This window comes from Numida meleagris, unplaced genomic scaffold (assembly GCF_002078875.1).
Source record: "Numida meleagris isolate 19003 breed g44 Domestic line unplaced genomic scaffold, NumMel1.0 unplaced_Scaffold165, whole genome shotgun sequence".
NCBI classification, from domain to species: domain Eukaryota; kingdom Metazoa; phylum Chordata; class Aves; order Galliformes; family Numididae; genus Numida; species Numida meleagris.
The window spans coordinates 1,230,977-1,340,398 of NW_018363448.1; the positions used below are offsets into that span (position 1 = coordinate 1,230,977).

Genomic DNA, 109,422 nt, shown 5'->3' on the forward strand with positions numbered 1-109,422 from the left:
TGCAGAGCTGGACAGTGGCTTCAGTGCCTGAGCCCTGATGGCCACTCATTGGTTTCTAGCACACGAAGGAAACTGGTCAGTGTGACCCCATTTGCCACAAATCAAAGTTTTTTAAAGTATTTTTTAAAATATTAAATTACAGTTCTTCCTCTCCCAGACAAACGATCCTCTTGAAGTCCTAGTAGTCCACCTCTACAGATCACCCAAAAGAAAGCTGGCTCAAGCTCCTCAGTCTTCTCATTGGGTGCAAATTTTCATTGGGGTAGGGGCTGTTTTCCCATGAAGAAACCATCTCCATGGTGTTAAAGCATATACTGAGCTCATATTTACCTGATCTATTAAAGGCAAAAGCAGTTCTGACAAGAACAGTAATTAGAAGAATGTAACGTTCATTTCTACAGAAAGCACGCTGTCTACATGCCTGGGAAGGGCCCAAGATGCTTACAGCATTTCTATTTTCCATGCTGTGGTGAATTTGGAACCTTTACACAGCTTAAGACAGAATAAATTTCACTCCAGCACAAATCTCTTGATCATTTCTCCTTCAAATGTGGGAAAACAACACTGAGAATGTGGAAAGTGTAGAGCACATCATAAATCCATGGACACAGGAACTCAGAAAACTGCATAAGGCACATAAGGTCTGCTATAAAGGAAGCACTGTGCTTTCATATTATTTTCTGTTTAAAATCGACATGTGTGGTTTGGGACAAAGGTCTTTTAGTGTGGAAGAAAGAAGGTTCAGTGTTTTCTTCTTTTTTTTCCTTTTTTTTTTTTTTTTTTCCTAAAGAGAGGTACGTCTCTGGGGAGACAGTGAAGAGAGGTGCTCCAAACTGTAGCTCACACTGCTGCGGGAAAGGTGAAATGTTTGAAACCACAGAAATAATATAGAGAAGAACTCAGCACCCAGGATATAGTTCATGTTTGAATAACCAACAGGTGTTTATGCAAAGAATGCTGGCTTTAGTTTGAATGCTGGCTGTTATTTGTTGCGTTTCACTATAGATTTCTGATCCTAAAATTAGGGTGCCTTGAGGAAGTATTCTTCAACCACTTGATCCTACCACCAACCACAGACTTCATTTGTTCTCTTTTCTAGGGAAGGCAGATAAACTCCAATGTGCTAACTGTGTAGCTGCTGCAGTATCAGAAAGGCCACCTGCATGTTCCTATCACTGCTTAATAAAACAGAAGACTTTAGGAAACAGAATATGAAGAAGAGTTTATATATATGTATATATCTGCATTGTCTGGCTTCTTGGGGCATGTAACCCTTTCACAGAATCTGAGAAACCTTTGTTTCCTTTTTGCCTCTTCATATGTTCAACACACCTACTGTTTTCCTTGTCACAGATGGAATTTAGTATTAAAATCCCCAAAGGACTTTAAATACACATAATCTAGACCATCTAAAAACAAACTGCAGGTGAATCATCTATTAAATAGAAGAAGTCAAATCATCAGCATCAGCTGTCATAATAAATGCTATCGAGTCTATTTCCACTAGTATGTGTTCTATATTAGAAATTTGCTGTGTTTACCAAGTGCAACAGAGTTTAGGTGAGGCTCATCTACCCTCTCTTTCAGTCTTTACACAGTAAATGTCACTTGATAGTTTAAAGAGTCACTTTGAGCTCCCATGATAATTAGTGAACAGAAAGTGGCAGTTATAGAGACCCATACTAGTTGTCTACCTTTCAGATGGAGTAGATGATGCGCTAGGCACCACTAATCATACTGATTTGATCCTGACTACAAACACAGCCCAGTCTGACCAGTTCAGATATGGTCTTCAATTTGATGCAAAAAAGATGTGGCTCTGACAGCACTGCTAGTAGCAGAATTACATCACTTCTACTCCCTGTTGTAAAGTTGAATGTCAGGTAGCCAGAGTTTCATGCATGACAAAGCCCAAGATTTGTCCTTATTCAAACATCAGAGATGGTTCACAACACGTCTGTGGAACAGCAGAACAATTGCACTAATGGGAAAAAAAAGTGCATTTACCACAAATAGAGTGGGACATTCTGCTAATGGGTTTCTAGTTCTTTTCTTGAAAGCATACTTCAGGATTTATTCTTATCTTTCTTGTGAAACTGTCAAAGGGGTATCATTAGGGCTGTTACAACTACAGCGTGGGATGACTGAGCTGAAACATATGAGAACTTTCAGAGCTGCACAAGGACAAAACAGCCTAAGTTCTGGATGTTTCAGGAGCAACATTGTTTGAATTCTTTGAAAGAAATCATAAGTTTCATATTATCTGTGGAATCTTAAAACATTCTTTCTTAATTCTGCCTAAACTTCCTTGTATAAATGCACTTCTTACTCATTCAAAACATTCTCAAAACTATGTCTACTATTTAGTTTCTAATAAACAAGACTTCTAATCAAAATAAATCTGTATAGTATACATACTTTTTTGTAAATCTTTGTTAGATTGTGTGGTGGAAAGGAAAAGTAATATAATGTTTTCCTCAAGGGAGCCTTGCTGAGACACAATGAATTTCAAGAGTTTTTATTATTGCTTTGGGAAAGAATGATTTTTGCTTGTGGCACAAACATATTAAAATGCTAGACTGCAGCTAGAACTGAAACTACATGAAATATTAATCAAATTCATGGGAATCAAAAAGACTGTTTCAGTGCACTTTATGGAGATATTCTATATCACTGCAAACAGCAGAGCAGTGAGGAAGCTTGCATGTGACTACTGCTGCTCCTTTAGACTGCCATGGGGGTACAATTGCTCTTCTCTGCTCCATAAATGTAGGTTTTGACAAACTGTGAGACTGCTGAAAAGAATGGTTTGTTATTCAAAGAAGTTTGTTTGTGCTGTCTTTCATGGCTGACCATTTACGGTTTGGCATCATAATCACTCAATAACATTTCCCTTTTTGAGAAGCAAAGTCCTTAGTAAGCTCCATGGAGGACCTCCTGTGAGAAGCCCCCTGTCATACAGGATTTTGACAGCCATTATGCTACATGATCCCATACACTCAATCTTGCTAGAATCTTTCTGCAGGTGCTGCTAGAAGAAGTTTTGTTGCCCGCCCCTAACTTCCTTTTCTGCATCAGCCTTTGGAGAATCTTGTCACGCAGAATACCTATATAAAAAGTCCAGGGACACAGCTAACTTAACCATATCAACTCAGTACCTAAAACTAGATTCTCCTAAAACTGGATTCTCACCTTTGACTTTTTAGCAAAGAAATGAATAAAAGCCACTGCATAGCAGTGAAGGAGTCAACAATTTTCTGGACATCTAGAATCAACTGACTGTTCTCCATAGTGCCATTTAATCTCTGTTTCAACAGGTTTGTAATTGAGTGATCCAGTAAAGCAATATCTCATCCCAAATTTTTACACATATCTGGATTCCCAGGAAAAAAAATATTTACAGTAAGAGTGGTAAGGCACAGGAACAGGTTGCTCAGAGATGTGGTGGATGCCTCGTCCTTCGAGACACTCAAGGTCAGGATGGATGGGGCTCTGAGCAACCTGATCTAACTGTAGATGTTCCTGTTCATTGCAGGGGATTTGTACTAGATGACCTTTAAGATCCCTTCCAACTCAATTTTATGATTCTATAATTCTATGATTTTGAAAAAAGCACAGTGCTGTGATGCAGCTGTCAGGATTAAAAAGATTTATTCATCCTTGCTGATACTGGATTGGAAAACACTTTCAGAATCTTGATGATGATATTTACTTACAAGTAAAAAGCCATCATAACAAGGTAGATAATGAGAGCAATAAGATTGAATACTTGGGATATCAGTCTTTTTATACCACAATGCATATGTATGTTCACTTAAACATGTATAGGACCTACCATGACAAAGTGTTGTTAATGCTGTGGGAAATTAACACAGAAGTAAAACAAATGTCATGGTCTCTCACACATGCAGATTTTTCTAAATGTTAATGCAAGCTTTTATTGCATTGTGAGTAAAGAGAGAAACAAAAAAAAGTAGTGTATTTAAAATTCTGCCTTAAAATTCAGGCAGATTCCAGCAGGCACCACAAACCCGTGTTAGCACTACAAGCTACTGGAGACAGGGAGTTGTACTGAAAAATTTTGTTCTATCATACCGTGTAATAAACAGCTCTTCAAAAAACCTCTTCTGGTTACTGGCAGTGTAGGTAGGAGAGCTAACCTCCCACCTACTGGAACTCTCTCAAGTCCATGGAAAGAATATCAGGGATTTTACTTTGGAACTGGTTTTTAAAGTGTGTGTATTTAACATAAAATGAAAGGAGTTGCTTTTCTATGAAACAAGATTGCATGTATTGTCAAACTGTTCTGAACAGAACTGGCTTATTTTTCACCGAAATCATGCTCATGAAATATCTGAAGGCATTTGTTCCCATGATGGACTTTGTTATTCCTAGAATCCACTGTTAACTCCCAATACAAATTATTGTATTTCCTATAAATTCTCAAAAGTAAATATATTTTTTGCCTAATACAGTCACTATGCTATCACAGTCTACTGTGCTTTGCATTTTTCCGGGGAATCTTTGGGATTCTGTATGGAAAAGTACAATGAATTATGCATGAAAACATGCTTGCAGTACATACTGGGCTTGGAAACTTCCATGATTTGGAAACTTAATGACACTGAAGGATTTATTCTATCATCAATAGAAATATTAGATCCTTCTGAGAATCTATCGTCAGTCTATGCCCTGAAATAAGCATTGATGTAGGCTCTTTGGATCTATAAAGGGAGTGAATTTTCAGCTCAAACAAGTGTCCAGCATTGAAATTTTCATCTTGAAAAAACAGGGTGAGTTTTAATAGGCATTTCAGTGCCAAGACATGTCAGTCAAATTATTATTGGCTCTAGCTGCACTCTCACAAGCTGTTACATTCTTTACCTGCAGCAGAGAGACACTCAAAGAGGTGTAAAATTCTTTTTTGCTTTTGAAAACACCAATGAAAGTTAAAAAAAAACCTTCCAATCTAATTCATGCAACTGAAAACCTCTAAACTATAGTCAAGAAGGGCAGACACACAAACTTCAGTTGGAACTGAACTATTAGATCTAGAAATAAGTCCACAAAGCCAAAATGTTTAATAATTAATGTGATAACCCTTAAAAATATGAGTCCTAACACAAGGTGACGTGAATTTTAGCTTTATTAACCCAGTTACCACATATGCATGTGTGTGCATATACGTACATTAACAACATTGCACAAGCCACAAGAGTCTCAGCCTTGCTCTTATCCATATTCCTAATTTTTTTAAACCACAACTGTGCCCTGTAAATAAAATTAATCTCACTGAAGTATATATTCATATATTCCTAAGATGCAAATTTTCTTTAAAGGAAATGAATTGCATTGGAAGGGGAAAAGGAGAGAGAGAAAAGGGGAAATCAGAATTGTTATTTTCAGATTACAATGTTTTGAAATGTGCTCTATCATCTAGTTTAAGGTTTCCCAGCTGCCCCATCATTTTTGTTTTTTTTTCTTTATATATTTTTTTCTTTTGGGGGAGAAACAGTTGAAATGGGAGGAAAAATTCATATATATACAAAACAGCTTTGTCTAGAAGCCCCAAGAGTATTTGGTCTTGCAGAAAAGCAGTCCGATATGAATATGGAGACTGAAAGCTAGGGGGTGCTTTGTGGAGAATCACACTGCTGTGTAATTATAAAGATCTTGTGTACCAGAAACAAACTCCACCTTATGACCAGCAGAGAAAAGGCTTGCTTACTTGTCTGATGGCCAAGAAAAGAGCAGACTGTAAATAGAATGAAGAAAAAAAAAATGAGAAAAAAGCCCTGATGTTTGAGATAAAATGCTCTTCCTTGCAAAAAGTTAGAGTTTTTCTTGTAAACTATGCTACATGTGGTATAAGCCTCTTTTTCTTTGGAATTCATAAGAGTTGCCGTGATCCAGATCTTTCCTGTTGAGTTTTCAGTCAGTCCCTTTGGATATGCCTCTAAATGAATATCAAAAAATTCAATTTCAAGATAACACTCAATGTGCATTTTAGACATCATAAAAAGACAAAAGCAACTTTTTTCTTCCACAAAGACAGGAAAAAATTCCTTGCCTGTGTCCTCTTATCTACGACAGAAAAATACAGCCTGTAGTAGCCACCTTGTTCCCTATCCTCCAGAGATCTCACTGCAAGAGTCTCCAAGGGTTGACCTGTAACTGAGAACTTCCAGATGCAACCACGTCATCTGCTCACTGCCTCCTAACAACAAACTGGAGTCAGGCAGCAGGAACCACTTGTGAGTACTTTATGTCCATGAGGGAAAACTCCTTACCAGCTTGCAAATTTCTCATCTGGCCCAACACAGCTGAGGACTTACCCCTTCCTCTCAGGTAGCCAGAACCTTGGCCAGGGTGCTTGGAAGCAGCCACAGCTCATTAGATGAAGGTATTTCCTTTCTATCATAAAACTCATCATTTATCGTTAAAGTCTTTTTCTCCATAGGGTATGGCTAGCAATGGATATTCACTCCTCTCACCCTTCCTCTACTTCCTCTTTTCCACCATCACCAGACATACTGAGCCCCAGGAGATTTTGCAGGAAGGAAGGAGATTGTTGTACATAGTCTAAGAATTGTTTATGAGCTGCCCTTCTGGCATAGAGCTAGAATCAGGACCTTGTTTAGCTACATGACTGGACTAGAGGAATAGGCACAATTAAGTTAGATACCGCTTGGTGGTTTATGATGAGTAAATTAGTTTACAGTACATCAAGCAACATACAGTACATAATCTCAGTTGCAGTTCTCTCTCCCTTCCTCTCTGACTTTTGACAGTGCTACGTTATCATTACATGTACTTTGGTTTATTCCACGTTTCCTGTGTAACACAACAATCTCTGGAAACTGAGCTGCAGACAGAAGTGCAGACAAGGCTCCCTACATGGGATGAGGTCCATCCAGGAAGTCAAGTCATCTAGTAAGGATCGGAGGAGACAGAGCCAGAGGCAAGACTACCAAAAGAGTACCTCAGGCTGGAGACAGGATTAGAAACAGGACTACAATACAAGCCTGGTGATCATCCAGGAAATTCAGTCAGCACCTCAGATAGCAAGATACAGGCACATCTGCAGAATCACTCGGGTGCTCTGGGGGTCAAGGATTGAGTTTAATGGAGCCTGTGGGCCCACAGGCTGAGGCTGCATGGGTGGAGGCACTGGTAAGGTTGGTTAGGGCAACAAAGGGCTTTTGATGCCCTCAAGGCTGTGACTTCTATAACAGGGCAAATACAGCTTGTAACATGAGGGAATTACTGTCCTTTAGTAGTAGTCTGTCCAGTTGCTCAACTCACCTCAGCACACAGAGACTAAAACGGAAGATCACTTGAAGGATTGGTAAGATCTGTAGACCCATATTAAATTTTTAGGCAGTAGTCACCATGAAGATAGCTAATGACTGTCCAGCTACCTCCATTCACTAATCCAGTAGTGCACATGACAAAACTCAGCCACACAGACTCCCACCTCAATAGGAGAGATACATACACAGCATCTGCAATACCCTGCCCTCTTTAAAGCTGCAGATGGAGTATGGAAATTTGGAGAAGTTTGGAAATTCAAGAAGATTTAGATTAGGTTCCCCAGTCCTTTACCCTGAGCTTTGAGAGCAGGATATCTAACACCTTGACTGACTCCCTGGAGTCAACTGGAAGAAAAGCGTTACTTTCTATTGCTGGGGTTCAGCTAGAGCTTTAGTTAACACTCATAGCTATATTAATCATTCAAAGCCATCACAACATTCTCCTTTTTTAAAGAACTCTATGAAATAACGCCACCAGATGCTCCTGCAAAGCCTATCTGAAGACACTGTAACTATACCTGAAGAAAGCCACTCAGCCGTTTCCTGATGTAGTGTCTTTACCAATAGTACCACCTCTCTGCTCTCCTGCAGCCTAAACATAGCTTTGAAATCTAAATGTAAATATCTGCTTCAGTACAATCAAATGCTTGAAGTTTTAATCTTAGACTTCAAGTCTGAAAACAAATCAAAAAACCTTGTGTACCATTTTGAGCCAGAGCCGCCCTTGCTACAATGTGTTCCATATTATAAATCCCAGACCTTGAGGGCAAACAGCTAACTGTTTAAATAGCGTTGTGCAAATATTCTATGAGTGACCTATCCACTAAACACCTGCTGCCCTAGTTAATGCCTAGGCATTTACTTCTAGCCATAACATACATATGAATAATCTCTATTTGTGAAGAAACATTATGGTTTTTTGTTTGTTTTCAAAAAGCAGGAATATTCAAGCTACTTTTTTCTATCTTTACCAAAAAGGTAAAAGGATAACATGCAGATAATCACAATCTTAGAGTAAATGGTGATAGGATATTTTATTCATTTTAGTATACTCATGTGGCAGAAGACACATGCATAATCAGGGGGTTATATTTTGTATGGAAAAGTGGCCATACAGTGACAGAACAATAAATCACTTGCAGCCTTGACAAAGAAGGCAAAGAAGACTCAATATGAGACAGCCCACTGGCTGTGCTGTTCACCTCCCACATGGTCTGTGGAATCCTTTAGAGCCATGGGGATGAAAATGAGCTGGGCAGTGCCTGTTCAACAATAGTGCAGATGGCCATCTGTTTTCCTGCCCTCCCCTTCCAGCTTGCTCGAGTGTTTCCTTTAAAAACATCCCACAAGCAGCTTGGAGCAATAAGCAGGAGCAGAAACAAGTTCTTCCCCAAGCCGAGATGGCAATTTATGCCCAGAAGCAAAAGAACTGACAAACCTCATAAAACTTTAACCTCACAAGTGAACTGCAGGTATTATTCCTATTCAAGTTCTTAATTCAATGCTGATTCTCAAACAGTTTGCCTCCACGTTCCACACAGCAAATTCGACTGGCTGATTAGATGCCACTTCAAAGTGTATTGCCTTTCAAGTGCTCTAAACACAATCTACATTTTGCCATGTTAAGATAACATGTTAAGATGTTAAGATAAAAAGAAATTTCCAGTTAAATACAACCTAGTCAGTTCTCATCCTACAGAAGGAAAACCGGCCTAGTAACCATGAACTCCTAATCACCAAGGTGTTCTTTAGTTTACGGCTCTAGATCTGAAACTATAGAGATTAAGGTTGAAGTTCCAACCATCTTAGACGGATGTGAGAAAGAACAAGAAATGTGAACTGGCCTACCTGTCTTGCCAGGGAAGAGGGAAAGTTAGTGGGAGTACAATGCTATATTGGAGGGCTCACCTCTTTAAATAAGATCTGAAATCCAGAACTATCTCCATATATAAAAAACAAAACAGGATACTATCATAAATACACTTTTATTTCAGAGGCAAACCAGCTCCCAGTATAATTAGTATAGCTAGATCTATTTGGTTGAGAAGGAGCATTTCACTGGTGGTTTCAAAATTTAGAATCTGCAATTCTAAAGTAAGTCAAAGTACAACTCCTGCTCCTTCTTTGCTCAGCTTAGGATGTCTACCTCTTGTGCGTCTGCAGAAAAACAAAACCATTCATAAATCTTCTTTTTACCATACGTTTAATGTCAAAAATACAAGTTCCTTGAAAACAGAATTCTTAATAGAAACTTGTTAATTTAAAATGAGCTTGTACCAGGAAATCACTCCTAAAGTTTGAATGGAATTTTATGGAAAGTTTAGAAGCTGGGAGTAGTCTGAAAAAGGTTAAAACTACTCTGCTTTAAAGCTTAGTAGAATTTTTTTTCTCTGTGTGGAAAAAAGAATTGAACATGGAAATCCTTTAACTGTGTGTCAGATGTTAGAGAGCTTGGGAAGCAGGAAAACTAAGGATTGTGCTGATGTGAGACAGGAGAGAGACACACAAGATGCTGATCAAATAAATTCAGTGTAGATGACAGCCTACTGATTAAGATTGTCAGCTAGAATATAAAAAAGTACACTTAAACCTCCACTAAACCATTCTCTGCTAACCCACAAGAGTGCCCTAAGTAGACTTAGCAGTCCCAAGGTGTCTTTGCACATGTATGTGGAAATATTTTACAAGGTCTTTCAGTTCTCCTTGGCCTCACCACTAAGAAAGTAAAGAATCTTTCCTGAACCTCAAGCACTTTCATTGGATGAAGCACTCATCTTTCCACTGTTGAAAGCTGTGCCCTTTTAAAGCTCAAACTTCTGAAAATTTTGACACAAAGGAATGGCCTGCCTTAGTTCTGTGGAGGATTCTGGGAACAAATGGGAACTGAAGTAACAAAATCATCAAAGCAATGTTAGCTATTCAACAATGAGCTGCCATTTGTAGCCAAAGAAATACTATGTTGAATGAAACGCATTTAGAAAAACATTACTACAAAGATAAAATATGAGTAATCAACCTAAAGCAATGAGCCATGGAAGCTTGTTTTATGGAATGTCTTCCAAACTGTCTCAAAACACTAGACATGCTGACAGAGATAACAGAGATGTTTTCTGTTATTTCTTATGTAGATGTTTTCAACTGTAGATTTATCACTCCAAAACTATAACATCTTGGTCTACCTGTCATGTTAAGTTTTTGAATGGAAGAGACTAAAAGTCCAAATGTCAAGAGAGAACCTGAAGGAACGTCATTCCAACCAATATGTTCATGGTTATCCATTTTTTTCTCATTTTGTGAAGGTCCTTCTCTAGTTATTCCATATGACTTACCCTTCCTTGAAGACAGAGCACCAAATCCATTCCTTGATAAAAATAGTGTATGAAAAGAAGTTCTCATATGAAAAGAGAAGGAAATTATGTTTTAGAAGCTTAAGGTGAGATCTCCAGAATGACCTCCAGCCTTGAAGTCTCTTGTTTTATTAAATCCATGGGCTTGAAATGTAACAAAGCTTAATTGACTGATGATGAATCAAAAATTCAGTCTGCATGTAATCACCTTTCTGCACAGACTCTGCACAGAAGATTGCAGAGTAATCTTCTCGTCATGCAGGCTAGTACAAAAGTAACACTTTCTTCATCAGAAGCAGTAAGACTGAACTCAAAAGGAACCTTGGTTCTTCAAAGCATACCTTTCTCCTTTAGGTTCTCCTAGAGTTATACAACTTTGGTTTTGCTTAGGCTGAGAAAATTATCAAGAAATCACATAAAAACACACTGTAGGCCTCATTAACATCCTGGATGATTTTAATAACCTGAAAACAGCAAATTAGGAAAAAAAATCACTTAAGAATGAAATTAAGAAGTTATACATTAAGTATGGTCATATTGGCATTCCATATAAGGATGCAATTGCAATTTTAGCTATCTGCACATAATAAATAATATATTGGCAAATTCTCCAGACACAGATAAGCAAGGCCTACAATATAAACACCAAGAGTTTACAAGACATGGAAGCTTGAATCTGTTGAATCTAACTTTTTTGTTTTCAAGGTTATAGGATGGGCTGTGAGCTTAACAAAGTACATTTTCAGGTTTTTGGGGAGGCAAAGAGAAATTAAAAGTGAATATTAGCTTGAACCTGGGCTTGGAGCTTTTTTGATTAGCTAGTCAACAGAGCAGGAAGGTAGAAGAAAACAAATAAGATCCAATTCCCTTAGAAGCTTATTTAGATGTGAAAATATCATAGAATTCTAAAAACTCTGAATCACAGCAAATTTTTTTCTTTCCATTTGGTTTTTGTCTGTCTCGTTTTAAACCATATTAGCTAATTTATATGACAACCTACTTTGTTGAAATTCTGTCAACTTTATGATATTGTTTCCATTAGGGTGCACTTTTCTATTTTGCCTACTCTTTTTAACAAGAAGTATTATTAGAGTTAAAACACATGGGGGTAGGATTATGCCTAAGCAGTATCCACTACTTTTGCTTGAGGAAAATAAACTTATGTTGTCACTTGATAAGTACTTAATGTATTACAAGAGGATCTTTTCTGTAATTCTGCTTTTACTCACTGATACATATTCTCCTATCCTGAACAGTCTTTCCTCTGGCTTTACATACTGGTCATCAACTAAGAAAACAATATTCTAGGCATGTGGCTGGTTAAAACACATTGTAGGCACAATGTCACAGTCCCTACCAAGCAATAATATCTGTTCTATACTGCCATCATACGCTGAGGACATGTTCTGCCTCCTCTGAAGCAACCCAGATGCTAATCCAGATAGAACTGAGGAAAGATGTGTAGCCTCTTATAACTAAGTGAAATGGAAAGACACATTCACCTCACTAAAATATACTGCACAAATATTCCTGGTAGAGAACATGCCAAAAGTCAAGCAATTTTAGACCTAATCTCTCTCCTGTACTTGGAATGCTTCTGAAAAAAAAAGGCATTATTATGGACTTGCTGTTACTGCCTACCTACTTGAGTGCTATAGCCCAGTAAAACATTGTTGATAATCAAGATGTATGTGGAAAGATCCAGAGAAGGGTAGTGCTTCAGATCACAGAACAAAGGACAGAAGCGGGACTAGATGGATATCCACTGTTCAGATCTTTCATTGCTTTTATCGCACTCTCCAAAAGTCCTCATTTTAGTTACCTTCATACTTCGCAATGTCACAGGAAGTTTGCTGATATCCTGGCAGTCCACTGAAAGCACTCCATTCCTTTTTTCCTAGGTAAAGGGAAGCCCAGCCCAAAATTCAGTTAGACCAAATGAAGAATTGTCTCCGAAGTGTCCCTGAATGGAGTAAGGTAGCTGAGGAAGAGTGTTTATTCCAATATTGTCATTACTCGCATGCATTCTTAGTGCCTCATGGTAAGCTTCAGGCATTCAAGAACTATGAGCAAGCACTCCACTGCCACACAATAAAGGCAAGATTTAGTTTCTTCGAAAAGGGAAAACAATAACAGCTGGTTTTGTGCACGCTCAGTCTTTAGCTCTCACTAGCTCACTTATGACATTTAGTTTTCCCAACTCCTGCAAATTCATAGCAAGTGATCTTTGGTCCCAGGACCCCCACAGGAATTAACTACGCATTCCTTTGACTCCATGTTAATTCTTCTGCATTCAGAGAATTTTGTCCGTTGCCAGCCTACACTTCTGCTTCTTCTGCATCTGCAACAGATCTTCACCTTCTGATCAAACTCGGGAATGACAGTTTCCAGATTTCTCTACACTGCTCTCCTTATACCAAGTCAGAAGTAATAGCTCAAGAGGTCTTTTTACTCCTATTCCTATTCCTGCCCTGGAATGAAAATTTAAGGACGATACTGAGGAGACAAGAGGGAACAAAAGTGTAAGCTGATTCATTTTTTTGTACAGTAATGGAGCCAGTTCAGCTGTCCTAAAATGATGGATAGTTTCTGTTTCACTCCCCTCCAAGGAAAATAACATCAGATGCTGTTTCTCCCTCATATTCTCTGGTAGCCTGAGCAAAATTAATAGGGAAATGGATGGCATAACCTCCTACAGAAAAGCCTCACTACCTGCTCTTCCTCACAAGACAGTCTGAAGTGGAAAGCCAGCTGCAGCTTGGCACAGCTACTTGACTGCTAGCAGCAGGGGTCAAAAATATGATTAAGGTGAGAGGTTTACCTCTGAGCTGGCACTGAGCTCAGAGACCAGGGTGGCTTCAGATGTAAATGGTTGCTGATTGTTTAAATAAATCCTGTACTTTCTGTCCAACTCTCCTGCTCCATTCTGCTCTCCAAATATCGAACTAGACTGGAAAGTAGACTTGGGCTTCTTCACACAACTCCAGCAACATAAAATGTTAGGAGCCAACCCTGCAGAGTATTCTTAGCCTAAGGAACTTTCCTGGGTGGCCAACAGAAGGCATTATGACCCACAGCTCTCCTAGCGTTGGCATGGCTGAGGAAGAAGCAAGTGTCTTGAGTTGAGGCAAACTAATTCAGCCTTGTGACTGTTCCAGTTCACCCTTTGCCAAGACTGAGATCTGGCTTAGCCGATAGTATTAGCGCTTGGCATAAAGCGCCATCCCCTTCTGAAGGGTTCCAATGCTCCAATTTAGATTTTATTTGGCTGGGTTGCTGTGTTCCTGCTTTGCTAGGCCAGACATCTTTTTTAGATATTAAATTTTACATGTATGTTTTAAATAAATAGCTTATATTTTAGGAGCACTTAGCCATAAGTATATAAACTGCTCTGAGGTTTACCCCATTGGAATTAGAATGAACCTAATTCATAATTCAGACATCAGGATAGAAACAGTTCAGCTTCGCTCCATGGACCTATAACTTGATGTCTGAACTAACACGAGACGCCCTCTAATCCCAATAGCTGTAACCTAACCTCAGAGTGGTTTCTAAACTTACTAAATAAATACACTTTTAAAGAGGAATGCACCATATTTATTAGGGTTTTTTCTCCATTCAGGCAGACTATCATTTTAAAGATGTTCTTGTGAGAGAGGCTGTGGAGAGATACTATATTCAAGATTAAGAGCATGCTTTTTTTTTTTTTTTTTTTTTTGAAAAAGGCCTACTCACTTAAACACAGAGTACACCTGAAGATACAAATACTTGAGCTACCTCCCATAAGCACTTATCCATTCAAGAGCCTTCTTGTATGGGTAGCCACAGTAAACCCAGTGTGATGGCTGAAGAATGGGTCCAAGCTGCCTCCTCTTGTATTCGTTCTTCAGTTAACATTTTTTCTTATGATCACTTGCAGTACTCAGGTAAATAAAAAATTATCTTCCCAGTTAAAATGGAGCGGGCACATTTCATTTTCCACTAAAGTCTGCATTCCACCTTCATTCCCACTTTGTATCAAAATCTTGTTAATTACCAAGAACTAAGTTATAAGTATCAATGTGAGAGGACAGAAAAGCTGAATTTACAAAGTAGTGTTTTTGCAAGTGGAAGGAATACAGTAATAGCATGAAAGTGGACCTGTCTGAACAGACCATGGTTTTCAGATTTGATCTTCATGGATAATTTTTCAACTTCACTCAACACTTCATATACTGGAAAAGGGTTGTGCAGCAGGGACTTTTCTGAATGCCTTAATACCACAAACTGTATCTGGTCAGTCTGACTGCTCTCCACGTGTGTCTGGCTTCACAGCAAATAAATGCCAGAAACAGCATTCCTACAGGATTTCCAGTTCAAAAGCCACAAGAATGCTCTTTCTCATGGTATGGCACCATGCAATAAAATGGTGTCATCTGGAAAACTGCAGTCTTGGAAACAAATGTTTTTCTTTCTTCGCTGATTTAAACCATCTAAAAATAGATGGCTTGTCACATGGCTTACATATTTGTCAGGGGAGCCCCTCATTTCTTTCTGTGACAATACAAGAAATATACCCCATAACAAAATAGACAGATCTTCCTAGGGAATCCCCTAAGAATATCTTTTTTTTTTCTTCAGCTGTGCAAACTCCTCAGAAATATAACCTGAAAGCAATTCATCAAAGGTTGAGAACCTGTCCATGGCCACTCCAAACAATAATTTCAGGGAGTACTTATGTAATACAAATTCAGTGGGAGAAGGAAGGTAATGTCATAGACTAAAATTTGCTTTGGTTCTTTTTTCTGTTTTCTTAAGACTTCCTAAATTTGACTCTGTATAAATACAGATTGTCATATCTGTAGGGATGAGAGAAACATCCTCTAATCCATCTGCCTAATCATCACATTTGAGATAGTCTTGACTTACATTTATCTCTTAACTTCAAAATCAGGAAAACTTTGCAGGTGAGAAGTCATGGAAGTATTTAACTTAAGAAATCAAGCCTCTTATACGTTCATCTCATCAAGAAAAAATCTTTTTGTTGTTTGACTAAGATAAAAGTTCAGAATTATTAGGATGGATTATTTATTCCTTATTATTTAAGGATGGTCACCAAAGCATCAAGCCCACCAGAATGTTCTTCTCTATCAATTATTTCTGACTTTCCTCCTCAATTCTCTCATAATAACAGTTTCTCAAAATTTTGCAATTATTTGAAGCCAGCATAAGCACAGATATTTTTGAAGGAGTTTTAAAATATCATCTGTTCTACCTAAACCAACCAGTCATAGACAAGATGCATGCAGTTCCAGTTTCCACCTACTTGGGAAATTACAGAATCTCAGAGAAGTATATTCCTCATTATAAGATTTTTATTCCTATCTTCTTCTGACCATTTTTGCATGCTCAGCAAAAGGTTTGAAACATAAACTGCCCCATTACAAGTCTAGCTCATTATTTCAGTCTGACAGGATTCATGCTTTCACTATTAGAAGTACAAGGGTTCAGGCCACACTGATGATCTGAATATGCACAGACGCAGAAACTCTGGCAGTCACTTGAATAATAAATTTGCAACTTTATTTATAATCTGTATCACAACAAGCATCAGAGATTTCTGATAAGCAAAATAAGCAATAAATTGCAGTGTCTGAACACATCTTTGCAGATCTCAATGACTCACTTCTGAGAAACGTTGATGGAAAAAAGAACATGTTTACAGGTATGATGTAGAACGTTAATTATCATGACTGGCATGCTAAATTCCTTTTCAGATAATGAAAGGGTACTACAATAGTTAAAAACAGTGTACATGAATTAAGAGCTGAATTGTTCTTCTTCTGGTGACGACCTTGTTATTATTTCTTACTACCCTACCTAGTAGATATATGCAAGCAAAATACCAGTACACTTCATAAAACTTTTACCCTCCTCTTCTCTAAGAAAAATAAAGTTTTCTTGTTGGCATTCAGCTTTCTGATAGCAGCTCAGTATAAATTTGTAATAATATACACTACAAATTGCCCTATAAATTCTAGAACAAAAAGACATATTACAAAGTAATTTTTCTAAGTGGAAAAACCTGCCATTCCTCAGAGAAAAAGTTCTTTGTCATGCTCCAGTAATTTGCATCTCCTGGGCTGAAAACAGCCCTGTTAGGCACACATAAAAGAAATTTGCATGCTAGCTTTCTTCTACATACTTTTGTTCAACAGACTCACAAGATCAGCCAGGACAGGCACATGACATGCTTTCACATGAAATGCACATATGAGCCATAAGCCTGCTAGAAATTCCCATAACCACATTTCACTTGTCATATTTCTTGGCTTCATTCCTACACTGATGGAGTTTCAGCTTTAGATCCTCACTAGTTAAAAAAAGGCATCTTATATATTACTTTCAGGCACTTGGTCACTCACATTAACAGCACTATTATGTCCATGTTTCAACCACGTCATTATTATTCTTCATCTTTCCTTATATTTTCTGAAAGTTTATCGGGCAGTTTTGCGCAATTGATGTGTCCTTCTGTTGTGGGTGACAGCATAACAACAGCTGATAACAGTTCCAGTGCTGGAAAAAATACCTCAGAATTCGTATGGAAAGAAGAATCTGATGATCAGATTTGTAAAAGTGATTAAGCACCTGAATAAGCAGGTACAGACCTACTATGGTTTTTAAATGACTAGATTTATAATCTTCTAAAAACCTTTAGAAATTTGGCCCCTTTCAATAAATGTAAGATACAATTAAGCAAGTGTTGTGTTACATTTTGTGAATATTCTTTCTAAAATTCATGGCAATTTGCTTTCTAGTTGACTGTGTTCCTTCTCTGTAGACCATCAGTGATTGTGCCTTGGGGCATACCCACTCATCTGGGAAAGATTGAGGACAATGAAGGAATGAGTAAAAACTGTGTCACTGTAAGCTTGTGAAGGTCAAATTTCCTTCACCATGACTTCCCACTCTCCCAAGCCAAAACTCAGGAGTGTTTGTGAGAGGATAACACTATTTGCAAAAGCAACAGACGGAGCTATTTTCATCACAAGAAGGAAACATCTGCAGCGGAATAACTGTATCAAGTTGTATAAGTCAGCACCAAAGAAGTTGTGCGTCCAGGTGGGCCTCAAAGTGAGTGGAATAACTTTGTGAGGGGTTCTTCCATGAATACTAAAACTTGAATTCAGTTGGGACTTTTTGGTCAGAGTATTAAAATATCTCAAACGTAGATGAGTATATAGTGCCAGTCACAGAATGATATGCAAACTGGCATCTATGACTCTTTCTTAGAGCAGCCACACATCATGTTTCTCCCAGCTGTAAAATGCTACAAAAGAAAGTTCATGTGGAGGTCTCAAGTCGAGAAAAGGGTACATAAGGTCTGCATGAGGATCAGGATGGGAGTTGTTGCCCACCTAAGTGTCTAAGCACTAGATCATTCACGTAAGCCCGTGTCTTTATTAATATCCCAAGTCCACATTAATCAGTGCATGTCCCACAGAACGTTTGCACTGCCGTTTAATTTCCTAGTACAGGTTACATTAATCATCATGACCATACTGACCATGCTCAAGCAGTGACCATTTCATGAGAAAAATATATACCAAAAATGTATTTTAATTAGTTTTTGTTTGCCCCTTCCTCACAAGAATGATAATATTTTTATTTGGATTTGTATAGAAACTATGTGTTCATAACAGAACTATTGCTAATTCAAAAAGTGCTGGACTCGTTAATTGAAAGCAAGATGGAGTCTGTACAGGAAACTCAGAAAACATCATAAATCTGTCATGGTGTTATCTAAGGATCTGCATCTGTGACAAGGTGGACAGGCCCAGAAAAAAAAAAAGGAAGAGAAAAAGAAGGAAAAGAAAAAAAAACTGTTGGTGGGTAGGGGCCGGCCCCGAGCGGTCTGGTGGCTAAAGCGGCAGGGAAGCCACGGACCCACACCCTGGGGAAAACAAAGGGAAGAGGGGAAAGGTAGGGAACTTGTAGGCGGATCTAAAACAAAACAGCAGCACCAATCTGAGGAGGAACAACTAATTTTACTAAATATATCAAAATTGAGGCCAGTAAGATCAGAACAAAGAGAGTTTACAAACTGAGATTCTTACACCGTAAACTGCAGGAGGACCACATGCTTCTCTGCCGGGCAGGAAGGAAGAGACCGCACGTCTGCCAGCGGGCTTCACCACCCCCTCAAACGCAAAGACCCCTGGGGAGCGCATCTCCTCCCCTCCCCCTCGGAGGACCACACACCAAAAAAGGCAGTTTGCAGTAACCAGGGAATTAACTCTTTAACTGCCAGTGCTTTACATGATGTTATGATGTGGAATACCAACAAAAAATCACAAAACCATGACAAAATCAGTATGGGGTGGCATAATTTTGTCTTAATGTAGGAATCATTATTCAATATCTCAGTGCTTGCTATCAAAATGAAGATTAAATATATATTCAGCACATGCCCACACGCGTCCTGCCAATGAGAAAAACTGTGCTCTCTAGAAATAGCAGAAGGAGAGAGCATTAGGAAGCAGGAAGAATCCTGGACAAAAATAAATGTTTTGCTCATTAGATTGTATTTTTGTCCCTGTTACTGACAAATGGAAATAGCAAAATATAGTTTGTTACAACAGTTTTAAACTTTCTGCATAATGACATCACCTTGAAGAGAAGTATGCTAGTGAAGAAATCACTGAAATTTTCAGAGCATTTTCAGAAATCTAGAAATATGTTTAACCAATCTATAAGAGGTTATATGTCTAGAGAATCTGAATTCATCTGAAATGCTAATCAAAAGATAACAATTTTGTAAATTGTCCTTTATAATAGCTGTTCCTATGGGCAGATCAGAGACCGTTCCAGTTTTCAGTGACGGCTTTAATGTAATAGTTAAATATCAGTGAGAACACAAGTTCCTGAGGATCACATTCAGACAATCTATAACCTACTTAAGTCCTCTTGCTTACTCGGTAAAGAGAGCCAAGGATTTCTGAAGACCTCTAAAGTAAGTTTGAGAGGACTGAAGTAAGCTGAGGTTGGAGATGTTGGAAACCAGCCACTGGGAAATGCCAGGCAGAGGCACTCATGGGATTTAGTCTGTCTGATTATGGCCTTAGTGTGTAAGCATACTGACATTAGCTTCTATGCATGTTTCTGTCATCTGTCAGTACTATCCAGAAGTCTTATTTTATTTCAAGCAGCAAGGAGCTCTGTTTCAGAGATGCAGTTTTAGAGTTCTAGCCCCATTCTTTCAGGTGTCTGGGATGTCAGATTCTTTGTCACTGTTACATTAATCATTTTCATAATTTAAAAATCAGCATGCATTCACACATACAGCTTCATCAACTCCTTGTATGTTTCATGAATATTTGCAATAGGCACTTTTAAAATTAAGACTTCTTATACAAGTGCTGCTCTGGAAAATAATGCTTCCTATTTTATTATATTGGCCCACAACATCAGAGGCGGATGTTGGTGGTATGGCAGTATAGACTGAACCTTCTCACCAGTATTCCGCTACGCTTTGTTGCCATGCAACAGATAGCAGCAGAGGGGCAGTTTGACAAAAAGTATGCCACAGAAGTGCCTATGTAGCAAAGGTATGGAACTGAATTCCTCTGCATGGAAGAATTCATCAAAGCTTGCTGAATGTTTATGGGGACCAAACAGTGGATGTCAGCACAGTGAGGTGGGAGGTGATACATTTCAGCAGTGGTGACAGAGACAGTGGGCCACCTCCACTGGTGCAGATTTTGACGAGCACAGCATGCAAGCTCTTGTTCATCACTGGTAAAACAATAGCTAATGGTGGTAACTATATTGAAAAATAATGTTTTGTAGCTGGAAATTAGTTCTGTCAAATAATGTTACTGTGATCTTTGTGCTTATTGTAGTTTCCATGGAAATAAATTGGAGGCATTACTTTTGGAGCGAATGACAAAATAGACCAATCAGGAAGATTATTAAAAGCAGAAAGCATAAAATAGAAACAAAATTTACATTGCTGGAAAACAAGATAATTATCTTAAGAACTGCAGCAGAGTCAATCATCAGTCTCAGAACAGGGCTGGTGAGTCTTCAAGATGTAAAAGAGATTTAAAATCTGGTAAAGTGACTCCTCATCCTCCATTCCCCAACAAAATGCCATCCTGAATTCAGAGAACTTTTCCAAAGGAAGTAGCAGAGGAAGAGGATATTTGCCAGAGGTTACATCGGGAATTTGCAGCAAAGCCAGGAACAGAATCATGCTTGCTAAGGAGTTAGATGCAGGTCCTATCCATTAGACCACAGCAATATGCAGATTTAGTTAGATCAGGAGAAAAGCTGTAAAATAATATCCATCTTCTAGCTTTACTGAATGCTCTGAGATTTCCAGATGAAAAGTATGACTTGTGCTCAAAACATTACCAGTCATCATTTTCAGACATGAAATTAAGCAGGTTTCTACCACAGCTGAAGCTTAAAAACACAGTACTCCACTGTTACTGCTACATTGTATTTTACAGAGTTTTATGCATATCTTCTCACAAACTTTCAGTGTTAATTAGAACCCCTCTCTTCTTCAACTGCCACAGATATGAAATGGAAACCAGAAACCATAATCTGACAATTTAAGGCCTTCCTTATCCTAATGATCTCTACTGGCTTGTGCCACTACATGTAATTTAGAGCTGACCGACAGTAAATACTAGACAGAGGGATTTAGTTGGAATTAAAGGCTGTGTGAACATGATTTCAAGCAATGATCTGAAAGACAATGTTAGAAAGTATATCTCCTGCTGTGGTGAAAATAGCTACTGAGCCCTGAAACCATGATATCACTTTGAAACACAACTAAGTCAGTGACAGTATTAAAAAGAGGTTAAAAAGAGTTAAGCTCTTCCAAACCTGTATGTAACCTTAAACTAAATATTAACAGAAAAAACCTGGCATTGAATTTGGCACTTAGCTCTAGTTAATGAGGAGTTCAGATTTCCATTCTAACCCTCTTTTTCTGTTGCTATAATTTTCTCAAACTCCATTTTAGGCTGAAATTTTCCATGCTTGAGATTTTTGGGGGGAAAGTTTATATAAAATTGGTTAAGAAGTTTATTTATGTTAGCATTGAAAATTTAAAAAAAGCCAGCAAAAAAAAAAAATTCAATATATGTTCTGATTGTACATTTTCTACTCAATGAACTCAAAATCAGCCGCAGTAAAGAACTCCAAATTTTCCTTGTATGCATCACTGATCTCAGTGACTTTAGAAAAACAAACAAAACAAAATAAAAACCTCAAGCCAGATCTGGACATTGAAAAATTTAGTGTTATAAGTTTTAAATTTCAACTTCAATGTGCAATTTAAATACTTTATGTCTTTGAAGATGCAGTTCAAAAATCTATAAATATTTAGAGTGGAATCATCAGCATTAACATAACAATTTTCGTAGGATATGTTCATACACCTCTAAAAAGCATTTTAAATAGCATCTATTACCATAACATGCCTTATATGGATCGCACATTTTTTTCAACCAGTTTGCTTAAACTCATCTGAGAGTGCACCAACTAGCTTTGTTGACCTAGACAAATGGATTTCCACTTTTAGGGGGTGTGCATCACTCTCTGAGCTGTTTTCTAAGCCCATAAATCTACTTTCAATTATTTTAAAGTCATAGATTTAAGTGGAAAAAGACATGGTCCAGTAATGGAAGTTCTCCATAGCTCTACTCACAGAAGCAGCAAAGTCTTCCCATATGTCAATAATTTCTCCTTGGTAAGAAATTGTAAGAAAAGTTAATGTATATACACCTCAGTGTGGTCCTGTTTGGAGAAAAAAATAAGATTTTATTTGCTTAATATATTCATCAAAATACCTAAACATGTGCATAATTACATATATATATGTAAAATATATATACTTATATATAATATATATACTTGTATTATATATAAGTAAAACAGCTAATGTAACTCATTAGAAGCAGTTTTTTTTCCTCACTGAAATGAGGAAAAGGATGCCAAGATATAGTCTAGCATAGATTTTTGTACAGTAAACACAAGACAGTAGCTATGCGAAGCACTTCAAATATGTGTGACATTTCTTAATGTGAACAAGCAACCAAAGCAAGATAAATCAATTTCTCCACTGGAAATGTGTAATACCCTTTGTTTTATTCACTATTGACATTTATTTTTATTAATGGCTGGGCATGTTCAGTATGCTTTTGAAGAATGTATTTTAATTCCTCTGATGAACATCTACATGTGGACTAAATAGCTTATTTCCACCGAGATATCTTGTTAGTTATGAAAAAAAGGAAAATAAAGAAACAATAGGGGGAAAAAAAGAGGTCATTAATTACAACTTCCAACAGTCAGGGAGAGTTCACTTCCTTTGTGTTATACTTTCTTAATGCAAGCATTTCATTTCTGGGGAAAAAATCACAAATATTTTTCTCATAAATGAAAAAACTGTACTTAATTGTAGACTAGCCTAAATGAAGCTTCTCTCTTTCATTCATTTGCACCATGATTAAAGCCTCGTTTTATCAGTGGGAATGTGGAACCAAAACATAACACTGGACAGAATTCACGAAGTTACTGGGTCAGTTATACAGAGCGAATCAGTGATAGTATTTCTGCTGTATAAAACACAACCTCAGTGCTAGTTCAGCTAAATAATTCAGCACGTATGTAGCATAAGCACAGGCATTTTTGCTCAACTCTTCTACTCATGCTGATATTCTGTTATTTTGAACTAGGAGTCCTATTACAGTACATCTCTGAGCAGTTTGGACAAAAGCTACAGGAGAATGGTTCTTGCTGGTTTTTGGTAACCTGCTTTTATAATACTAGTAAATAAGTGATGTTTGGCAAGATGTGGCGTGAGGGAAATATATTAAAACATAAAAAGCTCCTGTAAAAAAAATCCATATCAACATATTCTGCTGCCTTCAGAGAAAAAAAAAAGGAATCAAAAGCAGGCAGACAGTCTGAACCACAGACTCCCCTCAGTCTCTGAAGCCCACAGACGCACGCTTTGTACAAATATATGATCTTATATACAGACACACAGATACTCCTCTGCTTCCCCTTGCTGCCATACTTACTCAGAAAGGCTGTATGGAGGCTTTACATAGTAAATACGGACACTTTAAAATATCTTGGGACACATAATATTGAACATAGGCACCCAAAAAGATGAGGATGTGCAACATCCTGAAGCCAAGCAGTGAGTAATACATGAAGAAAAAGGGAAAAAAAAAAACAAAAACCACTGTATTCTCTTTATGTTAATATGATTTGACACTTCCAATGGGATCTCAAATCCAAGAAACAAAAACCTTCTCCAAACACGATGAAAACTTCAAGACACTCATGTTTTCCTGATAAACACCATCAGTTCCACTGCACAAACAGGAAGGCTGAGGAACGTGGTAGTCAGGGTAATCAGTTTCCCTTTCAGTGCAAACAAGAAAATGGCAGGGCTGCAAATAGGGTATAGGATATTCTGTACTCAATCTCATGCCTAGATGGTCTCCATTGACTGCCTAAATGCAGGTTTGAATTATTGCAGTGCACAACAGTTGCCTACTTGCAGGCACAAGGTGCACCCAAGCAGGTGCTAAGTACACCATGGGCAGCAGTAAGTGCAGTGAGTTGGAGGGCAGAGGAATTTTGCCAATGGATTGGCCAATCCCTGAACCACAAAGCTTCCTTTCCTCTACAGTTTATCCCATCCTATGCCAGCCTCTAGCATGGGCTGAATGGTAAGAGGTTGGAGGAAGCCCAAAGGAGCAGGGAGAGAGACTGGGAAGGACACATTCAGGGGCAATTTTGTTCAACTCTGCCCACCTAAACTGCACTGCTGGGGATCTACTGGACAGTAAGCTGTAAAGAGTAAACTGTACTACGTTCCCTCCCCACACACTCTAGAAGCACCAGCTTCTGTTCACCCACTTTTCTTCTTGACCTTGGTATCACGGGAGGTCATGGAGTAGATTATGATATGATTGCAATAATGTGGCATGTGTGGAACACCAAGGGGATCAGGCCAAGCTAGAATGGGTCCGTGAAAGGCATGTCCTGCTTGATCAACAACATCTCCTTCTATGACCAGGTGACCAACCTAGTGGATGAGGAAAAGGCTGTGGATTTAGTCTACCTAGATTTTAGCAAAGCCTTTGACTCTGCCTCCCACAGCATTCTCCTGGAGAAGCTGGCAGCTCATGGCTTGGGCAGGTGTATTCTTCACTGGGTAAAAAAATGATCTGAATGGCCAGGTCCAGAGAGGGTGGTGAGCAGAGTTAAAACCAGCTGGCAACCGGTCCCTACTGGTGCTCCTCAGGGGTCAGTACAGGGCCAGCCCTGGGTAGTATCTTTATTGATGATCTGGATTAGGAGACTTAGTGCACCCTCAGTAAGTTTGCAGATGACACTAAGTTGGGAGGAATTGTTAATATGCTTGAGGATAGGAAGGACCTACTGAGGGATCTGGATAGGCTAGATCAGTGGGATGAGGCCAGTTGTATGAGTTTCAACAAACCAAGAAATAGTGTAGCCAGCAGGACTAGGGAGGTGTTTATCCTTCTGTACTTGGTATTGATAAGGCTGCACCTTGAGCACTGAGTCTAGTTTTGGGCACTTCACTACAAGAAAGACACTGAGGCCCTGGAGCGTGCCCAAAGAAGGGCAATGATGCTGGTGAAGGGTCTGGAGCACAAGTCTTATGAGGAGCAGCTGAGGGAACTGGCATTGTTAAGTCTGGAGAAGAGGAAGCTCAGGAGAGACCTTATTGCTCTCCACAACTACCTGAACAGAGGTTGTAGCAAGGTGGGGGTCAATCTCTTCTCCTAGGTAACTAGTGAGAGGACAAGAGGTAATGGCATTAAATGGTGCTGGGGAGGTTCAGATTGGATATTAGGAAAAATTTCTTCTCAGAAAGAGTGGTCAGCCCCTCTGGCACAGGCTGCTCAGAGAAGTGGTACAGTCACCGTCTCTGAAGGTTTTCAAGAAAAAGATAGATGTGGCACTTAGGGACATGGTTTAGTGGGCATGGTGGTGAAAGTTGACAGTTGAACTAGATGATCTTAGAGGTCTTTGACAACCCTAATGATTTTATGATTCTATGCATGTTGAAAGACATGGCAATTTTGGTACCAGGGGAAAGACATACAGTAATGAAAAATTCAGGTATTTGCTGCTCTAACACCGTTGCTAAACGGCATCTTCCAACAAAAGAAAATTGCAACAATTTTCTTTCTTGATCAGATTTTAATTCTGTATCATAACTTATGAGTTGTAACATACAGTATTACATTTAAATGGGTGTTTAAAATTCCTTAGTGACCCACTGCAGTTCTTTTCACCTCCATTTCTGCCAGAGATTTTCTTCACTGCAACTTGAATCAGGAGTGGGAGAGGCAGTATTGCCAGTTCAGTGTTTACTGCAACATCTTGGCCAGAAACAGTGTGCTGGTAGCAAAGACGATATTGCAACAAAGACAAAGAGCAAAGTATGAACAGTATGTTCTGATCAAAGTATGTTCTGATTTAGAAGATTGAGAGTTCAAGCAGAAGTCTATTACTCATCATCGTGAACATTGCTTTGAGTTTCTCTGCACAATATTAAAAAAACTGTCATATTGAAAAGTAATAAACTTCAGTAGTTACTACTTAATTACTGTAAGTCATTCTGCTTCAGAGAAAGTAAGTTTTTCCCTTCCTCCATTCCTTTTTTGAGGAAAGCTTTATGCACATACCAACCAAATGGCTGTACATCTACTGCTGGAGGTGGTGGGCTGTTATTAAAACACAGAATCTGTACCCTTTACTGATACATAAATTAAATAATTCTGGAGATAGGAATGGCTGCTTAACTCTGAGTGTGCAAGTGGCCCAGCATGGAGCAGGTAAATCACCATACTACCACACAATTCCTGTAGTAGTTCCACAAGCCTAAGGATTGCTCCCCACCCTTGGTCTGATATCTGGCCCACTTTAAAGGATTACATGTATGTTTCGGTGTAAGGCAAGTCATAATTTAGGTACTGAGACCACAGTTCTCTTACATAATATATTTGCTGTTATGAAGTGATTTTATAGCAGAGGTTTTATATAGCAATTAAAGCCAGATATCATCTAAAGTTCTAAACAAGATAAACAAGAAGCACACATATCAGACTTTATAAGTGGCTAGTTTGTTAACATTAATGTGTTTGTAGAACTGTAGAGATGTAGAGCTAAGCACATGGCTAAGTCTGCAGGACTAGAACTAAGATGCTATATTCTGATCAAATCTGAGAGATCAGCATAGGCCACATCAGAGTGTTACCATCTGAAGTCCAAGAACAATAAAGGCAAATCCTGCTATTTTGGGATTCCCGCTGAAGTCAGTACTCCAATTCAATCAGATGCAGATTTAGCTCATAGGAGCCCTGTCACTGGGATGAGATACTCAGACTCATACACAAGAATGCCTATTTTAAGATTATGTTGGTTTTAATTTGTTTAAGGATGAAAATCCATAGTGTCACAGAGAGCCCCAGTGTCCCTTGGTGGAACAGGCGGTTAACTCCATATTACAAGAAGTCTGCCTGGAGACTTGAGGTCAAAAGGGCTCCTAAAAGGCTTTCAAAATTTTCTCGTAAATGCTGAATGTTTAAGTTATGATTAAGTCATGTTTACCCATTAATTGTGCAGTAAATAAACCTGTGGCTTTAACCTTCTAGTCATAGCATGGCAGAGTGTTAATTAGGACTGAGGGACTGGCAGCCTGCCAAAGCTACACTGTAGGGGAGGTTGAGAGGTACAATTTTGTTATCAGTTGACATGTGCTGAGCATTATACTGCATACCCAGCAGATCTAGCACTAGCTCTCCCAGTTATGAAAGGACTGCTGTTTGAAATATTTGGCTCTCAGTCAAAGTCTCCAAGTTTGAAGATCAAGAATTTGGGGGTTTTTTGTGTGTTTTTTTTTCCCTCTCATTTCTATTAGTTTTTATAGATCCACTTTTCCACTTCGGGGGTGGGGGGGTTGCACAGGGAGAAACAGAATGACTCATATAACAGTGCATGAAGCAAGGCTGTGGGGAGAGGGAAAAGAAAGAATGCAAAGATTTGATTTGCAACTCTGCATCTATTTGCCCTTTTCCCGCTACTTCTAACCTCAGTCATTTAACAATATTTGCAGCTGAGTCCTAAGAAGTGCCTTGAAACTTTCCCACGAGTTGAACCTACTTGGATTCAGAAATCTGTACGTGAATCACTTACCAAAGCCATCTACTTTCAGGGTCGTAAGATGTTCCTTGGACTTTGTTTGGAAATACAGCATAGAGGCATGGAAGGGGCAGATAATCAGAAAGAGTGGGGAGGACAAAGGTGAGGAAAAGCAAAGTTGGTTGTTCATAGGAACATACCTGAAAAAATGCCTTCTAGACAGAAGAGAGAAATCTGAACATTCTTGTGCAAACTCTGTTGCTTACATTACATTTTAAATTTCTGTCACTCATGCCTGCAACTTTTCTTTGCACCTCCATTCACACAGCACAGCATTTTTCTTGTGAACTTACCAGCACACTAGTGCATTACAATCCTGCCATCTCTTAGAGCAGTAAGGCAGTTATCCAGTTCTCATTCAAAAAATCAGATCACAAACTTCAAATCCAAGGAAATTCTGAAATAAAAAGGAAGAGAGTTAGTGTTTGAGAAATTATAATCTGGTGATGAGAAGTGTCTATATCTTAAAATATTTAATTATTTCCTTGGTGATGCAATTTTTTTTTTAGAAGCAGTAGTACCTGAGATAGTACAATCCTGTAAACACAGGTCTAGACTCAGGAAATACAAATTTTGTTTTGTCTTCTGATTCATTATGTGACTTTCTTCCTGTTGTCCTCATTTTCAATATTGTTACAGAATCACCGAATCACAGAATGCCAGCGATTGGAAGGGACCTTGAAAGATCATCTAGTCCAATCCCCCTGCCAGAGCAGGAACACCTAGATTAGGTCACACAGGAATGTGTCCAGGTGAGTTTTGAATGTCTGCAGAGAAGGAGACCCTACAATCTCTCTGGGCAGCCTGTTACAGTGTTCTATTACCCTTGCCGTGAAGAAGTTTTTTCTCATACTTATGTGGAACCCCCTATGTTCCAGCTTTGCCCCTTGTCCTATCATTGGATGTCACTGAGAAGAGCCTGGCTTCATCCTCCTGACACTCACCCTTTATATATTTATAAACATTAATGTGGTCACCCCTCAGTCTCCTCCGAGCTAAAGAGACCCAGCTTCCTCAGCCTTTCCTCATAAGAGAGGTGCTCCACTCCCTTAAATCATCATGGTGGCTCCGTACTGGACTTTCTCAAGCAGTTCCCTGTCCTTCTCGATCTGAGGGGCCCAGAACAATATTCCAGATGTGATCTCACCAGGGCAGAGTAGAGGGGGAGGAGAATCTCACCCGACCTACTAACCACACCCCTTCTAATACAACCCAGGATGCCACTGGCCTTCTTGGCCTCAAGGGCACAGTGCTTGCTCATGGTCATCCTGCTGTCCACCAGGACCCCCAGTCCCTTTCCCCTTTGCTCCCCTACACTCCCCAGCAGGTCTGTCCCCTAACCTATTGTTACAAATATTGTAACAATATTTGTTACAATAACTATCAGTATTTCATAAATTTGTTGAAGCACAGATTATCTCGTTATCTTGTTTGCAGAATATGCACACTATGAAAACATTAAATCCAACGGCTTTTTTTTTCCATAAACATAAAATTTACGTCAGAAAAAAAACCTAACATCTTATCTGTTCTCTACTCATGCGGAAGAGATTTGCTTTCTTATTCCTCTAAAGGCAGATTACCATTATATGCATGCTGTTTGCAGAATAATGAATGGAAGTCTATCCAGATGATCCTAAACCAACAACAACAACAACAAAACATAGATATAACTTGTTCTAGCATGAAAATCATCATGTTTCTTGTAAGAGATTTCTATCCAAACTGATTCTCCAAAAACCGATAGAATTCACATAAAAATGGTCACTGTGCCATTCAGATGAGAACACCCGCATTAAGTATGCAGTAATTCCAACAATAGAAAAACACAAACACCTTGTGAATTCATTCAAAGTTCAAATCAACAAAAGGGGCATTAAACATCTTCCCTGGTCGAGCAACAAGGCTATTGACATAGATTAAATTAGAATAGAATGTTCTCCGGTCCCTGTATCTGTTCTTAATTCGTTCAGTCCTGCTGGCCCAGAAACTGCAAACTGGATATTTTTTAACTTATTGCTTTTTTAATCAGCCATAATAGGGATATTTTGGTCTCTTTCAAGATAAACCATGAAATCAACAACAATCTCCCTTGTTATTGTTTATCTGTCAAGAATATCATTTTTGTAGGACAAATTCCATGGACTACTTTCCAAATTACCATAGGATCTATGCAAAGAATGAAAATCAATTTCTCATTCCCCAAGCACATCTCCATACATGAGTTTATCAAATTAAAAGGCTTGAGGTGAAAGGTCTCTTTTACTTCATCTGGGTACAACTCACATTACTTAAAAGAGATATTCTGAAATATCTCATGTTTACTTGCAGTTACGCATGAGAGCTGTAGACACTACTCTAATTGGTCCCCAGGACCTTGCTTTGAAATGTTGACTCACAGAGAGTATTTTGTCGAGCCAACTGTGCCATAAAAATATTAAGTGTGGCTTAAAACAGTAAAGGTTTTATTATCCTGTTCACTTCCTGTCATGAAGCATTGCACTAAATTGTACTGTTAAGGGATTAATGACCTATTTGCTTTATTCCATGCTGCACTTGTAGTTATGAAAGTTATTAAATGCTGTGTCATCAACACCAGTTTTAATGAAGATATTGGAAAAGTAGTCAAACACAAATATATTTTGTTCCATAGTATTAATCCAATTGCCTTTCCTCAGGAGATTTTTTTACTGTTCCCTTATGATCTTGCAGCATTGTTGCTATTTTGTGGGCACAGCCAGGAAAGTTAAATGTTTGAGAGAGAGAAAACAGGCAAGCAAAAAACTGAACCTATATGATGCAAGCCTAAAACTCTCCAACTTCCCATACAGAAGCACAGAAAATGTCCACAAGAGCATAGACAACAAATAGCATGATGTGTCATTGCCACAGACAGAAAGAAATTCTAAACAATGGGAAGCATTCCAGGTTTTTGTTTTCCTTGTTTTAAACAAACACACTACAAGACTGAAAACTATTCACAGGCAGGTCTGCAAAATCAGTTCTGAAAAATAATTCTCAAAACTTTGTTTAATATTCCATTAGCACAGAAAAAATAAAAAAGAGCATTTTCAAAACTGTTTCCAAGGTTAACAGCAGTGCAATTCATAATCAGTTATGTGTGGCTTAAGAACAGACTGATAGCTAATGAGTATTACAAGCAGTGGTGTGTTAACTGAACTAGCTCCTCAAAGTTTGTACCTTATTTTTATTTCACCATTTCTTTCTCTCTTTTTTTTTTTCTTTTCTCTTCCCCTCTTTTTTTTTTTGTTCTCTCCCTACTGCAAAGTCATTGGTGCCCTCTTCCTTAGTTTATTCAGACCAAGAAGTTTGGGATATACAAGTTCTTCATCAGCCAATTGCATGCTTAGGAAGCACTGACTACCAGTGAAGAACAGCTTTCAATAGACAGCACACTGAAAGCAGATCCCATCCCCAATTCCAAAGCTTGGATGCAGACAATCCATCAAACGATACCAAATGTTATTGATGTAAATGTTGATACAGGTTGTCAGTAATTTGCCAGAAGTTTTAGCTCTGTATAATTTGAGTTGGCTAAACACAAATCTGAAAACTACTGGAAGCAGAAACCTATATATTACAGATTTAAAACAAACCCAGTAGTTTATGAGGGAATGCTCTGCATTGGGGAGCTTTCAGAGACATTGCTAGAGAAAGGCTTTTGTCTCAAATTTCTAAGGAGAACCTAGGAATATGTTTTTTAATATGCTGTTTTCTATAAATTCTGTATCCCCTAAAAATCCTAAATGATCATAAATTTCTAAAGTTTTCAGTCAAGATGGAGGTGGGAAAGAGAGACACAAAATATATGCCCACAGCCACAGAAAATCTTTGGGAAATGCATAAGCCAAAACACTAAAAATTCCCACCAGATCAGCTCATCTAATATCAACGAAACTAAAGCACATCAAAATTTATTATTTAATTACAAGCACTTAGGGAGCAAAGGTTTGTGTGTATGATGCTATATTTCTCAATTACTCAATTTAATGTTTATAAAAATGAAATAATTCCATATACAGGAAGAACAGGGGTAAATACAAGCTATTTTAATAGTGGCTATTGATTATGATTTACTGTTGTGAAGTAAGGCCACATACAGAGGTTGAAGTTTAAAAGGATTTTAAAATTAGAAGTAGTGTTTCTGAGCCTAGCACAGAAAAACCCTGACATTTGCAGTGCTGGGAGCAGGCTATGAGAGGGATTTCCATCCTGGTTTCCCACCCAGAAGAATATATTTACTGCTCAAACATTTTGAGGCAGGCACTCATGGAAATCAATGGGAATTCTGTCATTGGTTTTAATGGGAGCAGAATCTGTCCCTATGTATAAATATGTAGCAGTACTTCTTTCCTCCGACTGTTAAAAACCACCATCACAACTGGATGGAACCTGGTTTAAACACTCAGACATGGGGCCTCTTTACTGCAGGAGTCTCCAACAATGTCCATCCTTAACACCACACCAGTTGCCAGTTGAAGGCTCTGAAATGCTGATTTTAATCAAAATCTTTCCTTTCAAATCTAGCTTACAGTTTACTCATAGTGCGAAACTGCTTCGCGGCACTGGAATTTTCAGGATGTGATGCTGAGCCAAATACTGCAGGCACAGCTTGCTCATAAGACAGCAATCTTGTGGCCCACCTTGGAGGCTGTAATAGGGCTACTGTACTCAGCCTCCCACCCTTGCTGAAGCCCACTAATAACATCTGTTTTATAGCATTCACTCCTGCAACCTGCTAGTTCCTTGGCTCTCCCGCTGTCATAGAGAGGATGTGCTTTACTATGCTGCAGGTCTGGTGGAAAGCTGTCAGACTTCAAGCCAAATGTAAAAGCAGCCAGTGCTGAATAAATGACTTGAAGTGCTTTCTCCAGGGACCCCTCCCAGGTCCCAGATAGGCAGATTTGGCCAGTGTTTGTAGACAGTCTTGCTCAGAGGCAAATTAAAAACCAAAATACAGACACTGTTTGAAAAACATCGAAAGCTAGACTCAAACATCCACCATGTATTAAGACATTCTTATATAAAAATAACCACAAGGTTGCAAATTCATATTTTCCTACTTGGTGAGACCAACTGCAACCAGGAATAAACCTGGAAATGTGTGGGGCGGACTGCGGCCCTGCCATAAGAGAAAGCATAAAACTGGAGGCTGAAAACTGAAGGGATTAAAACAAGGCACAGTGAGACAGGCAATTGAAGGAGCAGTGGGTGGCATGGGAAGAGGCCCCCACCTGCACCAGCCCTATGAACTGCCCTGCTCAGGCAATGGAAGCCAAATGAATGCCTAGGCTTTAGCAGTTAAAGCTCAATATGAGGGAGTAGGGCAGCACAGTGTGAGTGAAAAAGAACTGTTGGTTGGGATAAGTGAAGAAGGAGAAAAACTTCAAGCCAGTTTAACTGCCAGATTTTATCTTGGAGAGCAGCAGCCCCAGATAAAATTGGCTAGCCATCTCCCAAATCCTTTAGCCCTCTTTTTTGTTTTTCTTATTTTTACTGCATTGGTATGCAAGTGTCTTATCAGCACAACTGAGCAGGAAGTGTGCTGTGGCGCAGAGGCTGGAATGTGCAGGAAAGTCACAAGCCAGAACAGCCACCTAAGTCTTGGTACTGACAGACCTCAAGCTGTGGCTCCACGCACGATTTTGACAGCAACTCCATCTTCTCCAGACCACACTCTCAAGTGCTCAGTCATTCCCTAGTAACTTGCAGCCTGGCACTTCTCTAATTTGCACCAATTCATGCCAACATGATAACAGTGGCAGTCAGGGATGGCTTCAAAGAAATCATGCAGTCCTCACCTTATAGCATGCTTACAGCTACTCCTTTCTGCAACACAAAAAATAAGTTCAGCAAATACCTTCAGGGATCTCCTTTTACATTCTTCTATTCCCCTTCACTGCTCACCCTGACCTACATCAGAATCAGATAGCACAAGTCATTTATCTTCTTGTGTACTATGTTATCACTGCAAATATTTAGCAACTCAGAAATTAATAACTGTTGCTTCATGTTACCCCAGTTGCTACTTGGGACAAACACTGTAGAAGAAAGCTAACTGCCTTGGCAGTATTCAGAGTCAAACAATGCTGGCTCATAAAAAAATAAAAGTGTCATCAGAGCTAAACTGTAACAACTGCAACAAAAATGGCAGCAATAACAAAATGAGAAACAGAAATATTCCACAAGCAGGAATATCCCCACCGTACAGTAAATCTTCTGTTTCAATGCACAGGCCTTGTAAGCAATGTGATGCAAAGCAATACATTCCTGTGCTGAGCACAACATATCATTGGATAACAGTGGACTTACTGCTGGATACTTCGGCAAAATTCACTGTCACGAGTTTTTGCTAATCTGGGAGAATGCAATTAAAATGTGTTTGTGACTACAATATTCATGTCCAAACAAGTGTAAGTACAAAACCTCAATCTGTGAAAAAATTGTCTAACTGCTCTTTGAAACAGGGCTTTTTTTTTTATTTTATTCAAAATTGGGACTCAAAGCTCAGAAGCTTGTCTACTTCTTCCAGCTACATTGAAAAGATAAATTAAAAGATTAAAACATTAAAAGATATCCCCACCTATGAATTCTGTTTCCATAACTTCTACAGGGCTTTTTCTCCCACTTCTGTGAAATTGAACCCCTTCTTTCATTATTCTTCATAATCTCTCCTGAATTTAGGTAGGTTCTACAGCATCCTGAGGTAACACTTCCCTTTTTACTTTCCTCTTCCATTCTTAACTTTGATACCAGTGTGTTATTCACTCTTCTACATTCAGACTTCTCAAATCATAGTAGTTAGTGCTCTTAATTATTGGCATAACAATCTGGCCCAAGAGCACTCTTCTGGAAAGGATCCACTTTAAAAGCCTGCTGAACTGGAGGAAGCATTCATGCATGCATTGCATAACAATTACTCATAGAAAAATGGTTTGTTTTCCCTTAAGCAGAACTGAACATCATACAGAGTTACCAGAGCAGCAGAATCAAACAGAATGTTGGTTCTCCAGTCTCTGAAGAAATAAATTCTCAAGTTTCCTTCACCAAATGGACAAACAACTGTCAGTACTGCCTGGAGAATAACTTGATTTTTTTAATGATTTCTATGGATGTCCAACTACCATTGGTACTACCAACATGTTGATAACATGGAGAGCAGAAGAAATTGTCAAAAATTCTGATTTCAAGTAATATTGAAGTATTAATGAGCTCCCCTTTCTGAATATAACAAGAGTGCAGAATTCAGACCAGTTTTCTTAAAAGACATTATACAATGTACACAAATTCTACTCTTGATACATTTCTTGCACTTGAACTGATCCTGACTGTTGGATTATCTAGAAGCAAATGATTTGGTTGCTTCATTCTTGGCTACATACATTTCCTTACTGAAAGATCAGCTGAATACTCTTCTCAGCACATATGACAGACCTGCTTACTCTCAGCCTAATGCTCTTCATTCTTGCTTCTACTGTCAGAAGTGCTTCTGGGAAACACATATTGCAAAATTGTCCGTATTAATCTAGCTTTTTTATTGCTGATAGCATTTACTCTTTGTAAATCATCTTCATTACAAGAGCTGGAATTACTATGAAACCTAAGAGCTTCCCAAAGTTCTACTACTGCCTTGATGCTGACTGTGGTTTGCACATTAGTTTTGGTCATCAGCTTATCATTGCAAATCTATGCCACAGTCACAGCACATCTCACAAAGAAAATATTCTGCCAGAGAGCTCTTGTGCAGCAACGCCATCTAATTCTTCTTACTCAGCTCATTTTCTTCTATTTGATCCCAGTCATAATAATTACATTCAGCTATATCTGGGTAGTTATTTCCCTGCACAGAAGTCCTATGATGTCCTTGCTGAGTTACAGAAACACAAAGAGCCTCTCTATATTTTTTGCCACTGCTGCCTTCTCAGTGTGGCATCTTCCACTGTATATCCTAGAGTTATGTATCTACCTGAGAATCTGCTATCATGATGATGTTTGGGATACCTTTCATTTTGTCTTCACTCTTCCTCACTATTTTCATCCATGCACCTACCCTGTTTTGTCTGTGTTACTGTCCCAATGACGTAGAAGTAGCAGAACAAAGAGGATCCTATGCCTCCATACCTTAACAGAATCTCTCTAAAACACTTAACACCTCAAAGTTAAAATTTTAGATAGGTTTTTACAGAGCGTATAGTTTGTACAATTATTACAAATGCTCTCCCATTACATGGATTTGGGAATAATTTGAAATGGGCCATAAAAGTTAGTGAAGAAAAAAAATATCCTCTAAGCAGTAAGGAAAAGATCAGAATTATGGCCATGTTTCCAAATTGATATTTAATATAATCTTCAGTCAACTGACATCTCCACTGAGACAATATTTGGCTACTTTAAAATGCTTGCTATCAAATGGAAAGTTAAATTCTGACAAACAACATCACACCTTCACTACAGTGTATGGTTGCAGGAGATGTTGTTTACAACAATAAATAATCTGTCAAAATGTGATACCTTTATCTTTCTTAAAATGATTTTTCCAAATTGTAAGGAAAAAAAATAAATAAAAGCTTCTCAAACCTTTAGTTCATAAAAAAGCCTGCAACCAATCGAAAGTGCAAGGAGAATTTCTTCATATGTTCACTCAGGAACAAACTGCTTAAAAGGTTACAGATGAAAGTCCTTTCAAGAAAGAGATAGAGGCTACAGTCAGCTCTGGGATAACTTTATCATTGAAAAGAGCAGCCAATGTTTATTACTCCACATCTAATTTGTTGTGTCATGGTTTTATGATTTTTGTTATCGCTATTCCACATCATAACATCATGTAGTGCACTGGCAGTTAAGGAGTTAATGCTCCAGTTATGTGGATCGTCAATAGAAGAGAAGAAGAACTACATACCCCAGAGGACTTCACTTTGTTCTGTTTCCATTTTCCACTCAGAGGGAAAGACAAAACTCTTTGCAGATCACGAGACATCCCCTTTTTTTTCGACCTTCCAGCTTGTCTCTGCTTCACGTGCTCCTAGCCATATCACTTCAGCTTACTTAGAGTAAGGTCTTCAGTCTTCGGACACTCTCTCCCATTCCATTTGATTTATTAGCCTCAATTTTAATTATATTGTATTATATTGTGTTATCTTGGATTCCGATATTATATTTAGTAAATTAGTTTGTTTCTCCTCAGATGCTTGGCTCTGTTCTGTTTTCAGGCCCATCTCCCTACCCTTTCCCCTTTTCCCGTTTTCCCTTTCCCAGGGCATGGGTCCATGGGTACCCCGCCCCATTAGTCACAGAACCAGGCCAAACCAGCCCATAAATCACTGACATGTTGTCTCAAGCAGTTCAAAACCATGCAATTAAGTTCACATTAAATCAAGACAGTAAGGCGGTAAAAAAAAGAGAGTGACAAAGATGGCAGAGCTCAGGGATATGCTCCTGGCTCATTGAGAACACTTTCAAATTGCACAGCACCAGAGAGAACAAGTGCTGGAGGCAAAAGCATGAATGAGAATAAGCACAAAAGTTAAACAGAGTATGACCACGCATGCGTGCATTATTTTGTATCTTAAAGGAGCACTGTCATTACATCATGATAAAGTTGCAGGCAAACGCATCATATTTTTGCCAGTGATTTCTGGCAATATTTTGACTGTAGGAGAAAAGCAAAGTTGAACTCCCACCTTTGACAGATAAAAAGAGCTGACATTCTCTGAAGTTCCTTCCAAGACTCTACAGTACATAAATAAATAAGTTTAATGAAATGCTTGTATCGTTAGCTGAGGAAAATCAGATTCCTCATTTTAAGAGGTGAAATGGAAATGTAGGGCAGGGGAAGTCGACATACAGTTAATACTCGGACACAGCCACAAAATAGATAACACAAGTACCAAAACACCAACAATGTATTGCCTTGGGAACATAGGATTTGAGAGGCCAGGTTATACTCTGTTTATCAAATCTGTACCTTGCAACTAGCAGCATAATTTAGTGCAGCTTGTATCTCCTTGCACAGGGAACTATTGCAGCTACACAAAGCCTAAGAAAAGATATCTCCATCATGATCAAGAGCTGCACGGATATACAATTGAAGTAAGCTCACCATAGCTTTTTATTTCATAAATAACCAGAAATAACCTTTTAACTAAGGCAAATCCATGTATTAATTCTACATAACAGTCTCTTTCAGCAGTGACACACCACTACTGCAAAAGCAATAGCAACGCCTAGCATCAGCTTCCCCCTTACCCCTAGGAAAGTCTACATCTGTGTTGGAATAAGTTAGATAACTAAATATTTACTGAAGGAAATGTATTATATGATAAATGTTTATAGAATGCATAGTATGTTTTTTCAAAAGCAGCACATTTAAACTGTGGAATAGGTGCATAGGGTTTATCCTAAGTGTATGAGTTTTATTTTTGGAAATGTTACTAAACAACACAAAAAATGACTTTTTATAACACCTGATAGAGTTTCTGTCCAAACTACATGTAGAGTTGAAAGCTCATGTGGGCAGAGTATGAGGACTGCTCCAAGTGATGGCTCCCATTTTATTATGTTGGTCCACAATGCCAGAGGTGGATGATGGTGGTATGGCAGCAGATATTCCCACCGATATTCTGTTACACTTTTTTGCTGTACAACAGATGGCAGCAGAGGGGCAGTCTGATGAAATTATTTCTGACATGGAAGTGAGTATGAAGTGAAGGTCTGGAACTGAATTCCTCCATGAGGAAATGCATTCACTGACATTCATCGACATTTGCTGAACATTTATGGAGTCCAAATACTGGATGTGAGCACAGTGAGGTAGTGAATGGTGCATTTCAGCAGTGGTGAGAGTGATGTGAAAGACAAGCCATGTTCCAGATAACCATGCAGATTTTTACAAGCATGGCATACAGGCTTTTGTTCATCACTGGCAAAAATGCATACATAAATGTGGTTACTACGTTGAAAACAAATGTTATGTACCTGAGAATTTGCTCTATCAAATAGTGTTGTGCTCTTTGTATATGTTTTAATTTCCATGGAAATAAATAGGAAGTATTACTTTTGCAGTGACCTACATACATACATCACTAAGAAATCATTAAACCCATCTTGCCTAGGGTGTAGAACCATATAAAATTCAATAATTTATCTTTTTATTTTTCAAATGATAAGATAATTTTAGCTTCTCTGTATTTTTACATGCTGAAACTGTTAAGTTTGTAATTAGGCATTCAAAGCCAGATCAAGTCAGAGTGGCTTTTTGGAAAAGGGAGTTCCAGATCTCTTTTAGAATAAACTTCTTCTAAATTTAAAGGAAAACCTTTGCAGAGAGATTTTGAAGAAAGATCTTGAAGGAAGATTTTTGGAGTAATGGCCTGCCTCAATGCATAAGAAAGCTCATTTATATACCTATATACAGACCAAATTAACCAGCAATGAACTACAACCTTCCTACAGACCATCAACAGCTGCACAGATGAAGCTCTCACAGATTCTGCCACAAATCATACCTTGGCACAATGGCCAAGCAGAGCTGGATAAACTCATGCAGAAAAGAGGAATTTCACTCTTCAATTTGCTGTTACCACTAATGAAGAGTAATTCCTTTCTGAGCTTGAAGAGTAACATTTCTTTGTTAAAAAAAAAAGAATGCTACACAATCTATTTGACCCAGCACAGATTAAATTGTCAGCTACCCAGAACGAGCCCACTGTGACACACTTACAGGGTTGTAGGAGTGGAAAACACATTTGCCTCTCCCATCTAGCCACTTTTTACTGCTTTAGGAATACCATGGAATAAATGAATAATTCACAAAGAGACTTCTGAAGTTCTTACTGTCTCTTTATTCATACCTCTGCACAACATGGAGACCTGTGATGGTAAAGCCTCTGAAATGGCTTTTCCAGGATCACCAAAAAATACTTCATATTATTCTGCAGCTGCCAACTCTTGGTAGCAAACCGTCAGCAAAATAAATTTTACAGCTGGCAATTCTGAGAATCCATGAGTGTTACACCACATGACATCAAAGCTGATATTAGCTCCACAAATCTGACACACAAATGAATAGATTCTTCTTCCAACAGAAGGTTATATTTTAAATGAATGATGGTTAGAAGTGCAGTAAAGAACTTGGATCCTAACTATTCCCTACCAGTTGCTGCTGTCAGAAAATAGTGGAGAGATGGAAGTGCAACACTGCCCCCTCTTCCAAGAATCATCTACAACACACACAAAATTTCCCTGCCACAGAAAATATAAGGGGATGGAAGAGGAAGGGGAAGGGTGAAGAAGGAAAAGACATCTGTTAAAATGTGATAAAAGAAACTCTACTTTAAACAAAGTAAAGAAACTGATCAACAGAGGACCAGACTCACAGTACATTGCATTAACAAAAATAATTTGAATACAATAGCTGAAAAAGATTTCGAGAAAACCTACACAAAAAAGTGAGCATCTAAAAACAGAAGCTTGCTTATCACAGCATTGTAAAGATAATTTCCAGCTACTTCTGTTTCTCTGCCTTGTCTCTTCGCCTGAGTATGTACCCCTGCTTAGCTTAATGCTTAACTACACCAATGCTGAGTGGTCTTCCTATGTCATACTATTCTTGTTTACTGACTGCTGTTCAGTAGCTCTTAATATACACATACAATATATTTTGCAGTCTCTTACCTAGAATACATTGCACAAAAACTGTGGAGATTTGGGCTGGAAGAATTGCTCTTCCACACTGGAAGTGATATTTTCCACTGAGCAAATAGGTGTTTTACCACTAGTGTTTTCAATGTTGTAAAGCATTCATGCAAGAATTATACTGAGAGCTCCTTAGTAAAATTTACAAAACAGGCTCAGAGTCATTGACTATGAATTCTAAATGCCTAGTTAGAAAAACTTCTAACTAAGGCAGTAAGTGTTGAACTTACAAACATCAGAGTCCATGCAGAAGTATCTCAAATTTAATGTCCTGATGCTTAGTCATTGTAGGTCATACTGAAATACATCTGTATCTTTTTCCTAATTCTATGTACAGCTGTATCAATTGAGTTGTACCTACATGTGAACACTAAAAATAATGGCATACTCTGTACCCTAATTCATATTTTCTTGGCACCAAAACATGTCCTGGATCTCTGACTTCATTTGATTTTAAAGTGTAACCGCATTTTAATTCTGACAAAAAGACAGTTAAATTTCACTATTGCTGTGCACCACCTATGCTTGCTATAGAGGCCAAACTTGCTCCCTCTGAGAAAAAATCTTACAACTGTTTTTAAGACCTCCCACAGAAATCAGAAAAGAATTAATGGGCTTCTGAGTTCCTAATATGTCCCACCCTATGGCACCTGAAGGAAGCATTTTCTAGATTGACAGAGAAGACCTTGACAGAGTGAGTATCCAGCCTTACCTGAAAGACCTGAAGCCAAGAGAGACTGCACCCTATTAAAATCTCCCTGTGGTGAAAAAGGCCTGACAGAAAACAAGTGATTTTTCTGGCCGACAGTGACTTAGGGTCCTTGCTCCCAGGTGGTACGGAAGTATTTCCTATTTTTCTAAACTTCTATTTACCATTGGAGCAGAGTCAGCAGAGTGCCGGACACAGAAGGGGGTAAAAGAATTTATGTTCCCCTAAGTTTATTTTGGACCTCAGGGGCCATTCAGAGAGTGGAACTTCTCATGAAAAGCTGCTGGCAGAACATGATTGCTGACTTGAAGGTGTTGGAAGGCAGATGGATCAGCTGAGAATCCACAAGAAAACAATGTCAGAGCTCCTACTGCATTACAAGCGGTGTCTCAGAGGTTTCCATCTTGGGACTAGTGCTCTTTATCATCTTTATTAGTGACAGACAATGGGATTGAGTGCACCCTCAGCAAGTTTGCTGATTGCACCAAGCTGAGTAGTGCGGCTGATACAGCAGAAGGAAGGGATGCCATCCAGAGGGACCTTGATAAAAAGGTGGGCCCTTGTGAACCTAATGAAGTTCAACAAAGCAAAGTGCAAGGTTTCACACTTGGGTCGAAGTAAGGGAAAACTCCTTGAGAGTAGCCCTGCTGAGAAGGACTTAGGAGTCCTGGTTGATTAAAAACTTAACATGAGCCAGCAGTGTGCAATTGTAGCCCAGAAAGCCAATGGTATCCTGGGTTCCATCAGAAGAGGGGTGGCCAGCAGGGTGAGGGAGGTGATTGTCCCCCTCTACTCTGCCCTGATGAGGCCCCAGCTGGAATACTGCATCCAAGCCTGGGGCCTCAAACACAGGAAAGTTTTTTACTGAGAGGGTGGTGAGATGCTGGAACGGCTTGCCCAGTGAGGTTGGGGATGCCCTGTCCCTGAAGGTGTTTAAGGCCAAGTTCGATGGAGCCCTGGGCAACCTGATCTAGCAGCTGGGAACCCTGTCTGCGGCAGGGGGGTTGAAACTTGATAATCCTGCAGGTCCTATCCAACCCAAGCCATTCTATGATTCTATGATTACGCTACTCAGAAAAGGGAAGTTCTAGGGGCATTGCGGCCACAAATGTTAACAACAATCATGCCTTAACAGTAAAAAGCGTCTCTACAACTAATCTTGAATAGCAAGTTCCACACAGTCTGACCCACTTTCCTTAATGAAACAACAGTGCCAGTAAAGCCCATGCCCAATTCCTCACTGGATACAAATACAGCAGGTTGTAGGACAGAGGGAAATACTCTTGTTTCACAACCTGTTTGGTAAATATAAAAGCATAGCCCTGAAGTGGGTTGCTCTCACACTGTTCATGGAGCTGTTTCACCTTACATGGTTATCTGCCAAAGTTCCAATCCTTCTGCAAATAAATCTTTTGTGTTCGTATATTGACTATGTAAAACAGAAATGATGGGTCTCTGCATTTTGTGGTGTATGGAAGAACTGTAACACATGACAGATCCAACTACCTATATATGCAATTTTTTTCCATTTATTTTACCAGAGACATTGTGGAAAGAGAAAAACTATCTTACAGCACTGTAATCTAAAATAAAACATGTTTACCAGATATTCCCAGGAAAACATAATTCTCCTGAATATTTAGACCAGTATATTTGAAAGACTTGTGTTAACAGAGATAAGACAACACACAGCACAGATGTAAGAAAATTCTCCAAGACTTCAGTAAATGCCTTTTCTTTTATCAGCCAATTGCACAATTAGCATATTTTCAGATTCTTTCAGAATTAATTAATTCACTGAAATATGAGCCAAATTCAAAGCTGGTTCTGTTTTATTATCATCAAAAGGCTTTGGATCCAGCCCTATTAAAAATATTTATTTTATATTTTTAAAAGCTGTCATGGTTTTATGATTTTTGGTTATTGGTCTTCCACATCATGTAGTGTACTGGGAGTTAAAGAGTTAATGCTCCACTTCTGTGGATAGTTCCGGGTACCTGGTCCTCAGAAGACCTACATTTCCCAGGGGACTTCGCTGCTCCGTTACCATTTCCATTCAGAGGGAAAGATAAAACTGTTTGCAGATCACGAGACGCTCTCTTCTCATCCTGTCTCTCGTCCTAGCAGCATCTCGCTCCTCAGCCGTCTCACCACCGGCACTAGAGTAAGGCCTACCTTAATTTTGGACACTCTCTCATTGTATTGGATTTATTAGCTTAAATTGTAATTATATTGTATTATAGTGTGTTATTTTGCATTCTGGTATCTTATTTAGTAAATTAGTTTGTTTCTCCTCAGATCGTTGCCGTTGTTTTGTTCTTAGGCTCATCTCCCTACCCTTTTTCCCTTTTCCCTTTCCTGGGGCATGGGCCCGTGGGTCCCCCGTCCCAATAGTCATGGAACCGGGCCGAATGCCCGTAAACCATTGACAAAAGCCTTTCTACAAGCCCATTGTGCATTTGTTCCCAGATATACAATAGGGCTTCTGTCATTCCTCTCCCTGCCACATCTATCACTGTTACATATGTTAGGAGATAATATGTCACGAAAAAGTCATAAATGTCACTCAGAGAGATATACTGAATCTGAAAGTATGTTTCTGGACCTGCCAAGCAGCAGTTCGGATAAGAGATCACATTCCCAAGAACAGCGTATTCTTACCTCATCACTAACATTTTCTTCCAAATGCACAGATGCCTTACCACGAATCATTGCTGTTGCAGGGGGAGAGAGGGGAAGAGGGAAAAGGGAGTTGTTATTTTAAAAGCATTTAAAACTTTTTCTACTTGCTTCCACGTTTGAAAATATGCCTCTAGGTTGCAGAAGGACTATTCGTAAACATCTGTTTTCTGACTCCATATTCATCCCCACCACCCCAAATCACGTTTTTATGGGCTTCAGAGCAGTTATGAATTGCTGATTTATAACAGTAAAATACACATTTCAGATGACAAAGCACTGGTCTTCACAATAAATCAAGGCCCTAACTGTTAAATGGCAAAATTTCCCTTACAATCAACTAAAAAGGCAATAGAATGCTATACCAGACATATGTAGTAAACCCAAGAGAAAAAGAGAACAGCAATAAGAATATCCAAAGATGAAAACAGAGTCCCTCTGACATCACTTCCAAATGGCTGTTGGGTAATAAATTTTCTAATCTCTAAGTAGTGTAAATACTGAAATTAGACTAAGTTCCAGAGGAGAATAAGTAACATCACTTTTTACATTTCAAACCATGTGTAGCTGAAGTCTTCTCCTTACAGAACTAGAGGTAAGATTCTACTATCTTTACTCCGCATAAATCCCTTGAACTATGACTATTCACTAAGTACAATAACATGTTCAGGATTCTACATAATTGTGTTTCAAAGCACGACAAATAAAAGCCAACCAGAAAGTTTATAGGTTAAGTCACATTGAAAAGGTGAGAACTTAAAGTTAGGAAGATTCCCGGAAGGAGGATTTTAGGCTATACCAAAACCTACATAGCATTTAGGAGTAAGAGTCACAGGAACTTTCGACAGCAGCGGTGTTTTTATCACTCAATTCACTCATATTTACAGAAATTTTCAACAAGAAGGGCTAGAAATAACTCAAAAAGAGACAGCAGCTTACAGCATACAGGAAGTTGACAGTTTCATAAGAAATCTTATGTCAGCAGTGATTTGTGGACTGCCAGCATCTCTTAACTCAAAGATGAGTATTACAGCACAGTAGAATCACTGAATTTAAGGTTTGCCCTGGAAAAGCCACAATGGCTGGATAAAATCTTCATAGGTAAAAACTGTTGGGGAAAAGTATATTATTTTAATTTCAGAAAATTATTCATAAAGGGTGTCTTATCGTAAGGCTCATCCTTAGAAACATCTGGAAAATATCAGACAGTGGAAAATCAACAGCAGATCAAATAATCATAAACTCCAAACAGAAAATGATGTGAGGGAATGAGGATTCAGAGAGTTCACAACTATTGTTAAATCTTAAATAATGGTACAAGTACCGTCAAACAGAAAATGCTCAAGAGCTGAACACTCTTCTCTCCTATCAAAGCTTATATTAGTTGAAAACGTACAGAATATAACTGGATACTCTAAAACTGGATATTGACTAATCCGCCTTCCACTAGAAAGAGACAGTAATTGCAGTGATTCATTTTCTTTTATAGAAGATGAACAGTCTGTATTTCAGAAATGAAAGCCTTCTAATTAAAATAAAGAAACTGAAACTTACTTAAGAAAATACTGATATACTTAGGACATAACACATGTTATTGATAATGGCTATTGGCTTTAGAAAAAAAAATCACAAAGAATGCATAATTGGGATAGCAAGTTTAAAGATGTGGATGCGTTACCCAAGTAGTTCACAAAATCCAGACTCCTTATCCAAATTCCACCCTTCTTTCGGTATAAAAAAGACATAATTACACTAAAACAGACTCTAAGTTGATTAGAGAGAAAACATACTCTGAGTATGTTAGTACTGTAGAGAAAAATGTTTAACCTTTCTTTATCTTACATCTGTTATTCTGGTTCATACATAGGTACAGGGAGCCACCCTTTGGTCATTACTGTAAATGCAAAATCAATACAACATACTATGGATACCAACAGTTTCTGCCCTAAAAGGACTTTTGATGACTGCTTATAAGTTCATTGGTAACAATGACAGGTATCCCAGGGATTTTTACTGGTTTAACATCATTTACAGTATGTACCTTATCTTACAGGGACAATTGTGATAATAAGTCTCTGCTCTTGCAGGTCTTTGAGCATGTTGTATGTTAAGCGTCATTACCATACTCTGTGCCTTCCGCTCTCTCACATGACTGATACAGGTCAATTTCCACAAACTCTGAATCTGTAGCATCATTTCTCACTAAAATGAGGATTAAATGAAAAAAAAAAAACAAACAAACAAACAAAAAAAACCATTTGTAGCATGGTAGACTTAACTTTCAAAAGCCAATAATTGAATAAATGAAAAAATACCTGAATTACAAATTACTTTTTCATCTGTGACTGATAGACACAGACCAGTGAAAAGGAGACTAACAAAAAGAAAAGGTCAACAAAGTATTATCATATGATTTCATCCAAACAGTCTGGACACTGATGTAGGACAAAACTCTCAAAGAATGGAAAAAATATTCAGGCAAAGGAAGTTCAGCTGACAGGGCAGAAAAAGAAATCTATGGAAATTGGCCAGGGAGATTAAACTTAAGCTCCACATAACTCTTATTTCACATTGAAAACCACAAACCATTCCTGGAAAGGAAGAAACTATTATGCTCTCTCTTAGGCTTGATGTGAGCAACCTTTCTAACACTTCTCTGTTTTATGGGAAGGGACTAAAGTTCCCAGAGTTTTCCATTTACTTCTCCCTCAGGACTTTAGAGTCAGTTGTTCTTCCTGTTGTTCTTTCTTTCAACTTGGGATCATCCTCTTCTACAGTCAGCTTTTACTGGCTAGTATCAAACAGATTCAGTCAATTAAGATGAAAAGTGAATATGCAAGCATTGGATAACCAAGACAAGGCAGGAAAGCAGCAGTTCTAAATTTGCATACAGACTTGAGAACACCAACACTAAGAAACTTCGGCAAACTGTAAGCTAGTAGGCAACAGAAACAAAAGAAAGATAGGAAGTAGCCATCAGTTCAAAATGAAGATAATTAGCAGAGACCAAAATGAGATTACTAGTTGTCTTCTATCTTGCCAGTTTCCATCAAGCAATTTTAATACCTAAGAAGATGGTTACAATAAGCAGAATATTTGTTCTTCACACATTCAAGAGATCTCACAAACATTGCAACACCAGACAAACCATTTGTGTCCCAGCATGATCAGCATTCCTACTCGTGTTGTCTTGGGGAACGAAGACACAAGCAGGTAGAGTGATCTCTCCAAAGCCACGTAAGTCAGAATATGGATATCAGGATAACACTGAGGAATTTTGTAGCTGGTAAGATCATAAGGACCATTGCTCTACACTTCAACTGTTGTTCAAAAGAAGCTTTTCTGTCTATAAGATAGGACATTTTTTCCCACCAAAAAAGCAAACACAGCACACTGAATCACTGAACAACATTTCCACTGGCTAAAAAGCAGCTTTTAAATTACTCACTGTTAGGGACTCTCAACCAGTTTTCCCTGCCCAGAAGGCCAGAAACTGCTCAGCAGCACCTTACGTGGAATATTAAAATTCTGGAAAGAAAATAAGAAGGGCAAAGGACAGTCATTACAGGTTGTAGGATGTTTTTCCTGATTTGTGAGGAATATCCATTGCATACTTTTCTGTAATTAATTTTGCTTAAAAAGCTATATTTATTTCAGCCTGTAGCTATACAGTCCACTTAACTTAATTAGCTTCATACTACTAAATTCAACACCAGTTTTGATTTGCAACTGTAGCACTGTTAATTATCATTATTGATAAATTTGCTCCACATATTGATAGAAGAGTCTGTTGGCATTCACAATCTGAGCTTTTTTCTCTTCTACATTTGAGCAGGTTCTCCACATTTCTACATGATCACCTGACTACCAGAAGCTGAAACCAACACATACATAATTCCAATTTAGGAGGGCCTCTCATGAAAAAGATCACACTAAAAGCACTGTATCACATCTTTTGTAATGATGCGTGCTCTACACAATGGATGTGTTTGAAAGGATTAGATATACTAAATTGAAAATCTGGAAATGTGAGTTCTTCACAGTTAATTTGCCAGGTGAGAGAATGCCACAACTCAAATATGATTTCCTCTAGCAGTACTACTGTGAGTTATCTAATGGATTATAGTAGGGTAGTATATGTGAAAGTGAAAAGGAAGGAAGTAAAATAATGTGGCTGAAATAATTTGTAACCAGACAATGGAATAGTGTCTATATTTATTCTAAAACTTATAGATTAAAAACTAAAAACAAATCACTTAAGAATCTTAGGAAAGTCACCTTATTTCTTCATCGTAGAAAAGCCACTGTTTGGTCTGATGTAACTGTCATAACACAGCAGCTGCTCAGTTCATGAGGTTTTCGAAGGAATGGAAACTAACACACAAAGGCTAAACTTGTGAAATTCATGCATACAGATGAATGGTAGACACTACTTGGGGCCTAAGCATACCATACTCTGTGAGACAACAAAAATTCCACCCAGAAGGTTAATTCTGGATATTCAAAGTACCTTGAATACATAGTACATAATGTTTCCCGGAATTTTCTATTTGGGTTGCTATGCATGATCAGAAGCATCAAGATTGTGCACCTAAGCACTGAATGTGTGAGAGAGAATCATCTGATAGCTTTTTTTTAGAATCAAGTTAATTCAAGACCACAGAAAAGATGGGAGTTAAAAGAGACCTGAGGGAACCATTGCTGTCTTTTCCTTCTCTGTACAACAGGCATCTATTTTCAAAAGTCAATTCAGATTCCTGAATTTCAAAACAGAAGGAAAAAAAAAAATCTCCCCATGCTAGGAACCCATTCAAGTAAATTAAACCTCATCATTTCGAGAAAAGGCCAGTGCAAAATCAACATCTGTGCAATCTGTTCAAGGTATGCCTATGATTTCCCAAATGCAGCAGTTGTGAAATGTTCCCATGATGACCAAGGCCTTCACAAGACTCCAGTGAACCTGTCAGCTACAAAAAGGAAAGGGTCTCAGGCAACATGCAGAAACTAGGGAACACAAATGAGTATCTGTGGTGACTATCCCGTTGTGTTCTTCGGAGAAACTAACAACTTTAGGTAGCAAACTGGTTATATCTACCAGGCTCCTTGCAACACAAGAAAGAGTCAACATCCACATACACCTGTTAGAGCTGGTGTTGTAAGGGAGTTGTTCACACAAATAAGCCCTGCCACATCAAGCGATTCAGTCTCCTCTTTGCCCTAGATGACTGTTATCAAGCAGCAAGTGCCTGGTGCAGAATCACCATAGCGTGTACTCATATATATCTTCCTACAGTGCAGCTTGCTGCTAACATCTGGTTCTTTGTTTCTATAATTTGATTTTTAATATTCAGTATTGCAGAAAACAACAGGATAACTAAAACTGAAAACGTTCTGGAAGATAAGCAAACTTCTCCATCTGAATTTGCAGTCTTTTTACCTCTGTCATAATGGCAACCATAAATGCTGCTAACTACCATTACAACAGCACCTAATATCCAGAAACTTTCAGCCTCCAGGTAATTCTTCCCAGACCCTTGCAAAGCATTTTATGACAAATAATTCAGGGGAATACATGTTTCTTGGCAATACCTAATTGCTGGCACCCTTGAAACTCTCACTCGTGACTGTAGAAGAGAATAACATGACAGTGTAAGCAATTTTAAACATTATGCATTTGCCAGAAAACAGGTTGTGTAAAAATTACATTTAAAAAAAAAATCATTCCTTTTGTGATTCCTCTTAGATGTAGTATTTATTTTATTTAATTATATTCACTTTCACCATGTATACTCTTTCTCTTCTACGTTGTCTGTAATAATGGAGAAAATGAGAATAATCAGTTCTGCCTTTGGAACTCTATCCTTCACTAGTTACCAACATAAAAATTTAAGCTATAAACAATATTTGGTGAAATTTGAATATAAAATAAAATAAAACTGAAATATTAGAACTGTTTCTAGAACCATTTATCTTAATATTGGATTCTGAAACTTTTTTTTTTTTAAGAAAAGAATCAGCATTTTATTCCTATGTTATGTAACTACATTGCATTCCGAAACTGGAATTACTTGGAGTAATATTTCTTCCAACAATGATTAATGAGCTGCAAAGAAAAACCTGATGCCATTACACATCTTGCACATCAGGCAAATACATAGAACAGATAAGCATGTTTTGTCCAAAGGCTGGAAAGCGTCTTAGTGACTCCCAACTGTCTGTAAATATGTTATACTTCAGAAAAACACGGTGCTCCAAGCTTGTAGATAAAGTAATATCCCTACTCAATATATAAACTCCATCATTGTGTAGAGTGCAAGTCAAGTTAAGACCCGACTTTGATGTGTTCTCTTTGAGGTAGAGCCATTCTTTGGTAGCAACGTTGTAAGACTGTACAGTTAACACATCCTCACTTTGGCTGGATTTTTGGTTTGGTCCAAGTTCATGAATACAACCTCCTACTAGATAGATTGTTTCTTCAACAGAGACCATCTGTTGTTTACGAACATGGACATCACAGAGTTCAAAGTTGGTCCAAGAATCAGAAGTAGGACAGTACTGCAAGATGTTCATATTCCTGTCTGAAATAGAGAGAGATTTACAAATAAATAAATAAATGGCACTCATGGAGGAGTATTCTTTCTCTCTACAAACTGCATTAGCCATTATTATAGACAGTGCAAAAGTGTAGCAGACAGGGAAGAAATACTGATTACTGAGAACTGTGAGTCTTTGCCCATAATGATAAAACCAGAACATTTTATTCTATCACAGCGGGAAGAATTGAGCTGCTGCTGTCCTATTAAATGATGCAAATCGTCTGGGAATGTAGATTTTAGCAGCATAATTCCTACCTATAACCTAATAATTGTAATTTCGCCTCTGATTGATATGCAAGATATTTTTTATGAAAAGGCAAATTGAACAATGTTCTGCTTTCCAATGGTGATCACAGATAAATCAAATTATCATGAACATAGTATGCTTCATTAATAGTTGTCAAGTGATGATTTATCATCCAAGCTTAACTTTGCTTTTCACTCCACAAATCAAAGTTCTAGGGAATAAAAATCATAAAGCTAGTTACATCCCAGCAAGTGGCATGGATGACCTAAGGGCACATGTTCAGTACCTCATAAAGAGAGAAATACACAAGGTCAAACTCATTTAAAGACCAGGAAATCCATGCAACAGCACTAGATAGTGGCAAAGAGAAAAGCTGAAGCCCTATCTATGCTTCAGCTAGAACTCAGTGGATGCATGTGTTTGCAACACTGTTTTCTGTGAAATTGTTACACTAGCTCCCTGATTTATGGTGCAGGGGAGACCATGGCGGCATCCCCTATGAAGGCTTCACTAAATAAAGAATGCACATGAATTTTTAGCTAGTAAATTCAGTTTTAACCTCTAGAGACCAGAGCTTAAATACAAACTCAAGTGATAAATGGTAACAGGCTTGCAGACCCCAGTTTGGCCTTTCAATAAAATCTGCTCTGAATTACAAGACTATTACGCATGATGATCTCCAGATGAACTCCCAAGGGGAAGAGCAGATGGTGACACACTAACAAGTTATATAAGAGCGCAGGTATAGATAGCCATAAATATAACTGGATTGTCTTAAATGAAGTGCACGAGCAGCATGGCTTCAGAGGCGCTGCTACAGCATTTGCTTGCACTGTAATGACTTTTGGTCATTGCTTATTACTTGATATCATCTTCCTGTACACTTAATCCACATTAAATAAAGAAAAAAATAGGAAATACATTTGCAGTGCTGTATAAAAATGCTGATCAAAACTCCACATATAAATGATCTTTGCCTATAAACAATGAATAATTCTCTGACTCACTAAGGGGAAAAAAATCCCAATGCTCCCAGAAACATTAACTTTCTACGGCTTTCCAAAGCAGTAAAATTCTGAGGAAAAAAATAGGATGATATTGTTTGAGACAAGGCATACAAAATGGAAGTCTACTGTGATGTAGCTCTCATTTACTCAGTACAAAGCCCAAGTTTTTTGATATGCACAAGAAAAAAAAAAAAAACTGAAACGCTACACCATACATGAACTACACCATACATGAACTACACCATACATGAACTACACCATACATGAACTACACCATACATGAACTACACCATACATGAACTACACCATATAGACAGACTTCTTAATAATTTTCCACAAAGGTCTACCTGTTGAGACCTTTCTTTCTACTATATGACCAAAATCTAAGAGGTGGAGGACTAAGCCAGATTCTGAAGTATCCACTGACCTATTTCATCAGAATAGCAGAGCTGCAGGTCCAAATGCCAGTTAGTCATACGGGAACTTACAGACAACTATCTAGTTTTCAAGTTCCTACGTTTGGCAGGCAGAGTAAAAATCCTAGGTATAGGCTCTGAAAAAACACACAACCTGACAGCAATACAACAGAGCTATTTTTTTTATTTCATTTAATGGGTTTGTTTCATTACATCAGTTGAAAATATTTCCTGAAAAATAAAATGGCCTGATCCTGAGAAGCAGTAAGGTAGAGAGATAGGGGGGGGGGGGGAAAAAAGTTTTCTACCTCGTGTAGTGTATCCTCCAATAACGTAGATCTTGCCCTTGCACTCGCAAGCTGAGAATTCTGCAAGAGGATTTGGCATGGATGCTACAAAATTCCACCAGTCATTTTCTGGGTTATAACACTCCACACTGGAAAGGGATTGACCACCAATGGCATACAGCTTTCCATTTACAGCCAACAGCTTAAAATTTGACCTGAAAGACAAAGATTGCAGCACTGAAATAGGTTAAATAAATGTACAGAAAAATATAGGAAAGGAACTTCTTCCTAACTGAGCTCCAACACATTCATCAACATTTTATATCAATTCATATATTACAGAATCTGAAGTCTCCAGTGCATGTCCAAAATTCTGTAATTACACTTTAATTATTCAGGACAGCAATCGGTGACATTCTGGTGTAAATTATGTTGATGCTGAGACTGATGAATATTTTATTTTGGATTTCAGTCTATGACAGTTTGAGCTATAAATGTCTAGCTAACTAATCTGTTCAGTAGATGTCTCATTTTTAATAGGTTTTACTGAAGTACCTTTAGTACAGACGAATATATCGTGTATACACACAGTCAAGGAGATTATTTTAGTTAAAATTAAAGAAATTTTGAAAAAGACTATCAAGTCTAGGAATGTGTACACATCCTAGTCTGTTACACAGTCTCTTTAATAACCATAATAAATAGAAACTTAAAGTGGTACACACTGAATTACATTCTGCAGTAGAGGGAAAAGAGAAACTCCTGTATCTTATTTAGCATTAATTTAGGCTGCTAAAGACACCCTCCATCCCAATGAAGCAAGATGTATCAGTAAATTAATTTCCATTCATAGCTGAACAAAATACACTGCACACCATAGACAATGATCTGTTCTTTTATTTCTTGTTCTACTCAATTATGTTGTTATATTTTATACGTAACAAAGGGTAACTTCCCAATTACTTAAGTGCAAGAAGCCTTACGTCTTACAGTTTTAAGACAATTTAGAAATGAATAGTCTGTGTATACCAGACTGCAAGTGTGGAGGGTCTGAATTTGAATGTATTCCTTCTGTCTATGGAAGATGGTCTAATAATGTCTTCCTCTCTTCAGAAACATCCTACTTACAAGTCTATGCCATCACCCGAGCAAGATTATTCCTTCTGTACTGCCTCTTTCAAGCCAAATCCATGAGATTTTACTACACGGTATCCTGATTAACTAAGTGTGTGAAAGTCACTGGTGTACAATAGATCAACACAAAAACAATAATTAAAACTGAAGTGGTGCTTTAGCATTGCATTGGCCTGCTGAGCTGTAAATTAAATTGTAAATTTAATTGTAATTGTAATTGTAATTTAATTACAATTGTAATTGTAAATTGAGATTCTGCTTGAATCTCAAATTAAAAACTTAGCACTAGGTAGTTTTGCAGGATTTTGTCTGGACAAAATGAACCTTAACTAGCTGCAGACTACTCTGCAATTTCTTTTCATTAAATATATTCAGGAAAAAAAATTGTTTCCAGATGGAATCATTTTGTTCTTGTCATCCTGATAAAGTTTTGAAAACTAAAATGCTCCTTTCAACGAATTAGCTGCTTTTATTCTTTTTTTTTTTTTTTGCTGACATTTATGATGAGGTCACACTGTTCATCTCTGTACAGCAATTGTTTTCCATATGAAAGAATACAGAAAAACATGCTGATCAATAGTTGGTATGAAATGAACATAAGTATTTGAAAAACATCATTATTTTCAAAGTAATGTACCTCTTGTAAAACTTATGGTGGAGAAAAAAAAAGTCCATAAATTAGCAGAGACAAAAAACAAACAAACCAACAACAACAAAAAAAACATAGTATAACTTCATTTTCCAAACATCCTTTAAAATTTATGTTAGAAAGTCTGTAACTTTGTGTCTATGATGGAGAAGGTATGGGATTTTTGGCTTACAAAATGATTCCATATGCGCACAGACAGTGTTTTATTATTGTAAAATCTTCTAGTAACCTTTAATATACAAGTTGCTCCAGCAGTAATGTCTCCTATTTATTTCCATGGAACTACAACAGATGCAAAGAACACAATAACGCTATTTGATGGAGCAAATTCTCAGATACTGAATACTATTTTCCAACATTGTCACCACATTAACTATGTACTTTCACCAGAGACGAACAGGAGCATGCATGCCGCACTTATAAAAATCTGCACCAGACGTGACACACTGTCGCCATCACCACTCACCACCTCACTGTGTTAACATCCATTGTTTGGTCTTCATACGTTCAGCAAGCATCAGTGAATGTTAATTGGGTGCCATTTTTTTCCTGCATGGAGGAATTCAGTTCCACACCTTTGTTTCATAGGCACTTCCATGTCAGATGCCATTTTAGCAGCTGGGGAGCAGTCTGACTTCTGTCACATGGCAACAAAATTTAATGGCATATCAGCAGGAAGGTTAAACCTGTACTGCCATACCACCAACATCCGCCCCTGATGTTGTGGGCCAACATAACAAAATATGAGACATTACTTTCAGAGTAGCACTGTACATGCTATAAGTTTCAGACAACATGAAAAACAAGAGCATAGCGTCCAAACACAAAAGAATTCAGGTTTCCTAATTGACACTTGCTTCTCTACTAAGCCAATAATTGTAATTACTGGATGAGTCATTTAACCACTTCCAAAATTCATTAAAATGGATAACTATCAGTGCAAGTATCTCAGCTTTATGGGATATGTCACTCAAAAGCTGTGACAAGTATCGATTAGCACACTTTACATGAATGTTTGGACAATGGCTCAATACATTATGAAAAACTTCTCCCATTCTCCTTTCCATGCCAGTAACAGCTGGTGTTTTCATGGAGAGTGAATGTTAGGAAATATTTAGTGCATTTTTACACTCTTAATGTATCAGACCAGCTGGAAACAAGAAAAACAAACATGAAGCAACCAGCCAGCTCTCCACAACTAACAATTGTTCCATGGACTACAGCTTGGAAACAACTGAGCTGAAGAGTTTGTCAAATTCAGCTGCGGTTACTCCACTCACTTACGCGAGTTATCTAAACTTGGGGATCTGAAGTGCTTTACAAGCGCTAGGCCTAGTGCTCGCCAGTGCCTATCCCTTCTTGTTGGGATATGACTACGTCTTCTGAAGTTATTCATTTCCTCTTGAAAGGAACCTCAGGAACACAAGCAAGAGTGACCTATGGGGTTTTACAGCAGTTCAAATTACAACTTTTTTCATTCATTGAAAGAAGTGCAGAGCACTACATGCAGAAAGGAGAAAGAATCTAATGTGCAAGGATCAAAGGGTCAGAATGCATAACTTTCCGAACATTCTGGGAAAAGTATAGGTTGTTCTGGATTGCATTAACAGCCATATAACATGTCTGTAAGAGACCACTGGCTAGGAATAAGAGAGCAAGTATTCTCTCGTTCACTGACAGACCTTATTCATTTAGTATATAACAAGAAGTTAGCTTAGATATTAGAGAGGATTTTCTGATCAGAGAGGTAGCTAAGTATGGAAATAAGTTACTTCCAAAGCACTTCACATTTACTGCGTGAACCATTCTTCATACGTTCCTTATATGACTGCAGAATACACTGCATTCATACTTGAGCTCTGGAAACATGGATGATACATTTGTGATAAATGTGACGTGGATATTTTTAACCTGAAAATTTTTGAAAAATCTATTTTCCCCTCAGCAAAGAGAAATTTTAAAGGGGAAAAATGATTAGAAGGAAAGAGGAAGTCTCCTAAACCAGTACCAATCCCCAGGAACATCTTCTCTTGCATTCCTGTAAGAGTCCCCAGAGTTCAAGCAGATTGCTCACAAAAACTGTATTCCAAGTGTGCGTATATAATCCCAGCCAGGGGTTTACAAGAGTCTTCCAAGACTAGAAGATTTACCTGCCATGAGTGTGCTGAAGGAAAATAAACATGAAATATACAGCTGTGACTGGCACATGCAGTAGAAATCCCGTATTACTTTTACATGATCAATTTCAACTGTCAGCATCAAATTAAAAAAAGAGTATGGAAAGGTACTGAAATACATGATTTGAACTGTCCTCAAATTTCCTTATTACCTTCCTATCCCCAAAGACCCCAAGTAGTCTTGGGCAACCTTTACATGAAGTTTCTTCCTCAAAGAAGTCCATGTAGTTCTCTGAAGACACTATTCCAAGTACAGCAACACCTCTAGAATGAAAAAAAATTAGAGTTCTAGAAACTATGATATGTTAGGGATTATTTGCGGCTGGTATCAGATTTAGCCTCAGATGATGAGAAATTCTTGGCTCAGACACCAGCTTCCTACGAGCCTGAGCAAATTATTTTATCTGTGTATGCATGAACAGGAAATAATATTTTCTCAAATATATGTGGGCATTGCAGGAATACTATACGGGAGCTACCTACTATGAACAAATTTTAAATGACTGTAATAAGATCTCTATGCCTAGAAAGAGAACTAACAGCTATAACATAAACCAGAGTATTATCAGTACCATCTGACAGTTTTCTTCTTCTATTTAGAGTTAAGTTTGGAATATTTAATCTATGCACACATAGACAGTCCCAAGATCCTTGGTTTCTACATTATAATAAAGCAAATAATTAAAGATAAAAACATTGAAGGATTCACAAGGTTCTTTGAGGGAAAATACTTGTTATATTAAAATGAAATAAACAGAATTATATCCGTAATTCCTCATCCTTCTCTTACAGCCAACACATGCATCCAGTCATACAGGCCAAATCTAGATACTGTTAAAAAGTAGTCTGAAGTTAAACCAAGTTCAATGAGAAGTATAACATTCTCTCAAGATATGCAAAAGATGCACCCATTATATGTAATTATATCTGCTGACAACTAGCTTGGCAGACAGTCAAACAAGCCTATTCCCTAAGCAGCAAGCTAGGCAACAGCCCTGCTTGTTTTATTGCAGCACAACAAATGAGATGCAATTTGCTTGGCATTGCATTTTTAATCTAATCAGCAGACTGGAATCAGTGCTGCTCCTACTGAATGCAAAGTCTGAGTATAAAAATTCCCCTGCTCTTAGCTCCCACAGCACAAGCCATCCTTTTTTTGCATTCTGGCCACAAGCTGTTCAACTGGTCAATCTGGCATCAGAGAGTTGAAACATTAGTTTAAAAAAGTTAAAAAAGAAAGAAAACTTCAGAGGTGAGACTCCATGAAAATGTTCAAGTCAACAAGTTTTTTGATGGGATTAGCAGAGTTTCCATGAAAAAAATTTCCCCTGCTAATTATTCATGCAGTCAGACACTGATTCGCTGCCTTCCAGCCTAGATGGAGACATGATGCTGGTCTCTTTTCAGCCTGCAATCACTACACTAACCTACCTACACTACCTTTTCTGACATAAATTGCCAACACGAAATCCCATGCTAAGTAACACTTTGCTGTCAGGCATTGAGGGCTTTAAGATTGTTGGTAAGGTAATACAAATGAAAATATTAATAAGAGGAGAAAATAATCATTTATTAATTTAATATATAATTACTATATATCCTAGAAAAAAATGAGAAAGTGTGGAAGTAAAAGGCTGGTCTAGAATTTGAACAGTCAGGTAATAAGGTAGAAAAAAGAGGGCCTTAAGAATGCATTTATAAAACCTCTCTCATTTGTCATGCTGCAGTTATTTTACATAATAACATCTACCTTGCTACGGACACTACATAAACCAATACCAAACATTGTAATTTGATCACAATGAGACTTCTAAAGGAGACACTGATTGGTTTGATCTGTCATTCTTTTCTACTGAGGCTGATGTGCTCTCAGCCATTTTGGTAGGCAGTACTGCATAGGCCAGGCCTACTAGAACAGCTCAGTCCTCAAAGGTGCCTTTAGAGACTACCAACAGGCTGCAAGACACATACACACACAGAGAAGTGTTCACAGAGTTTAAAAGCTAAATGCTCATTTTATAGCAAGTATTTTGTACAGTGTCTTTCCAACAAGCCTGATACACCCTACTTTTCCAATCAATTCCAATGACTGACCAGGCAAAAATTTCAGTGAATTTCTCACAATGATAAACACAGGAAGTGAAAGAAGGGTGAAGTAGGAAATCAGCCATTTTAGGTCAAACCTCTGTTTTGAGGCATTTTAGCATGCAAGCTCAACTGGAATAGAGACTACAGATTTACTACACTAATTCAAAACATTCATGCTAATGGCTGGGGTCTTTAGCTGCTACTTGAATTTGCTGGATGGAGAAAAATTCCATTCTAAAGTAAATTCTGGACTCCCTACTTGTTTCAGCTCTGATTCAGATAGAGAAGAAAAAAATTAAGCACTTTTTCTAAAATGGAAACAACCAAAAAAATCATCTTTGATAAATATTTTGTTTCAATAAAGCAGAAGTCTGTATTTTGATAACTCTGCAACGTGACTAAGGCAGAGCAGCTACAGCCTTTGCTGGGAGGAAGGACTCTTCTTGGGTCTCCATCAACACTAGTCCCCTGAACATACAAATGTTTCTGAATAGTAACTTCAGCAGAAATGTTAAAAGAAAAAAATAAATAAAGGAAAAAGATCAAGATACTGAATGTTTACTAGGTCAAAACATCCTCATAAACTGAGAAATTTCCAACTATCTTCCTACCTTTTTTCTGGTGAAGATTTCACCAAAATGCAGGCCTACAAAATATTTGGTCTTTTTTTTTTATAGAAATATGAACTGATAAAACACCTTTTCAGTGATCTCTAGATCTGATAGACTGAACATCTCCATTATGAGGAGTAAAACTTCTTATCACATAGATTACTGGATCTAAAACTTACAAAAAAAATATAATTTTCTATTTTTGCTGTTTTGTTACTTTAAATAGAATTTCAACTACCAGTACTGAGGGCTGTTTGGAGAGACTGGCTTCACAGCCCTCTTAGAACACTACGATTTAAAGGAAAAATAGGAACCCACCACCACTTTACACCAAGGTGAATGATCACATATGGTGGAGGGCCATAGCACAGTCCTCTGCTGGTGCCTAGTTCCCATTTCCTCACAGCTGTGCCCCTAATCACCTGCATTTACCCAACACAGTCCCATTCTCCTCACCCTTCTTACAGCAGCTCCCTGTGCCATGCTCTAAGGCCACCAAAAGTAGAGAGGCTGCAGGGCTGTGTCACAGCTGGGGGTCTGCTGCCAGCAAAGCCAAAGCCTTTAGGCTGCCATGCTGTTGCCAAGCCCTTCAGTCCCTCCCATCACATGCTGCAAGAGACAGCTCTGAATCACTTCTTGTAAGGTTGTGTCCATCCAACTCCAGGTGACTCAGCAGGCTGTTTTGAAAACAGACAGGGACACATGTGCACACCAAGGATCAAGGGTTACCTCTTCTGGTTCATTGAAGCCAGCTGACTCCACTCATTTAGGCAAGGGTTGTAACAATGGGCAACTGCGATCTCCTGACTGGTGGTGATCCGGTACCCCCCAATGATAAAGAGGTAGTTGTCCAGCATGGCCGACCCATAGCCTCGCACATTCACCAGATCCGGAGGTAAGTTGTTGGCCAGGGGTAGCCACTGCTCCGCTTCATCGTTGTACCTCAGCATGGACCACGGGGCCTCTGCCTGCAGATGACAGCCTGGGGACAGGCCCAGGGATGAGGTGCCCATGAAATCCCCAATGGCCACTAGAGTGGCAGTGCCTCTCATCCGCCTCTCCTTTAGGTGCTGCTGGAGAGCATGGGGCAGGTGGAGGTGCAGCCGAGTATCGGGCCTGTGCAGCACCTGGTGGTAATGGGAGGCCATGAAGTCCAAACAGGCATCATGCAGGTCCTGCAGGCCGTAGACCTGGGCCAAGTGGTGTAGCTCAAGGCAGTTGCCCAGTCGCACATGGGAGAGCAGCAGGCGTAGCAGGGGAGTGACCTGCAGGTAGGAGGCAGCCTCCACCAGCTCCTCCAGCAGCGGGGGTTCCTCCTCACCCTCCTGCTCCAGCCGGGCCAAACAGGAGGTGTTGATGAAGTCCAGCACCAGCTCTAGTCCTAGCGCACTCAGCCCTCCACGCAAAAGCTGCTCTTCCTGGCCCTGCCCTGCCTCCTGCATACCCGAACGGTACAGGGCTCGGAAATAGTCACTCTGCTCGATCAGCTTCCTCTTGCACACCGGGTAGCACTTGTCCCCCAGCCGGATCTGAACCACTTCTTCCCCACCGCCGGCCCCGGACCCTTCCCCCTCCTCTTCCGCCATCCGCTGTCGCTCCGCAAGGGACATCACAACCCCTGCAACCCAGCCCGACCACTGCTAGCCCCAGCGGGCTCCGCCTCTGCCCCGGGAATCGCTGCCGGGTAGGAGGAGCCGAGCCGGCAAAAGAAAAAAAAAAAAAAAAAAAAAAAAAAAAAAAAAAAAAAAAAAAAAAAAAGGCCCTAAAAAGGGAACGCCGGGACACTCAGCCGTGTTGCTCCGCCCTAGTGGTGGTTTGCTGCTGGCGGTCCGAGAGCGCAGTGCATGGTGTGGAGCGGCCGCCCACCACTACCACCTCTTCTTCTCCTCGCACTGCCCGAATTGGGCTGGCCGCGCGGCCCCAGCCCGCTGCCATAAATGTCCTTGTGATTCCCCGCAGCGGGGAATGTTCTGGGACGTAGGAAGAAATACGTGTGACCCTGAACAGCTAGAGGGAGGCGGCAGCGCTATTCCCTGCCGTTCCGTGTAACAAACACAACGAAAAGGAGCATCTTTCATGTCTAGCAACAGGATTTAGGAACTCCTGCTATGATACTTGGGTCCTCTTGCGCATATACCAGCTCCTCATTTTGCTTATAGAGATACCATAACCTTTTCTGCTACTCTGTCTTTTCTATTTAAAGTAAGTTCCAGGAATAAGAAACACACGTTATTCACCAGAGTTATCTTCATAGCAGGGTCCTGATTTTGTTTGACACGAGTAAGTAACCAAGGAGTTAATAGCTGAGAATCTAGTTTCATGTTTAAAGTGGCTGCTCTGGTGCTGGCCTTGCTGTATGCTTAAAGCACAATAAAAGTGTTTTTTTTTTTTCTTTTTTAAACTGCTGAAACAGATTATGCTGTTATACGTCCTCTTACATAATGACAATTATGACAATATATGACAAAATATACAACATATGGCAAATAAATATACAACATAAAGACTTTAAAAATCTGTTCCCCCCCCTTTTTTAATTTTCATTCTGTGCATTGCTAGACTATAGAATTTTTTTCCCCTTCAACATTAATGTGACTCAATTCCAGTTACTGCAGATTGTGTAGTTTTCAGATAAATCCCTACTTCCCCTGCTCATTTCCCCCAGTTAATAGAACTCTTCAGAATGTCTGGGTTTTGGTTGGTTAATTAATTTCAGAGGGGGATTGTTTACTTGATTTTTTTCATTTGTTTTAGTAAAACAGTTGTTTGCTTTTTAGAATTTCCTCTGGGAAACAATCCTCTCTCTTTTTTTTTGTTCTTCAACTTCTTTATTCTAGCCCATACAGATTATATCAATCCCAATCTCAGAGTTAAAGGTGTTATTTTCTGCCCACTTTTACAAAAGCACGTCTTGAGGTAGGGTAGATTTCTCTCCATTTTTGTTTTCCATCTCACTTCAAAAGCAAGATGATGCAAGTGCTTTAAAGGGCCTTTTTTGTGTTATGAAATCTTTCCAGTTCCAAAGCAGTTTCAGCAAGCTTCAGTGATACCACACAGAACAAGCTAAGGTTCTGCTATTTCAGAAGTCTAACCTATATGTCCTATTGCATTTTAATTCCCAGAGCCAGACATTTCAAGTCATTGTAATCATTGACATGCTAGATGTAAACAGTGAGCTCATGCTTGTTATGGCCACTAAGATTTCCTCTGGAATACAGTGTGATTGCCAACATGGTGGTATGATTGCCATCTTTAGACATCTGGTTTAGAATCTCATATGTTTGATGTACTGGCAAGTTAGCTACTAATTGGTGAGTGATTTTTTCCATGTAGTGAGTTATGATAAGTTCTGTTCCCTCCACATATTAACAACAGCACCTAGATAGAATATTTCTGCTGCTGCCTCAGTGTCTTCCTGTGGACTACGTGCCTGCACCTGTCACTCTGCCAGGGATTTCAAGCTCACCTTCCTCACATTTCACGAGCTTTTTATTAGACTGCATCAGTTCTGTCATGTGCTAATATCTATAAGTATTCCCACCAACAAACTTTTAAGAGTGCTGACTTCGGCAGCTGTCATCACAGGAGCTGCCATATGGACAAGGGATCAGCAGCACTCCTTATTGAGTAGCCGCTTTTGCAGAAAACCTAAATCTGTTTCCTCAACCTATGGTTTTTCCTAGACTGATTTTCAGCTACCTATGTTTTATCCACACTTAGGACTGGGCAACTGTGTTAAGTCAGAGTGTGTTGACAGGGTAGATCTACTGCTCTCTTACTACATTAATCTGCATGCTGTGTTTACATGGCATTAACACTGCAATTGCATCAAGGTAAGGACTACCCTTTTGTTCCATATTTGTACACGTAATTTCATCTGTCTCCCAGTCCACAGCTATACTGTAGTATTTGTTAAGATTGGTAATATATATCCTGCTATACTGGAGCCAAAGAAAAGGTCTTGCTGTTTCACTAGCAATCATCTTAATTGATATTAGGAGAGTAAGCAATGTATTTTTCACAGCTGAAAATGGAAATCTCTAGTGCTAGAGCTACAAAGTCAAAATCTGATGGCAATTATAAAAACTTGCATGATCTTTGAAACAAATATGAAAGACCATCTGTAACTCTTTAAGAACACGTTGAAGCATGGAACAACATGAAAACAAGTTTTCATCATGGTAGATATTAAACAAGTGTGTGTAAAAAGAATATCCCCTGAAGAACAAGACGTTTACACAGAGAGGAAGACAAGGGTAATTATGCTTAGCTTTTCAATACCAAGCTTTTGGATTTGGGCTTCTGGAGTGAAATCTTCAGGCTTGTTTTAGATACTTCAGATCTCTGTCTACACTATCTTAGAGACAAATTAATTTCTAGAAAAAAATAATGCTTGTGTGCCAGTAAATGAAAAAGGAGGGTGCTAGAAATGGTCAGTAACGGCCCTCACTCTGGAGATGAGATGGCCATTTCTGCTTGGCATTCACAAGCTAGGCACTTTACTTGTGTACAGTACCTAAGCTGTTCTCCTTTACTTAATGCCTAAACTGTTTCCAGGGCTGAAAAAAAAAGATCACTCTTTTCTATTAGAAAGACTCAGAAGTGGAAGAAGCTCTTTTACACAGCAGCCATTGTAACAGACCACTCAACCATGATGTGGAATAACTAAGCTTCTGATCCTGACTGTGCCTGGGCATACATTCTTATAGACCTCTGACTTTCCTAGCATAGCAAAAGTAAGGAAAGAGAAAGAGAGTGAGGAGGAGTTGCTGCTACAAATCAAAACAAAGCAAAGATAGAGATAGCACAGAATCAGTATTTGTGCATGGCTCCCTGCCTTAATCCCTCACAGATGGCACGGAGGCACAGGACAGCTATAAGGCCAGTGCACACCTGCTCTGTGTGTTAAGACTGAAGCTTGCTTTAACTTTAGGGTCACTTCAGATATTTAACACTGCTTCAATTTACTTAGTAAGCTATGGCCACTTGTTTTTCCTCAGCAAACCACTTGATAATTTTGTGTGGCAAGCTGGATAGTCTCCAGTCTGTTTCCACATAATGTCACAACAAAGTACCAGCAACTGAAGTATCAGAGAATCAGAATGACAAATTCTTTTCTTTACAGGAAACTTGGTTTGCATATACATGAAATACAGCCTGAGGTGATGGAGGTGGTGAGAGTCCCTCTCTTCTGCACTCGTGAGGTGCCACCTGGTGTATTGCATCCAGGTCTGGGGCCCCCAACACAAGGAAAGATGTAGAGCTTTTGGAGAGGCTCCAGAGCAGGACCACAAAGATTATCAGAGGGCTGGAGCACCCCTCCTGTGAAGACAGGCTGAAGAAACCAGGCTTGTTCAGTCTGGAAAAGAGAAGGCTGTGGGGAGAATGTATTATGGCCTTCCAATATTTAACGGGAGATTATAAACAGGAAGGAAATAAACTTTTTACATGGGTAGATAGTGATTGGACAAGGGAGAATGGTTTTAAACTAAAGAAGGGAAGATTTAGATTAGGTGTCAGGGGGAAGTTTTTTACAGAGAGGGTGGTGAGGTGCTGAAACAGGCTGCCCAGAAAGGCTGTGGATGCCCCATCTATGGAGGTGTCCAAGGCCAGTCTGGATCTGGCCCTGGGCAATATGAATTAGTATTTGATCTAGCGGTTGGCAACCCTGCCTGTGGCAGGGGACTGTTGGAACCTGATGATCCTCGAGGTCCCTTCTAACCCAAGCCATTCCATGATTCTGTGATCCTACGATTTCTTTGTGGATCTACCCCAAGATTGCACAAAAAGTCTGCAGCAGTGGAGAACCAAACCCTCAAACACCAGTAAAGTGTCTAGAGGAAAACTGCACTGCTTTGTGTATGTTTTAAGCAAACCTTATCTTGATTTAACACAGAGACACTGGGTGATACATGGGAATTAGTAAGAAACATCAACCTGATTGCTTTAAGGACCAGACCACAAAGAGGGCAAGAAAAAAAAAAAAAAACAATAAAGGAAAATCTGAATTCCTTTTAGCCACATTAATCTGAAATGTGAGCTGGAATCAGGAGTTGTTTAAATTATAAATGCTATCTAATATAAAGTGCCACATTCTTCCCTCTAAGATGCCAGGGAATTGTACTGTACTGCCACGGAACTGTGTATTGAGAAATAGTAGCATTACTCAAGAGAGGAATTAGTCTTTGGAAACAATTCACTAGCTGTTGCCATTGTTCAGTATTTTTCTTGTCACAGGATACAAAGTAAGCATCTGTGGAACATAGGAAATATCCTGCAGTATTCTAGCATTAAAAATATCAATGTTCTAAAGGATCTTGGCATTTCTAAGAGAACCTGACTGGAGCATAATTTTGTTTCAACTGAAATCTATCGTTTACAAATGCTGCCTGATGGAAAAGGACCTTGGTGTACTGATAGACTGTCAGCTGAATATGAGCCAGCAGCGTGCCCAGGTGGCCAAGAAGGCCAACGGCATCCTGGCTTGTATCAGGAATGGTGTGGTGAGCAGGACTAGGGAAGTCATCCTGCCACCTGTACGAGGCACTGGTGAGGCCCCACCTCGAGTACTGTGTTCCGTTTTGGGCACCTCAGTACAGAAAGGACATTGAGGTGCTGGAGCAGGTCCAAAGAAGGGCAACAAGGCTTGTGAAGGGCTTGGAGAATATGCCCTACAAGGAGCGACTAAAGGAACTGGGGCTGTTTAGTCTGGGGAAGGGGAAGCTGAGGGGAGACCTTCTTGCTCTCTTCAAATACCTGAAAGGCGATTGCAGTGAGAGCAGGATTGGTCTCTTCTTGCTGGTGACAGGTCACAGGACAAGGGAAAATGGCCTCAAGTTGCACCAGGGGAGGTTTAGTTTAGATATCAGGAAAAACTTCTTTACAGAAGGGATTGTTAAGCACTGGAATAGGCTCCCCAGGGAGGTAGTTGAGTCACCATCCCTGAATGTGTTTAAAAACCATTTGGATGTGGTGCTCAGGGACATGATTTAGCGTGGCTTGTTAGGGTAGTATGGTTAGGTTGCAGTTGGACTCGATGATCTTGAAGGTCTTTTCCAACCTGAGCAACTCTATGATTCTATGATTTTACTGAAGCATATATATGAGCACACAATATAATATTTTCAAAAGCATTTAATTAAATTGACTTCTAAAACCACATTTTCGTGCTTTCAACTATCTTAAAACACTAGGATTCACATATTTATATAGTTTTGAAAGTTAGTTTTCAGTGACACTTTCCTCAGGTGGTAAGAGAGAAGTTAGTCTCCAAATACAGATGATGTTTTAAATATTACATTCACAGAAATAAATAGCCCAAAGCCAAACAAGATAAAGCAAGGCAGGACGCCAGTTACATATTGTAGTTCAGGATATGCCATCTGATGGTTGTTTAATAGTCTGAGTGAAAAAAATGTTTGCTGTCCAGTTTCAACTAGACAGGTATCCATTGCACAACAGCAAACATCTCAATCTTGTACTGACAGCTTTACTTTTATAAATAGTCCAATCACTGCAACAAAGATATGAAGGAAGGAAACTAATAAGAGAGGACTGCAGGCTACAGCATATGGTTTTATTTATTTGGAGAACTCATTTGGAATTCAGGTGGCTATTCTTTTCATCTTCTCCAGGTGTAAAATATGAATACAGTTATAAGTCGTTCTACTTTTATGACTGGGTGCTTAAGAAGTTTGCATGATAATAAGAGAATCACAGATTTTAAGTACTATGTAGCCACTCAGTATTAATGTTCCTTTTAATGTTAAATAAAGCATGTAGGTCACTCTGAAAGTAATGCCTATTTATTTCCATTGAAACTATGACAGATACAAAGAGCACAACACTATTTCACAGAGCAAATGCTCAGCTACAAAACACTATTTTTCAACTTAGTCACCACCACTAGCTATGCATTTTTGCCAGCAAGAGCCTGCATGCCACATTCGCAAATATCTGCACTAGTGGAGTTGACCCACTGTTTTACAGCTGCCATGACAGTGTGATTGCTGGGAAAATGTTGCCCATGAAGTCCATCTTTCACCAGCCCAAACAGATGGAATTCAGAATGTGCCAAATCTGGACTGTACAGTGCATACGGTAGGACAATCCAGCCAAGACTGGCAATGTGCTCCATGGTCTTCAAACTGGTACAGGGCCTACTGTTATCATGATGCAAGAGGAAGGTTGTCTTCTTGTCTGGCCTGACTCTGGATGTTCAAGCCTTCAGCTTAGTCAGCATCATGATGTAACATTCAGAGTTGCTGGTTCCAGAAAAGCCAGTAGGATCCCTCCTTTCCTATCCCAAAAGACTACACACATCACTTTACCCACTGAGGACTGTGTGTTGAACTTTTTCTTTGATGAGGAATTCACCACTTCGATGGAGAATGCCGCCACTCCATGGACTGCTGCTTTGACTTCAGCCCATAGTGGTGACACCACATCTTGTCATCAGTTAAGATGCAATCCAGGAAACTGTCATCTTCAGCCTTGCATTGATTCAGTAAGTTCTGACAAACTTGCATACAGTGTTCTTTCCATTCCTTGTGTGAGCATTTGTGGGACCCACCTGATGCAAACTTTGTGATATTCCAACATTACCACTGTTTCCAATGCATTGAAGCCGATATTTAGTTCCATATATGATTCCCTGGTTCTAATCTGCCAACTGACGTGGATGAGCTGATCAAGAAACTCCTCATTTCATAGTCGGACAGCTGTGCATGGCTGTCTGGAATGTGGCTTGTCTTTCACATTGCTGTCACCACTGCTGAGACAAACCACTACTGCCTCACCAAGCTAACATCCACTGTTTGGTCTCCACAAACATTCAGCGTGTGTTGATGAATGTCAATGGATCCCATTTTTTCTGCATGGAGGAATTCAGTTCCACACCTTTGCTTCATACCCACTTCCATGTCAGACACCATTCTGTCAGACTGCCCCTCTGCTGCCATCAGTCACACGGCAACTGCCACATCACTAACATCCTCCTCTGATGTCATGGGCCAACATAATAAAATAGGAGGCATTACTTTCAGAGAAGCCCTTGTAAATAACATGGAAAATACAATGGTTACTGTGATAAATTCAGCTTCATTCTTTTTGTATTATAGATTCCTGTAATCGAGCAGTGTTCTACCATGGAGCTACTAATGAAAATATGAATTTCTTGCACATGTCTTGCCCAGCATTGGAAAGTTGCATACTAAAGGCTAGAATTAACGTTGTTTTGTACAACATCATGACAGGTAATCACGCATTGTGTACATAAAGGCTGAAAACACAGCAATATATATATATAGTCAGTTGCTAAAAGACCTTCTGTAGTAATACACAATGATAAAAATGTGTAATACTTTTTTCCTTTAATGTACATACTTCTTGGAATACTTCCCCACTCTTTCTTTCATTCACCATTTGAGAAAGAACCTTGAAGGTGCAGCCTGCTGCCAAGATTTGTTCTCTGAATATTTAACAAATACCCTTGTTAAGGGAAAATACCATATAAAACCTGACAGACAGAGAGAGGAGAGGCTGTTGCTGCTCTATGCCCCTAGATTTACACACCATGGCTAAAAATGTGATCCCATTAGGCACGTGCATATCGACTACACATACATGTATACCACATGTATACATATACATATATACACAGCCATCCACATAGGTAGCACAGTGAGACACATAAAACAGACACATAAAGGCAGCAACAAGAGCCTCGTCCTCCATCCTGTGTAGTCACATAGAGATCTGCTAGTGAGGACATACCTACGTATATTATGTAGTGAGAATATAAATGAAATGAAACCAAAGGCTACAGTGGCAGGAATTATACTTCAGATAATGAAGCTCCTGCTTGGGAAGCTGCAGCTCTAGGTGTCTGTCTGATTCCTGTTGTTCTCTGCTCTTATCTCATCTTCCTTTGCTTTTGTACTGTGGCTCCTGCAGCAGGGTACTGCAGAAGTAGGAAAGGTCACTACCAACCTGTACGGAGAGGAAGAACAATTTCTAGGCAAATAAAATACACTACTGTCCAAGGTAGTTTGTAAAATACAGTCACCACCCTTGTTGTGGAACAAACAGCCTTTTTAATATGAATCATGTTTCCTCACCTAATTCTTTTACAGAACAAAGAATAAGTTTCAGAATCATTCAGCTGTAATTTCATTCTTATCAATTAAAAATATTTCCATGGTCTCGTTGGGTAAGAAGAGCACACTCACAGGTCTCACTACATGTTCAAATCTGTTTGAGCACATTTTGGTACATAATCTGACTCAGAATAATGCCTAACAAAAACAATACATTTACCTTAAGAGAGCAGATTCACTGCAGTTTTACATGACCTCTGCCCTGACTTTGAACAGCCTTAGAGAATTTAAAATGCAATCAATAAAACTGATTGAAATTTTATAATATCATAAAAGGTTTAATTCTAACAATTATTTAATTGCCTCAGATCTAGTTGTTTCCATAAAAACTGTATTCGTTTTCTCCTGTTAAATTCTAGATTTTTTTTCACTACATACCCTTAATACTGGAACAAAACTATTTAACCAGCACTGTTTACTTTCTTCATCTTTCTTAAAAGAAAAATACCCATTAAAAAAATATGTCCCCAAAACTACTGAATTCCATTAAGTCAAACATCTGATCATCCAATTATTTATGCTTTGCTTTCACCTCAATATTCTGACAATTACTTCAGATGTTTTTGAAGCCCTCCTAGAAGTACCATTAGACTTCTCCTGTTTTTTAAACTTACTTGCTGTGTGATACATTGACAGATCTACTCTACTATTAGCTAAGGAAAGCACAAATGCAACTAAGAATTGTTCATGAATTGCAATTACAGTCGATTTGTACTGTCCACCCTGCCTTGCTTTATTGTGCCTATACATATTTATCATTTACATCATTTGCTTTTTTAAATATGGACATTTAATGTATGTTGCACAGAAATACACAAAAAGATTTTGAAAGCTCTAGAAGTTAGCATTATAATTAACCAAACTTTTTCTGTTTCTTCATCCTGTATATTCACTTCATAAAACTGCTACTCCTGAACATAAATCAAGTGACTACATCAACAAGGTTTTTCCTTGACTTACCTTGCTCAGGAAGTTTGCTTAGCAAAGCGAACATTTTCAGCAGTAATCAGGATTGTTCTTTCTCTTTTAAATTTGTTGATGTTTCAGAGGTTCTCACTTTCTTCACTAGCTGTAAGTATCTATTTCCTAGATGAGTGTATATGTTATAAAAGGAAACAAACAACAATAAAATTGATTGTCATATGTCTGTGTAGAAAATTATGTTAAAATAGAAAGATTTATGGAAAGCTTAATAATTATAATGATGAGGTTAGAAAGTCCCACGTACATCTAATTACAGTTGAGCAGCTTGGTTTCAGAGGAAAAGACCACCCTAAAATTGTATTTTAGGGCACAATGAGTACCATCGCAGTTTAAGATGCTGAAGTTTAAAAAAACCTTTAGTTTTTGATAGAACATATTTGCTAATTTACATGTGACAAAAGAGAGACTGACACAGGATAAGAATAACAGTTTAAAGGAGTGGTGTTTTTTTGTAGGCTTTTCTTTTTTAACCAGTTAAAGCAATTCTGTCAACTTTATCTAGAAAAAAATAGAACTAGATAGGATTTCTTCTTAAAGGCAGTTCTATGCATATCTGGTATAAGCTCTGGAGACATACCCACTGCAAGATGTACTTCAAATTTGAATAAGCTGACTTTTATCATCAAATTGCACTTTTCTAATTCATCAAGTGGCTGAATCTAGCCCATAGTTAAACTATCACTAAAGATATTCATAATGAAAAGTTCAACTAAGAGTGATAGGTCCCCACAAGTTCCTTAGTCTTAGAAGCAGCAGACGTATTATTTTCCTGGCTTTTAACAAAAAGAACTAAAAAAAACAGGAGAGAGGAACTAAGATACTCTGTACTGTACCTACCAATGAATGTGGTGATACTGTGAACAAAGTATCTATTTCTCACATGCTTATCATCTTAAGATACTCTGAATGACTTTGTCCCTGAAATGGAACTCTTTAAGGTTTGAGTCACTTCATTATGAAACAAAGGGACACCCACGTCAAGGGAGCTCAGTTCCTCAACCTGTTGTTTACTGTGATGTGCTTTATATCCTTGTCACGGCGTTATGTATGGATCTGTGTCCGTGACAGGGGGACAGCAGGCCCACAGGCCCGGAAAAGAAAAGAGGCGAAAAAAAGCGTTGGCGGTTTACGGGCCGGCCCAGACCGGTCCCATGACTAACGAGACAGGGGACCTGCGGACCCACGCCCTGGGGAAAAAAAAAAGGGGGGGGGCGAAAGGGAAAAGGTAGGGGAATAGTAGACGGGTCTAAAACAAAACAGCGGCAACAATCTGAGGAGGAACATTAACTTAATAAATATTATATCGGAATTGAGGCCAACAAGTCAAAACAAAGTGAGTGAGAGAGAGTCCAAAGCTAAGCCCTTACTGTGTAAGGTTCAGAGGGACCACATGCTTCGCCGCAAACCGAGAGGAAACTCCCGGTCTGCCCAGCAGCTTCACCAACTCCCTCCAGGCGCAAAGACCCCTGGGGCGTGCAGCTCCTCCCCTCCCTCCCCGAGAGCCAAGCACCCAGAAACGGCAGTCCACAGAGCCAGAACATTAACTCTTTAACTGCCAGTTCTTTACATGATGTTATGATGTGGAACACCGATAACAAAAAATATCACAAAACCATGACAATCCTTTCACCACAACTTACACTGGAAATGGTGATATGCACTACGTCTGTCAGTGTAATCATTTTTAGACTAAAAGCTGCACACAGTGCAGTTCAGGATTCTGAACATATAATACTCTATGATGCCACTGTCTTGGACAGTCAAATTCTGAAGGAAAAGTTCATGCCTCAGTAAAGCACCTTTGTACTAAAGAAACAAGCAGGTATAACTGATTATCATTTAGGTATTCTTAACCAGAAGGTAAAAAGTTCTTTAAGTTCATGTTTTGATTTCTACCAGACTTAATGTCCAGATGTTTTACATATCATGCCAACTTGATCAAATACTTGAAATAAACTGATTAAACAAAGGCTTCAAGTCTCAACTCACTCAGTTCTAATGACAAACACAGTTTGCCATTGGTTTCTCCCACAAAGCACTTCATCCACCACTGTCACAAAACCTTGCAATGAAAATGCTTTTAAAATTAGCTTTTCCTCCCGCAATTTTTGAAGTCCTGTAACCAAGGAAAATACATTTTAAAATCCATTTGCACCTAAGATGTAAAGATACATCAAAAGTAGCTACTTGTCTTTCTGCTTGTCTATTCACTGCTACATGAAGAAACATCCACTATAATGCAGTAATACATTTTTTTCTGTGAAATTGTCTCTTTGTTTAAAATGGTAAAATAATAATAATAATAATAATCCCAATCACAATGGTAATTTTGGGTGATGGTATGCTTGCTGCCAAAGGGTGGCTCAGCAAAAAAAAAAAAAAAAAAACAAAAAAACACACACTAAAGAACATTATGTCTTTATAGGATTGTGAGTTAGATAGCCTAAACCTAAACTAAGAAAAATACTTTGTAAACACACTAGATATGTAGTGTGTGATACCTTTTGTCACAATGATTGGAGCTATTAAATTTCTGTTTGTGTTTACACACGCTTCAATAGTTCCCAGTTCAAAGAAAAGGCATTACTCAATAAACCAGAGCATTTCAAACTGTACAAACTTTTTTTTCCAATACCTTGCAGCACTGAATTCCAAATACAATTTATCCTGAACGCCAAAGAACTTGCTAAAATTGTTACTGCTACACAATCCCATGCCATTGTTTAGGATATACAGTTCACATGCAGGCACCTTAGTTCAATTCAGACAGAGAAATTATATTCCATTTATCTAAAAATTCCCCCAAAGTTTCAATGAGATAAATGAGATGTTTCATTTAGCTTAGAGCTTTGTCAAGCATTTCTGAATATTAGTTATCTTCAGTTACAGAGGGTTACACATTTTTTGTTACTGTTTTAGTGTTATAGATTCATACTTTTTATTTGAATACTTTTTTTCCTTTTTAAGGTTTTAAAGAAAATGCACAACCTCTCTCCAACTGCTCCACATAGTAAACAAGTAAGATCTGTAGAACTGTTTAACAGCTTGAGATAGTATTCTAACACAATGCCCTTTATCCATTAATTTATCATATAACAAAGAATGTGGTTCTGATTCAACTTATTTAATCATACGTATAAGATAGGAGAAGAGTCTAAAATTTGTAACACATATTTATAGCATCTGGCTTACAAAAGTCTAAGACAACTCAGTTTTTGCAGTACCAATGCAGGTAGCATTCAAGACAGGAAATACGAGAAGTAAATGGGAACATGAGACATATCACTTCTTTCTGTACAATTAAGATATTACTGTTCTCAGATAAATAGGCAGGAAAAGGAAACTACAACACATATGAAGAGCACAATAACATTATTTGATAGAGCAAATTCTCAGCTACAAAACACTAATTTTCAAAGGAGTCACCACCATTAGCTAAGCATTTTAGCCAGCAATGAATGAGAGCCTGCATGCCATATTCATAAAAATCTGCATGGCAATTCCAGAATGTGTCTTGTCATTCACGTCGCCCTCACCACTGCTGAAATGCACCACTCACCACCTCACTGTGCTGAGATCTACTGTTTGGTCTCCATATGTTCAGCAAGCATCAGTGAATGACAATGGGTGCCATTTTTTTCCACATGGAGGAATTCAATTCCACACCTTTGCTTCATATCCACTTCCATGTCATATACCCTATTGTCAGACTGCCCCTCTGCTGCCATCTGTCACACAACAACAAAATGTAATGGAATATTGGCAGGAATGTTCATCCTCCACTACCATAACCACCAACATCCACCTCTGAAGTTATGGGTCAACATAATAAAATGGGAGGCATTACTTTCAGAGCAGCCCTTGTATAAAACACAGTTGTAGCAGAACTACTTTATTACAGACTAGCAGAGTAAGAAGAAAGTTAATGCATACATTTTAGGTACAAGGGACTGGGTAGAAAGATGTTTTGTTCAGATAGCACATCCCTTTTACAGTCATTTTATTTCTTAGCTGTGTTTGTAGCAACACTATGCACAAAAACACAATGGAAGTGTCAGCTCCTGCCAGGAGTATCAATGACTTCTCTGAAGTCCAGAATACTGTCTATAGTTTACTGACTTTTCAGATACAGACAGTCACATTTGAGTCTTAGCATTTTGTGAAATCACAGTAAGTTCTAACATCTACCATCTTTGCTAAAGACCAAATCGTGTCTCTCGAACAGCCAATTTTGTCCAATGTAAGCATCAGATTTCATTCAGAGTAACTTTTAAATGGCAAGAGCATGACAGAACACAGACAATAAACTTCAAGAAAACATTTAGTGACAATGAACATTTTACTTCACAGTTCCTAACACAGTTTACAAAAGACAGTTTGACCGAACACTAGACTTCACCTTTCTTCGGAATGTTTATATGGGAGATAAAAGAAAGGTTAGGCTACTCAACGGCACCAGTGAAACTATGCATCACAACTATTTCAGAGGGCCAAGAACTTAATTTCTGTGAGTTTTTTTTCCATTGGAGACAGCTCATTTTTCCCTTGCAGCAAGGAACTTACTTTTCCAGTTTGCAGGGGCAAGTGTTTGGATTTGAAATACAGCATCTGCTACTTGGAGCAATGCCCACAGAGAAGTACACCTAGTAGCCTTCCTGTTCAAGTTTCAATTGGTGATGGACAGGGTTGCCTGAGGTCAGGGCTGTCAGGAACCAGCCATTTGGCCAGTAAATACCAGTAAAATAATTGCCCAAGGAGACAGCCAATGCCTCCAGATATTGTATGTCATTTTCTGCTCCTCCTTGCTTCCCAATCTATGTACTGGGGAGCTGCCCTGCTTCCAAACTTATATGTTAACTATCTTCATTCCCATTTAAAAGAAACATGAACCCTGAGCACTTCCCTGTACCAGAATGTGTACATACACACACGCGCACGTATATGTATTGAGGGATACAAACCTTAGAGCCGTGCATTTATATTATAATGTATGATACAGATCAGATACAGATTATGATACAGATAAGGATGTATTCACTACTATAACCTGCAAATCTATTACTCTTAACTCTTCACTGCTTTTAAACTACAATGAAGGTTTCCAATGAAATGGTCTGCAAGTGTTATACAGGAAAATGAAGGTGTGTAATTTAGCTCATGAAAATGTGCTCTATATTATAAATCATCAAAGTCAGGAAGATTCACACTTGAGTTAAGATCCTAGAGTTTTAGGTACAAAATCACAGCAAAATACTGTCACCCTTCAACACATAAACAATTTTGAGGGAGAAGTAAGAAATAAGAAACATCTAAGATGAGAGCTCAAAATATCATCCAGTCTACCTGTGATCCAGTCTACTGCATTACACAAATTCTGCACTGTAACACAGATCATTAGTTAAAATCACAAATGCAACTGAATTTGATGTTTCCTTTCTAGGAGTTTGATTGAACACTTACAGGATTATAAAGATTTTATTCTTGCTCATATGTTTCTTAGCAAGGAGAGGAAGCAACAAAGACATTGAAAAGCAAGTTGGAGGTCAACCCTGTAGATTTGGCCAAGCATTCTATAACCAAAGAGGCATTAAGCTAGATATGACTGGAAAATTGGTATCTTTGATTTAATGGTACACAGCGAATTAGTCCCAATATTGTTCTGAGCAATTCCCAGTAAATAGCCAAATGAGAAAAAAAAAAAAAAACACCACCACTCATTGAGACACTTGGATGTCTTGGCACTAAGGAGATAAGTCACCCTTTATCTTGAATGTATTTCCTGAAACATTTATAGAACACATATACACTTGGCTCAAACACTTCAGAGGGAACTCTAGAAGCCTGGTTATTTTTAGGTTTTTCATGAATTAGCTGCCAAGCTAATGAAATGCTAATGTAATAAAATGAAAAATCAATTTCCCTTGCTCTGCTGTTTTTTCTACCTCTATTATTAAGTCAAACTTATCTTATCTACAACTTTCACAGGCACCTACTTAAATCCATTTAAAGTCTATGATGAACAAAGGAAAAAGTTAATTGCTCTCTGTTGCAAAAAGGATTTTATTAGGTGCATGTATGTCCTGAAAAGGACATAAAGACCGTTTTTAGAAAAGTAAAGCTTACTTTTTAGAAAAGTAAGCTTTAAGATTTCCTAAAGCATCTGAAAGGAGTTATTAATGAGCATCTGGTACAAGACATGCCACTGCAAACACAAGTTAGTAACGTATGCTTGCTAGTACACAAGTCAAATGCAAACACTGACAAAACTAGTAAAGGAAACCATCTTATATACATTAGAACCAAATCCCCTCTGGAATAATTCAAGTCCTCCTCCACCAACCATACCATTTTCTGAGTCAAACAGTTGTTACTTTCTCAGTGATTTTGGTTTCATGGCCATTCAAAAAAAGATTCATAATTACACTAACTACTATTTCAAATGAGAATTTTAACAGTATTTCTCATTATCCTTGAATCAAGGAACAACCTTATAAATTCCAAAATCTTCCCAGTTTCTGATAAAACTTCACAATAATACAAATTTAAAAAGGAACCCTAAATAACCAAGTTGATGAATACAGAATTATGACTGGATTATAGAACACATGCACCTTCAAACTCAGCTACAGCACTAGCAAATTCTCAACAGATAAAAAAACTGCACTAAACTCAGCCTACTTCCAAAAGAATCCTTCCAAACTGTCAATATTTTGGAAATGGGAATAAATATACTGCTTAGCTATACAAAAGAAAAAAGAAACCCTAGCAGCGAGTAAGTCAAGCCACAAAGGACACACTGTAGAAAACAATTCACCTCTTTTGCCTTCAGTATTCCTTCATTGCCAGTTTCCTCTCAACCTGACTGGTAGGGCTGTATAATAGGCTCTTCTATAGGTATGGAATCTGTAAGTCTGATGAAAAAAGCTCCTCTACCCCTTCCAGAAAATGGAGGCTCTCTCTCTAAGCTGAAACCTTAGCAAGCTAGGGAGGTACAGTAACAGAGTTATCCTTTCAAACTAGTACTTTTCAGGAATTCTCATTTAATTGTGAGAAGACAAAAGAAGTTTCTTGTAATTTCAGAGTTTCAAATCAATTCCTTTTAAATACAAAGTATCAAATATAAGATAAACGTCTATATGGATTACTTCACAGCATTAAGTGGGAAGTTACACACATTTTTTCCTTGCCAAATCTGAATACACACAAGAACACAGCAGGCTTCAATGTACAAAGACTCAATCCATTCCAATTTAGGCAGTGTACTCACCTCACCACTCTACCAGCCCTCAATTTTGGCAACCCTCATCATTTTTTTCTTCCCAAGGTACTTCTGTATTCTGTAAACAACTATCAGTTCATTTTGCAATCACCATCCCATTTTCTACCTTATTTTGTTCCATTACTGTATTTTTATTTAGACTATTTGTTAGCTCTCATGATGACAACCAAGAATCTCACACCACTCGGTGTACTTCAACACCTCTCCAACAGTTAAACTTATGTAACACTATCTTTATTTTCCAGAAAGGAAGCTGAGGTAGAAAAAAATATGAGATGTTTGGAAAGCATTTAAAAACTTTAGATCTCTTAATTAAGAACCCCAAAGTTAATGGAACTTGGAAAACCTAAGTCATTTCTTAACTTAAAACTTTTCAAAAATAATGTCACATGTTGTGTGAGAAGTCAGAATGTGATTAAACACAGAACTAAGCCAGGATTTCCCAGGATAAGAAAGGACAGAATAGAATGTTCAAATCACCAATATGACTCAAGGCATACTTTATTTAATAACAAGATTCCTGGACAGCAAAGTTATGTTCACAAGAAAATCCAAAAATAAAGAAAAGCCTAACGACTTTCAAAACTAATTTACCAACAAGTTTCGTAGTTTTAGTTAAGGTTCTGAATCCATATCATACAGTAATATTAACATATTATAGTTTAATATTTCTGTAATAACCAGATGTACCTGCAGAATCTTTCACGGTAATGCTTGTATATTTAATAATTTTTTCACAGATTCCTTATACTGAGACATGTTACTTTCTGTTTCGCCTTCATTTTTAAGTGCAATTACAGAGTTTCTGTAATTCTCAACTACTTCAGACGCAAGAAGCTCTTCCTTAGTTACATCACTGAGATCCTCTGTGGCTTTTATTTGAAGTAGAGTATCCAGGACATTTCTCTGAGAGGAGCTGTTTTCCCATATATACTCTTCCATGTCTTCCTCAGTCTTCTTGTTCTCCCACATCTCAGTTTTCTGAAAGAAAGCATACCTCATTTTAAAACTAAAAACTGAAACAAAGCCAAAATAATTTGTAGAATCTTTTCTCCCTCATTCCAATTCAGTTTAAAAAAAAAAACGAAACACAACAACAAAATAAATGAAGAAATGAAAAAAATAACTTTAGTCCTGGAAGACATTTGTTCTCTGAAGTACAAGGCTTGTAACTCCAGCCTCAAACAGAATTCAAATGACATTCACTTTCTGTGTAGAGTAAGTTTCTTCCTTCCCACTTATCAAATTACTTATCTAGCTGGAAGATGCAACTAGACTAGATAGAATGGAAGAAAAGTTTATGGACTACACATAATGAATAATAAAAAGACTTCTATAAGTAATTTTATACAACCCTTTATTTCAGAAGTCTCAAATAAGGACATGCTCTAATTTGTATTGCTAGAACAGTAACACAAGTCAGTAAAGTATTCTTGTATGTTTGAAAAATATGAATCAAAACTGAGATTGATGCATTCTTGAAATGAACATAATCACACCTTACATATCCATCATTTATCTGCACAAGGGATATGCCAGACATTTTTCAAAACAAAAGCTTCTCTCACAGGCATAGCATTTCTCAAGAGTAAGGGAGTATGGGTATTGCTCCTAGTCAGCCTCTGGACCAAATTCACATGCCAGCGTCAAGCTTGAAGTAGAAACAAAAGGTCGCTGTGAAACTTTTTAAACACATTCAAGCAACAGCTAAGACAAATTGTACTGTTTACAGTTATTACATTTATCTCTTCAGGAAAACCCTTCTTCGCACAAATTAAGAAATGTATTCTGATAAATAAATTAAGAGTTTCCCTTCCTCTCCTGAGAAGATTTTCAAGGTGGGGGAAGAAATTTAACTATGCCTTTCTTGGAATCTTTCCCAGCAGAATAGTGTATCAAAAAGGATTTTAAAAGAAAATTTGACTTCTGGGAGGACAAGGGAGGCAGGAAGGAATTTGACAGTGGGGGGGTTAAAAAAAATCTGTTCCTGAATTCTACCACAAGAAGCCTATATTCTCTGCTGCAGTGTTGGTGCCCATGCCTCAAAATGAAATGTTATCCTGCTGTGCACAGGTTCAGACATGCATCACAAACAGGAAACTGAACAGAAACCAAATCTTTGCAAGCTGACTGTATTGAGTGAAACTTAAATTACCTTTTCAAACAGGTTTATTGCAAGAGGAAAAAGTGAATTGTATTTTCATTTGAAAAAGCATACATAGGTAGACAAGTGCCCAAGAACTCTGAATAGTGGACATGTTATAACTGCTGTAGCATCAGTTTGAAGTATTAGGAAGTAAATGAGACAAACTTCAAAAAGGAGGTTCCCACTCTGTGTTATTACAGATATTCTCACTTCCTGCAAATTTAAAATGTTAGTAAGCAATGTAGTAAGAGCCTTACAAACAAGAGTAAAACAATGAAAACTGTAATGTAAATGTGGAGCTGTGTAACATATTTCTAGAATTCACATTTTTATGTACTAGGTTAAAGATAATGAATGTGTTCTTCAATGAATTGAGTAAAAATGATTTCTTCATTCTATCCCAGATAATTCAGAATTTCAGTTAGTATTAACCAGCCTGGCTGATAATATGCTCAGTTGGTAATTTCAACTGTTTTTCTCACTAAAATTTCCAGTAAGAACTGGGGGGAATAACCAAAACAAAAAACACATTTTCATCTAAAAATCAAGGGACCTAAACCCAGTACTAAATAAGAGGCACAGATTAGTGTGATTTTTTTTAATACATTTCCTAATACAAATGCATAGATTTTTTTAATAGCATAAGGATTTATTTTAAAGTAAAACTGCACTTTAAGCACTGTAAAGACTTGTAAACTTCCCAAAATAAAAGATTTAATTTGACATGCAGATGCAGCATATATATTAAAACTGCACTGTGGCCAATTAACTTGTTCTTTTTCCTGAAAGTCATTAGCAAAAAGGCATCAAAATATACTGAAACTTTATAAAAAAAGGAAAGGATCTTAGATCACTTCAGCAGGCATTTCACTGTCTTTTTCCTTGTTTCTTTTTCCTGTCAGCTTAACTTTCCTAAGTTTGCTGTCACAGCCATAGGGAGGATTAGAACTGTCAGTTCTCTGGTGTTTATTTTAGGGAAGGCATTTTAATTGAAAATTGTCATTAACAACTGAAACTAAAGATTAGCTAAATTTAAGGCAATTAAAATGACTCATTAGTCAATCTTCTCATCAACAGTTTGAACAGTTAAAAATTTAACAATGTTTAGCAAAGAACAGGCATTTCAGTGGGATTTCATTCTTTTTTTGAGGGGATGGACAGGAACATAGAACAACTTATTCTGGATGTCATCTCCAAGAAAGTGGAAGGAAAGGTTATAAGGAGTAGTCTACAAGGGTTCAACTGAGGGGAAATCATGCTCCATCAACCTGGTAGGCTTCTATCACGTCATGACAGGCCGGGTAGATGAGGGGGGAGAACAGTGGATGTTGTCTACCTTGACTTCAGCAAGGCTTTTGACACTGTCTCTCATAACATCCTTGTTGGCAGGCTTAGGAAGTGTGGGATAGATAAGCGGACAAGTGAGGCAGATTGTGAGATGGGTGACTAGCAGAGCTCAGAGGGTTGTGATCAGCAGCAGTCTAGACAGAGGTCTAGATCAGTTGGTCTGATCCTGTTAAGCATTTTCATCAATGACCTGGATGAAGGAATAGAATGCACCCTCAGCAAATCTGTTGATGAGATGAATCTGGGATGAACAGCTGACACATCAGAAGGCTACGCAAGCATTCAGCAAGTCCTGGACAGGCTGGAGAGCTGGGCGGAGACTGATGGGGCTCAGCAAGGGCAAGAGAAGGGTCCTACACCTCGGGAAGAATAACCACACGCATCAGTACAATTTAAGGGCTAACCTGCAAGAATGGAGCTCTGCAGGGAAGGATCTAGGTGTCCGGGAGGACAACAGGTTAACCACGAGCCACCATTGTCCCAAAGAAGGCCAACAATATTCTGGGGTGCATTAAAAAGAGCTTGACCTTGAGAGTAGGTCAAGGGAGGTATTCCTCCCTCTCTACTCTGCCCTGCTGAGGCCACAGCTGGAGTAGTGTCCAGCTCTGGACTCCCCAGCTCAAGAAAGACCAGAGAGGTTGTGGATGCCCCGTCCCTGGAGGTGCTCAAGGCCATGTTGGATGGGGCCCTGGGCAGCCTGGTCTAATATCAGATGTGGAGGTTGGCGGCCCTGCCTGCAGCAGCGGGGCTGGAGCTTGATGATTTTTGAGGTCCCTTTCAACCCAAGCCATTCTATGATTCTGTGATATGATTCTATGATTCTGTGAACATGAGGAAAAGCTTCCTTACTTTGAGGGTGACAGAGCACTGCAACAAGCTGCCCAGAGAGGTTGCGGAACCTCCTTCTCTGTAGCTACACAAAACCCACCTGGACGCGTTCCTGTGTAACCTACTGTAGGGAACCTGATTTAGCAGGGGGTTTGGACACGATGATCTCTAGAGGTCCCTTACAACTCCAAGAATTCAGTGGTTCTGTGACAGTTCTCTAAATTGCAAGTCAACTTTGAAACTTTATATAGGCTGGAACAAATACACCTATTCTTAGTACTGCATTGAAATAGAAGATTATCTGTGTGGTAGAAAAGTCACAGATTTTCAGGTAACAAATGGCACAGCCATGCTAACATATTCCAAATCATAGGGTAGCTTCTAGTCAAAAAGGACTTGACAAAATAATTATGTACTTCTGTTTGGATGTATTAAGCACTGAACCGTATTATTTAGTATGCAACTTAAGACGACATTTTGTAAATAGGCAAAACATATTTGTATCTGATGATACTGGATGTAAGAGCAGTTCAACACAATTTTGCCTTAAAAAATACTAGTGGACGTAAGAGACTGTTTCATACTTAATGACACTCACAAACTTCATCTCTGGTTCTGTCACTAACTTTTAGTTCTCAGTAGTCACCATCAACTAGACTGCCTTTTACAAAACACCACAGCTTCCCTGGGCAGAAGTGGCTGCACCTATTTTCTAGAACCTTCATGCCTCTGAAAGGTCAGCTGAAAGGAATTTATTTAACTCAAATTGTTTTCTCTTATCTGAATCAGATAAGATTCTGATCTCATCAAAAACAGCAGTGATATCCATGTCCGATTCTTTATTTTCTGCTGATTTTATTAATACTTATCCCCTGTAAGACCTTCTCTCAAATACTTAGACTGAATATGACACAATTGTAAAAATATCTATGCATTAAAAAGGAGACTTGTTTCTCCAATAACTAGAAAAAATAAGCTTAAACAAAAGGTACTGCAAAAGACTACTATAGTCTGAAACAGTACATTGAGAAGTTTTAACTGAAACACTGCAAGCCACAGTTTTTTTTTTCAACTACAGCTTTGTGACAAATGTTTGCTTAAACATTCATCCCTTGTGGGATGAAGTAACTTACTTTTCTTTCACTGAAGTGAGCATTTCCTGTCAATAAAATCTTTCTTTTGATTCTATGTTTTTGACTTCAGATCTTCAAAGAAAGTTTATTAAATTATCTATTATGCCATTATGCTTTAGCTTTTCTGACTGACATTAATGATAAAGACTCTTTGGAAGTTGTTAGATTTTGATTATGAGTGAGTTCACAAAGAAATGTAACACACTTCAAAACAAAGTATCACAGCATTTAGAAATCACCCTTACCTCAGCCTCAGTTTATGTTATTGATATAAAGACATACTGAGAAAGAACACTAAGGAAGGGTGCAATTATATCACACTTTATTATTCTACAATCTCAAAGTCATAAGATTTACACTAAGAGGTCTTAAACTACAATAAACAGTGCTTAGAGCTAGATATCTGTCTTTCACTAATCACTGGGTTAACAACCCTCCTTTTATTTTCAGTGCATCTTGAGTCTTTTTCCTACTCAGGGAGAGAGTTCCTGCAAGACTTGAGTGCCATCTTCTACCTGCCATTTTAATCCTACAACTCACAGGTTATAGCATTGTGAGCGTTCACAACAAGGCCTGTTTAAGCTTCAGAACTTTAATATTTTAATCTGGATTATAAGGTAAAGTCCTACTATGAAAATTGCAATGTTCCATTGCTTCCAAGTTCTCCTGATATAACCTGAAGTGATAAAAATATATTTTCTTTCAATAGCTTCAAATGACCATAGAGGAAAAAGGCAATACAATGGAAGTGCAAATTTCAGTCTAGAGGAAAACTTTACCATGAATTTTGGGATAACCAATGGTTAAGTACACTATTCATTTAGCTGCAAGCAAGCATACACTCCTCATCCCATCTGTGTCTTGTAGTTAAATGCTCTACTGTAGAAGGAACATGAAAGCAAGGTGGGATGTCTTCCTCAAATTCATTTAATACACATAGCTTTGGAAGTTCACAAATTTAATTAAGTCTCTAGTGTCACACTGTCCTGTTTTCTTCTTCTCCCACCCACCCTCCTGCTTCCATTTTCCTGTCCTTTCAGTTCATCAAGTATTAACTGCAATGCAAGTACATGGCAAAGGGAAGCACTCAGAAAACCTTTGGCTATTACAGTACATTCTCAATCAGAAGCCACTTTCCACTTATCTCCACTTCTACATGCCTTCTTCCTTACTGTTCAAGTCTCAAATCTTTTCTAATCATACTTCTGTACATACACTTTTAGAAAAAGCAAGAGAGATCAGAAGTGTGCACATTATTACTGTTTTTAGTATGTCAGATTACACTTTTTACTTTAAGAGATGTCCTTTCACTTTCTATTCTCTAGTGTAACTTTTCTCTAATAATCTTTTAAGATCTCATCTGTGTAATGCAGAATTATATCCTCCATTCTGCATCATCTTGCATTTGTGTATGTTGAAAATCATGCATATTAGGACCATGGAAAATTGTTGCAATTTTTTGTAATCTTGACAAGTTTAAGACAACTGTGGATTCTTTCCCTCTCACTATCTTTTCCAGATCCACCCCCTTTATAACTACTAGTAATACTTATTCAAAACTTAACTCTGTGCTCCACTTTGTTCTCCCTTCCACTATAAACTCATATTGTACTTCACTTTGTAGTGAGAAACAACTAATCCCAATTACGTGCTCTTTTTAACCACTAGGGGGAGGAAACTATCAACTTTTTAAAAACCACTTAATACCATAAGAGCTGAGGTTACAGCATTCAAGAAGTACAATCACATGAAGCAGAAGGAATACAACTGTTTTATCCGCTGTCTAATAATTTACCTAATATATCTCACCCTTTCATTTGGTGAATTCACTTCAGGCACAACCTTGGGAAATAATCTGAAAGGAAACCACAGAAAGTCTTCTCACCTGGTGCTCAATCATTGGTTCAGGCCATGACCTAGCAATTCCCATACACCCATGTTTTAGTTATAAGATACTACCTCTTGTTATATCACTGTTAGACCATGTAAAGTCAGTCCCTCTCCTGTTCAGAAGCCTCCTTCAAGTATTAGAAGGCCACTATGAGATATCCCCAGAGCCTTCTCTTCTCCAAGCTAAACAAGCCTAACTCCTTCATTCTTTTTCTTCATAAAGGAGGTGCTCCAGCCCCCGACCATCTTTGTTGCCCTCCTCTGGGGCACTCCAACAGCTCTATGTCATTCTTGTGTTGGGGGCCCAAGGCCCGGATGCAGTACCACAATCTGTGTTACTTCCTCAGCAGACATCTGTGTTGTTGAAACCTCACATCAGGATGAGAGCCTGCAAGGGCAACGCTCATAGCCAAAGTAAGAAGGCCTTGTCAACAGGCTCCCCTTGATCAAGCAGCTTGTAGTAGACCCCAACCGTCAGATGTCCTTTATTTGTCCAGCCCCTAATTTTGAGCTGCAAGCTCTCAACTTGGTGGTCATGGCTGTTTCTCAGAAGCTCTTCACAGTCTATCTACCTCTTAACATGGAGTGCAAATCTCCTGCCCTGTCTATTCCTCCTAAAAAGCTTATAGCCCTCAACAGTAGTATTCCAGTTGTGTCATTCATCCCACCATGCTTCTGCAATAGCAAATACTTCTGTCATCTGCAAACTTACTGACTGTGCACTCAACCCCTCAACCAGATCACAACAGGGCCAGCCCCAATACTGACCCCTGAGGAACACCACTAGAGACTTGGTCACCATCTGGATTTAACTCTATTCAACACCACATTCTGGGCCCAGCCATCCAGCCTATTTTTTACCCAGCAGACAGTACATCTGTCCAAGCCATGGGCTTCCAGTTTCTCCAGGAAAATGCTGTGGAAGCCTAGACAGACTACAACCGCAGCCTTTCCCTCATCAACTAGACTGGTTATGGGAGATCAGGTTGGCCAAGCAGAACCTGCCTTTCATGAAACTATGCTGGCTAGGCCTGATCCCTTAGTTGTAAATCAGACAGCTTCAACTACTCTCTCATTTTCCAGGCCAGCATCTTTTTTGCACTTTCGCCACCTTTGTTAGCTTCTTCATCTTAACAGCAGCTGCCTGACCATTGCTTTCCTCCTTTCCCTCCCTCTCACAATGTCCAAACTCCGCTTTGTCCTTTAGAACTCACAAACCCAAAGAATTTAAGTTGTTCCTTCTTTTCAGTTACTTCCCTTTTTCTTATATCCCCATGCATTAAAATGGGAGCTCACTTAAATATATAAATCATAAAATATACTTGAACTTTTCTGTACGTACACACTGAAAGAGCCTTTCATTGTTTGGATAGTCTCTTTTCTTGTATAATTCACTGATTGCTAGCAAGTTTGAGGAAAGAAAAATACTACTTCAAATGCATTAACCAACCCTCCTGCTTCCCTCACTTCAGTTGCAGCACCTCTCAGAAAGCATTTTTTTTTAATTCAGGTGATCTTCTATTCATTTATTTAAATGCAAACAAGCTCCTTTCCCCACATCTCAATGCAAGAAAGCCACTCTTAACTATATTCAGAGCTTTGAGGCTGAGTAAAACCTGTAACCACTTGTTGATAATCTTCCTTCTTATCTGTCACAAACTTGCTGCATATTTCAACTGTAAACCCATTATGACAAGATTTCTTGCAAACCAATTCCATCCAAGTCCTCTACTAGCTACATCAACAGAATTGCTTTTATGTGGATGCCCTAGGTTTTAATTGAAGCTGAGACTATAAGAGTATACAAGAAAACCTGTACCACACTGACAATTTTTGCCTTCAAATTAACATCATTTTTGCATACAGAGAGACAGAATTAAACTCTTCATATTTAAGAATAACTTTCTGCTGGAAAAGGACTAATAGCAAAAATTGTGAGCAGTTAGCTTTGCTTTTATGGATCAAGTGTGGAACACAGCATTCATCTCTACTGTATTCCATCAAGCACATGCATGAAAACTACACTGCTGGAAATGCAACTCTCTACACAATAGAATTGCATAGCATATCGTTCATGATATACCCAACATTGCTCTGCTGTGTAAATCATGGAATCTCAGTTTTGTAAACAGGATTTATGTTACTGTCTACATGGAAGGCTAGTTTCCCTCCAAACTTCAACATTTAAAGTTCAAACAGATTAAAACAGATCATGAACTGTTTGCTTATGGTTTACAAAATGTATCCAAACCATCTTTCAGTAAGTAAGTTATTAAATGGGATTACCTGATCATGGAAAAACGTGTACCAGCAGATCATCAATTTTTCATGGAAATCAAAGACAATTACAAGTGATTGATGAATTTATCAAATATTAACACAGAAGTTGGAAGGTAATAAAAGGGCAAGAGACTTGAGCATATTCAGAAGACACTGAACACTCACACAGCAGTATCTTATAACCCTGTCTTCCACCACTAAGTAATGCCAGCGGAAAGGACAGATGTGGTGTTTGCCTGGAATTAACAGAGTGAGCAATGTCGAGCTCTCTTGTCATTTTTTACTACTGGAAGCTAATCCACCAGTAATTTAGAATTTGTAAAGCAATGTAATGTCATTCAGAAGAAAGATATCCACATGTACAAAGCACTGGAATTGTAAAGCAAATGCATCTTTTAAGATGTTAGTATACACTGAATTTAATTTGATGCAGTCTACAATTACAGCACATTCTTCGAGGAAACTTCTAGTGAACAGAATATACAGATCAACATCCTTATTACTTTTTAAGGTCACTATTGCAACAATCACAGTGAGAACAATGATATTCATAAAAATGCTAAATATGGAATTTAAAATTCTACATAGCTACCGAAAATAGCAAGTGTTAATTTTCTTAGTTAATCAGCTTCAACTTAAATAGTACATCTATGCAAATGTATTGAACATGAAGGCCTTAGGCACTTACATCCACTTCAGACAGCTAATAACATCTTACCTTGAAACAAAGTTTAGATATCTAAAGTGTAACTATTTCAACAGTAATTTCAATTTAGCATAACTCATTTTCTGCACAAAATGGTTATTAAATTGTTGGAGGCAATACTTATAACCACAAAATCATAGCAGACAAATCTGAAGAACTCACTGCAGAAGAGCTGGGGTCTGAAGATGCCTTAATACATTGAGAAAAATACTTAAGAAATCTAATAAAATATCAATAAACTGGATTAGTATATATTTAATATATTGACACCGGTTATTTCAGATATATAACCATTTAACAAAATGAACTACTTGGAAACATTCCAAATACAACATACAATGAGTTAGTTGTTAGTTACAACGATTATAGGGAAGTTTACCACGCATTTGGCAGAAATATTTAGGTAAAGAGTTATAACAGTGTCTTGAATGTACCTGAAATTAACTGTAACACAGGGAAACTCTAAAGCCAACAGAAGCTGCAGATCACGTCCCTTTTCTGAGCTCAGAATAGGACTCTCAGACCTCACTCCTTTCAGTCTGAGGTAAAATTTGTGGGAGTATTTTAAAAGCAGAATACTTCCAAGTTACAGCTGTGGTTTAAAAGAGATTAGGAAGAGACCAGGAAATGACAGATCTTAATAAGTAGAAAGAGTCTGGAATTACGCTACATTTTAGTTTGTATAACTTTCAAGTTCAAAACATGACCCTTTGATTTTTTCAAATATATGTTTTCATCTTTAAAGGTGATTTTTTTTCCTTTAAAAAAAAAAGATGATCCCACTTTTTTTTTTCAGCCTGATTTACGCATTCACTTCTACAGTCACATAAAACAAAGCTATTCACCTAGGGAGATTTCTCCAGCAAGCAAACATAATTATGACACGTGACATTCAGTTATGTGTGAAACTTAGTAATTTGAATCAGTTTCCTTAGCCAAGTCAAATAAATTCGAACAAAATGAGACTTAACAGGGAATTTTACATAAGTTCTAAACCTTCTGATGTAACATTTCAGGTGTAGACATAAAATACACAAAAAAAACCCAGCATAGTCCTTATGAAGGTAATGAAATGAAGTCTAAGTTGACTGTGGAAATGTCACCCAAGCATAATAATCTTTGTTGAATTTGAAGAAATGTGATGGGGAAAAGAAGCTAAGGTAATAGACCTTAAGCTGTGTGCAGTCAGAAAACTTTATATTTTAAATTTTCAAGTAATGTTAGTTTATGTAGATGGGAGAGAAGGGAGACAGAGAGAGCACGAGAGGTTTTCTTCCCTAGCTGCTTACCCAAGATTCATGGTACAGAACTGTGAGGAGATGTATTCCATAATCATAGTTCTGTCTTCTTAGTGGACATCTGAAAAATTCATAAACAAAGCTAATCTTTCTGAAATCAAACTACTGTAAATATCCTTGGACAAAATATTTAACTCACCAAAATTTCTAATCTGTAACATAGGCAATTCTAGGGAAACTGTGTTTGATTCACACATTTCTGAGTTACACATTATTAAGAATAACGTGATCATAGAAACATGAATACTAAAAACATGGAGGAATAGACATCTGCAAGCCTAAAGGAAAACAATTTACAGATCTTCAGAACCTGTTAAAAACTGGACTAACTGCATTATGCTTTGTCCTCTGCTAGAAATAGCCAAAGTTTAATCCAACATGCATTAGTTTGGACTCCCTTAAGATCTGATTTCTTTTTCCTCCTAGATCTGAAAGGAAGAAAAAGGTGAGAAAGTCAATGAACTATAGTTCAGAACAGAAGATCCAGTCAATAATTTAGAGAGGAAAAGTCTCTAAGTCAATGTAGTTTTAAGTCAAAAATAGAATCACCATCAAAAATTTGTCCAGATAAGGCACAGTGCTGTAAAAGCAGCATATTTCTTAAAACAAATAATACAAAAAGCCTGCAGAGATTTGGGTGACATTAATAATTTCTTCACATTGATCACCAGTAACCTCCTCTTTCTCACACCTCTTCCAAGAGGCTGCTTTGTTTTCCACCTTTTTGATAAGCAAGAGTTCCCCTCTCTCTTTTCTAGAATGACATACAGCAGACACACAAACCTAGGAAACCATTTGTCCTACACACAATATAATATCTCAGTTCCAGCAGCTCTGCAGTGAACCAGATCAAGGACTGGTACCAGTAAAAAAATGGTTCTTTTTCTTTCCCCTTTCCTTCTGAGGGACAAATACTTTTAGCAGCAGTAGTGACAGTAGATTAGAGTGTCTATAGAACTGTATTCTTTAATGATGTAAGTTACACAAAACCTATAAATCATGAATGTTTTAGTTGTTCTAAGGATCAACGGGAACCGTAAGTAATAAGAATTACAGTTGTCACAATGTATGAAAAATGTCTTCTTTTTTTTTTGCACTTTATGAGAATTTATGCTAAAATCAAGACAGTAAAACGGGTGTTCAGTTTTCCAGTTGAAATTAGTAGGTGATCCTAGTTAACTTTGAATTAATTATGATTGTTTCACATTTCCAGAGAATAAATATTTAAGAAATATTTTATATTTGTACTTCCAGCCTTTACTGACAGATACTACTCAAGGTAGTACTTTTCCATTTAAAAAGCTGTAACGCCTCCAGATAGGATTGCCTGCTATTTTTGAAGTTAACAAGTTAATAAAAACATGACTTTCCCACAAAGGTAGCTTCTGAAATTCTAGCACTGGTTGTCTGTTATAAAAGCTGTCATCAGAAATAAGCCTATAAGCAGTTAGCATACATTTTTTTGATCCCTGATGTATCTTACTGATGAATACAGAACAGATTGAATCATAGAAGCCTACACCCAAGATGCTCTGAAAACATTCATCTGAATGGCTAGGGACTATGACTATTCTAGCAAATAACCTTTTAAAAGGACTCAAACTTCCTCCTCATACTTCCTTCACAAAGGAAGAAATTTCAGTTTAAAAGTAAGTCAAATACTAGCCTAGAACAAAATGGATACTGCACAGAGATTAAGCCTCAGAGTTTACTAGAAATAGAGTAAAATATTAATAAGCACATTAAAAAAAATCCTCCAGGGATGAAGCATGAGACCATTCACAAATACTATGGAGGTAAAACTCCTTTCAGCTATCCTAATAGCCACAAACTAAGTTTTTCCAGGGAAATGAAACTGTAGCTAAAGTGGTCCCAGTAAGCTATCCACCATTTAATAGTAGAAATAAAACTGTTTTCTACTGAATGACAGGAAATTAATTATGGGAAAACAAATCATAATATTTCAAAAAAGCAAACAGATAAGACTACCAATAAATCTTTTTTTTCCTAACAGAGAATGTAGACGTGAAACAAAGCATGTTGTGATTAGGGATACATTCTCTTAAACACTTCAGAATTTAAACACAGAAAACAAACTTCTCCAGTGCAGTTTTCTGAACATAAATGTGAGTAACTACAGTGATTCTTTTTAAATCTAGAACATCAAAACACTGAAAAATGACTGAGTACTGATGTCCTCATTTTTCTTGCCCACACCTCTTTAGACAATTGTTGTAACTTACAGAAGCTGTTCATGAAAAATTGCTGCTACTTAATAATTTTAACAGAGATTTCCAAATCCAATATCTGGTAATACTAAACAAAGATTAGGTCTGATATTATGTGATTTGTCCATTAAAATTTTAACACTTATGAACAGGAGTACTGGTACTCATTACTGATAAAATTGGAAAAGATTCGGCCCCTTTCTATACTGCAACTGCTGATACTGACATTTTTTTATTCTGAAATCATACCTGTCTGTTGTAATAGTGAGTGTATCTGTATCCTTGCAGTATTGCTCTCCTACAAGTTTAATGAGCTTCTTCTTTGCATGGTCATCCAAATTCAGGTTAGAAAGTTTAACCTTGAAGTAGAAGAGAAAATACTCTTGATTATTTGGAGAAATTCAATCTCTGTACCCTGAAAAATATTTTCAGATATGATTAGACATATCTTTCATCAGGAATTAAATGGATAGTTATTAAACATGCATTTTTAGAGTTTCTTCCAATTTTATCACTTATCAAAAGCTTTTAAACACATGGCAAATATAATCAGAATATTCAAGTTTCTTCTCATTCAAGTACCAGAGGGGTTGAGAGAATATTTCTACTTAAACTTCTTTCAGAGGGAAAAAAAAACTGTTAGTTTCATCTGTGGCTTCACTTCATACTCATATGAACTTCATGTGGAAAAATGAATATTTTTAGCAAATTTCTGGGTTTTTTTAGATACAGACTGGAAAGGTTAATATTAGGATATTAAAAAAATATTTGTTACAAGCACCCAAAAGAGAAGAAAGGACATCAAGAGTCATCAACTCAGAACTCTCAACATCATCATTAGAAGATCATTAATAGAACTATACTAAGATGCATACGAACATAAGGGACCACAACCATCTCACATAATTCATCAAACCATTGTGTTAACCACTTCCCTTCTCTGACAATATAAAAAAAACCACAATAACTGTGGCTTATCTAAAAAGAAAAAAAACACCACAACACAGAAAACCCATAATTAAGTCGTTAGTCTGAAGCTAATTTCTCTAAATAGTAAGAAGTATGATAAGCAAAGCAAGGTGTTTTTAGATATTAAATGTTTGTACAATAACAAATAGCAAAGCTAAATGTCTGAAGATATATGGGGTTAGGAATGTAAGTTGATGATCAATACTAAAAATTTTAAGACACTAAACGTCTTACGTCATTCTCTTACGAATTTGACCATTGCATTTTTCCCCCCATCTCTATATCCCTCCTAACATGTCACTGCCATACAAAGGAACTGATCAAATTCAGGAATTTTGCAGAAGAAAGCCATCTGGTCTGCTACCTACGCTAAAGGAACACAAAAAATCCAAAGTCGTATTAAAGTGACAAATATTTACACGGCTACTTGCTTCAAAAACAGGCTATGATTTAGACAGCTTATAATTGTTAGCTGGAATGTTGCAGGCTATTTTATGTTGAATTTTAGACAAGTTAGAGCTCCACAAAGAATAATGATTGCTTAAAAAACAGCTTTGTTTTAAATCCTGTTGTTCGGCACAATTCCGACAGTTGCACTTCGGAACAGACTATGATAAACTTGGTACCAAGAAATACTGGCACTAGGCTACAAGGAATGAAAAAAAGAGCATCTACAGTAAGATCTCAAAACAAACAAAAATATCTTACAGAATTTTTGCTTTTAATTCTTACAGTTTTCATTATTTCCTTAATAGTGTTATTATGAAGATCCATCAGAAAGTTTATCACAGTCTATAACAGAGCAAACAGAAAAAACTCTCATTGATAAAAACCTCAACTCTATCTGACCCATTGCCATCTGCTTTCACCTTTAACTCCTTCTCTTCTCCCTCCTAAAGCAGTTTCTGTTGTTAGAGGATTAATCACAAAATACCAGACAATTAGTTTATTAATGAAGTCTGAGATCAGCACATCTGTAACTGAAAAGGCATACAGACAGTTGCTGCATATTTGTCTCCTACTCCAACTCCTCCTTTTTCTAATACACATGTACAATACACATCCATATAAAGCCTTACAAGAACCCTGGCCAGCTAACATTAATGGACAGATTTCGACAGGATAATACAAACTTATTTCTGTGTATCATTTTGAATTATCCTCTCTACTGCAATATATCTGACTCCTAGTCCAACATCTTGTGTCTCAAGAACCACACCTAACAGAAGAGACTTACATTTAGTAACATTTTACATGATTTAGAAGGCAAGAAAGTTACACGCACTCACAACCTACTGTTTTTAATGGGAGGAGACTGAAGGTGCTTGACCAAGCAGCTGAGCCCTTCGCCCTACCCACGCCCTTCCGACATGGTAATGTCAGTACCACTCCACTAGAAAGCTTTGAATATGGGAGTGATGAGGGGGGTGGGGGGCGAGGTCAAATGCGTGCTTCCTTCTGTATATTCAAAATCCAGCATAAAGTCAGGGGCTTATATTCTCACTGCATTTCCTTTTATTTACAGTACATACAAATCTGAGAAAATTTGGTCTTGACTAAGAATGCGAATTAAGAGACATACAGTTAAACTCTAACATGCAATGACAAAAAAGGGAAACTACAGCTAATAGTTGGGTGAAATGTATATTTAAGTTAATGACAAACCAAATTAAATTTCAACCAATAAAGTTTCACAATCTAAAGGGAAGATGTAGCCTCCTACAGACAAAACGAACTGCTGCTGTTCGGTTGCCCTAATTAGATGCTATGAAGGTGCTATCATGCAGCGTTTTAGCTTCTGCACCAAAAGAACACAGCCATCACTGACTCCACTGATGCTGCTTTTAGAATAGGCTCAAATCTTGTCTCAAAAGGCACATTCAAAAGCCACAGTCCTAACTTTTATACCACGAGGACAGGCAAACACTGGAACTGATTGCCCAAAGTGAGTATGCACATCAAATACATCTCATCATTTCCCAGAAAGCATCATATTATATTGATTTCTATACATATTTTAACATCTTTATTAAAAAAGTGCCAAATGAAGAATCAGAATGGGCTTAGGGTGCCAGATGCATATTCTCAATGCACACTTGAAAACAGAAAAATCTGCTTTATTTATATCATAATTCAGCACAAAAGAGAGAAAATTTAATTTAGGCTATATTTGAAATAATTCATTAGTGTTTAAAAAAAAGAAAAACAATGCATAGCAACCAATCCAGGTATTTCCTCCTTGTACCACTGTCATAAGAAGCTTGGACTCAGGAAAAAAATACAAATACTTAATGAATTTCTACAAATCAATTCCAGTTGATATTGAAACAAGAAATACTAACTTGCTTTAACTGGGTTATTACTAAACCTGCCTTTAAAAAAAAAAAAGCAATACATTACAGAGTTCACAATTCCTTAACACTGCTTCCCGAAGTTTTCTTCCCCGAATACTGTTTTTATCCATACCAAAATGTACAAAAGAACATTATTTGTTAATATAGGTGTGCATCTAGAAATATGAAGGTTAGAACAAGAAAACACACCATTTACAACCAATAAAGTAGTGAAAAGTCTTGGTTTAATTATATCTGTATGATCCCATGTTATGCTATTACACATTTCTGTAAGATTTTGCTTTGTTTACCATCACTCAGTACACATACTAGTTAATGAGAACTCATGGAAATAAACAACAACTAGATAAACAAGTGGCTGAACAGATCTTCCAGTTATACAGGACATATTCTAAGTAAAATTAGAAAGCTGGCTCCCCTTTTCCCCTCTGGTTCTTGGTCTTTTGTTCCCAACACTACTGTCTCTTCTCCTGCATTTCGTCTTCTCAAGTAAGGAATTAAATATTTAGAATGGTTGTGGACAAACTGTTCATTTCATATTTATCTTCATAATATTCTATCAGATTAATATTAAACATCCCAAGTCAGAGCACACTGAATCATTAGTATTATGAAAGCCTAAATATTTGAACAATGGTTAGTTGAGATTCCCACAACTACAGCACCAATTAGCTACTTGAAACAACATCTGATATAACAGCTTTCTGATTATATGCAGTGTACAAGCCACAAGCAGTGATAAATCAAAGCCAAAGAAATGGGGTCCTCTGACCTCAGATATTATTTGACTAAGATTCCTCATCTAAAGAAAAGAGATCTCTGGAAAAAAAGCTAGTGATATTTTTGATAAAGGACAACATGCAGCCTCACACTGCGTAAGTGATAATACAGCATCTACTGTGTCTACTTATGAAAAAGTTGGATTTTAAGAATGTATGCTATTTTGTTTGTATCAGAGCTCAAAACTTATCTATAAATATATACCATATCATTACAATCTGAGTTCTAACATACTGCAATATATAAGGAAATCCTCTGCTGCTTTTTTTGGTCATTCAATGAACCATTTCCCATACTCCCATATTTGTCAAATGTTCTAAAAGAAAGCCAAGTATTTGGGTTTTAAAAACAAAGGTGATTGTTTTCCAAGAGTACTACTTACTCTTAAAGTCACTGTTCTTGCTTTGGGATTACGAATAGATACACCTGCAGAAACATAATCCACTGTCTCAATTTCAACAGGAAAATGCTGTTCGCATTGCTCATCACTGTCCAAAGCACTTGGCCATTCAGTGCAGAAATCTGTACAGAAAAAGAAAACATCCCAAGTAATTTTTGTCTTTTCTCAAATTTGCTGTAATTTATGTTTTTAGAAGTAGTTTTAGAGAAACTATATACTCTTTCACAGGCAATGGCAGCATCTCTGCTAGACTCACTCCAGTATTTCAATGTACTTCTTGTACTGTCCCCTGCAGGCCTCATGTACAACTGGCATGAGTTATTCCATCCCAGATGCAGCTCTATTTACATTTAGTTAACTTCATGAAAAGTCCCAGCAGCAGATTTTTCCTGCCTGTTGACATTCCTCTGAACGACAGCCCTGTAACATCTGTTTTACTCCCTCCTATTTGTTATTATCTGAAAACCTGATGAAGTGGTGCTCTCTATCATCATCCAGCTTGTTATAATGCACACTTTCCACATACTTGGAAATGGTTTACAGGAAGGCTTCCTTCATAACCTTCCAGGGACTGTGGTGAGGGTAGCGAGGCTGACTGACCAGCTGTTCCTGACATCTTCTCTCTCACCCTTCATGAAGAGTTTCATTCAAAACTATCCTGCTCCTCCTGGGTAATCTGGGTAATCCTAGGTAATCTTTGTTTTTGTATCTTGGGTCCCTCAGGAGTTCCATGCTCACCCATGCTGTCCTTCTATCATACTTGCTCAAATTTTTGCTGACTGGAATGGACTACTCTTGTAGTTCTTGGAGGCAGTCCTTGCACATCCACCAGCTCCCCTTCCCTCTCCCCCGCTATCTCCAATGAGATCTGCCAAGCAGATTTCTGAGTAAGCCAGTATCATTCTCCTGAAGTTCTGGCTGCAGTTCCAATTATCTGTTTTCCAAATTTCTCTCAGGATTTTAAACTCCACAGTTTCATGACCACTGTTACCAACACTGCCCCTAACCTTCTCAAGTGCCACCAGTTCTTCCTTGTTTGTGAATGACAAATCAAGCAGAGCATCTCTCGTAGTCAACTGCCAGATCATCTGCATCAACAAATTGCTGTTAATACGCTAAATGTCTTCCTCACTTCTCTCAAGATCTTGGACTCCAACATCTTCTTTCACAACCAACAGTTGCCATCAGCTTTCAAATCCACAGCCAGTTCTTCCTTACTTGTGACTAGCACATGTAAAACAGAACCTTCTCATGGACAGTTTGCCCAGGATCTGCAACAAAATAACACTGACAGCACTCTAAAAGTCTCCAAGATTGATTCTATCCCATTCTGCTACCCTTCCAGAGGGTATTTAGATGGCTGTGGCTTCCCATGAGAGCCAAAGATGGTAACTGTGAGGGTTTTTCATCTTTTTCAAGAATAGTTCATCTACCTTCTCTTCTTCTTCAGGCAATCCAGTCCACCAGACTCTCAACCAGCTTGCAATCCACCCATAGCAAACCTCTGCATCCAAGCTGTTTTGGAACAGATCAGCTGCTCCTCCACTCTACATGATTGTGAAGCAGGCAGGAACAAGTTTTCTCTTTGCATTTCCATGACCCTTCAGATCTGTAATGTCTCCTGTAAATGCTGCATGTGTTTGTAAACAGGTAGTTCATGACAGGTCTCTTACCACCTCCTCCCTCCACTTCCCTCTGGGCTAACCTTTTCATTAGGATCTCCTAATTCGCTCTCTGGCTGGTAGATGCTCTTGCTCTTCACCGAGTAGAGCATCCCTCCAGCATACCTTGCTCTCACACAATCTTTTATACATGACTTCCTTTTTTTTTTAAAAAAATGTATACCAAAATGACCATTGATCAGCTGTTATTAAACTAGGCTTTAATCTTCTGAGAATTGAGTCATATCCATCATCCATTTTCATTAAGAGTCTAAACTATGAATTCTTCAGTACAAGCAGGGTCTAATAGAACGGTAAAATTAAAGTCTCACAGGTGTACTGGAAACCTCACAAGACCTATCTGCTCATCACCTGTATAACATAATGAAGCAAAAATAAAGCATACTATACTAGCCAAAGCCTGACAAAATAAGCAGCTTCAGAGATGAATCATATCTCACCTACTAATTCATTAGACAGTTACACTTTGAATTGTCTTTTAAGAGAGACAGCTATAAATAATGGCCCTGCCCACCTTAACAAACACCAAAAAAAAAAAACCCAAAGAATGTAACAACAAAGTAAACAAATCAAAATCCTACCTCTGAGAGCTGCACAGTGTTTCTTAATTGCAGGAGGGGTAAGATGTAAAAAATTGGGAATCTAGAATAGACATACCAAGAGTTACCAAAATAACATCATTCTGTCACTTCATAATTAAATGGACATTACTGAAATTTGTTTACACTTTCAGAATCTGTTAATAGAATACAATACATTCAACAGAATATTAAGGTAAGACGACACTCCTCAAGCTTCATTTAGCAAAATATTCAAGTTCAATAAGAAGTCACAGGCACGATAACCCAACTAAAGCTTGCTGATTTGACTCACTTGTATTTCTTTTTTTAGATTTGTCTTTGTTACTGCTTAATTTAGAAGTTAAATAGAATATTTTTCTGTTTATAGAAAACAGTATGCAATAAAAATATTTCACTTAAAATAGTTCACTCTTAATGAATAATAATGTTCAATGTTATCACGCACCAGTACAATGTGACTTACCTTTATAAGCTCCAAGTTGCCTTCTTTTGGTGGAGGTACTCCCCCCTTCACTGGGTAGCCCATTCGAACTGGGAGAGGCACAGATGCAGGTTTAAATGCAGCTGCTGTTGGATAAACACTGCTCCAGTCCTGGTCAACAGCCATCCTCACAGTTCTGGGAGGTATATGCTAGCAAATTGAAAATTGTACAAGTTTGATGAGAAGCATACTGATTTGTGATATCAAGGAGGAACACACGTGCAAAGCTATTCAGGGATAAATTCTCAGAACTAAAAATTTAATGACACACCTTAATATCCAAAATTAGTGCTCACTTCCCAAGGAATTTTTTAAAAGAGAAGCTCTCGAGGCTTAGGTTGCATGCCCCACCCAATCCTAATAATAAAAATCAATTATTTCAGAAATACTTCAAATGAACATTGGCAGGGGGGAGGAAATGGAGGGAGAGAAGAGTCTGGAAATCAAACTCAATTGCCTGAAGTGCCCAAGCGTTCACTGCAGGGGGCAAGAACACAAGCTTTAAGTTTTTGGAATTCCAAAAGCCTGAATAGTTCCATATTAAAAGAAATGGATATTTGTGTAAAGCCACTGTTTCTTTTTCCAAAGCCTTAGTTTGTTGTTGATGTTGTTTTTCATTTAGAAGGGTAAAAGATAAAATATATATATATGAAGTCAATTGATCTACATCATTAAATCTGTACTTGGGAACGAAAATTTACACCTAGTCCACTTTTAGTACTTGCTTTTAAAACAATGTCACACTGGAATATACTGCTTTTGAAGTTTGTGTGTGTGATAATAAAACTGCTAGTGATTACTTCTTTCCTTGAATATCAGATCAATTCTACATTGCTCGATCAATTTCACTTATACACGAAAACAGACGTTTTTAAATTATCCCAGAAAGCAATCACTACAAATCCTGCCAATCCATACGGAACGTAACATTAAGGTGTTTGTCTTTCTTTTAAATGCAACCTTAAGTTACTTTTAAGATCTGCAGTATATGGCCTCTGCACAAGCCTTTTTTTTTTTTTTTTTTTTTTGCCTTTTTTGAGATTACAGATTGAAAGCAGTTAGGAGATTAAAGAAATTAAGTGTACACTCTGGAATTTAGTCACATTAGATCAGTTCACCTTGTTTTACGGGGTTCCTATAGAAACTGTTAAGACTTAGAGCTTGGAAAATGTTCTCAGCCACCCCTGAGTTAGCTGCAAACAGATTCAGTTCTTACTGATCTTATGAACTGCGATGTCCTGCTTCTTCTCCTTGTTGAAGCTGAAGAAAAAAAATAAGAAACATTTTTCAATACAAACTATTATATGGTTTTGTGGAAAAATACAGTGCATTCCGCACATTTTTTTTCTCTTGCAAAACCAATATATATTTATATCATGAAGTAATTCTGTATTTCCATAGTTAGTCAAAAAAAAAAAAAATCAAACTCCTGCCAATTGATAGATCACATACTCAGATTGCAGATTGCTCACTACTTTTTTGAAACAGCCAATCTAACAGTCTACTGCCACCAAAAGGAGAATCCCATGGCTTCATCACTTCCTTTCACATCCTCTTCTGCTGTGGGCTATGGCTTACCTAACTTATCTAACATCAACACATTACAGTGTTTTTCTTGCTGAGTTGTGGATGGGAAACATAATAATGGGTTTATTTTCTGTCATTTTACAGTGTTCTTACTGAGCAGTCACAGAGAAGATGAAACAGAAACTGAGTAATGAGTTTATTCTCTTTTTAGCAGGCTTCATTCACCATTTGGCTCAGTTTTCTCATCAACTGTCATCAGCTGGAGCTCTGGTGAGGGACTCACAGAGATGCATGAAGACACCAAACACCACTAGCTTTAGTACAAACTGAGATCCTTGCTTTCTTTCTTTCATTTCCTTTCCCTCCCCTCAACAATATATTCATGAAATACATTTAAAAAAAAACAAACATTATTTTGTTTTCCTTATCTAGGTATTTTATGGCTTCAATTCTGTTCTACCTCTTCCTGCTATATAGAAATTTAAAATAAAAAATACATACAGGGCTCCGCAACAACTATGATTACCTCCGTGGAGCATTCATACACAGACATACTCAATTCATACCAGCCTTATTCCTTCTGTCACAAACATCTGCAGTCTACCCCACTACTATCTAGTGGGGCTCATGGCAAGGCACAAGGGTCCTCAGGATGGTTGTGCAGTGCCATGAGCCCCACTACCTGACATTGCTCAAGGGCCCTTTTACAAACCTGGTAATCTGCAAATGACAAATGTCCACGCAACCCCTAGAAAAAAGCTGGTAACAGCCCTGACCAACAGGGCTCTAAACACTTCGGACTCATTTGTACTCTGAGCAGGCCAAGCAGCTCAGCTTGGGGCTAGACACAAAGCCAAAATCACAATGCAAGTACATATCCCTTAGCAACTGTGAGATTCTAATTTAGAATATTTAAATTTAGGCACTGGTCTGCTGGAACAAGCACAATCCTGACCTGAAGGGAGGAATGCAGCGGGCCGAACTCCCCGCCCGCCCTCAAGGCCCTACAACACGTAACCAGGCACGGCCCGGATTCAGCCTCGCGCCCGGCGGCAGCGCCGTGGAGCGCGCCGGGCCACCCTCACCTTCCCTCTGCTGGGCTTCCCTGCTGCTCGCAGCTGGTGCGGAGAAGTAAGCAGCCACCTCTGCTCGCCAGCAGCACCGGATCAGCGCGGGCCAGCGACCCGAGCCACACACGACCCAGCCCGCCGCCGCCATCTTCGGGAGAGGAGCTGCCTGCCGTATTTCCCGCCTACAAACGGGAGGGGCAAACTCAGCAGAACACCCAAAACGATTTGTCTCCTCCTGGAAGAAAGGCAGGGGGGGTAAAGAGAGGGGGAAACGATTGGAAGTCGATTTTAGTTTTAAGTTTTTGTTCCTCTTTTTTTTTTTTTTATGTTTTAAGGAAAATAATTTTTTAAAAAATTTTAACTTACATATTAACGATTTTGTGAGGCCTGCTCCAAAAGTATTGCCTCCCATTTTACTGTGTTTGCCAGCAATATCAGATGTGGATTTTGATGGTATGGCAGTAGAGGTTGAACCTCCAATACTCTGTTACATTTTGTTGCCATGCGACAGATAGCAGCAGAGGGGCAGTCTGACAAAATGGTGCCTAACATGGAAGTGTGTATGAAGCAAAGATGTGTCATTGAATTCCTCTATGTAGAAAAAATGGTACCCGTTGACATTCACCGACATTCACACTTGCTAAGTGTTTATGGAGACCAAACAATGGATGTCATGACAATGAGGTGGTGAGTGGTGCATTTCATCAGTGGTGACAGTGGGTCACCTTCGCCAGTGCAGATTTTGGTGAGTGTGGCATGCTGACTCTTGTTCATCACTGGCGAAAATGGATAGCTAATGATGGTGACTATGTTGAAAAATAGTGTTATGTAGCTGAGAATTTGCTCCATCAAATAGTATTATTGTGCTTTTTCTATCTGTTGTCATTTCCATGGAAATAAACAGGGGACGTTACTTTTGGAGCAACCTACATATATGCCGCCCAAGACAATTTCTATTCATAGAATCATAGAATCAAAAAATTGCTCAGGTTGGAAAAGACCTTCAAGATCATCAAGTCCAACTGCAACCTAACCATTCTACCCTAACTCTAACAACCCATCGCTAAATCATGTCCCTCCACATCCAAACGGTTTTTAAACACATTCAGGGATGGTGACTCAACTACCTCCCTGGGGAGCCAGTGCTTAACAACCCTTTCTGTAAAGAAGTTTTTCCTGATATCTAAACTAAACCTCCCCTGGTGCAACTTGAGGCCATTTCCCCTTGTCCTGTCACCTGTCACCAGCAAGAAGAGACCAATCCTGCTCTCACTGCTATTGCCTTTCAGGTATTTGAAGAGAGCAAGAAGCCTCCTCTTCCCCAGACTAAACAGCCCCAGTTCCTTTAGTCGCTCCTTGTAAGGCATATTCTCCAAGCTCTTCACTAGCCTTGTTGCCCTTCTTTGGACCTGCTCCAGCACCTCAATGTCCTTTCTGTACTGAGGTGCCCAAAACGGAACACAGTACTCGAGGTGGGGCCTCACCAGTGCCTCGTATGGGTGGCAGGATTACTTCCCTAGTCCTGCTTCAATAAATATGGCCCAGGCAAGCCAAAAGGTTGGACACCCAGGCTTTAATATGTACTTATATTTTGTACGAATCATTTAAATTCAAAATAAATAAATAACTAAATAAATACTGCACACTCACACGTGCATGTGGCCTACTCCATCACACCCCACCCCATCCCATTCAGACTTGAAAACTGGAGAAAATATCAGTATTAAGGCAGATATAGATATATATTTAGTAAAAATTTGTAAGGGTTCCTAACTTAAATGAAAGAATATCTAAATTGTTCTGAAAGCTTTTCCTTTAGGACTGCTTAAAAGCTTTTAGACAGCATTTTGTCATAACTGTATTTGTCCTCATAATTATCCCAATAGTTATGTCCATTTTTAAGACTAGTTTTTGTTTTGGAAAGAACATGCTATTCAACATTAAATATCATTAATTTTTTTTAAGCAGTAAAGCTATGATCTAAAATACAATTAATTTCATAATGAGAACAAACTATAATATATTTTTAAAAAGTTTCCCGTATTATTTATTTATGCAATTTACTTAGAGTTGTTCTGTTGATAACGACGACTATTTTTATAACAAATCCAGTCTTCCAAGTACGTAGCTGAAAAGTGTGTAGCCTGAGGGAGCAGCAGAGTGCTTTAATCATCATTTCATCCATATGAATGCCATAAGGACCACATAACTCATGCACAAACTTATGGGAAGTTTCTGTCCAGGCAGGACTGGAGTCTGTTCTGATCTGCAGCCAGTTCTGCTACAAAGAACTTAACTTTTCTGAAAAAAAGGCGAAGTGAGGGAACAGCAAGTGCTCTAGAAAATAATGAGAAAATATTTTTGTATTCTGAAATTAGCAAAATAATCTCTTGTCTCATGTAATATTTATAGCGTTCCTGATACTTAAAGTTTCTTTGCAAGGAGGTAAACTCATGCTCCTAAGGAACTCTGTGATATTTGTTAGAATTTGTTAGAATTTTTTGTCTAATTAAATTTATATTTACTGCTGATTTCATATAGTTATTCCAGGCTAAAATTGTGGTTTCTAAACAAAATGTTTCAAGAGGTGAAGAAAGTTTGCTTGAGAATTTCCCCTCCCAACCCAGAAAGTCTTGTCACTTAGGTAATTTTCAGCTTCACAGGAAATACTGTGAGATACTTAACTCCTGAAAGCCTCAAGAACAAGGTGAAGGACCACAATACCAAATTAGAAAGAGAGCTACAGAGGCGAGGTCTTCAGGAACAACTGTGACGTGCAATAGCAATACAGGCAGTTCTTGCTGCCATGTAAGAGCCTCAAGGTAGTAGATATCAATATATGTTAAGAGTCCAGCTGTTAGCCATATAGTCATCAGTCCAGGAGAAGAAGTGGATGCCTGGCTTGAATATGATTTGTAATTTTAACTGTGCATTGTTTAAATCACAGCCATATGTCATGGTATCGGAATGGAAACCTCACATTTTATCTTCTGAATGAAAAGTACAATATACAAGTTCTTATTTATTGGTAAGTGTCTTCTATGTATTCTTATTTATTGGTGATGAGTTGTGTATGGTAATGAAATTACTTGACGAATCCACATATTTAAATCATTTAATTCTAAGCAGAACCTTTTTCATGTGATGAGTTTACATTTCTGAATCATATATACATTTAATTACAACCAGGATGGCAGATGGCTTAATGATAGTCTAGAATATAGTGTTCATTTGTCTAAAATATTTTGTATTTTGCACATATACCTGTGAAGAGTGGAAAGCGATGAGACCAGAAAGTTTTCCTGGTGGTGAGATTATTGACAACAATCTACATTTCAAGTATCATAAACCAAAAGCAGAATCCAATGTATATGATTGAAGTGCTGGTACATAATTCTGAGTGGAGAATGTTGCCAAACCTTTGCAGGCCACCTTGGCCATAAACAAGACGTGGAGGTGGTCTGGCTTCTCTGCTGTGTTTACAGAGGCATCAAACCAGAAGCAGGAGGATGTAACTCAAGCTTTTTGAAACTAAAGGTTCATTTGATGTGTCCTGCCATGCATTCACACTTAAATGGCAACTGATAACAAAAGAACATAGAATCAAAGAATCATCGAATCACGTAACTGTAGAATGGCTTGGATTGGAAGGGACCTTAAAGGTCATCAAGCTCCAACCCCCTTACATGTGTAGGGTTACTATTCACTAGATGAGGCTGCCTAGGGCCCCATTCAGCCTGGCCTTGATCAGCTCCAGGAATGGAACATCCACAGCTTCTCTGGGCAGCCTGTTCGAGCTCCTTACCGTCCTCTGAGTGAAAACATTCTGCCTAACATCTAATCTAAATCTTCCCTCTTTTAGTTTAAAACCGTTCTCTATTGTCCTATCACTATCTGCCCATGTAAAAAGAGACAACATATCAAAACTTTGTGTGGACAGTCATCTCTTTGACAAATTGGTATTTTTGACAGTTCTAAAGAAAATTATGCAAGTTTCATCCTCTAAATATATTTGCTGGTGTTATATTGTAGTAAAGAAGCCAAAAGCTGATGTCCTAGGTCTAGTCCTCACAGTTATTCCATGGTTTGAACACTGGCCCGCCCTGAGGAAGGTCAGGCGTATGACCGAAGCTGAGACTGACTTAGTTCTTAGAAAAAATGTAGCAGTGCAATGTAGACAGTTATAAGTCTGAGGCAGGAAGAACAGTCTGTGAAGGAGTTTATGCAAGGACAGTAAGCAGTATTGCGGGTTGTGTGCATTCAAAAACAGCTTTCATGTCCAGGAAAAGCAAACAAGTAACATTCCTCCCCACCAAAAGTCAAGACTTGTAAGATTTCAAGCTGAACAGACACACACTGGGTCCTTTTCAATCTAATTCTGATTGGAGCCAGATAGGCAACTTTTTTGTTACATGCCACTGGGCTAGTATCAGTCTTCTGTGGCTTCAGCCTAGAAAAAGCTGAAGAAAAAAACTGAAAACAGACATTCTCAGTATACCCATGTTATGGCTGGAATTTGCCTTTGGTTGAAGGCTAAAAATCCCCAGATATATTTTATTCTGAGGCAAAAAAGAAAGTCAGATATGCCTAAACTCCTCGACAAACAGGCTGCCAGTTAGCAGAGTCCAAGCCTAGACAACCGTCTATTAAATGTTTCTGCTGAAACCAACACAGTCCCAGACTCATTCCTAATTTTAATATCTTGGTATTTTCAACAGAAAAATTGTTCCTTTACCGATATTTCCGACCAAGTCTAATTTGTGTCTGATTATGTATATAAAAGCACAAAATCTTTCAACAAAACATCAATCCTCAGGAGACTGGAAATAGAACTGTAAGTGAACTGATAGACATAAAAATCTGCCTACAAAAGCACACAGGCAACCTCTTCTCTTTATGACTTTGAGACAAATTTCTTCGTATAACAAAAATACAGAAACAAAAGGAATGAGCTTAGACTACCAAGAATGTTTCATAGAGCATATGGCTGTTGAACATAAAACAGTATAGTAACATTTAGAAGAAAATGAAGTGCTTCATGCACTCAGAAATGAGAATAGCATGCACTTTTATAACATGAAAAAATTGACATGGCCACCTCAGTATGCCTGCCCCAAAATAGACGCCTAAAATAAAAAACAACCTTCACCTCCAGAACCCCTCATATTATTTTCTTATTGCTAAACTCATTCACTGTCCCTAACAACATGCTGCATTAAAGCTGTCAGCATTTGGGCTGGACAACTCAGTTTACTAATACCAAGAAAAAAGCCAAAGATCAGATGGGTGTACATTGATTTACTTGAATATGCTACCATCAGTCTGATCTCTTCCTTTTGTAATTTGACTCTAGCTAAAGCAACTGGATTTCTTTAGTCTCAGCATCTTAGTAGAACAAAACATGTTGCTTGAGGAAACAATAGATAGCATAAAAATTTTATCTCAGAGAGGAAAAAAAGCCTCATTTTTTTCGTTATAATTTCAACTGGAGACACAAATAAGCCATTTATATACAAATATCAGAAGGGAGAGCGCACAGAAGATGAAGCCTGGCTCTTTTTAGAGGTGTCTGGTGACAGGACAAGAGGCAATGGGCAAAAAATGACACACAGGAGGCCTCCTCTGAAAAGTAGAAAGCATTTCTGTGATACGTATGTGGTGGAACACTGGCACAGGTTGAGCAATGAGGTTAAGCAGTCTCCTCCTTGGAGATCTTCAGAAGCTGCCTGGGCCTTGGCAACCTGCCAAGGGGAAAGCCAGGTGTGGTTGTGTAAAAACATCAATGACTCAGCATAGATTTTGGTAGTTTTTCTATATAACAGTTTGCATTGATTATTGTACAATACAGAGCTTACATTTTCGAAGCATGTTTTTCTCTCTCAAAACATGCTTTGGCAGAGTAAATTAAGTTTTGCAAGCCCAAAAGGCGACAAAGCACCTCTTTTGTTCTTAGTTGTCAAGGAGCATATCTCAATCCTCCAGCTGATGTTTGTTCATTCCTCCCCCAGACTTTTTTTTTTTGTTCATCAAGAGGAAATATTCCCACAGACATCTTATATATCACCACTTCAAGTACACTTGTATGCAGCAGATAAGCAAAGAAAAAAACAATATGTACAGAGTCTTTGCTAGAAATAGTAATATTTGATGCAAGACTCAAAAGCTGGTTACTACTTCTGGTTATGGTTACTAACTCTCCCTAAGGAGCTTCCATTAGGCTTGTATTCCATGGAAAATGTTACAACATGACCTTGAAAGAGTATGATAAAGCAACTGACATCAGTTTGCTCTCACTGTTTTAACAAGCATACTAGTTCCAACTATATGTATAAACTATCCAAAACACTAGTACAGTTAATTTAAATATAAGACACAGAATAGATACAATAATAGTTTAAGAACATTGAAATATTTTGCCCTTTCATTAAAACTAACCTTGAACCCAGTCGTAACCCTAACTCTAACCCTAGCAATAACCCTAACCCTAACCCTAACCCTCGCAATAACCCTAAACCTAACCCTAACCCTAACCCTAACCCCTGTCCTATCAGCAACCATAAACCAATCCCAAAAACCAAACCCTAAAACAATCCTATCGCGAAATCCAGCACTAACCTGAACACTAACCCCAACCCAGAACCAACTGAAACAATAACCCTCACACCAAACATAATACTAACCCAAAACAAAACCCTAACCGCAATCCTAACCGTTACCCTAATGCCAACTATAGCCACAGCCCTAACCCTAACCATAAACCTATCTCTAAGCCTAAGCCTAACCCAACACTAAACCTAACCCTAACCCTAACCCTAACCCTAACCCTAACCCCCTCCCAGCCTTAACCTTAAACTAAACAATAAACCTAACCCTAAATCTAACCCGAACCCTAGCTCTAGCTCTAAACTTAACCCTAACCTAACCCTATCCCTAACACTAACCCGAACGCTAACCCTCATCTGTTCTCCCTAACCCGAACCCTAACACTAAAGGGGCTCCCTAATAACAGAACCCATACCATAACCCTAACGCTATACCTAACCCTCAACAAACCTAATACGATTCGTTAACACTAACCCTAACCCTAACACTGACCCTAAACCTAACCCGAACTCTACCCCTAACCCTAGCCTTAACCCTAAACCTAACACTAACCCTAATCCTAACCCGAACTCTACCCCTAACCCTAGCCTTAACCCTAAACCTAACACTAACCCTAATCCTAACCCTGAACCTAAAAGTAACCCTAACCTGACCCTAAACCTAAACCCAGCAAAACCCATAAAACTAACCCTAACCCTACACCTAACAGTAAAACTAAACCTAACCCTAACTCTACCCCTAAACCTAGCCTTAACCCTAAACCTAACACTAACCCTAATCCTAACCCTGAACCGAAAACTAACCCTAACCTGACCCTAAACCTAACACTAACCCTAATCCTAACCCTGAACCGAAAACTAACCCTAACCTGACCCTAACCCTCAACCCTGCAAAAACCATAAACCTAACCCTAACCCTACACCTAACAGTAAAACTAAACCTAACCCTAAACCTAACACCGCCCTCTACGTAGCACCAACCCAAACAGAAGCGTTAAACCCAAAAACAAACCAAGCCGCAACACTAAGCTGAACCCTAAACTTAACCCCAGCCCTAAACCCAAAACTAACCCCAGCCCGGATCCCAACCCTAACCCTATCCCGAAACACAACAGTAAACCTAACCCCGATCTCTAACCTATCCCTAACCCTAACACTAAGCCTAAGCCTAAGCCTAAGCCCAGCCCTAACCTTAAACTGAACCATAAACCTAACCCTAAATCTAACCCGAACCCTAACTCTAGCTCTAAACTTAACCCTAACCTAACCCTATCCCTAACACTAACCTAACGCTAACCCTCATCTGTTCTCCCTAATCCGAACACTAACACTAACGGGGCTCACTAACCGGAACCCATACCATAACTCTAACGCTATACCTAATCGTAAACCAACCTAATCCGATTCTTTAACCCCAACCCAAACGTTAACACTAACCCCTGACCCTAAACCTAACTCTAGCCCTAACCCTAACCT

At 38.3% G+C, this 109,422-nt stretch overlaps 3 protein-coding genes across 3 annotated transcripts; 1 reads left to right on the top strand and 2 right to left on the bottom strand.

Annotated features, from left to right (window-relative positions):
• Positions 1-45,123: 45,123 nt before the first annotated feature.
• On the bottom strand, positions 45,124-60,914 carry KLHL42 (kelch like family member 42). The gene is made up of 3 exons (XM_021382053.1): positions 59,954-60,914; positions 52,587-52,780; positions 45,124-50,590 (listed from the first exon to the last, which is right to left on the bottom strand). Exons 1-3 carry the CDS (start codon positions 60,832-60,834, stop codon positions 50,139-50,141), a joined length of 1,527 nt encoding a protein of 508 aa, XP_021237728.1. The 5' UTR covers positions 60,835-60,914; the 3' UTR covers positions 45,124-50,138.
• A 6,483-nt stretch (positions 60,915-67,397) lies between these two features.
• MANSC4 (MANSC domain containing 4) lies at positions 67,398-70,331 on the top strand. Its single transcript, XM_021382019.1, has 3 exons — positions 67,398-67,506; positions 68,344-68,478; positions 69,032-70,331. Exons 1-3 carry the CDS (start codon positions 67,398-67,400, stop codon positions 69,277-69,279), a joined length of 492 nt encoding a protein of 163 aa, XP_021237694.1. The 3' UTR covers positions 69,280-70,331.
• Positions 70,332-78,114: 7,783 nt separating this feature from the next.
• Positions 78,115-101,533, bottom strand: MRPS35 (mitochondrial ribosomal protein S35). Its single transcript, XM_021382064.1, has 8 exons — positions 101,360-101,533; positions 99,964-100,007; positions 98,730-98,897; positions 98,267-98,327; positions 95,986-96,125; positions 91,750-91,859; positions 89,264-89,333; positions 78,115-78,625 (listed from the first exon to the last, which is right to left on the bottom strand). The coding sequence occupies exons 1-8, from the start codon at positions 101,490-101,492 to the stop codon at positions 78,347-78,349; spliced, it is 1,005 nt and encodes a 334-aa protein (XP_021237739.1). The 5' UTR covers positions 101,493-101,533; the 3' UTR covers positions 78,115-78,346.
• Between the last annotated feature and the right edge of the window lie 7,889 nt (positions 101,534-109,422).

Excerpts from the sequence above, each read along its gene's own strand:
- MRPS35 (XM_021382064.1), bottom strand. The coding sequence starts at position 101,492 with ATGGCGGCGGCGGGCTGGGTCGTGTGTGGCTCGGGTCGCTGGCCCGCG. Across the intron at positions 96,126-98,266 it reads ACACTGTGCAGCTCTCAGAG|ATTTCTGCACTGAATGGCCA; the intron begins GTAGGATTTTGA and ends TTTTCTGTACAG. Across the intron at positions 89,334-91,749 it reads CTCACTATTACAACAGACAG|ATGTCCACTAAGAAGACAGA; the intron begins GTATGATTTCAG and ends TGAATTTTTCAG.
- KLHL42 (XM_021382053.1), bottom strand. The coding sequence starts at position 60,834 with ATGTCCCTTGCGGAGCGACAGCGGATGGCGGAAGAGGAGGGGGAAGGG. Across the intron at positions 52,781-59,953 it reads GCTTCAATGAACCAGAAGAG|GTCAAATTTTAAGCTGTTGG; the intron begins GTAACCCTTGAT and ends TTTGTCTTTCAG. Across the intron at positions 50,591-52,586 it reads TGGAGGATACACTACACGAG|ACAGGAATATGAACATCTTG; the intron begins GTAGAAAACTTT and ends TCTCTATTTCAG.
- MANSC4 (XM_021382019.1), top strand. The coding sequence starts at position 67,398 with ATGCAAGAGGAAGGTTGTCTTCTTGTCTGGCCTGACTCTGGATGTTCA. Across the intron at positions 67,507-68,343 it reads TGCTGGTTCCAGAAAAGCCA|ATTCCTGTAATCGAGCAGTG; the intron begins GTAGGATCCCTC and ends TTTGTATTATAG. Across the intron at positions 68,479-69,031 it reads TTTGTACAACATCATGACAG|ATGAAACCAAAGGCTACAGT; the intron begins GTAATCACGCAT and ends AATATAAATGAA.